The following is a 144,179-nucleotide window of genomic DNA, read 5'->3' on the forward strand; positions in this document are numbered from 1 at the left end:
GCCTCTCTACTCTGGATTTGAATTTACAAAGTGTGAAACAAAACACAATGATCTACTTCTTTCCTTTTTTCTTTCTTGTTTTATGGCATCAATAAAAAGGCTGAGTCTGGATATACGAATGTCACTGCACGTGAATTTCCTCCGAAGAGGAAACATCCTTAGTCTTGATTATTATATTAGAAGGCAACCCTTTGTTTTAACAGCTGAATTCAAGGGTGGATTAACATATTCATAACTTTCTTGCTAATTTCAATGGTATTTGTTTATTATATGAAATATCAAAATAAAGAAAATAAAAACAACCACCAAAAATCAAGCTCAAATGACCTTCAATCACATTTATTCTCTTTGAAACAATGGCTTGCATCTATTTTATGTTGCTAATAATGCAAAACCACAAGCTAGGTAAGTTATACATATGAAAAACAGACTTTTTGGCAGAAAAATAACATATGGAATGGGCAGAGCTCCCAAGAAGTCTCACCAAACTCTCTCTTATAGCAGGCCCACTGTCAAACTAACTCATTAATCACATGGACGCATTGATTCATTCATGAAGACAAAGCCCTAATCAGTTCTTCAATGTCCCGTCTAGTCCTATCTCTTACTAGTTCATAGTTTAAACTAAATCTCAACATCATATTGAAACCATAGGCAGATAATACAGGGTAAAATGTAAAAGCCAGATTCAACCTCTTCCCCAGTCCCTGTCCCAGTCCTAGTCGTGACCACTGTCAACACTCCTGCTTGCCAGTTTTTTATTTCTGTGATATATACATAGACACTTCATACATATATATACTAATAGAGGTTTAAAAAATAAAATGGGCTGGAAAGATTGCTTAGTAGTTAATGCATTAGCCCATGAAGTCAAAGGAGCCAGATTCGCTTCCGCAGGACCCACTTAAGGCAGGTATACAAGGTGGAACATGCGTCTGGAGTTTGTTTACAGTGGCTGAAGGCCCTGGTGCACCCATTCTACCCCACCAAATAAAACAAAATATTTTCTAAAAACTAACACTGGGCATTGTTTCTTTTTCACATATTGGTACCCCATAGACTTTCCTAGTCACTATTTGCATGCACAATAGTACATTAAACAGACTACAATTGGTCTGAACAATGTCTTTTTGATAGACATGCAGCTTGTTTCAAAATACTTGCCAAATCCACACTGGCCACAGCAATCATGTGGAGTATATTGTCACCCTCACCATGTGTTATCATTCTGCAGTATTTATCACAAACCTAAAGATGTCACGTTGGGATCCCTTAAAGTGAATAGGTAAGGCTTACCTCAACTCATCATTCTTAAATATCCAGACGTCTACAAACACTTCCTGCTTCTCATTTTAGTGTAGACATCCACAACCAACAGCAGTGCTCTGAACTCAGAATCCTCAATGGCATTCCTATGCAAATGCTGAGCCATGAATAAACCCTAGGTTGCATTTTCCTACTTCTCTCTCCCTCCCTCCTTTTTCCTTGATTTCAGCCTTTCACCATGTCCACAGGAACAACCTTGAGTTCTTATTTGGGGGAGGGGGGTTCACAGAGATCAAACCCTTGCAAACTGTTGTTCAGAATTACTTTAAGTCCCTCTTTTCCACTTTTTGCACAGATGGAAAAGTCCAGTTTCTAAAATGAAAGCTGTATCTTATTGAGCTTCTAAGATCTGAGAAAAACTAGAAGCTATCTCCTGAGTTCTGCCTCTACACTCAACATAGAAGACAGCAGAAAAGACCAAACAAAAGCAATTAGATTTCACATACCTTTCAGAACTTTCAACAGAGGGGCAAACCCTGAGACCTCAATCCAACCAGGACCTACTGACTGAAACTTTCTGCTCACAGGCCCTAGAGACTTTCAAATTTGGACAAAGGAGTGTGGGAGAGTATGAAGTTCCCCCAGTGGCTGGTGAAATAAGAACACAGAGAAGGGTAATGAGTGATTGAGTTCCACAGCTAGCTAGTTCCTCTCAAAAGAGCTGGGCGAGGAGGAACAAGACCATGAGGTATGGTAAATAAAGCACTATATATATATATATATATATATATATATATATATATATATTCTTAATATATATATATATTCTTAATATTATATATATTCTTAATATATATATATATATATATATTCTTAATATATATATATTCTTAATATATATATATATTCTTAATATATATATATATTCTTTATATATATATATATATTCTTAAAATCTCAGCCCCCCTATGCATAGGCTTCTGATATCTCTGTCTCCTCCCCTTTTCCTCGCTTGGAAATAACATGGACTCCAAGGGAAATTGCACCTGCTTTCAACAACCCATCCTTCCTCAGAATAAATGCAGTCTTTTAGGTCTTGACCTATTGCCTCTGGGCTTCTGGCTCCTTCCTTCTGGCTTTCATCTCCATAGGTTGTTATTTGTCCTGCGCAGGTGTGATAACTGAGCTTCCAAGGAGCTGCAAACCTTGATCTTCATAGGGCACTTCTTTCTCAGCTTTTGGGCTCTGACCCTTTGTGAGGAGCTGTAGCTGAAGCTGGACCTCTGCCGCCTGGTGGGTGGGAGGAGACAAGGCGAGAGCAGACAAGTCCCATCAGCACCATATTTCTTATTGTGCTGCTAGAGCTGGAGACTTTCCGAGTGTAGGGAAGAGGTGAGGACCAGGGGGACAGGAACTGTCCGTGGTCCTGCCCAGCTATGCCAAATGGGTATTTAAGGCCTGGGGCAGCCTGACCACCTTCTGCTAAATTTGTGGGAAGAGTTTGGGGTTATAGAGCAGAGTACGGTTTGAATCAACTCTCTTTCAGGCATGGTATGAGATCAGAGTGTCTGTCAGCTCAAGTAGCTTCCAGAAGGAACCCGAGAGTCAGAATTTTTTCTGTGTTCTGCCTCAATGCCATCCCACTTTGAGGAGTTCAAAGATGGATTGTTTTGATGCCTCTCATTGTCCCCTTTCCTACCTACCTAGAAACTAGTATTCTCCTAAATCTTCCTTTCTTGACTATTTGTGGGTCTCTGTGAAACAGAGCAAGGGGAGACCTCTGCAGTCACATGGTCACTTCCAGCTCTAATGACACCCAAACATCCAGCTGTCCCTGATTATTAAAGGGCAGGCTGAGACTGGGATTGGGTGAAGACCCATGCGATGGAACTCTAATGGTAAGATCTGAATGTCTTTAAAAATAGTATGTGCTTGCTAGGACCAGCCTATAGCACCTAAAGGCCCACTCCCCACCCAAGTGGCCCACTTCCTCCCGCAATGCTTCACTCACTTCCTAAAGGTTCCACGAGATTCTGAATGGCACCACTAGCTGCAGATTAAGAGTTTAAACCTGTGATACAATAGGGGTTATTTGGCATTCAAACCCCCTCAGAAGGTGGAAGTGCTGGACCAACAGTGCCACCTATTTTATTTTAAACTGCTCCATCACTTTGTATATCTTTCAAGTGGAATTCCAAATCTACCACCACATAGGGCTGGACCCTAAGATCCATCCACATGGCTGCAGATCTAAATTACAAACTTTAATCAAACTCTGAGTATGAGGGTGGCTACCCATTTAAACTATTACATACAGTTTTTAGCAGTACATTTTTATTTCAATCTCAAATACAGTTTTAGCTTCAAGTTGAGGCAAATGTCATCTGATAGCTCATGTTATGAGTAATAATATAACAATATATGTAATATATATTGTTGTAGTCAGGTTTGCATTGCTGGCAGAAATAACCCGACCAAGAGCACCTTGTGGGATAAAAGGTTTATTCTGCCTTACAGACTCGAGGGGAAGGTCCATGATGGCAGGGGAAACATGGCATGAGCAGAGGCTGGACATCACCCCCTCATCAACATCAGGTGGACAATTACTGGCAAGGGGACGCTGGCTATAACACCCATAAGCCCACCCCTAACTATACACCTCCTCCAGGAGGCGTCAATTCCCAAATCTCCATCAGCTGGGAACCTGCCATTCATGCCTGAGTCTATAGGGGACACCTGAATCCAACCACTACTTATGTATTGTGTGGAGATGCTTACATTCTAATTTACTCAAAAAAATTCTCTTTTTAAAACTTTAAGAAAGCCTGGAAAAATAATTCAGTAGGTAAAGTGCTTGCCATGCAAGCATGAAGACCTGAGTTTGACCATAGAACATACATTAAAACATGCTGATTTTGAGAAAGAGAAAAATAAAAATAAAAACATGCTGATTTTGAGGAAAGAAAAAAATGCTGATTTTGAGGGGAAAAAAAGAAAAAAAAAAACATGCTGATTTTGGCTAGAGAAATAGCTCAGCAGTTAAGGCACTTACCTGAAACATTTAGTGTCCCAAATTCCATTCCCCAGTACCCATGTAAAGCCAGATACACAAAGTGGCACTTGCATCTGTAGTTCATTTCTAACATTTGGTGGCCCTGGACCACCCATTCTCCCTATCTCCCTTTGTCTGTCCCACTTCTGCCTCTCTCTCTCTCTCTCACTCACTTCCTTTCTCCCTCTCTCCCTCTCTCTCTCTCTCTCTCTCTCTCTCTCTCTCTCTCTCTCTGTTTGCAAATAAACACATAAAAATAAATCATGGCTGTAGTGGAGTGTTTGTAATTCAAGTCCTAGGGAGGTGGAGAGAGGAGGATCCCGGGAGCTCACTAGCAAGCAGTCTAGCATACTGGGCGAAGTCCAAATCAATGAGAGGCCCTGTCTCAAGAAAGGCAGACAGCATTTCTAAGGTTGTCCTCTGACCTCCACACAGGTGCTCACAGAGGCAAACACACACATAAGCAACAACAAAAATAAAACCATATAACTTTTTAAAAAAGAGAACTCTGCAAATGGAAGCCAGTAAATCTTTAATCAGGGTTTCTCCACACTGTTATCTCCTTAGAAAGAAGGGTCATGTTGCTGAATCAAGACAACATAATAAAATCTGATTTTAATGGGATACCCTTTGTGCTTTATGTCAGAATAATAAATGTTTAAAATTGTTAGATGGTAAGAGTGACAGTGTGCTATTTGTTTTTTGGGTTTTTTTTTTTTTGTGTGTGTGACATATTGAGGCAGGCATGCATGTTCCCATTTCACAAATGAGGACATTGAGATTCCAAGAGAGTATGGGTCTGTCAAGTTGCTTGATCTTGATGGAGCAACTGGCATTTGAATTCAGGTCAGGAAGGCACTGTGTTGAATGATGATATGTCTTCAGCATCCCTACAGCTAAAAATTGTAATCAGAGGGTAGTTGGTGCCAATCACAAGGCATCAGATGCTGTCACCAAGGGAATAAATGTCACATTTTCCCATTCTGTCACTTATTTGTTTGCTTTGAGGCAGGATTCACACTATAGCCCAGGTTGGCCTCAACTCACAGCAACCCTCCTACCTCAGTTTCCCAAGTGCTGTGACTAAAGGCATGTGGCGCCACCACAACCACCTTCCAATACTGTCTCCATTCAGCCAAAACTTATTCCAAGTCTGAGGTGAGAAACATACTCTTTCTGAGTCTTATTTCCTGTTGATTAAGTCACTCTCCACCCTTTCCTAATCTTGACTGTAATAGTTACTTCCCTTATTGCCATAAGCAAATGTCTGACAAGATAACTTAAGCAAGCAAGGGTTTATTTTGGCTCACAGCTCTCGGGAATGCAGACCACCATGGTAGGGAAGGAATGGAAGTAGGATTGGGAGGGGGCTGGTCACATTGCATTCATGGTCAGGAAACAGAGAGGGGTGAATTCTGGTGTTCAGCTTGCTTTCCCATTTTTATTCAGTCTAGGACCTGAATCCATGAAATGAAATGGCATTGCTGTACACTGTGAACCTAATGTAGAGATTTGTTTCCTAGGTGATTCTAGATTCTGTCAAGTTGACCATCAATAATAACCATTACACTGTCTCTTGTCACACAACACAGCTTGAGATATAGCTTAGTGGTAAGGAGCTTGTCTTGCTTGTGTAAGTCCTTGGATTCTATCCTGAGTTCAGTAATGCAAAAGAAAAAAATATATTTTAAAAGATGAGCTTTATGTCTAATTAAAATTCTATTATATATAAAATACATTATTGTCTTAGCCATTTCTTAGCCATTGTGAACAGTGCAGCAATAAACATGGATGTTCAAGTGCCTCTATGGTATGTTCACTTTATCTTTTGGTTATTGTGGTAGTTTGAATAGATGCCCCCCCCCAAAAAAGATACAGAAGTTTATTAAAATTTTTAATTGAGATCTGCAGCCACCTGGTCAGAGGAGGTGTCACTGTAGGTGGAATCTCAGGTCCAGTCCTAACGTGGAACTGAAGATGCACAAAGCACTTGAGCCCTGCCTGGAGTTCCTGAAGTGTGCTTGCCTGTGCTGGTGATGGTGTTACCTTTGGCCTTTCTCTCTCTCTACTTGGTACTGTGAAAGTGGGCCAACTTCTGCCATCATGGAACTTCCTCTGGATCTGTAAGCTTCAAATAAATTCCTTTCCTCCATAACCGTATGTGGTCTGGAGGTTCATCCCGGCGACCTGAAGCAGTCTACTACAGTTCTACATACCCAGGGATTATATAGCTGGGTTGTGTGGCAGTTATATTTTTACCTTATTTGTATGACCCTCCATAATGATTTCCGCAGCGGCTCTACAGGCGTACAATCCCGCCAGCAATGAACAAGGTTGTGTCTTTCTCCAAACCCTGACCAGCATTTGTTGTCATATTATTTTTTTTTATTCATGATAGCCAATCTGACTAGGGTAAGATGGAATGTTGAAAGTTCTAATGTGCAATTCCTTCATGACTAAGGACATCAAAAATTTCTTCAAATACATTTATGTGCACACATATACATGTGTAAATATGTATATATGGGTGTGCCATGAAAGTAAAAATGAGATCATGAGGTACGGGAAGCTCTTAAGTGAGGGGAGGAGAGAGGAAAAGGAGACATAATGTATATCTAAGTCAATAATAGCAATACTCTAATAAACATGGGAAATTATAAAATTTTTAAATCACTAATATTTTCTAACATACATAAAATTTTCACTTTTGAAGTAGATTTATTATTTAAAATTATACTGAAATATATATATGTATATATACAGTAAACAGTTAATATCTACCAACAATGTCTTTAGTTAACATATGATGAATCATACATATCTTAAAATTGTTCCCCAAACAGACTTGACAAAATAATTGGAAAAAGATATTGGAAGATATAGGATCAAGTGGAAAGTTCTATCCCTTACAAAGAAGCACTTATAATAAAACACACAAAAATGTTTTACATAGTTCTATAAAACTTTATTGCTTGTAACTATCTTTTTAAAAATTTTTTTGTTCATTTTTATTTATTTATTTGAGAGTGACAGAGAGAGAAACAGGCAGATGGGTGGGGGGAGAGAGAGAATGGGCATGCCAAAACTTCCAACCACTGCAAATGAAGTCCAAACGCATGTGCCCCCCCCACACACACCCCGTGCATATGGCTGACGTGGGTCCTGGGGAATCAAGCCTTAAACTGGGGTCCTTAGGCTTCACAGGCAAGTGCTTAACTGCTAAGCCATCCCTCCATCCCTGCTTGTAACTATCTTGATGAACTTCCAAATTAAAGGAGATTTATGTACTAGGTATAATAACAAAGTACTAATAAGAATTACAGTCAGTGAAAGCAAACATTGAACTTTGTAGATTAAGATTTATGGCAGACCAAATAATATATTTCTAGTCTTGTGTTCTGTGTTTAACTATATTCTATTAGGAGCTCTTTGTAGCAAGTGAAAATAAAGTGTATAGGAAGCTCGAAGGGAACAGTTCACAAACTGATTAACATTGTAAAAAGTGAGATAGTACTGTGTAAATTAAACTGAAAGTGTAAGAGTATGATCAAAGATGACTCTAAAGATCCTCTGCTATGCTTTAGCTGATTCATATGCTCTCGCCTCAGACTATTTTATTATTTGGTGATTCTCCCTTCTGTGACCAAAAGGAATTAAACTGACATGTCAAATTAAGTTTCTCATTTCAGAGTATTTCAGATGAAAGAAGTTGGACTTTTTCAGTTGACAAACCAAGTTCCATGACTTCATTTTCTGTTCATGATTTTATTTTCTGGAGAGCACTGCAAAGGATTCCTACTTCACCTACAAAGAAGTGGCAAGATTTAAATTTTAATGTAAAAATGAATAAGCACATCCATGTAATCAATCTCAAAATTAGACATCATCTTTAATAAATGGAAGAATTGTGTGTATGCCAAAGAATTGTTTTGAAATAAAGTTCTTTGTAATTTATTGTCAGTAATTTTTATTATATATCTATAATATATACCTTTATAACAGGGGCACATAAAAATTTCTCAAGTGAAAAGGGATCATCAGTGAAAAGGTTTAAGAAGCATGAGTCTAAGCTAAGGTATTATGCATTTACTTTCACTTAATCCTTGTTCTCACACATCAAGAAGCCAGAGCATAACTGCCCCTCAGAAATGTGGAAGAGGCCTTGGAGGCAGGCAAGTCCTATTCCCTCCTAGATCATTAAGAAACAAAAGTGTAAGGATGTGAGGAGACCTTACTTAAAGTCACCTAGCTCTAAGGACCCTTCAGTTCCTACCATTCTTACGGTGTGCTCCCAAAATGTCACTTTTAAGCAATAACTGATGGAGTTTTTTGTTTTTTGTTTTTTTTTTTTGTCTTTTTTTCAGGACAACACTTACGGCCTCACTGCTCAGCTTCATATCCAGCCTCAGAACACTTGGCTGGTGTGATGGACAAACAAATGCATCAAATACCTGTGAGTGTCTAAGATAAGACATCTCAGGTCACCATACCATACCAAATATGGAATGACTCTAATGACCAGGGCCAGTTCTATGTATTAGGGGATACCACAGATAATATTACAGGGACATGACAAGAACATGTTAAGTGCTGCTAACCTTTTGGACTCGATTGTCACTGTGTAAGACAAGGACTGCTAACTGGCCCAGAATTCCTCCCTATAGGCTATTCTCTTTGACCCAACCATTCAGTAGTTCTTGAGTGCCTAATATAACTCTAAGGAATAAAACTGTGTGTGGGTAGTTTGACTAGGAGCCCAATGTGGTTCTCTGCTCAGTTTAGTTAGAGATACAGACAGGGAAACAATTCTAAAATATAATATTGATGAACACTCTGTGAGAGGAATATGTAGGATCATAAAGATGTATGAAGGACACTGAAGCCTTCCTCTAAGGGATGGCTGTGCAAGACATAAAAGATGAACTAGTTTTGGACATCTCAAACAGACACTGGACAGAGAGTATTTGAAATGGGAAGAATTGCAGGGGCCAAGGCCGGGAGAAAACATGGGAACTGGAAGAATAATTTCAAGAGCTGGAGAAAGAACTGAGTCTAAATAAGGGAGCGATGGCTTTTCCTAAAAGCAGCTGCTATAAAATTCATTATCAAATAATAATAGAAGGTCAGTGGATGAGCTACTAGGTGACTGATAAAGAAGGCAGTGACAATCCAGGTAGGGGCAGGGGCATGGTGGAAGAGACGGGATGGCATATCAGAAGGTCAAAGGGAAAAGGGTGCTCTAAGCAATTCTGCCCCCTTGCCAAGTGCTCCCCCTTCAATGAATCCATGGTTTGTTTGTTTTTTTCTTAGTTCAAAACTTTAATTTCTGTTTGTTTCTATAGGAAAGGTTAAAAAAAAAAGAAAGAAAAAAAAATGCAGCCCGCTATTTCTAGGAAAGAAAGTGGTCCCATGGGGTGTAGGCCACTTACTGTTGATGGAGTCAGCCAAAATCTTCAGCTGCTGGGTATTGTCCACGACCTCAACCCTTTGGGTGTACGGGTCATAGCGAACTGAGAAAGGTCGAGGGATAGTGGAGGCAAAGTTCCTGAAAGCAAAAGCAAGGGCCTGAGTGAGGAGCACCCTTTGGAGAAGAGTAATTCTGAAAGATGCCTCAGTGACATTTCACTTGGCAGTGAGCCCCAAAACCTCACTAAAGCACAGGCTTCTCAAGACAGAGTTGAGAAGTGGAGTTTGATGTGGTCATCTCAGGGAAGCTTGTATGTGTGCAGTTATGCGTGTGCATGCAAAGAACTCCCAAAAGTCACGTAGCTTCCAACCAGGAAAATATTATTAAATAAGATCAAAAAAGTAAATGAAACCTAGCCAAAGTATGCTGTAGAAAACATAAGCTCTAAGATATTTGACAATTAATGAAAATAGGAAAGTATGTTTTTCAAGAATTGAATGAAAAAAAAAAAAAACCTGTGTGTTAATACAGGTAACATGAGTCAAGTGTCTACTATGCAACAAGATTCTCACTAAATTCTCACTCTAAACTTTTACAAGTGTTATTCCTTAATTTAACTTTCATACAAACCTCAGTATTCAGTACTACTGTTACCCATGCTTTACGAGTGAGGAAGTGAAGTCTTGGGATGCTAACTGCATACAAGGGCCATCACTAAGTTGCAATGCTGGGAAGAGTCCAGGCATTGCAATTCTAATCTACATGCTTTGTTGCCTTCCCCACACATGGTTTGGCTCTGAGGAATCCCCCAGGAGGGCCTTTATGAGGGACATCAAGCAATATCATTCTCAAGGTATTCCACAGATCTCAAATATTCTTTCTCCCATCCAAGTCCTAACCAGGCCCGGCCCTGCTTAGCTTCCTAGACCAGACAAGATTGGGCACATTCAGGGTAGATGCAGATATAATTCCTAAGTGAGCTTCTGGTGAAAGTAAAAGGTACTGTACAATTGTCATGGAGAAAGTAAGCCCCCCCCCCCCCCCGCTCCAGATTGGAAGCATATCCAGCAGAGTGAGAGAGGATGAGTTTGGAGAAGCTGCGGGCAGACACTCTAGCTACAGTGCAAAGTTGTGTGAGCAGTGGAGTTCATATGAGCATCTCCAGCCTGAGACATGACGCCCACAGAACTGACGGCCTGCCTTGGTGACCCCCGCTCACCTCACTTTCTCCTTAGCATCATTGAAGCTCTCAGCCACATAGTACAGGGGCTGGAACTCCGTGACGGTGTACTCCTGGACGGCTGTCTTCTCCAGGTCCAGAGGTAGGAGCTTCGGCTTGTCTGACAAGCAGTACTGTGGACACCCAGAGAAAAGTTTCCAGTTGAAATGGGATCTGTGGTCCCTGCCTCAGCCCATAACTCGTCTCTGCAGCTTCTCTAGTCACACGGGTTATTTCCATACCCCAGTGCAAATTCAGTAGATTCCTATTTTGCACATACTAGATTCAAACACATTTCATAGCTCATCTAAAACCTATAGATATATAGGAAGTACTGATTCATCCCCATCACTTTCAGATAAAAGACCAGAAGACACTGTGGAAGAGAGCTACATTTTGTGATATGTGCTTGTGTCCTAACAAGGTGGGAATAACTTAACCTTGTGATCAAGAGGACCCTCCTCCTTAGAGCCCTGTTTACTTACAATTGTTTTTCTACCTCCAGCACCACACCTATGATTAGATCTCAGGTGTTAAGGTATAATCCTCAGAGGAGGAGTATCTCAAAATGTGTACAAATAGTACTTCAACAGTACCAAGAGAATGAGAGTAGTCTTCCATACCTGTCACTTTCAAATCCACAATTGGCTTTTGTTATAGTCATACCTGCAATTCTCCAAAGGATGACAGGAGCCCAGCACCATATGCTTTTATGGAATCTCCTTGCTTGCAGAGCCCAAACTCCACAGTAAACCAGTAGATCTGAAAAGGAGACAGGCTTAAGGGCACACACCAAAGAGTTATCACATACCCAAGGGCAAGCAGAGGGCCTTTCAAGTAAGAGCCTGTCTGTGTATGTCCTCTAAGTCATCATGACCAGGAGTCATTTCTCTGTGTTCTTTACTTCACCCAATCCAGCCATCTGCTGAATCCAGGGTGGAGTAGTCATAGTATGATGGCAAGCTTTAAGGTGTACTCAGGAAGCCCCCAAAGACACCAACAATTTCCTTTCCCTGTCATTTGAACTCTTCCATCCTGTAGCACAACTTAGAATAAAATATTCATAAGATGCTACTAAATTAGTAGAGTTTATCCAGTAATCCCATGGGAGTCATAAGTGGGAGATAGGGGGTGGGCAGTGAGAGGATCTCCCCTAGATTGACACACATCTGTCCTAGAGAACAGGGTCCTAGAGTTCTGGGACCAAGGGAACCCTAGGATCCAGCTACTGGAGATTATCAAGATTTAGAGAATTAGAGGTGGCTTAACAGTTAGATGTGTTTGTAGACCAGAGACTATTAAACCCAGGAAGACCATCAGAGTTCAGTCAACCTGATCTCCTCACACACACATAAAACCTTCAATCCGGTAAGGAAAGACAGCACTCTTAGAGTGGCAAAACAAATTAAAGGTAAAGAAAGGATATGGGACTATCCCCAGCTCAGTGTACAAATAATAGGATTTTTTGAAAAGTTGAGTCCATAGTAGTTTCTTTTATCATTAATATGGTGGAAAATGTGATGCTCAGAACTCTGGGAATTCAGTTGCTATTGAAAAGTTTGATCCATCTTTTCAAAAGCCTATTTAAAACCTACCTCTCTGAGGCATCTGACATTTTTAAGCTACTGCTCACACAAATTTCACTCTTTAAACTCCCATGTTATATTTTTAAACTGGACGGGATATAATCCATTATGTCCACTTGACAAAAGAAAAACGAACTTGTAAATTTTTTAACCTGATATATCTTAATGCTAGATTTGAATTAATTCAATATAATTCCAATACATTGTAATTGTCTCAACCTCCAGGCTGGGCACATGATAAGAAATGTGGATTTGAAGCTGAAATAGGATGTGGCAGCACTGGAAAGAGTGTAGGAAAGGCCATCATCACCTGATGAGCAGATCTGCTGCCCAACGGATGAGTGACCTGGGTCCTCTTGGGAGAGGGGCGTATCTCCAAGAATGCAGAGCCCAGGCCCTCTGCTGCCTTTTGTCTGAGGATGAGCCCAGCGCTGGCTCCAGTAAAGCGCCAGACATGTCGATACCCCCCCTTCCCCACCATGAATCCAGATTTGGTTCTGACAGACTCCACGCCCAGGCCTTCCCAGGGCTCTACTATAGCCTCCTGATGTTTCTGAGAAGATGGATAAAAAGAATGTGCAAATACCTGCATGCAGTGGAATTAAAACTCAATCCATCAAGGAGAAATCAAAACAGGCAGCTTCCCCTGTGCAAACATAAGCTTCCCCATTCATATTGCCTCAAATGATCCCGCTTCCGGGGAAAAGGCAACTCTTCAAAGATCCGGGTGCCATAGCTCATGGCGCTCCCGCCATTCCTCCCGGGAGAGGGGATACTTACTGTGGCCAGTTTCTCAATGTACTCATCAGGTGCACCCAGAGAGGCGAGGCCGATTTCCTGTGTGTGGAGAAAGAGTCACTGCACAGTCCGTTTCCAGCCTCAACCCTCAGTACCAACCCAGCACTTGACTGTGTGAAGGTTTTGAGTGGCTGCGTGCCTTGAGAAGGGCACAGATAGGCACCCAATGCCATGTTCTGTCAAGTCTCCCCTGGCCACATAGCACAGAATCACAGGCATCGAGAGCACAGGAAATCGGTCGCTATGACTTAGTTCCTTTGTGTGAACTTTACAAATGAGGATACAAGGGCACAGAAAAGACAGGTGGCTTCCTAACCCCTATTTGTGGCTGCACAGCATCATGCTGAAACATCGTCTGTTGACTCCAGCTCAGTGATTATTTCCTTACATCACCACGAAAGAACTGGATAAGTGAATAGCATCGCTCCAGACAGACACATAGCTTGAGAATCTGAAGGGCTGTGGACCACTTCTCAATAGCACTTCAGTTGTAGGATTGCTCTAGCCTTCACTTTCTCTCTTAAGGTATCTGTTCTAGCCTCTATCATCTGTCTATCCATCTACCTAGCTAGCTAGCTATCATCTAGCTATCTCTATTCTCACTTGCTCAATTTTTTGCATCCATCTATTCAAAAAATATTTACAGAATGCCTTTTATGTAGCAGGAAATGTACACAACTGATAAAGATCTTTTATCTTGTAGTTCATGGCAGAGACACACAATTATTAATAAAGTATAAATACTCAATATCTCCTAAGTAAATGAATAAAAATATTTAAAAGAATAAGTATAGATATATATGTGAGAAGATGACAAATTCTTTGGAAAGAAGAAGCATAAGGAAAAAGCAAGGAGGGGGCAGGAGTTCCAGGGAACCTGGTCCCATCATTGAGAAGGTTATGCTTGTGGATTTAATTGTTGTCATTGGTTCTACTGACATTCTGGGCAAGAAGATAGATCACTCTTACAGAGCGTAGAAGTTTCCTCCATGGAATCAATTCATTCAAGCAATCCAGCCCAGCCCTCTACCAAGGGTATGAAGATTCATTCCTTACCTGGGAAAATTGGGCAAAGCTGCGATCTGAAAACAAGGGCACATGTCCCAACAACTCATGGCAGATGTCACTGAAAGGCAGAAAGAACAAGGTTCAGGGATAGGCAGGTTAAACCAAACTCATTTGGACTCTTGATTTCATTCTTATGAAGAAGCACTATGAGGAGCATGGGATCTGTGAAGATGAAGCACACGAGAAAAGGAAGAAAGTAAAGAAAATTCAAAAGAAAACAAAGAAGAACAGGACAAGCAGGTGTCTTGGGTAATGCCCAGTGGATACCTGTCAGAAGAGCCAGCATTTCTTTTTTTCTTTATGAGAGAGGGAGAGAGAGAAGGAGAAGGAGGCAGATAGAGAAAATATGGGCATGCCAGGGCTTCCAGCCACTGCAAGATCCAGACGCATGCACCACTTTGTGCATCTGGCTTACATGGGTACTGGAGAATCAAACTTGGGTCATTTGGCTTCACAGGCAAGGCCTTAACCACAAAGCCATCTCTTTATCCCAAGAGCCAGTATTTCTAAAGGCAGCCTCTCATACACCTGAGTGAGTTGTGGGTCGAGAGCTTCCATCCTCCCAAGTTTTCTCCTTGTTACTGACATATATGCTCAATTTTTCTATGAAAACTTAAAATTAGTGTAATCCATTATTTTGAACGACATGTGCATTAACAATATGACTTTTCTCATCAGTAGAGATGAACATTATGGAAAGAGTAAAACGGTTTTTGGACCTCCTGCTGATCATTTTTAGATACATTTCTAGTGACTATGGAGATGGCTAAACCCCAAAGGAAGAATCACAGTGGACAGCCATTCTTTCCCTCCAGCCAAAGCATAATCTAGGCCAAAACAATTGGAACCGTCTAGATGTGCATTTAGGAGCTGATGAAATATCTTGGCTGCCACTTTCTCATGTCCCATTTGGAACTTCAGAGATTTGACTTTGGAACTTCTTGTTCCCACTGCCCAGGGTGATCTGGCTCCTTGTTTCACATGATATCCATAACTGGGTGACCAAATCTCATCTGTCCGTACAGAGAAAAGTTGTAGAATAGAAGAGTTTCACTCTTGGTACTATAATCAAATAAATTAGGTCACTCGTCATGTGGAATAGCCTGAAATGAACCCACATCTCACTCCTAAAGGAGGAAGGGATGGCATGCAGTATAATGGGGACCTGGTAGCTGAAGTTGGTAACACTCACGGTTCAGGTGTGTACATGGGTTTGGATCCATGTCTGATGTACTGTGTGCAGTGGAAGACTCGGAAGGCCAGGCCACCCAAGAAATCTCGAGAGGACAGCAGGCCAGCCACAGGTCGGAGGCGGAAACCAGTACAAGCTGGAAGGCAGAAAAAAGCTTAAGACTCTAGATTCATCATGGTTGAGCCAGAGGGGCTAAGGACCCCCCAGAGAGGGAAGGAATAGATGTAAATAGTGAATGTGGGCTTTGCTACCAAGCTGACCTGACTTCTGATCTCTACCTGACTGCTTTCTAGTTGGCTAGTTTGCATCACATGGATTCAGATTTCCAAGTCTGGTTCCTCATCTGCAAATGTAGATGGATACTACTTAAAGATAGTCTAAGCATCGAAAGTAAAGGGATGTTTTGAGTATAAAAGGATCCCTTTCAGCTTCTCTGCCATGACACACACTGTCTGGCCACAAGGAGCAGCGTCCTGTCTGAGGAACATATGGGAAGAGGAATGAATGTTCTCAACTTAAACCTCCCTTTGCTGTGCTTCTTTCTTGACCACTCCTGGAGGAACACATTTTGGCTTCCTTTGTAAAACTGACTGTACACTGTGAGCTAGCAGCCAAAGGGTTTCCCTAATCAAGGGGTAACATGTTGGGAATCCATTTTCACTACACATCCATACCACACTATCTAAGTAGCATTTCTATTAAAGCATATGTATTTATTTATTTATTTGAGAAAGAAAAGAAGGAGGAAAACAGAGAGAGAATGGACACACTGGAGACACTAGTCACTGTAAACGAACTCCAGAGGCATGCACCCCTTTGTGCATCTGGCTTCCATGGGTCCTGGGTAATCAAATCTGGATCCTTGGGCTATGCAGGCAAGTGTCTTAAGTGCTAAGCAGTCTCTCCAGCCCTAAATAACATTTTTTAAAGGCTAACGTTTTTATCACCACCCTCTGGTCCCCATATCTGTTTTCCACTGAGAGGGAGAATCTTGCCAGTGATGATGACAGCGGCTAATACTACATGACACATAGCACATGATTAGATTTTATTCTAAGCACCTCCCATGAACTCGTCCCTGTGGTAACTGTACGGTAGATGTTTCACTATTCCCATTATATAGACGGGGAAGTGAAGACATGAGTTAAAGCTGTATTCCAAACATACAAGCCACAGGTAATATGGCTTCAAAGTATCTTCCATTAATTACAATTGTATAACTCCCCAACACTTAGTATTAATGTTTTATTATTTCTATTACTGGCCATAGCATTGGAGGTAGTTAACTGATGGTTTCTTTGACAATCCTATCTCTCCCTTTAGTCTCTGCAAATTCAGGCCGGCAATTATTCTGCCTAGACTCTTGCTTCTCACATTGTCCTGGAAGTAAAGACTCTGTAAATGGAAGGGACCTCAACACCATCCCAGTTACAACTTGCCTCCCTGATATCTATTTCCCTGGCTCATCATCCATCTCTTCAAGGTCCCAATGTGTAGAAAAATCCTCATTTCTATACACGTGTGGTATGTCTTATTTATTCCTTATTCTAGTGATTATACATTAGGCATTCAACATGTGTTGGTTGATTGGTTTTCCTGAGTTAACAGCTTCTGAAAAGGTTGTGCAGAGGCTCATCACACAGATAATGTACTGAGCTAGTCAAACTGAAGCTCAGCTCCAAGTCACTTCCTGGATGGATGCAGTGCTATGCTGGGTTCTTTCTCCTCATTTCCCAGCGAGAAAGGGAGAAAGGCCAAGAGACTGACACAGTCTCCATGGCCGATGACCACTGCAGGCAACAGCCTTATCCAGCCAGAGAAGGTCAAGAAAGGCAGGACCCATGCCAGATGCACAGACCAGAGCTCAGGGCTCTCAGTCCAGGCCCACCAAGAACATCTTCCTGACACAACTTCCCATCTCCTAACATTGGGAGAACCCTGACTGGGGCACACTGGTCTTGGAATCTAAAAGAAAAAATATCCTTCTCAGAGACAGATATATGGCAAAATCCATGCCTTGCACCCTTTGCTTGGACACGGGCAGGTTAACCATGGAGGAGAGGGAAGACAGAGTGCAGTGCAGTTGGGTTCTCTCAGCCTGTGTGCATCACCACAAACACGGACTCACGAGAGCGTCCATGGACCTTCCTTCCCCCTTCTCTTCTCCTTTCTTCTATTCCCCGCTCAGGTCTTGACCCTGGTGCTCACTTACTCTGAAGAAACTGAGAGACATCTTCCAGCTGGGGAATGTTATCTTCACGGAAGCCACAGTACTTTTCCAGAAGTGGGAAAATGTGATTGTGCTCATAGCAGGCATGGGTTTTGTACAAGGACTTCAGGGTCCTGAACACGGTCCCCCACGTCCTCTTCTCATCCTCTGTGTACTCCACCCGAGGGATGGGCTGCCCACTAAAGAGAACACATGACGTGGTGAGGTTAGCAGAGGAGGGCCAGACTCCGAATTTTGTGAGCTTTCATCACTTAACCAGAATGGACATCAGACATTATCTGAAATACAAAACTGCCACTTCTGGATACAGGAAATAACATTGTGTTGGTTCTGCCATGGACGAGTGACTTCGTGAAGTCAACCACAGGAGCCTTTGCTGCCTCCCTAGCTGTGCTGACGATTTTCTCTCCCTCTGGAAGGTCATTTGGCTTTTTCTGCTCTTCTAACACTCCCATCGTTTTCTCAGGGTGGAAACTCACTTCCTTTTAGGGTCTAGGCAGGTGACATATAGATGTAAAGTTTCAGGTATGGGGCAATAAAAAATAAAAAGAATGGGGGCTGAGACAGCTAGAGAATGCAGCCCTTTCCAAAGGCACCTTCATTCCATGAAAGCACCAAGGGTCTTGTGCTGCATCAATTAAAACCCCAAAAACCTGTGAGACGAGCTAGATTTAGCAAAGTTGGTCCATCACGAGTTGGAAGCTTGTTTAACGCATGTGAAGCTGCTGGGTGTGATGCTTCTGGTTCTGGTAAGTTTTGTAAATATTTAAGCACACACTAAGATTCTCCAATGTGTGTATTTATATGCCTTGTGATATACGTATGTATGTGATATGCATCATGCTACACACTGTAAGTAAGTATATACTTTTGTCGGTTAGAAAAACTACATCTTGGAGGTGAAAATAATAAAGAAGCAGATAAATTTTTGGTATTGAGGAATAAATAAATAAGTTCATACTAAGGTATAAAATGTGCTTATCTACATACCAAGCCTTTCAAAGTGCATAGGTGGGATCCTGCCTCATCGATCCTGAATGAGTTGGGGATGGAAAAGCCCTAGACATGTAAGCCCTAATCAGCTCCCTCGGTGGCTGATGCAAACTACAGTTTAAGGGCCCCTTGTTTGAAAGGTCCTGAGGTTCTGTGTTCTGAACAGTAAAAACAAATGAAATCAAAGCTTGACCTGAGGGAGCAGCGACTCCTCCCTGGGTTACAGGACTGTTCTCTGCACAGGGACACAGCGTCTGGGACAAAGTGGGACTGTTTACCTAAGAATTATGGATCATGTTCCAAACTAGGGCCCTCCTGCCCTTTTGCAACTGTAACTCTTCCAAGGACATTAATGCAAAGTCAGAGTTGTTATCTACAGAAAGGTGGACAGGAGTTAGGGAGGAAAGACAGATGGTTGCTTGAGAAATAAAAGCAAGTCAAGCTCAGAAGGCCTTGTGGTGACCAGCAGGGCTTATGAAACGATATCAAGTGAGCCCCTGCCTAAGAGTGCACCATTATTCCATGGTTAAATGGTGATGGGGGAGAAGAAAAAGGCTTTGGCAATGAACCTAGCACTGATATTTCCTAGGTGTGTGGCCTTGGGTGATTTAGTAAAACTCTCTGAGCTATACAGCTGTTTCATGGGATAAGAAATATTTTTAGAGTGTGGATAACATAAAGCTAAATATTATGTATGAAGTGCTATATATACACTACCTAACATAGGTACTAACAATAACCATTGATCATTATTATAACTGATTCTCATTAAAAAGAAAGGCATCTGGTATTTCTAAAACAAATATCAAGATATGATGACATCCTTTACACCAAGATGTGCCCCTTGTTGACATTTGCTGTTCAAGTGACCCAATCTCTCTCCCCTTCTTGCATTAGAGCACCTCCCACGCCTTTAGTCTGGGATGTTTGGGTATGAGGAAGCTTCACACTCACCCTCGGAGGTGGGCCTGTGACAATCATCAACCAACCAGAGTATGCCTTTCCTCTGGCCACAGTGACTGACTGAGAGATGGCCCAATCAATGTCTAGTCACAGGTGGGGAGATCCAGTTACATAGCTTTGGAGGACTTAGTAAGACAAAAGACAGAATCTCTAATTTAGCTGGGGTGTAAGTCTGAAGCTGCTGGCAGCCATCTCCAAGAGAGTCTTTCAAAGCACTTAAAGCACCATTATCTCTACCTTCTGGACAACTGCTGAGCTTCTTCTTGTGTACATCTTTCCTTATTCCCTTTACTCAAAAGCTTCGGTCCCCAGAACACTATGTCTTCCATGCCAGGATTTACATAATTCCTGAGGCCTCAGAACAGCAAAACCACTGTGTTCCCAAACAACATATTTGATATTGCCATCTCTTTTGGATGAAATAGGACAGGGAAGAAACACAGAATGCTGAATAGGAAAATTTTTTTTAAAAGTGCTAAAATTGCCCTACATAGCTGGGTCAGACCAGGTAAAAGTGGAGCACGGGAAAGCAGTTGGCCTGAACTCTCCACTGAGGCATCACAGCAGCAGAGCACCAGCTTCCCTTAAATGTAAACGATGCTCTTTCCTTCTTCCTGCTTTAATGGGGCCGGGACCAGAGGCTGCTCTATTCAGGATGGAGTTTTCACAGTTATTTCAGACAATAGCTAACACAGCTTGGGAGACAGCCAAGCCTCAGCACAGTGGGGAGTTTCGTCTTATTAGCATGTTTAAACATGTGTTATTAAGAAGAGAGCTTAAACACCCACACCCACACCCACACCATATACACACCCCTCAACAACATATACACAACCCTACACACCATAACACACAATATACACATTAACACACCATACACGATACATCACACACACACACACACACACCATTCATACACCACACACATGCCCCCCGAAACACACACACAGAGAGCAGTGTTCCAGGCTGGCAAGAGCAGGGGTGTGAGGTTACATTCTCTCTGTTCCGCAGCAGGGAGACTCACTGGCGGTAATTGTAGGCAATGTCAGCAAACTGCTTCCGTCTCTCCCTGTACACTGGATCTTTAAAACCCTTGAAGAGAGAAGACAGTTAATAACATGAAGCTTTGGAGGTTGCTGTTGTGTTATACATGTCTCCTTCCCCTGAATACACCCTAAAAATAAAGTCTCAGTTCAACTTAAGCAGACCCTGCTCTCCCGCTGTTTTGAATGACACATTATTAGCCACACCTTTAATTCAGTGACATTCTCCCAGTCTTGGGATTCTACTGTCTATGAATAGACTCTGGCCATAAAGAAATTTCCTCTACAAGCTCGGTGAGGTGATCCTAGCACTTGAGAGGCTGAGGCAGGAGGATCACTGTGAGTTTGGACTACAACGTAAGGTCAAGGTCAGCCTAGGCTAGAGTGAGACCCTGCCTCACAAATGAAAAGGAATTTCATCTATAATACCAGTTGTAGCATCTAAACTTACTAGATTATTATTATTGTGAAGTAAGGAGGATAGATGTCTCCAATGAAGACATATGCTACTCACTTAATTGCTAGCCAGTGACATATGGTTTGAAATTTCTTTTTTTTCCTTCCTCCCTCCCTTCCTTCCTTTCTTTTTTGGTCACTATGAAAATCAGTCTGAAGATTCATCATCACTTCTGAGGGATAAATAGGTCCACGCTTACTTCTATGGTGCACCAATCACCTTTGCATTGCTGACGGGACACTTGCCCAGAAGCAGCTTATGGAAGGAAAGGGCGTGTTTCAGTTTACAGTTTCAAGAGGAAGTTTCAAAATGGCAGGAAAATCATGAGAAGAGCAAACATCCAGGTGGCCATCACATCCTCACAGCACCAGAAAAGGAAGAAGTCCAATAATTAGGTCTGGAGCTATGTTACCCCAAAGCTACCTACCTAGCTGCACACCTCTTCCAGCAAGGCTCCACCTCTCAAAAGCCCTAAAACTTTCCAAAATTGCCCCCAGCTGAGGACCAACTATTCAAAACACATGAGGGCATTTTATTCAAGCCATCACATATGGCAATACTATTTTGTTTTATTTTGCTTTGTTTTCCCTTGAGACAGGGATTTCTGTGCAGCCCCGGCTGGCCTCCCTTCTCTTGCCTCAGCCTCCCCCATGCTAGGATTGCATGTGGATGTGTGTCATCATTTTCCGCTGGCATTTTTTTAAAGCACCATTCAACCAGGGGCCTACTAGGTGCCTATTTGTAGCCCAAATTTGTCAGGTAAATCAGTAAGACTTCTTTGCAGAATAAAAAAGCTCAGGGAAGTGGAGTCCTAGCGTAGGAGAAGCCAGGGTTGGGATCTCCTAGTTCTCTGCTCTTTTTACTACACTGCATAACTGTCAACCTTAACAACCTGGCAGGGGCTCAACTGACTGAGAAATCCACCTCAGAACACGGGCAGGACCATAATGGTTTTTCCTGAGAGGCTGACTGGCAGACAGCCTTTCCCCAGTCACATTTCCAAGTGAAAAGAGGCCAGTGTGTCTCCTCTCGGAGTGTATAGGGCGGGGCGGAGCACATCCTGAGTTGGAAGTGATTGAACTGATGTGAAAGGGACTTTACAGAAAAGTTGATTATAATCCGAGTTTTAGTGAAACAAGAGTCTGGTCCATCACTGCAGAATTCTCCTTTGCTCCTTCCAACCATTTCCCAACTAGCCTTTCCATCTCTCGCTTGAGTTTGCAATTCATCTGCCCGGCCCCCAGCCCTCCCGACCACGGCATTAAGGGATCAAACACTAAAGATGGTGCTCACTTGGGAGTGCACCATGCACAGGAGCCCTCTAAGACAGTCTGACAAAATCCCTGGTTTTGACATGTTGCTTTTGTTTGATTTGCTTGATTGGTTTGTTGGTTTCTGTTCATTTGTTGTTATACTTTATATGATGAACAAGTAGCCATCCCAAAGAATCATTAGTCAAGTTACATGACGCATTTTCACCTGAGAATCTGTAACAGAATCTGGCACATGGAGAGAACTATAGATACTGGCTGAAGCAAGAGAAAGAGAAAATAAGGGAGGGAGTGGGAAGAGGCGAGGGAGGGAGGGGCTCATAGTTTGTTTCCCAGGATGACATTTCTGAAATACAAAAACCCAAAAGTTTCACACTAGAAAAGGTAAATGTACTATACATTACTTTATTCCAAACTCAAATCCCAGTGAATGTTAAGTAATTAGTCTAGAAACAATTTTATAGCATCCTTGTTACAAAGTACAACCCGTTTTTTTTTTCTTCCCTGAAGCACTGAATTCACATCATGAATTACAAATAAGGAAGCTTTTATTTTTATTTTTGAGGTGGTTTCTCACTCACCCAGGCTGGATTTGAACTTGTGAGAACATTGCCTAGCCTTCTGAGTGTAGGGGTTACAAGTGTAGGCCACCATGCTTGGCCTTAGGAACCTTGTAACTGCCATCACATTCACTTACGCTGTGGGGCTGGTGGCGGGGGGTGGGAGATAAGTAGGTTTGGGAAGATCTGGTAAGAAAACTGGGCATCATGATTTGATTTGACACAGCACTGATGTGCCATTTTGAGAACCAGTGCCCTGGACTAAACAGGAAATTTACATATACACATCTTCATACTTACGACTCAGAATCCACACTCAGTTGTTATCATCTTTTATCAGTTAGTCTTAATAATGTCTTTCTCCAACCCATAAGTATAAAGAATGGCTATTTCTGGGCTGGAGGGATGGCTCAGCGGTTAAGCGCTTGCCTGTAAGCCTAAGGACCCCAGTTTGAGGCTCGATTCCCCAGGACCCACGTTAGCCAGATGCACAAGGGGGCGCACGCGTCTGTAGTTCGTTAGCTGGAAGCCCTGGCATGCCCAATCTCTATATTTCTCTCTCTCTCTGTCTCTTTCTCTCTCTGTCACACTCAAATAAATAAATAAAAATGAACAAAAAAAATTTTAAAAAGAATGGCTATTTCTGTAATTTTTTTTTCTAGAAATATAAACAGTGGAGTCCATTAGGCCATTTGCTGACAGATCCTTAACTGCAAAAGTCAGCACTTTGACTGAGGTTTTCTGATCCTAACCAGGCGGGCTGACAAGTTGAGATTTGAGAGTTGAAGCCGGAAAGTAGGGACATAAGAGGAGACTCTTGTAGTCCAGGGATTTCCACTTCACACTTCCTCCAGCAACCACCACCTACAGCCACTTCCCGTTCTCCTCCGACTCTATGGCTCATCTTTAATATCCAGGTACTTTAAGGTGTTGTTTTTTTTTTGTTTGTTGTTTTTTGTGTTTTTTTTTTAACCTGTAAAAATAAAAGCTCAATACAGAAGTATGTATCCGGTACATAACAATGATGTCAAGGGGAATCTACAAATGAAAATGATGGGAGAAATACCCCACATTCCAATAAAGTATCCCTTATAATTTGTAGAAGAAATGGGTAAGCAGTAACCTTTATTCCTCTAGTTTGTTTATGCTTTTGGAGTTCCTACTGTGTGGGGGGATTTCTTTTGTAATTTGGTAGAAAAGAAGCCAAGTAATAATGAAAACCCATCTCAAATCATTTGAGAGAAGTAGCAGAAAATGCACACATTGCAACACAAGCACGTGTATGGGATGCCGTGTCGAGGTCTCATTTGGGACAGGTCCTGCCCACGCTCCTCTCCAGGTCTATCTAAGAAGGCCACTGTCAGCCTGAGAAGAGCTCCCACCAAGCAGACCCCAGGACTTTGGCTCAATCAGTTACCCGTAGTCACGTCTGTGACTTCAAGCTTAGTCTTAGAGTAATTTGGCTTTTTAACTTTTGGGTTGCCAGGTGACCACAGTCTCCATGGCCATCCACATGACATGCATCTGCATTAAGTTGCAGTGGGTGATGACTGATCACCCTGTCTCAATTTAGACTAATAACGGCAATTACAGTAGCACTGCATGTAATTTATTTGTAATCACCCTGTCTCAATTAAGCTAATAGCAGCAATTTTGGTTGCCCTACGTGTTACCAAGTATGTTTTGACAGGAAAATATATTGCCAGTGAAGAAGTGGTGAGGGGAAGGGGCAGGAAGAGGAGAAGTAGGGAAAAGCAGACAGAAGTCTGTAAATCCAAAATTATAACGTCACTGGAGTCTAGATGCAATCTCTTTTCTTAATCTCAGCTATTTTGTCATTTGAAGGTTTTAAGGGGTGTGATTTTTAAGAATAGTTTATTTATTTATTATTTACAAGCAGAGAGAGAGAAAAAATGGGCATGCTAGGGCCTCTAGCCACTGCAAATGAACTCCAGATGCATAAGCCACTCTGTGCATCTCACTTTGCATGGGTCCTGGGCAGTGTGTATGTTGGGGGTAGGGGGGTCAAATCCAGTTCTAAAGGCTTTGCAGGCAAGCTCCTTAACCGCTGAGCCATCTCTCCAGCCCAGGAGTGTGATTTTTAAATTTTTTTCTGTTTATTTTTATTTAGGTATTTGAGAGCAACAGACAGAAAGAGAAAGAGGCAGAGAGAGAAAAAGAGAGAGAGAGAGAGAGAGAGAGGGAGAGAATGGGTGTGCCATGGTTTCCAGCCAACTGCAAAGCCCCCTTATGCATCTGGCTAACATGGGTCCTAGGGAATCGAGCCTTGAACTGGGGTCCTCAGGCTTCATAGGCAAGTGCTTAACCGCTAAGCCATCTCTTCAGCCCAGGTGTGATATTTTTGTTGATAGGTTCTGGAGAGAGAATAAACTATATGGGAAAGGCTTCCAAGGAGTCTTCTAAACTGAGATATTTAGATTACTATTTCTTTTTTTAAAAATATTTTACTTTTATTTATTTATTTGGGCGAGGGAAAGAGGCGGAGTGAGTGTGTGAGAAAGAGAGAGAGAGAATGGGCTCATGCTGGGGAACTTCACCCAGCCTTCTGTGAAGTCCCTGGTAGCAGAGCATCACTGAATTCAACCTGATGGGGGTGGCTTGTCTCCAGGTCAGACTCATAAGAGCCTCCAGGGCCAATTCTCACTCCTGTTCCCTTGTGCTGGCAGAATGCACAGGGCTCTAAGGGGCTGGAGGAGGCTATAGTTGTGAGGAGACAGCAGCTTGAGCTCTGGAGAACTACTAAACCATACAGCAAATCATTTTTTACTAGTTTCAGTGGTGGAGGTTTAGGAGGTGTTCATGACAAATCAGCCTACACTCCTGTTTGAGATTTCACTTCACAGTTACCTCCATCTAAATGTCTTCCCTAAGCCCTCCATTCACTGGGCCCCCAGAACCCACAGCACCAATTGCCTGACTCAAACCCAGTGTGACTTATGTACTTTTTAGAATTATTATTTAGCTAATTACCCAAACTGTGTTCCATGGAATTCTGCCTGTTCAAGATAATTTTTATAAATGTCACATTAAAAAAAAAGATTATTCTGGGTTAGTATGAAAAAACATCAGGATGAATAACTCTCATTTTTGAAGGACTTTTCAAAGCCACCAAGTCTGATGACATGGTAACATTTATAAGGCTTAAAATGGAGTTATAGAGAACATAGCATTTCTTTCTTTGATCACAAGATCTTTTCCAATGACAATAGCTTGGCAGATGTGCATAAGACTCTTTCAGGTGTGTGGATACTTGTGTGCATCCTGTGAAGTTAGTCATGAGGAAATGAATTTATTGTAGTCTGATGCTCTGTGCTTAAATTATAAAACACATGGAGATATCTAGCATGCTGACACATGCCTACATTTCTTCCTATAGTAACAGTGTGGAAAGTCAAAGTTTGGAGATGAGAAAGGGGGAAGGCTTTTGGGAAGTAAGAGATGAGAGCTGAGCCTCGGAAAATGAGGAGAGGTTTGTCAGCAGAGGACGAAGGTAGAGGTGATAAGGATGAGTATCATAGGTAAAGACACAGTTGGTCAGTTTGGGAAACAGAAATCAAACACAACCACTGGAATTCTGCCCAAGTTAGTTTATAAAGCTACTATTCCTGGTCTTCTGTCATCACCTGGAGAAAAGTTAGCACCGCCATTTCTCTGTCTGCTCCGCAGTGGGAGACCCTGAAGGGCATGTCTTTGTTATCATTTCAAATCCCCGTGAGCTGTGGTGGCAGTTTGAATGTCGTGTCCCCCATGGCTTCATATGCTCATGACGAAGTCTCATGCCAGCTGGTGGCAATTTGTGAATGGGAGCCTTGCTAATGGAGGCATGTTGTTGGGCATTGGCTTCGAGGTGTTACAACCCAGCTTTCCCCTTGCCAGAGCTAGCGCATTCTCGCTTCTGCCTCCCTGCTTAAGTGACGGGATGCAACGCCCAGCCTCTGCTCTATCGTGCTTTCCGTGTTAGGTTGACACTTCCCCTCAAGACCCAAGGCTGAAAGAAACCCTTCCTTTACCAGGTGCTTTGTCTCAGCAATGAGAAGGCAGCTGTCCTTAGAACACAGGGCACAGGCACACCTAGCGAGAATTCTCATCTGAAACTGAAAGGTACCACCTTCCCAGGGTGCCGGTAAACACAGAAACTAAACACCGCATGCCCACCAATTAGCCAGGCTCCAGAAACGTTACCTATTTATGTCACAAGCCCAATAAATGTTTGTGGAAGGAAGAAAGGAAGAAGGGAAGGTAACAAGGAGACTGGTAACACCAGCAGGCAGGAAGAAGGGCCAAAGTGAAGGACAAACATCCTCTTCCATTTCTCTACTTAGCTAAGGATGAAGGCAGAAGCCATTACCCGGGAGTTGGGGAATAATCCTTCCTTCTCTTAAAGTGGCTGCTTCGAAAGGCCCTGAAGTTTTAGGTCAAACATGAGTGAATCCTGCCAAGGACGGGAGGTCAAGAAAGGCAGAGTTCACGCTGACTACAGGGGACAGAGCAGAACAGAGGGTCCTTGGAGGAGAACGGCCCCTTCGCTCCTGGGCTGGTGTCTGCTTGCAGTTCACCCAGTGAGGCCAGGTCTGCGGGGCCTGGAGGGGTCAGGGAAGCACCGGAGGGTTTGTCCTGTGCTTGGCCTCTATTTGTGGGATCTGATGAGAAATCCAAAGGAACAGAGAGAGCCTGGCGCCTCCTCCTCAGGGAACTGTGTACCTGATAAGTTGTAATTTTATGATAAAATTCATGACACTGAGAGTTCAGGGAGCCAAAGATGCAGCCCGAGTTGGCAAAAATACATGAATTCCAAAGAGTTTTCAGGGTAGTGGTTTGCCTGTGAGGGGACATGAGAACAAAAAAAGGCTCTCTGGGCTGGTTTCTCCCACTGACCCAAATAATCAGGAGGGAGGCCAATGGAAGGTCAGGGCAGAAAGATGGGGACTGGTAAGGAACAAAAAGTCCTGATGTGTGGACCCCACCAAGTAGGGGGCCTACAGCTGAGAGGGTCACCAAGGGGTGGGGGTGTCTCAGAGCATCACTGGACTGGCCCTTGCCACTGCTGGGCTCGGTGGCCATTGGTTGGTTGTGTTGTACATAAGCAGACACGGAGAGGGACCCAAATCCTCCAGCACCATTTCCAGTTGTCATAGTCACAAAATGAGTTCTTCTCTTTTGTTTTCGGTCTTGTTGGTTTGGTTTGGTTTTCCAGACTGTGTCTCACTATGTAGCTCAGTCCCAGGTGGGGATTCCCCCTGCTTCAGCACCCCAATTGCTGGAATTACAAGTGTACGCTACAAGGCTCGATGGAACTGAGTCTTTACGTGCTACACACAAGGAGCCTCGAATCCACAATTCTTTCCATAGTTTAGGACAATTTATTGTAAATTCATAGCTAAGATTCTGGGAGGCAATTGGAAGTTCACACTAAGACCTCCAACAGATGTCTCCTCTGCAGAAGGGAAGCTGCTAGGTGCTTGCCAATGGGGCTGCTTAGTACTCTACGACAGTGCATGAACACGCATGTGTACTTATACATAGATGTGGGGAACAGGAAACACCCAAATATACATGCTATTTTAGCAGAGTGAAAATAGGTGATTTTCTTTTTCTTCCTTAAAATCTGGGGCTAGGGACAGGAGGGCAATCACCTTGTTTCTGTTCATAAAATACTTCCCCATTATTTTGAAAAACTGCAGAGTAGGACGAATGGAAAAACAGGAAGGGCTGACGTTATTGGGCCTCCACTGTCTTCCTCGTGCTCTTCTGCATTTTCAAGTCTGATATCAGGGGTTAAATATCTAACTTAGAACAAGCACTACTATTCATATACTAAAAGGCCAGCCTACGTCGCTGCTGGCTCTCCCTCTGTGTTCAGGGGCCTGGATTTTTGCCACCAGCCAGGCCAGTGTCTTCAGGTGCTCTGAGAATTGAGGTAAGAGTCCAAGGACCAGGATGGAGAGATGGCTTAGCAGTTAAGGCTCTTGCCTGCAAAGTCTAAGGAGCGAGATTCGATTCCATGTAAGCCAGATCCACAAGGTAGTGCAAGCATCTGGAGCTCATTTACAACAGCTGGAGACCCTGGCTCACCCATTTTCTCTCCCTCTCTTTCTCTTGATTTTTCTCTGCCCCCCCCATCTCCCTTAAGTAAATGAATAAAATTTAAATTAAATTTAAAAAATCCAAGAACCCAAGGCTCAATAGGGGGACCTGGAGGAAGACGCAGCCCTCACTGGGCCAGGGCAGAAGCCTCTGTCCTGCTTATGGAGAAGCGCTTTTGGAAAGAACAGATTTCTTGTCAATTGTTAGCCTGCCATGGCTGTGAGGAAAGACCCCTGATGGAGCAGTGACACTCCTCAGCAACAACCACAGTAAACGTTTGTGAATGTAAACAGCATCCAGGTCAGTGAGGGCCACTGGCAGTGAAAGGAGGACACCGGCCATAATGGCTCACTTCTTACCCAGGAGGCCCCCAGACTCCAGACTACCCTGCTGCTTGACCCTGGGCCTTTGGAACAAAAACAGGGATGAGAGGATCCTCTGACTGGTCCTGTGAATCCACTCAAGGTTAGTCTTCTGCCCACACAAAGCAGGAAGAGTCAAGTTTGCCTTTCTGGTATATCCAATCTTTGAAAAATCTGACCCAAGGGCTGGAGAGATGGCTTAGTGGTTGAGGTGCTTGCCTGGGAAACCTAAGGACCCATGTCTGACTCTACATATTATGCATAAGCCAGACCCACAAAACGAGAGGCAAGTGTAATTTTGCATATTCCCACTAGGTGGTGTAAGCCTCTGGTGTTTGATTGTAGTAGCTGAGGCCCTGGCTCACCAATTCTCTCTCTCTCTCTCTCTCTCTCTCTCTCTCTCTCTCTCTCTCTCTCTCTCTCCAATACAATACAATACAATACAATACAATAAAAAAAAAAACAATCTTACTCCAATCCATGCCTCAGTTCTGTGTTTCACCATCACAGTTCAGGTATCACCTAGCCATCCCCCTCAGTGCCAAACACTGGCAGATATGATCTTCTCAACAAAATGACTTCTATTTCCTCTCCTGATGAGCTGTATGTCACTCAGATTTGAAGGCCCAATGTCTCCCTCCTCACTGCCCCTTCCAGCTGGTACACTTGTTGGCAGTTTGCTGCTGTACAGGTGCCTGATTTAAACATCATACATGTACAAGGGCAGAAATGGTGGTGGTTTGCATGCAGTGTGTGCACACATACGGCTGCCTGAGATAATACTTCATGTGGCTATATTAAGGTCACACTGATCATATTTGCTCCAATAGGAAGGATCACAGTAGTAATGAGGATGATAATGAGAGCATGTTAATTTTTTTTTTTTTTTTGCTGCCTCAGCCCTGGACTAAGCAGGATCTCAATAAACGTTTCTGGAGAAAATAAGCAAGTACATTGCCCAAGATGAGGAGGAGAGAGGAGGAAAGGGAGGATGGGAGGGAACAGGGAGAAAGAAGGAGTTGGAAGGCTCTGGACTCACTGGGTGGTCTGCATCCAATTCTGCTCCATAGCTGAGAATCTGATTGGCAAATCTGTCCAGCTCTTGAATGGTCCGTGGGAACCAGGGCACTGGAACACAGAAGGGACAGAGTCCTGAGTGTAGACTGAAGGACATGGCTAACGGTCATCACAAAGCGTGTGCCCCCATTACTCACGTTAATAGTAACAACAGAGTTCTGCATAACTTCTAGGTGACTGTAATTGACAAGTTAAATTCTCTTTTATAGTTAGAAACTGATTTTTTACAATATTTTTATTTTTTATTTATTTATTTGAGAGAGAGAGAAGTAGAGAGAATAAGAGATAGGGAGGGAAAGAATGGGCACACCAGGGCCTCTAGCCACTGCCAATGAACTCTAGATGCACGTGCCACCTTGTGAATCTGGCTTACATGGGTCCTGGGGCATCCAACCTAGGTCCTTTGGCTTTGCAGGCAAGTGCCTTAACCGCTAAGCCATCTCCCCAGGCCTGGAAACTGATTTTTTAAAATTATCCCTAGAAGACCATTATACCCTCTCCTGGGCTGCTCCTCCCAGGGAGCCTCAACCCCAGAGAAGAAAGAATGTGTAGGTACTCTACCCAGACCTCTGCTGACTGCCATGGAAGGACCTGCCCTCCCGCCTCTGCATCTGGAATATAGGACACAGTCAAGTTCCCCATTCAGATCTTTGAATTTCTGACCTAATCCCACTCCCCAGGCCTTAAAGATTTTCCTGAATTACCTCAAATTCATTTTCTTCTCACCCTTCATAGCAGTTTTCTTAAATGATTTTCATTATCAGCAAAATATTACACATAGCCCATGAATGTAAATCAGATAAAAACTAGATAAAGAAAGAGCCCTTACACCTCCCCCTTCCCACCATGCATCTCCCTCCTGAAGGCTGCAGGGACCTCTGCAAAACCAACAACAACAAAAAAAAAAAAAAAAAAAAAAATGTTGGTCCCCAAACCAGTTACAGTCACTGCTACAAGGAATGGAGTCAGGAGGCTTAAGATGTGAAGTCTCCCATTGTACCTAAAACTTTTCAAAGTAGCCTACTAGGGGAGGACATGGTGCCCTAGTCACAAGGTCTAAAAAGATGGCATTCTGTGCACAGGACCCAGGGAGAACAGTGGGTGATACCATTCAAATCCCCTGGGGCTTACAGGAGAAATTTAACATACTGGACTGCAAGTGTCCCAGGAAGGAGCAGAGACTAGGAAAACCCGGACTGTAAGATTCGTGAGGGAAGGAGTCGTGATGCTGTGTAGTTACAAGGATAAACAGGAAGAAAGAAAAGAAGGAAGGGATGGAAGGGAGAGGAAGGAGAGAGGGATGAAGAAAGAGAAGGAGAGAGGGACACAGGTTATGTGAACACGGAATGCTTTGAGATACTGAACACCACCCACAGCCTCCACTCTGGCCCAGCTGTTGTTTCTGAAAGTATCTCCAAAGTAAAGAAAGTGTGACAACCTCTGTGGCAGCCAAGTCTTTGAAAATCTGGATGTCAAAACAACTGGTTTAAGACGACACAGGGCCTAAGGAAACGGTAAGTGCGGGGAGCAAGGGAACACGTGGTGGGCGTCCTGGCAGAGCGCAGTAGCCTCTGCTTCCCCCTAGATGGCGCTTAGGAGCCCAGCGCGGAACTTGGAAGCTGCCCCAGCCCGGCTTCCACGACCCGCTATTGTCTCTGTGTCTCTGTAGAAACAGGAGACGAGGAAAGATAGAAAATGTTTCCTAAAGCTTTACCAAGTGCCAGACGCTGGGGTCAGCATTTTGGGAGGAGGGTCTCATTTGATCTCCAGATCCTACTAGGAGGAAACCAAGGATAGCCCTGTGCGTGACCCAGAAAAGTGCAGATTCCTACCCGCTCAAATGGAACTAGAAAGGACATGCATGCCATCTAGTGGTTAATCTGAGGAAATGCTACCTGTAACCTAGCCCCAGTATAAGAATCATCTGTCTCCCCAACACCCCCGAAACCAGAAGCCAAGGGAAGCATATCTCAACTGTGTTCAAAACGTCAAGTCACCGCCTCAGGTCTGCAGAGCTTAGCTGATTAATTTCTTTACTTCCCACATCAGCAATGCAAGCCAACACAGAGTGTTGCACTACACATTCTACCTGGTCTGCCTATAACAAAGGAGCTGAGGCACAGACTCCGGTTTGTAAAATAAGGTGGACATTTTTCCACATGCTACCCAGCCTTGCTGCTGGTGACTGAGGAACTTATCCCCGGGACAGGCCGTTTCTTTCTGCCCAGTATCTGGGGTAACTCAGTACACCTATATTTCAGAGCTCTCTGGGACTCAGGAATTCAGGCTTAACGCACACACACACACATACACACATTCCTAGTGAATGATAGAGTCAGGGTTCAAATAGAGCTGCTTCCATGCTGGTCTCCTCTCTCTGATCTCGACTTCTAGCCCATCCTATTACTTTTGGAGAGGTAATAGGGCCATCAGGTGTCACTGGGGATGGGTCTGATTTCCAGAGCAAAAGGTGTGCAAAGTAGTCTGAGCTCCGCTCGGGTCCCTGTTGCTGGCTGTTGGCTCTCTGCTCCTTGCTGTCGGTTTTGCTGTCAGGAATGCCTACAACTCTCGTCACTCCAGGTTAGAAACCCAGATGGGGGAGGACATGCATCGTTTGCCTTTCTTTGCTTGTGTCAGTTTGCTTAGCATGATCTGTTCCAAGTCCATCCATTTTCCTGCAAATTTCATTATATCATGTTCCCCTTATTGCTGAGCAGAACTCCATTGTGTACATGTGCCACATCTTCATTATCCATTTGTCAGACGATGGACCTCTGGGTTATTCCAGCTCTTAGCTATTGTGAACTGAGCAGCTATAAACATGGTTGAACAAACTTCTCTGCTGTGAAGAGTGGAACCTTTAGGGCAGATGCCTGGTCGAGGGATGGCTGGGTCAGTTGGTAGTTCTATTTACATCTTTCTTAGGAGTCTCTATATACCTATTCCTTGTTCATCGCTCATCTCTTTCCTGGGAACCACCCATAATTTGGGGAGAAACAGGGGAATATTGCTGTCATGTCTCTGATCTAAGGACCCTTATAGTCCCAAAGGAAGCCAGCATGCATTGAGCACCCACTACACTCTAGACTGCCCTCTAGGTGCTGCGCATGAGGCATGACCACAGTGGTGCTCACATTCGGCTGCAAAGAGTGTGAAATAAGCAGTTAGTGACTAAGTATTCGTCAATGCTAGGAAGTTTTTGAAGAAGAAGAAAAGGCAAAGGGATAGAAGTAATGGGAATGCTGCTCTTTTTAATTTATTTTTTGTTATTTTTATTTATTTACTTTATTTATTTGAGAGAGAAAGAGGGAGAGAGAGAACAGGGAGGGAGAGAATGGGTTCACCAGGGCCTTCAGCCGCTGCAAACAAACTCCAGTCACATGCACCACTTTGTGCATCTGGCTTACGTGGGTACTGGGGACTCAAATCTGGGTCCTTTGCCTTTGCAGTAAAGCTCTTTAACCACTAATCCATCTTTCTAGTCCTAACTTATTTTTTGAATTTCCCAATTTCATTGAGGGATGATTAACAGACAAAAAGTGTATATGTTTAAACTGTACAATGTAGTGATTTGACTTATATATTATGAAATGGTTACGACAATTACTTGAACACGACAATCCCTACTCTGTGCGTGTGTTTGGTGTGGCATAAGATCTCTCTAAGAAATTTCAAATATGCAATGCATTATTATTATTATTATTATTATTATTATTATTATTATATGCTGTATGTTACACCTCCAGAAATAATCCAAATTCTGGCCAACTCCCTGTTTGTCCTTCTTCCCAGCCCCTGGAAACCACCACTGCCCTCTGGACTTCCGTGAACTGGACTTTTTTCACTTCCTGTATTACCTCCATCATTTCCCTTTCTCTTTTCACCGCAGAACCAACCCCTGACTGAAGCCCCTTTGCCCTACTGGACTCAGAGCTGCTCGCACCTGTCACCTCCCAACCGACCACTAGAGGGCGGCAGAGTCAGCCCAATTCCAGCTCCAGTGACTTGTTTTTCTGCCCTCAAAGGAAGCAAACTGGCCTCACATGGTTCATGGCAGTTCATAGTACAGGAGAATGTGGCGCCTGAGTCATGAGGTCTGCCATCATAGCATCATGCGTAGAGAGGGACCAGGGAAAAGAGTGGATGACACCTCCCACCCAGATCCCTAGTACTATAAGAAAGAGACACCCAGGGATGCAAGTGTCCAGGAATGAACAAACTATGAAAATGTGGGCCCTAAAGTCCATGAAGGCAGGAGTCACGAGTGCTGTGTAGTTTCAGAGAGGAGGAGGACGGAAGGAAGAGGCAGAGAGGAAGAAGAAAGGGGCGGAGGAGCACTAGTTATGAGAAAGTGGGAGGCTTGAGCAATAGTAACCACCATCTGTAGCCTCCACTCTGGTCTAGTTGCTGTTTGTGAAGTTTATCCAAAATAAGTATGGTGTCACAACCTCTGGGGGAATATCCCTCCAAACCCCAGGCCTTTGAGCTCAAGACCTTGTCACAGAGGCTCTAAGAGAACGCAAAGTAGTACTGCAAAGCCATGGGCTACCCACCAAATACAGGGACCTCTGGCAGCTTCTGAGCCCAGTCGTCATACCAAAAAGACCCAAGCACAGCAAGACTGGGGAAGTGGTAAAGTCTGGGAACTAATGACCTAGATTGCGGTTCCAAGATTACTCTGCTAGTTCATTTCTTTAGGACTCTATGCAAATTGCTTAACCTCTCTGTTCCCTGGTTTCTCATATCCAAAATGACTAATGATGGTCAATGTTCTTCAGAGGGTGGGTGGGGATAAAAATATGCTGTGCATAAGTATGGGAAGGGGACTTAGTGTATTATTTGGGACAGGCTTACGGGTGTTATAGCTAGCTTCCTTTTGCTGGTCTTTGGCCCACTCTCCTCCTGCTTTTGTTGGCCACCTGATGTTGGCCAGGAGGTGATCTCCAGCCCCTGCTCATGCCATGTTTTCCCCTGCCATCATGGAGCTTCTCCTTCGGTCTGTAAACTAAAATAAACCTTTTCCTCCCAGGTCAGGTGTTTTCTGCCAGCAACTTGAAGCTGACTGCAACAGGAAGCTTTACTTTTCTCATCCCATTGTCATTCTAGAAGACCAAGGGGTAAAGGGAGACAGGCTTGGAACACTTCTTACAGACAGCAGCCTAGCCCTCCCTGGGATCAGTCTCCCAACTCCTCCCTGGACATTACTATGAAAGCCCTTGCCCCCAGCCTGTGCGGCCTGTGGGCTGGGAAGGAGGTCCCTGGCCAATGAAAAGTAGTTCACAGGCTGTCGTGTTCAGAAGCAGGGCCACGTCTCGAGGAAAGAGACAAAGGAGAGGCAGGTGTTGGGGAGTGGAAGGGTCAAGGCCCTGAGACAGCTCACTTCCTGTGCAGAGTGTGAAAGGTAGGCAGTGTGAGGACCCTTGGCGCTAACAGCAGGGAGCTTAGGGAGAAGCATTGGCACGAAGATTGGTACTGGGCATCCTGGACTGGGAGCCAGCAGGTCCGAGCTCAAGTTCATCCTCCTACCACTAACCATTTGACTCTGAGAAGATTATTTGCTTCCCAAGAAACTGGATTTTCATTTGTGAAGTGAGCAAGACAACCAAGCCCTTACCTAATGTAGTGATTGGAATGGATGCCTCCCTGCCCCCACCCATAGATTCAGTTTTATTAAAGCTTCTTGGATTCCCAGTGGCCTGGCTGGAGGAGGCGTCTCTGTGGGCAGATCTTACAGTCCAGCCCTAAGGTGTGTTTGCTGAAGTTCTGCCTAAGTTCCTGGAGTGTGCTCGCTCGTGGGGCAGGTGGAGGTATTTCTCCCTGTGTGGACTTGTGAAGGGGAACCAGCTTCTTCTGCCATTACAGAATTACCCCTGGATCTGTAAACTTCAAATAAATCCCTTCCTCCCATAACCTGTGTCTGGTCTGGAGGTTCATCCCAGCGACATAAAGCTGTCTACGACACCCTCCTCCTCCTCTGCAGCAGGTCCGCCTATGTTGTGTGTCACTGTGTTTGAACTTCACAGCACAGCCCAAAGGTGGAGGTGGAGACATGACTCGGTGGGAAACATGTCTGCTGGGCAAGCATGAGGCCTTGAACTCAGAGCTCCAGAGCCATGAAAAGCCACACATGAGAGCATGCGGCTGCAAACCTGTCATCATAATTATGACGAAGTGGGAGGTGGAACCAGGCGACTCCCTGAAAGCTCAAGGCCTGATGGCCTGGTGTATGCAATGGTGAATCACACGAGACCCTGCCTCAAGCAAGGTAAAAGGGGAGAACCCACACTCAAGATGGTCTGCTGATCTCCACACGCAGGTTGCGGCATGCGTGTGCTGTAGGCATGCAGTTGAGCACACACAGGCTCAGAGGTGCTGTCTGGCTAGGTAAATACGGCCGCACAGTCCACAGGTGGCAGAGCCTATACGTGTGTGGTCCACTCCCATACCTGGGCTTTTTCAGCTTTTTCAATCAAAAAATTCATAGTTATGGGCTGGAGGGATGGCTTAGCAGTTAAGACATTTGCCTGCAAAGCCAAAGGACCCAGGTTCGATTCCCCAGGACCCACATTAGCCAGATGCACAAGGGACATACGTGTATGGAGTTCATTTGCAGTGGCTGGGGGCCCTGGCGCGCCCATTCTTTCTCTCTCTTTCCCTGTCAAATAAATAAATAAAAATAAAATATACATAAAAAATTCATAGTTAGCCTTTTTTCCTCAGAAGTTACATTTATATTTTTGAGCACCTAGTACTGAGTACTTTTCTTTTATATTCTTTTTTTTTTTTTTGGTTTTTCAAGGTAGGGTCTCACTCTGGTCCAGGCTGACCTGGAATTAACTCTGTCATCTCAGGGTGGCCTTGAACTCACGGCGATCCTCCTACCTCTGCCTCCCGAGTGCTGGGATTAAAGGCGTGCACCACCACGCCCGGCTTCATATTCTTGTTTAATTCTTCAAGCAATTCTAGGAGGTTAGGTGTGTGTGATCACGTCCACTCACTGATGGAATACTGAGGGACCAAGAGAAGAAGTACCTTGTTCAAAGCCACAGAGATAGCTGAACACAATTAGAACTCTGGGCCAGGATGTGCTGGTTCCTATCCTCTCATTTGAGGGGAGAAAGGAGATGGCAAGCTAAAGCAGGACACCACGGGCTTGGAAAAGTTCCCTAGGACAGGCCCAGCCCTCCCCATCTTCCATCCTAAAGCTCGCCGTGGATAGTGACGGTGACTTCTTAACACCTACTTTGTCCTCCACAGGCCCTTTCTCCTTTTTGATGAAGGTTGCGGCCCCCTCCCACACACACAGGATCTTACTCACAATGCTGGGAATAGAGACTGACCCTAATGACCCAGGCCTTCATTTTGAAAAGTTAAATCAGATTAGCTCATTAATGGCCTTGCCAAATACCTCGGTGGTGGGCCGGTCTCTGCAAGCCCCTCTGCAGACGCTGGGCTCAGGGTTAATGAATGACTGGGCTGGCTGGTACAACAGAGGCTCTCTATGAAGCCAGTGGCACCCTGGGGAGGGGGGTCAGATCATTAATAAATATTGATTTGGTTCCAAAGGAAGCAGCCCACTGAAGAGCTGGCCCTGGACACCCACATCGTGGTCCCATTAAGTCAGGGTCAACTGCTTTACCCATACACCAAGGGGTGGCTGGCTCAAATGCTCCTGAGCAAAAGGCCCCACAGACCCCAGCCAGAGCCTGCTTCCTGCCCAGTGGGTCAGATCAGGCCCATTAAATTTGCAGCAGTTCAAGACACAGGCTGAGTCCAATCTAGCCGCCTCTCTCCACCAGACATCCACCAGCCCCAGGGCTGAGTCAAAGGCTGCAGCCAGCCTGTCTCAGAAAGAGCAATAAATCCTCCATTTTGGAGGCCCAGAATAGAAGGATGTTTTCACCCTGACTCTCAGGCTCCTGGAAGTCTCCTCTGAGGCCACAGCCTCCTGCCCCTTCCCCCAAGGAAGCAGCTGTCTGGGTCCCAGGAGCCACTGCAGAGAGAGGTGCGCTGCGGGTACCCTGCAGATAAGGACTTCGGAGAGGTTTTTATTTTTCTCCTTTAAGGAGCTTCTGCTTTTGTTGTTGAGAAAGAACAGCCTTCAGGGAGCTCTCATATTGTTCAAGGCCTGGCTGATGGTACAAGCCTTCGCTCTCTGGGTCCCAAGCAAGAGCACTGTCTGGCAGTTGTGGGGTCAGCACAAAGCAGCTGCTCTCTCTGTTCACACATCAAAGCAAACATCTCAGAAGCAGATGAATAAAAAGGATGAGGAGTGGAAATGTGTTAAGCAAATAGATACAATGGCTGAATGGATCAATGAAATTATAAACTAAAAACCAGCGGGGCCATTTACTCCAGCTACCCACTAATCTGGAACAAGCCCCTCCATAACCCTGTTAAGATGCCATGCATCTCTTAAGGGAATATACTGGCGACCTGGCCACCACATCCCCCACATATCCAATTCTGCTTCCCCAGAGCTCACATTGCACTGAGGTTAGGGGAACTGCCACTCACCATTTGAGTTTTGTGTTCAATTTACTGCCACTGGGTTTAATACAATGTATGAAAGATTCTTCAAAATAGTGTCCATCTTACCCTGGGAGCTCTTGCCAAGCTCTGCTCCCTCTTGTGTCTCATCAGCTGAACCAAGGACCGGGCTCAGTGCCCTGTGAGGGATACTCCTGAGGCATGCCACACTTCCCCATGCAGGCCATATGCCATGTCACCCAGCAACAACTCACCACATGAGAGGACACACCGGCTTAGGCAGGACATCCTTTTCCCTAGTGCAACTTCCTGTGATATGACCCCAAATGGCACAGGTGAAAGAATCGCATTAGAGGATAAATGGGAATGGAAGACAAAGGGGTGGGCAAATGGGCTCTGCTTTTGAAAAGGAAGAAAATCCAAATAGGCAGGATTTTCAAAAGAAAGGGACAGAGCTGGAGAGATGGCTTAGCATTTAAGGCACTTGCCTGTGAAGCCTAAAGACCAACGTTTGATTCCCCAGTGGTCACGTCAGCCAGAGGCACATGGTGGCACATGTGTCTGGAGATCATTTGCAGTGGCTAGATGCTCTGGTGGGCTCTCTCTCTCTCTCTCTCTCTCTCTCCACCCATCTGTCTCTTTCTCAAATATATAAAAATGAAATATTTGTTTTAAAAAGGGATATGTAATTTATAAAATGCTAAGGGAAAAGAGATAATGGTATCAAAGGATGAAAAAAAATGTTAAAGAATGAAAATAAATCAAAAGTCAGAGTTTTTGAGTAATGACCTTTGCCAGATTAGTAGAAAAGAAAGGGTAGAAAGAAGAAGGGGAAAGGATGGAGGGAATGAGAATTGCAGGAGGAAAGAGAAAGTAAGGCAGGAAGATACCCTGCATAAGAAGCTGGCCTCCTAGCTTTCATGCCAATGTGGCTTCCAATAGAACACACAGCCAAGGGGATGCCACCAAGACCAGAAATACTCAGAAATGGGAACTCATCTATGGAGTTATCACATAATCCTACACATGAAGTTGCCTCCTTAGCTGCTAGGCATGGCCAGCCCAGATGAGGGGGAAGGATGCCACCAATTCCGCATCACTTACCACTCTGTTCAGGTTACATATCCATGATGCATGTGGTGACAAATGACCTGTTATTGGCTGCAGTTATGATCTCAAAGACCTCTCTCTATTGAAACCTAAGGATGTCAGAGACCGGGAGCCTATGCAATTCAAGGAAGTTTGACTTAATCTTTCAAATGCCCCCATGATCCAGAGCAACTTGTGATCCTGTCCATGAAATATTGGAAGCTGCAGAGCAGGTCTTAATTCCATTTTACAGATGCAAAAGAAAAGGCTAATGGGATTGCCCACTATACGGAACCCAAACCTAGCTGGCAATGTGTGGAGTAGAGATCCCACTCCCAGCTCTTGACTTTCTGAGCCCATGATGCACCCTCAGTCCGTTATGGATAGAAAGCTAGCCTTCAGTCACAGTCGTTTTACCTCCTCTGATTCCCTTCTTCATTTGAGGGAAACAGGAGTCACGCCAAGACACAATGTTCTCAATCTATTCCTCCTAACTTTCACAGTTGCTTGCTGGGAACCAAGCAGCATGGGACGGTGGCCTTTCTTTATTAAAGTTTGTGAATTTGAGCCAGGTGTGGAGGCATGCACCTTTGATCCCAGCACTCAGAAAGCAGAGGTAGAAGAGCCGCCATAAGTTTGAGGCCACCCTGAGACTACATAGTGAATTCCAGGTCAGCCTGGGCTACAGCAAGACCCTACCTTAGAAAAGCAAAACAAACAACAAAAAAAAGATTATGAATTTGGGGATTCTGGACTTCAACAAGCACAATGATCATTGTGCATTCTGATGAAAGAGTTAAGGAGACACTCATTGGCAGCATGGATCTACATGCCAGGCACTTCATGAACATTATATAATACAATCCACAAATCATACTGGTTCCCAGATACCTTCACGGTAAATGATGACAGGTGGGCTAAAGAGAGCAAAAAAGCTAGTCAAATAGCTACAGACCAGAGATTGAACTAGGGCAAGGAAAACTACAAAGCCAGTGTTCCCCATCACATATTGCAAATACACGGTGTTACCACCATCGTGTGTTGGATATAATTGTAATATCATTTACTCCACTGAGCCATTGCCCCAGCTCCATATTCTTGCTCTAGCTTTTATAGCAAAGCTTAAATGAGAAAGCCTAAACCTAAAGGGAAAGAATTTTAAAAACTGGATTTGATATACAAACAGGGAGTTCTTTTTCTTTGAGCCTATCTGTAATTTTATCAGCTTTATAAAGCCTTATGACCTCGACAACTAGATGGGCTTTTAAAAATATTTAACTTATGAGAGAGAGGGAGAGAATGGGTACACCAGGGCCACTAGCCACTGCAAACAAACTCCAGGCATATAGTCTACCTTATGCATCTGGCTTGCATGGGTGCTGGGTCCTTAGACATTGCAGGCAAGTGCCTTAACCATTAGGCCATTGCTCCTGTCCGTAGATGGACTTTAACAATGGCATTGCTCACAGTCTCCCCTTGTCAATTAACAAACTGCCCTTCACAGAATTCAGGGGGCAAAAAGATACAGATAATGCTAAAGAGATTCTGCCTCCACACCCTGAGCTGGTCTCCTCCTAAAGGGTTTATCCTCCTAACTGGAGTCAGCCTGTCTCAACAGGGGCATTCTGCTCACCTAAAGCATCACCTCACTTGCCAGGATTTAGGGCTGCATTAGCGCATTCACTGAGCATCCAGAGAAAGACTGGAAGTGATACTCCGTCTGCGTCTTTCTCGTAGGTACCTGGTCTCTTTCACATGCAGGACCGCAAGCATGTGCAGCCATGGCTGTGGGAGCAAAAAGCATGGGGAAAAGCTTAGAAGAGAGAAGAGAGCAATGGGAAGTTGGAAACAACAGAGGAAGAAAACAGACAAGCAGAGGAAAGAATGAGAGAGGCATGGGAAAGAAACAGACAGGCAGAGGAAGGGAATGAGGAAAGAAAAGCATAGGTAGTGGGAATGGAGAAAATCCAAACCATCTGGATCACCACTCATCCTGAAGCTGCTTTCTTCTAAACATTCTTCACATTAGGAATCATGGCTCCTTAAAAAAAATTATTCTCTTAGGGCTGGAGAGATGGCTTAGTGGTTAAAATGCTTGAGCATGAAGCCTAAGCACCCAGGTTTGATTCCCCAATACCCACATAAGCCAAATGTACATGGTGGTGCATGCATCTGTAGTTTGTTTACAGTGGCTAGAGGCCCTGGTGTGTCCAGTCTCTCTCTCATATAAATAAATAAAAATCTTCTCTTATAAAAAAATATATAGCCAGTCATGGTGGCACACACCTTTAGTCTTAGCACTCAGGAGGCAGAGGATCGCTGTGAGTTCAAGGCTGGCCTGAAACTACACAATTAATTCCAGGTCAGCCTGGGCTAGAGAAAGATCCTACCTCAAAAACCAAATAAAAATGAATGCATGCACACATGTGAAATATTTTTCACAGTCCCATGGGGTTTTCAGAGCATTTAAGAGTTCCTATTCCCCCCCCCCCCCCGCTTCAGGGCAAAGCTAAATAAATGTAAAATATCAGTGTAACTCAGCACAGCTCTCCAGGGTAGCGATATTAAGAAGGCAAGAGGAAACCCATGGACATGAGATAAGAGGAAAACAAAACAAGTGTAATAATAATGTGTGTATCTACACTCAAGAACCACAAGTGTTCTAGGCTGGAAAGACCGATAAGAGATGATAGATCCTCGGCCTGGGTGGATGGCTCAGCAGTGAAAGGCACTTGCCTGCTCCTAAGCCTGACTATCCAAGTTTGAGGCAGAGCCAGGAGAATCCCAAAGCTTCTGGGCTAACTAGACTGTCACTAACAGCATCAAAATAATAGAGAGAAAGAAAAAAAAAAAAAAACAGGAGGGAGAAGAGGACAAACACCCTAAGGCTGTCCTCTGGACTCCACATGGGTACCAGGGTACCCATGTATCCATACATAAACAAATAATTTGAGATGATAGACACATAAAAATGTAGTAGAAGGGTAGAGATAGATGATAGACGGATGGGTGATGCATGCATATGTATGATGTATATGTATGCATACATAGATGAGTGTATGTATTTACATTATGTGAACATAGGTATAAATGTAGGTAAATGGATAGATTAGATAGATAGATAGATAGATAGATAGATAGATAGATAGATAGATAGATAGATAGATATCCAGTCTTTCTGTAATAGAAAGTTGTCATGGAAATCTGGGCTCACCTTACTTCCACATATAGGGACCCTTATAATAACTACAGCCTGGACAAAATCTAATAAGCATTCACTTGTTCTTAGATATCTTCAGAGATGCATTTCTCAAAAAGCAGTGCCCTAGACCTCTGTCTACCCAAGACACTCTGTCTGTCTGCTTCCCCTGGCTGCAATCTGTCTCCATGTAGGCATTTGCTACCCCCCACTAAACGCAATGTCATGCGGAAGACTCAAAGAGAAAGGTAAAGGGATTAGTAGATGGATCGATAGCTGATATTAATGCTCTTTCATGTGGGGTTGAAGAAGGATTTGAGGTCATAAGGAGAGAGGGCAGCAGGAGAATAGACTCAAGTATTCAAAAGACTCTCTGGATTAAAATCCTATTAAACTCCCATCAACTTCTCCAGGAAGCATTGAGAAGGTTGGGGTTTCTTTAACCTGTCGCCATAATTACCCTTCCCTCAAGCTGTTTAGGGTGGGGGAACGTTAGCAATTAAGAAACTGAGAAACTTTCATTTTCTATCATCCACATGGCTGTTTGAATGGTTTAAAGACTAGAGTGGAAAGTGGTTTAGCTTAATTGATTTGAGGGGTTCAGGTCTCCCACTTGAACCTGCTGTCAGACTCACCCCTGAGATCTGAGCCCCTCATTAAAAAGGGCATTTTGTCAAGAGAAAGAATCAAAGGTTCCGACCTATCTGAGGCTGGCTATCCGTCATCGCTCTCCCCAGTGATTCCGACGGCAAGAACAACTGTGCTGAGCCGTGCTCGATTCCCTCTGGAAGCTCTGCTCGGGGCTCAGACCCCTCCACAACTGTGACTGAAACCGTCTCTCCTGCAGGTGCTGTTTCAACACCTGCCGCCATCCCTAGCAGCTGTTCAGTTACAAGTAGGTTCAGTCAGCTGGGGGCAGCCATGATGTTCCAGGAGTTAAGGGTCCCAAAACTCATGTTTCAGTGGATTCGTCTTAGCTTTCCCCCCCCCCACCTTTATTAATAAAATATCTTCCTAACCTCAACCAGCATCCTGGTATTTTGAGCAATGAGGTGAGCAGCCTGCTAGGGAATTAGATTCATGCCACCATTGGCATCTGACCAGCACAGCAGCGTCTGAGGGGACACCCCCTGTGGACCGACACTGCCTTTTTCACTTCCCCTCTCCTGGGTCCTCAAAGTTACACAGTACGCAGGAAGCTGATTTACATCAGTTCCATCTTCCCTTCAGCATCTATCCCTCTTTTCTTTCTACCTGGGTTCTTCCTGCTCCCCTCCCCACACCAGATTGCTAGCACCTTAGGAACAGGCCGAGGTTCCCCCTCTCTCTCAAGCTCCCAGCACAGTGCCTGCACAGAGTGAGACATAGCACACCCTTGTCCATGACCACACAGAATTCCCTCCATGCCTTAAGGCAAGTCATGGCCTCCATTTAAGAGTCTTTGGCTGGGTGACCCCTGAGGTCACCTTCCACTTGCTGTCAGCTTTGAAAAGGTGGTTTGGTACAGGATAGCTTTCTGTAGCCCCTCCACTTAAGCCATTTTTTATAACAAAAATGAGAATGAAGGTAAGAACAGCAAACATCTCATAAGCCTTTAAACATTCTCTGCTCAGTTCTCAGTCCCTCGTAGTACGGTTCCATTACTCCTGTAAGGTCAGAGGCTCTGTATACTCCCATTGGGTGCAGTGGGACACTTTGAGGTTCAGTCATTTTGCTCCAAGTCACAACAAGGTGTGCTATGTCCTGGTTCCAGAATCTGGGCTCCTAGCTAAAATCCTCCCTTTTGCAGCCTCCAGCTCAGGCTGCAGCCCTCCAGCTGGTCCACATACATTTTACTGGTTCTCCTAGGGGAGCCTGCCCGCCTGTCAGTTGCTTTGATTTCTGACTCCATGGCCCCAGCTGGCCAGACCTCCAATCAGAGGCTGAGCTTTCCCTGGGATCTGGCAGGTGCTTTGTCCTGAGGGCCTGCAGCTCCTGTTGGGAGCAGGTGTCCGGAAAAGCAGGACAGGACCAGTCATCAGGGAAGCACCCTGGAAAGCTGAAGGGAATGAGGCAGAGGTCTGAGCAATGAGAAATTCCAAGTGACACCCCCACCTCCTCCATCCCCATCCTGGCACGCACGGAGACCTGAGGCCATCTGCTCAGTGTGGGCAAGTGTGAGCCAGGGCCTGGGCTTCCTGTCTGGAGGGGATGAGAGCAGACAAGACATTCTAGGAAGGCCGTGGAGCTACCTTTCAGGAAATCTTTCACTGGCCTGTTCTATGAAGTGGGTCTTGTCTCATTTTTAAGTATATCTGACTGCTAAAATGTTATTTTAAAATTATTTTTATTCACTCTGTGTGTGTGTGTATGTGCGTGTGCGTGTGCATGCGTGTGTGTGTGTGCGTGTGCATGTGTGTGTGTGTGTGCGTGTGTGTGAAGGACAGAGAACAACTTTCAGGCTGGTCCTTGCCTTCCACCACATTTGGAGCAGGGTTTCTCTTACTCTCCCTTTTCTTGTTGTTGACTGCTACACCCACCATGAGCTTCTGGGAAATTCTCTGGTTTTAGCTTCCTATCTCCTCACCAGAATGCTGGGATTATAGAAGACAGTCACTGCTTCTGAATTACTTTTTTAAAATTTTTTGTTTCTTTTTATTTATTTGAGAGCAACCAAGAGAGAGAGAGAAAGAGGTAGATAGGGAGAGAGAGAGAGCATGGGTGCGCCACGGCCTCCAGCCACTGCAAACAAACTCCAGACGCGTGTGCCTCCTTGTGCAGCTGGCTAACGTGGGTCCTGGGGAATCAAGCCTTGAACCAGGGTCCTTAGGCTTCACAGGCAAGTGCTTTGCTGCTAAGGCATCTCTCCAGCCCTGGATTATTTTTTTTAAAACAACTTTATTCATTTATTTGAGAGAGAAAAGGATACAGTATAGGCATACCAGGGCGTCCTGCCAATGCATATGAACTCCACACACATTCACCACTTTGTGCATTTGGCTTTACTTGGGTACTGGGGAATCAAACCTGGGCTGTGAAGCTTTTATAAGCAAGTGCCTTTCACCATGGAACCGTCTCCCCAGCCCTTTTTAAAATCTTTTATTTTTAACCACATATGAACAATATGTCAAGGTCATGGGCTCAATCCCCAACATTAGAGCATGGGGAGGAAAGTTATAGGGTTCACCAAGTGATGTTTTCCTACCTGTGCACATTGAGTAATGCTCAGATCAGGGTAAACTCATGTATCTCCTCAAACACTGATCACCATATTTGTGGTAGAAATATTTAAAATTTTTCTACCATATTACGGAAAAAAAATAGAGTACATTGTTGTTATTTAGGGCCAACTCTCTGTATAGAAAAACACCAGGATTTATCACCCCTATCTTACTGTAACTTAGTACCTGTTGACTACTTCAGTTACTGTGTTCTTGACCTAAAGTCAGGATGCAGAGTATGAACAGAAAGTGAGATCAGCCTATTAACCTCAAGGACCACTTGCAGTGATCCACTTCCTCCAGGAAGGCTCCACTTCCCAAAGGTTCCACAGCCTTCCTCAACAGCACCACCAACTGGGGACTAAGTGTTCAAGCACATAAACCTATGGGGGGACATTATATGTTCAAACTGCAACAAAGGGGTATGTCCCCCCCACTCCAGACGCAAGGTTGTTATTTTTGACCTTATTTTACAAAGACTATGTAGAGACACTTGCGTCTCAAGTTTTCCATGGTTCTTACCTGTGTCCTTCTCCTTATCTCGGGAAAGCTCATGGACAGTGGCACCGATGTCTTGCCTCAGACTCTTGATGATGCTGGCCAAAGCAGGCATGCTACGCTTATCCAAGTACGTGAAAAACTCATACTCATCTTTGTTTAAACGAGATGGTCTGGATTCAATGTGGGTCAGGTTGATGTCATTCTCCTAGAAGAGAGAATTGGTGGTGTGAGGGGATAACACTGGGACTATCTACAGTAGGCCAGAGATGCAAAGCTAGAACACAACACAGGCAGTGAGATGGGCAGTGGAAGTGTGAGATTGTTTTAAATGACAGAAGGAAGCCTTTTTAAATTTGAGAGTATGGTTTACCTTCTGCAAAACCAAGTACCAAGTAACAAGAGGCATGAGGAATAACTTTAATGTCACAGAATGTGATCACATGGAAATGTGGTAACAACCCATAATTATCAGCATGAGATTTTGGTTTGGATCAAATGTTTAGGACGGTGGTTGTCAAAGATATTTACAAAGGAAGGACCCCTTTTCCCAGTGAAACCTTACAGGTTCTCAAAAAAATAAGCAATATAGATACAATGTGTGGATTAAACATGGGCCCCAGGACACAGGCTTACTAGACATATATCTAAGTTCTAAACTGTACTTGCAATGAGGCCCTAGATAATTTAATGTTTCTTGTCTTCCTTAGCAATCTGTACATGTATGGTCTTAATAATAATTACTTCATAAGTTCCTTGCAAGTATCAGACACAGTAACACATGTATACATATTGATGGGCACAACATAAAGGCCCGACAAAACTATCTATCTATCTATCTCCCCAGGCCCTAGTTCACTGTTTAGAAAAGCAATTTTATTATTTTTGTTGTGAAAAATTAACTTCATTTCCTAAATGGTCATGATAGTCATTTGGAAAAATACTTATGATACATGTAGGTATGAGATACATACCAAAACATTTAGCCCCCTCCTCCACACCAAAAAAAAAAAAAAAAAAAAAAAAGAACTAACTAGGATGACATGCATCTAAAAGGTTATAATGAGATCATGTGACCTTTTTCCTTGTGTGCCAAATGCCTCATATGAGGGAAGTTTCTCTGGTTAAGTATACCTTGACTATCCAGCAGAATTCTTCAGTTGCTTTCCAGTTTGAATAAGTTCATTAATGATTAACCCCCAGGTTTGGCACACAATTTCCTGATTGAAAGGTTTCCCAGATAATCAGCATTGAACATAGAAACCAATAGTTCTAACTGCTAAGAGAAGCTTTTGAAGCCAATTTCCAAGGCTAGTTAGGGTCATGGCTTTTTAAACAAGAAATTTCTCTAGATTTACAAGTTGACTTAAACATATGTGCCACATCTTAGGTGATGAACAAAGAAAGAACTCTTGTTATGACCCCAGGGGGACATATGTGGAAAGAGGGGAATGGATTATTCAAGAATAATCCATGACTTGTCTAAGGATTTATTTGTATGTGAAAGGGCAGCTTAAGACTTGGATTAGTGATCCAGCTGGAGTGGATGGCACAGGGCAAGAAGAGATGAACTATCTATCTACCGAAGAATAGACCAGAAAATGCTCTCTGTGCACACTCAGGGGGAAGCTTTTAAAGGGTGACTGGGGGCAAGTGACTAAAACTGTAGAATTTACCATGATGAAAACTTGACTTGTTTTCTGGACCCTTTATATTCTATGCTATTTATTTATTTATTTATTTATTTATTTATTTATTCATTTATTTGAGAGCGACAGACACAGAGAGAAAGACAGAGGGAGAGAGAGAATGGGCGTGCCAGGGCTTCCAGCCTCTGCAAATGAACTCCAGACGAGTGCGCCCCCTTGTGCATCTGGCTAACGTGGGACCTGGGGAACCGAGCCTCGAGCCGGGGTCCTTAGGCTTCACAGGCAAGCACTTAACCACTAAGCCATCTCTCCAGCCCTCTATGCTATTTTTAATTGACAAATAGCTATACATATTTATGGTGTCCAGTGTGATGTTTTGGCACAAGTGCGCACCATGGAATGGTCAAATCAAGTTAACATATTATAGCTCCAAATATTTATCATTCTATCCTTTTTATGGTGAGAGTGTTTGAACATGTCATCTTTTACTTAATTTTCAAGGTGGGGTCTCTAGCTCGGGTTCATCCAGAACTCACTCTGTAGCCCCAGGCTGGTCTCAAACTCATGGCAATCCTCTTATCTCAGCCTGATTGAATGTGTGTGCCACCAAAACTAGCACAATTCACAAATTACAAGACTTCCAATGTCATGAAATACGAAAAAAGAATTCACTAGTCACCAAGAAAAATACAAATTAAAACAATAAGTTCCATGTATAACTCATTGTCTAATACTAGAATAAACAAGATACACATATCATTGACAATATGTAGGAATGTTTCCATACTGTGGTGGTTTGAATGATATATCCCCCATAAGCTCATGTATTTTGAATATTTGATTCCCAGATGGTGGCCTTTGGGAGGCAGAGTACTGCTACAGGAGGTATGTCACTGCGGATTGGTTTTGGGGTAATAGAGCCCAGATCTAAGCACAGGACTCAGAGTACTTCTTCGCTATTGCTGTGAGGATGTGATGCCCTCTTGGCTATTTGCTCTTATCATGCTTTTCCCACCACAATGAAGCTTCCCCTAAAAACTGTAAGCTGAAATAAATAATTTTCCTTCCATAAGCTGCTTCTGTTCAGGTATTTTGACCTGAAACAAGATGGCAACTACTACACATACTGAACTAGTAGGAATATAAGTTACTGGCAGAGGTTCAGAGAGCAGCCTGGTATCTTAAGTTAAAGTTAAAAATGCTCACACCATGGGGCCATCAAATAATTTCCAGGGATCTACTCCAGATAGGTATTTTCACAATGTATGACAAAGTAATGAATAAGTGAGCAAAATAAACACTGCAGGATTTTATGTGAGGGCATAAAATAGACCTGGTGGCCAAAACTAAGGAGATTGATAAATAAGTATAGTACATACATATCAAGAACTAAGGCCATCCTCTTTACAAAGACATACAAAATAATCATGCTGTTCAATTTTATTAGAGAGAAACCAATTGTTTCTCTCTAATAAAAATTATATATATTTCAATATGTATATATCATTCAGGTAAGATATGTATATATATTCATTATTATAGTTAATAAATAACCATTCTGAGATTTAATAAGCATGGATTTAGTTTTTGGAACTGCCTATGCAGGAGACAATGATTTCCATTTTACAGATAAGAAGTTCAAACCCAGAAAAGGCAAAGGAATCTCAGAGCCACAGCCCTGTGTGCCCTAAGTCCTTATTCTTCACTGCTCCACGGAGCTCACTGTGAGAAAGGCTACAGAACAAGGAGCCTAGCACACCTGTAAGCATCGATATGATATGTTTTTCTCTTTGTATGATTGTCTATTTTTTGAGGTTTCGAGAGTCAGATGAAGAGAAGGAAACAGGAGAAGGTACAGAGAACTCTGCCCATGAGCAGGCAGGAGGTGGTAGAGGCAGGAGGTGGTAGAATCCCCTCAATGGGATGTTTTGTTTAGTATTTTATTTATTTGGCACAGACAGGAGAGAGAGAGAGAGAGAGAGAGAGAGAGAGAGAGAGAGGGAGAGAGAGAGAAGCATGCCAGGGTCTCTAGCCACTGCAAACAAACTCCAGACACATGCCCACCTTGTGTATCTGGATTTATAAAGGTACTGGAGAGGGGCTGGAGAGATGGCTTAGCGGTTAAGCGCTTGCCTGTGAAGCCTAAGGACCCCGGTTCGAGGCTCGGTTCCCCAGGTCCCACGTTAGCCAGATGCACAAGGGGGCGCACGCGTCTCGAGTTCATTTGCAGTGGCTGGAAGCCCTGGCGCGCCCATTCTCTCTCTCTCCCTCTATCTGTCTTTCTCCCTGTGTCTGTCGCTCTCAAATAAATAAATAAATAATTTTAAAAAAAAGGTACTGGAGAATCAAACCAGGATCCTTAGGCTTTGCAGGGAAGCATTTCAACCACTGTCCTATAACATGCAACCTCCAACCCTTCAACAGAATGTTTTAAAGGACTGAAAGGAAAGTGAACAATGTAGCCCTGGCCAGTACGATGGTGGGATAGCCAGGATTGAGGGAACATCAGAAAGGACTATCAGGCTGAAGAGATGGCTTAGTGGTTAAGGCTCTTGCCTATAAAGCCTAAGGACCGAGATTCTATTTCCCAGTACCCACATAAAGCTGATGCACAAAGTAGTGCATGCAGCTAGAGTTTGCTTGTATTGGCTAGAGGCCCTGGAGTGCTTATTCTCTCCCTTCGCTTTCAGTTTTTTTCTGCTTGCAAATAAGTAAAATTTTAAAAAAAGGAAGGACTATGGCTTTATCATATTAAAAATAAAAAAACATTAGTAAACAACACTAGTTCTATTTTTTCTTAAGAGGCAATATAAAATTTATAATTTTAAAGTCATAATCATATTGAAAAATTAAATTGGTTATGTCAAAATGTTAACAGTGGGGCTTGAGAGATGGCTTAGCGGTTAAGCGCTTGCCTGTGAAGCCTAAGGACCCCAGTTCAAGGCTCAGTTCCCCAGGACCCACGTTAGCCAGATGCACAAGGGGGCGCAAATATCTGGAGTTCGTTTGCAGTGGCTGGAGGCCTTGGCATGCCCATTCTCTCTCTATCTGCCTCTTTCTCTTTCTGTCTGTCACTCTCAAATAAATAAATAAAAATGAACAAAATGTTAACAGTGTGATAACCAAGAATTTTGGTAGTTTTCTTAAACTTTGATGTGTTTTTCAATTTGAAATAAATAACACCTGAATACCTTTAGATAGACATTCCTACACACACACACACACACACACACACACACACACACACACACAGAAGAATGAGAGAATTGGGAAAGACAAGATGGGATTTTTGAAACTTATTTTATTTTTGGCTTGTGCTGGAGGTTACACAGGAGGGCAAGAATCGCTGTTTTTGGCTGAGATGTGGGTGTGATTGACGGGCTAGGGAGCCTGAGATGCAGAGTTCAAACACATCTCCTTTGCATGATAGCTGTGTGTTCTGGAGTGAGTTACTCCACATCTCAGAGCTTCAGTTCCATTATTCCCAAAGTGAAAGCACTGTCTCTACCCCAAAGCTTCATGAGGATCAAGACAAGAATCAGATGTGACTGGCTTATCCTTGCCGTGAACACTAGAATGGGTTTCTGTCCTTTAACTCAGTACTATGGATGATGGCAATTTAACCACAAGTTTTTCCAGGACTGTGAATTAAGATATAAGAGATGTACTGGCCTAGAAATTTCTAGGGAAAGTTTGGGGGGGAAAAAAAAATCAACGCATGCAACAATTCTTCACTGATCACCCAATGCAGGATATTCCTCTGTATATAATGGGTACAGTAACCTTCTTGCTGACCTGGGCAATGGAGACTTGTTTGGGCTCATGTGCGTGCACACACGCACGCACGCACGCACGCATGCACACACACGGGTGCACTCCACTACCTCTGGTCATTTATTACTTATGGTTTATTTATTAGGCTGTAAACATCCTCTTCATTTACTATTATTTAATCTATTAACTGTGACTTGGGCCTGAGGGGTAACCTCCCAAGGCGAGCATGTGACTCACTGTCCGAACCAAAGGCTAAAGGGTTATACTGTGTGTGTCACAGATGCATTCCTTTCCAGCTGCAGCTTGTCACTGAAAAAGCATTGTCTCTCCTCTACTCACTCTGTTTGCTCTCTCAGGCATTCATCAACCCCCGTCACCACTAACACTTTGAAGAACCAGGTTTAAAGTTGTTAAAGATACTTCTTTTTCTGCAGCAGTTTTTGATGTACAAAACAATGGATTAATGGGGCTGAGGGTGTGGCTCAGCGTGAGAACTGCCTGGCAAGTGAGCACCTTGAGCACCCAGCTAATGTGGGTCCTAGGGAATCAAACCTAGATCCTTCAGCTTTGCAGGCAAACACCTTATCTGCTGAGCCATCTCTCCAGTGCCAGCCCATACCTATTGAAGTTATTTGTATCTAATATCCTTTGTCCACTGTGATGATAAGATATTGCCAACTTGATTGGATTTAGAATCTCCTAGGAGACAATCATCTGGGTATGTTGGTGAGATTTAGCTGAGGAGGGATGACCCACACTGAATGTGGCCAATACCATCCACTGGGTAGCAGAATGAATAAAAAATTGAATAAAAGAAAACCAGCAAAACTCCAGCATTCTTCTCTCTCTGCCTCTCGAATGAAGACATCCTGTGGCCACCTGCCTTGTGTGCCTGGCTCACAACCTCACGCACCTCGAGCACCACACCTTTCTCCCCACGATGGACTGTATCCTCTCAAACCCTTCCTCCCTGAAGTTGCCTTTGCCAGGTATTTGGTTACAACATCAAGACAACTAGCACATCCCACTCTGGAATCTTGTTCATGATACCACAGTACCTAAGTCTTCCTGACCCTTCAGGCTTCTCTCGGTTGTGACAACTTCTCCCTCATCTCTTGTTTTTAATGACCTTGAAATTTCTCAAGACTGCCTGGAGGTATTGTAATGTTTTCAGTAGAGGTTCATCTGATGATTTCCCTAGGGTTAGAATGGGCTTATAGGTTTGGGGAGGGGTGTCCTAGGGATGGCATAATGTCTTCAGCACATTATGTCAAGGGAACATACAATGGGTATGACGTGTCATTGTTGATGCTGACATTATTATTTATTATTACTTCTTGTCCAATGTAGATCACTTGGCTAAGGTTTGCTGGCCATATTTCTCCCCCGCACTCTCAGGAAGGAAGTCACTATGACAGCTTGCACTTTAGAACTGGAAGTTTCCTCCTACCTCTTTGAAATAGCAACTTAAATTATTTAGGGTTATTCTTCATAAGATGTCTGTCTATTCCTCACTTGTCTATGTATTCATCACTAGGTTTAATGTTTTCAAATAACTCAAAGTAAAAGTTAATTGGCTTCAAAGTATTCCTTCCTATAATTGAGAAAAAATGGATAAATAAAAAGATTCTAACTTCCCATGCTAATAGTCAGGTTGATCAATTAGTATAAATCAACTTCTGGGCATAGAAAGAATATAAAGAGAGCCAAGACAAAATTCCCTTCTTAGGGCTGAAGAGATGGCCTAGCAATTAAGGAGTTTGCCTGTGAAGCCTAAGGACCCATGTTCGAATCTCCAGATCTCATGAAAACCAGATGCAAAAAAGTGAGGCAAGTGCAAAGCTGCACAAGCCCACTAGGTGGCAAAAGTGTCTGGAGTTCGATTTCAGTGGCTGAGGCTCTAGCAGGCCAATTCTCTCTTCTCTCTCTCTTAAAAAGAAAATCCCTTCATAAGAAAACCATCCCCAGTGACAGACAGAAATGGCAGTAAAGCAAGTGAGTTCTGCCGTTGTTGAATTGCTTTGAGAACAAAGAGAAATTAAAGATTCATTCAAAGAGGGACTGTTATATAAGGTCTGAGCCTAGAGCTGGGTGTGCAGGCTCCTAGGGAACACACTGGGGCTTAAAGTTCTTCATAGTCCTTTTGAAGTTCTCAGTAATGTGTCTTTGAACTTATGCCTGGTAAGCCAGAAGCAACCTATCATGTACTTGCTATTCCTCCCCTGTGCAGACCCACCTCTGCCCACTCCCTCATTCCCAGCATGGCAGCTAACAAGTTGGCTCCCAGGCCCCTGGCACTTGCCCTCCCTGGCCTCACCTCACCACCACTGCTGCCCTCTGCCCAGAGTCATGGCCAAGTGACATGAGGTTGGGGAGAGATTCAGGCTCTGCTTTCATCCTCTTGGTCTTCAGACTCTCAGGAAATTTAGTGGATGACTCGGGCCTCTCTTCAATGATCTCTGTCCATATCACCCCTCACTGTGAGTGCTGTCGTGGGCCCACAGGAGGGGAAGATGGGCTGGATACTATCAATGGGAATATGGTTAGCAGTCTAGCAGGCAGGAGGCCACAAAAGTAAAGAGGTGATAAAAACACCATGACAGGACAAGAGAGAGACTACAGAGGAGAAAGTTTTCTGCTTTAGTACTTTTAACCGCCCTTGTCTCCTGTCTTTTATAATGCATTTTCATGTTACACTGAGCCCCATAGACTATAAAGCAAATCTTGCCTGGGGCAGTGCCAAATAGCATTTAAGAGTATAGTGTCTAAAACCCAATGCCTGGGTTCAAGCTACGCTTCTAGTACTTATGATTGTATGACCTTGGGAAATTCTCTAAGCTTTAGTTTCTTCAGTTTCTTTCTCTAAAAATTATAGATAGAAAGAGTCCCTAATCTATGCTATTTTCATAACATTTAATGATCATGTCTATAAAGCTGATATCACTGAGAGACCTTCCCAGGCTCCACCCCCACTCCTTAATGACCCAGAATGTCTGCTAGCTTCTGAAGGAGGCAGCCTCTCTTCCTTATAGCCTCTGGGTATCCTCTACCCCTCCTCCACACTGAGAACATCAGTGATTTTCGTTGTCCCCAGCCAGATCCTTGAAGGACTTGCTACATACATGAACAAACACTGAGGGCTCTGTGCACTGGCCAATGTGCTGTCCCTGACTTCCAGTGAACTGTGAGATCATACAGAAATGGACAGAAAGCAACGCATGCCCAGTAGGAAAATCCCAGACAGAGAATCAGTGAGAGACATTTGGGAGGAATTTAAATTCTGACACTAAGCCTAGCTAATGCCCAAACCAGCTTTTCTTAAAATCTGTTAATGAGTGTTCTTAATATTAAAAGTCTAAATTAATAAGCTTAGAAAATTGTACATATACACACACAAATGTATATGTATATATGTATGTATGTATATATATAATATACATATACATATATATATGTATATATATATATATATATATATATATATATATATATATCTCCTATTTACAATGTACACTTACACATTAGAATATTTTCAGCACTCTAAAGTTCTATGAAGAATTCAGACAGATCAGAGAAAATGATACAACCCCAAGTTTCTCAGACATATTGAGCATGGGACCACTTTAATCATAAGACATCTGTTTTCTAGAACATAGTTTGGGGTTAACTTGAAAAACGAATTGTGTGTTATTTACGACATTACATTCAAACACAGAAAATCATATTAATTTAGTGAATAAAAGAATGAACTGCTCTTGAATTTCATTTTGTCTAATTTTTAAATATAGCCACATGGAACACTTATCTAGACCTCTTGTAAACACAAGATCTCATCACTGAATTTCAATTGATGGTGGCTATGCAGATAGTACCACCATCTTATTATAGATGGAGAAACGGAAGCTTAGAGACGGAATGACTCAGAAAAATCACAGAGTTACACTCACATAGAACCTGGGCTGAAAATCAAGTCTTCTAATTCCAGATCCTATGTTCTCTTCCTTGCATGTTACAACAACATACCAAGGACACTGGCCAAGACATGCACAAAGTACTTACCTCAAATAAGCGCAGGACCTTGGCTAATGCACCAACTTCTTCTTTGAGCGAGAATATCAGAGATACAGCACCATTTTGAATGGAATTTTCTTCAATGTAGCTTGTTTCCTGCCAGATAAGATCACTTGGTTAAAATAGAATATCATCCACAGCTTAGCAAGTTAATCCCATGAAACCTTCCAAGGAACAGGCAAGCGTGATTTTTGTGTTGTGTTGTTTTAAATACAAAGAGCAACATCTAGATGTGGGCAGTATGGTGGAAATGAAGAAGTCAAGGACAATGACGTGATGAATGGTACTCCTAGGTCAGTTTTTGGTTTTAGAAAACTTCTATTATTTAATGATGTCATTAAGCAAATGCTAATATCCACTATCTTTTCATAAGCACTAACCAAGTACCAGACACTATTCAGGACTTTGAGAGGTTCAAAGGATTAGTAAGGCAAGTGTTCCCATCCTCTCCGAGCTAAAATTATGGTTCATGGGATACATATACAACAAGCTAAGATAGCCCTAGGGTGATATAAGACGGTACAATTTTTTTTTCCAGAGAAACATTAAGAAACGTGGTGTGAAAAGTATTCAAAATATGTCCAAAGATCAGGCCTATGGTTGGGGAAAAAAATGAGATATTCCTGATATACCTCAACAGATACCTTCATTGCCTAGAGTAATTCACACTTGAAATCATCTCCAATAGAAACCCAGTCTGCTTCATGCCCTCCAGCCATCACACATCCAGTCTCATCTTCTCCAGGAAAACTCTGAAGTCAGGTCACTTTTTACATTCCCACTGCCATCACAATGGTTGATGCTGGTGTATTATCTTTAGGAATCCAGATCTTGGTGATCCTCACTGATTACAGCCATCCCAACAGAATTTTTCCCATGTCCTTTTTCAGCTTCAGAATCATCTGAAGTGACTTTTAACCACAAAAACTCTTAAATAATAAGTTTTCCTATATGCGTCTTCAAACTCAAATTTACCATGTAGCGCAACACGACTTTCTGTTGCTATGACTATTGGTACTAATGTCCATTCATGAATGGGTACCCACTGTTTGCAGGAACCACACTGGCTACTTACATTGTTGGCAGCCACCAGAAGTAAAGATCCTGCATGTAAGAGATTATTCAGGGGCTGGAGAGATGGCTTAGCGGTTAAGCACTTGCCTGTGAAGCCTAAGGACCCCAGTTCGAGGCTCGGTTCCCCAGGTCCCACGTTAGCCAGATGCACAAGGGGGCGCATGCATCTGGAGTTCGTTTGCAGAGGCTGGAAGCCCTGGCGCGCCCATTCCCCCTCTCTCCCTCTATCTGTCTTTCTCTCTGTGTCTGTCGCTCTCAAATAAATAAATAAATAAATAATTTTTTTTTAAAAAAGAGATTATTCAGTCCTCTCAAGAGCTGAATGACGGGTATGAGTGAGGAGATACATTCCGCACAGTTAAGTGGCTTGTCCAAGGACATCCAGCTAATGAACAGAGGAGCTTGGACTTGAACCCGGGTTCAAAAACTCTACTGCTGTTATTCTGCCTCCCAGTGACTCAGCCGAGACCACAGCTCCTTCTTTTCAAAACACGAGGGACTTGACATGAAAGAAAGCTCAGAGGAGTTTTAGAAATAGTGTGGCCACTGGTGAATTTCAATTTCAGGTTCTGACTGCTTGTTGGTCCGGCCAATCACAGATCCAGTTCACAAGCAAATCTCTTCCATAATAGATTTTTATGGGCTCAAAAGCTATACTTTGCTTCCAACAAGCATCCAAGTTAACTTACAAGTACGGAGTTTGGAAAATGCACAGGAAGAAACGGAGCAAGGGAAATAACCAGGACTAAAGAAGTGCAAAATCTGTCAATGATAAATGATATCTCTTTGGCTGTGCATTGAATGCAAATTCTGAAATCCTCAGACAAGAACTCATTTGAAATATACAAACACTGCACTATGGCAATGTGGCGGTTCCCCCATAAACCTAGGTGTTCTGAATGCTAGGTTCCCAGTTGATGGAGATTTGGGAATTAGCGCCTCCTGGAGGCAGTGCATTGTTGGGGGCGGGCTTATGGGTGTTATAGCCAGTTTCTCCATGTCAGTGTTTGGCACACTCTCCTGTTCCTATTGTCCACCTTATGTGGGCCAGGGGCTGACATCCACCCTCTGCTTATATCATCATTTTCCCCTGCCATCATGGAGCTTCCCCTTGAGCCTGTAAGCCAAAATAAATCTCTCTCTCTTTTTTTTTAATTCTTGGTTGGGTGATTTCTGGCAGCAATGTGAACCTGACTGCAACAGGCAAGTATATTGAAGCGATCCGTGGTGATGCAGGGCTCATGGAAGAGGAGTACATGTGCATGTGTGATCATAACACCCTGCATGCATCTATAATGTGAGACCATAGGAAACAAGACATAGACTCCCTAAGCTCTGTATCTCTTTATGCTACATGGCATAGACACACTGTGTCTCTATATGTCAGCATTTGCCCACAGAAGGAAACAGTATTGGGAAGTAGTGCACACAGTTATTAGGGTCAGATGTGGATAACATCAGCTCCCCTGTTCACATGCACACTCTCGTTTATCCCACTGTGCTGTGATTTCTCTTCACAGAACTTGTCCCTATATGAAATCACATTACAACTTCATGTTGTTAATTTCTTGTCACTTATCTCCTGCACAAGAATAAATATGTCTTTTATAAGCGAGAGAGATAATTGGCATGCCAGGGCCTCCAGACACTGCAATTGAACTCCAGATGCGTGCACCACCACCTTGTGTGCATATGTGATCTTGTGTGCATGAGTCAACTTGTGCGTCTGGCTTACGTGGGACCTGGAGAATCAAACATGGGTCCTTAGGCTTTGCAGGCAAGTGCCTTAGCCACTAAGCCATCTCTCCAGCCCAAGAGAATGTGTGTATATGTGCATACATGTGCATGTGTTGGGGTACATATGCAAGCATGTGCATGTGAAAGCCAAAAGACAACCTCAGGTGTCATTCCTCAGGAACCTCCTCCTCCCTTTGTTTAGGAGAAGGCATTTCTCCTTGGCCTGAAGCTCACTAATTAGGCTACATTAGCTGGTCAGTGAGCCTCAGGGATCCTCTTGTCTCTATTTCCCTATCCCTGGGATTACAGTGTGAACCTCCATGCCTCACATTTTTACATGGGTTCTGGGATTGGAGCTCAGGTCCTCGTGCTTACAAGGTAAGAACTTCACTAACTGAGCTGTCTCCCAAGCCACAGAGAAGAGTTTTAGAGTTTTACCGGGGAAGAAAACTGCTGTGTCTGACACACAGACCTGAGTCTGTAGAGTGAGTAGGAGTGTTAGACTTCTCCTGCAGAAGTTAGTGCTTGGTGCATAGATAAAGCTTCAACATATCACCATATCAGTGTTTTGTTTGTTTGTTTGTTTGCAAGGCAGGATCTGGCTCTAGCCCAGACCTGGAATTCACTATGTAGTCTCAGGCTGGCCTCAGACTCACAGTAATCCTCCTATGTCTGCCTCCCAAGTGTTGGGATTAAAGATGTGCACCATGACACCCGACCCACTTTAACATATTTAATGCCCTTACCAAATGGTTGATCCTTCCTGCAATCTGCCCTTTATTAGAATCATCAAGTATGTGCTGTTTATCTGGGTTGAGAGTTTTTAGTTGAGATAAAATTGTCTCTTTTGCAGACCATCTGAGAGAGAGTCATCCAAAAGACTAATCTAGTCCCCATCCTAACCTCAACTTTTTAAAAAAATATTTTTATTTATTTGCAAACACAGAGAGAATACAAAGAGAGAGGAGGAAATGGGCATGACAGGGTCTCCAGCCACTGCAAACAAACTCCAGACACCTGCACCACTTTGTGCGTCTGGCTTTATGTGGGTACTGGGGAATCAAATCCTGGTCATTAAGCTTTGCAGCCAAGTGCCTTAACAGCTGAGTCATCTACCCAAACCCCAAACCTCAATTTTACAGGTACTAAACCACCTCTTCACCCCAGCCAAATGACTTCCCAATACATAGCTTAAACAGCCCAAAGATGAGACCCCCAGAGTCTTGGTAGCATGTGTAGATTTCCTATTCCTAGGCTATCCCAGTCGCAGCCCCTGACTCGTGGCCTCTCCTGCCTGCTGCTGTGCAAACAAGTCATCTTTGATTACATGTACATTGGCACTCAAATGTTCCAGGAGCCAAAGTACATTTACACTTCAAAGCTGATTTATAGGGATTGTTTTAATTAATCCTCATTCTAACTACAGAACATGGAATTTTCATTACATTTTTAAAAATTTATTTATTTATTTGAGAGCGACAGACAGAGGGAGAAAGATGCAGAGAGAGGGACAGAGGGAGAATGGGCGCGCCAGGGCTTCCAGCCCCTGCAAACGAACTCCAGACGCGTGCGTCCCCTTGTGCATCTGGCTAACGTGGGCCCTGGGGAATCGAGCCTCAAACCCGGGTCCTTAGGCTTCACAGGCAAGTGCTTAACCGCTAAGCCATCTCTCCAGCCCTCATTACATTTTTTAAAATGAATAAGCCTGTACCTGCTTTGACGCTGAGGGTTTGCCAGAACGTGCTTGAACCCTCCTCTTTCCTGTCATCAGTAGTGCTAACTGGTGGATTCACAAACCACCTACATGATTTATAAACAAAACCATGAGCCCATCTTGCTCTCCCCTCATGCAAATTGGTGCCTCATCCCCTCCTATGTCTGAGACAGCCCTGCTGCCAGCCACACGGGAGCCTAGGGGCAGGTGAAGCCAGGGTCTGTTCAAGGAGCCACATGCCCCTCATCACCAGACCTCTCCAACAGTATCTCCCTGGCACCCCTCAGCATTCTTAGACTTTTCTGCTAGGACCTAAGTTGCTTCTGCATTCCACTCAAAATTCCGAAGCCTTTCCAGTTAGGCTGATTTGACATCCACCCTCCTCTGTGATCCACGCTTCCGGTGATGAAGGTGGCAGCCACCCACACGCTCACACCACCTCCCAGATCCCAATCCCAGTGTCCAGGAATGTGATTGCCCACCCGGAGCATGACGACAAACAGTGAGCATGGAATGTCCCTCCCACCCCAGCTGAGACCACTGTATGCACATCACAGAAAAGATGGAGAAGGCCACCCCTACCTCGGACCTCAAATTATTAACAACCAGCCCTCAGAAGAAAACAAATAACAGAGAAACCAGTCCCCACAGTCAGATTCTGGGCCTCTAAAACAGTGGTCTTTTCTTCCTGAAAAACCACTTATAAGTGACTCAGAAGCAAGGTTAGACTTGTCAGTTGACTTCTAGAACGGTCTCATCACCTTCAAATGAATTCAGGAAACTCCAGTATTTATCAGACCTCTTTCACTGCTGGGAAGCCCAACTTTCTGACCTGAGCAGCCACGGTTCAGGGGCCTCACCTGTCCAAAGTCAGAGAGTTTTCTGCCTGGAACTCGGTTCTCCAGGACCGCAGCAGTCATGATGGTTCCCTCCTGGTGGCAGGCTCAGGCAGGTGGCACTCAGCACGTGGGGTTTTAACGTGGCTTTTAGGGTGGACAGGAGAGGTTCTGAGGGTTGCCTCCAGCTACAGCAGACACGGTCCCGCCCCCAGGTGGGTGTGTCCTGATGCTGGGAATGGGACAGGAGACCTGTTCAGGTTAGTGTCCCAACCCCTGGGCTACCCAGGGGGAAGGCTCAGGGTAGGGTGTGGCCAGCTCAGCCTGGCCTGAACTGTGGCAGAAGACAGGGCGCGGGGCACCTGTGTTCTGGTGATTAGACAGGCTTGGCAGTGCTAGGACTCTCGATTCTGCACAGTTGATAGAGCACAGGACAGCCTGCTGGTAACGTTCACTGGAATCAGGCATACCCTCCCCCATAGACACAGAGCCAGGATCCTAATTTAGATCCCCCCCCCCATCCCTTTTATTAGTCACCTTAGCAAACTTTGTCTCTAGAAAAACCACACGCAGGTAACAGGGTGAGGCTGAAATCAGCAGCAGCAGTCCAAAGGCAGGAGCCGCCTGGGCAGAAGTCCGGTGTCGGGGTTTTGAGGTACTTACATCACTGCTGGAGGATTGAAAGAGGCAGGAGAGCCACGTTGCAGAAATATCTGAAGTACGTGAGTAATGTAACGGAGGTTATGCATTAAACATTTCGACGCTCTGCCTCACAGGTGAACATTCATAGTCATTGAGGGCTGCATTGTGTGCAATACACTCTGGGCATTGCGGATCCAGCAGAGAACCACAGGCAACCCTGCTTTTTTTTTTTTTTTTTTTTTTTTTTTTTGCCGGCAGTGGGCAGTCTGAATAAGCAAGTTAGGATGAGCTAAGTGTGCTGCCAAAGAAGAAAATGGGCCCCAGGGGGGGGGGGGGCAGGGGCTTGGAATGAGCTGGTGGATGGTGGGTAGCGGTCTTCAAACAGCCATAAAGATGTCATTATCTCCGTTTTTCAGAGGGGCTGAGGTGGGTGAGATGTTAGAAGCCAGCAAGGGAAAAATATATACATATATATGTATATGATCTATATATATCATATATAGATTATATATATATATATATATATATATATATATATATATATATATATATATATCAAGAGTCAGAGTTTTGGAAAGATATGAAAAGTCGGAGGCATCAAAGCCTTGAGGGCCTGCTTAATTTTTACCCAGGCAAGGTTAATGGGCTGAGAAAAAACAAGCCAATAATAGAGTGTTCTAGAAGTCCACCCCATCCCCTCCCACAATTCTTTGACCTAATAACCAAGTGTCTGCCAAAAAAAAAAAAAAAAAAAACTTCAAGCTTGAAATTCAAAACAAGTGGATTAATTCCCAATTAGCTAGGCAGGTTTGCCCAAGTCCGTGCCTCAGATTCTTTGTAAAATGTGGATTTGGGGGAATGTTGTTTAGAATTCCTTGGGTCTCCATCATGTGACAGGTTTCCCACTGACTGCTAAGAATATAAACATAGTAAGTATAATTTCTATTAATAAAATGAAACAAAGTTCTTGGCTGTCTGATTAACTTTTCCCGTGGTAAGTTGGAAGTTCTCTGTTGTTGGACAGGGAAGGCCAAGACCTTGACTTTCACCTTCAGGGCATCTGAAGTTTCTGTCTGACTCCAGGGTTCCTCTAGTGGTAGAGATGTGAAATGCAGTTCTGGCATGACTCCTCACCAACACCACTTTATCCTGTAACACTGCTGATGTGCAATAGCATTTGACAGGACCTGACATATAGAAGGCACAGGGCACCAGAAGGCAATGGTAACAGCAGCTTATCTGTTTGCACACTGTGTGTTAAACACTCTCCATTTCTTTCTCTCAACAATCTTAGGAGCAGTGCATCCCTTCTGTATAGATCAAGCAATTGAGGCCCAGTAAATATAAAACAATACCTCAAATTTAAACAATCTTTGACCAAGGTCCAAGTCCCTGACTCTAATTTTCTTTCTTGTCTTTTGAAATGAGTATAGCATGATTTCTAGGAGAATATAATGATAGCCCTTTTATTTGTACACCAGCTAAAACTGGAATTCTTAATCCTATTTCACATTTTAAAAAAATGCTTCAAATCTGGGTTGAAAAGACAGTACCCTTAATTGCTCTTTCAATGTACAGAACACTAATATAATACTTTCCTTTTAAAAAGCACTCTGGGGCTAAAAAGATTGCTTAGTGGTTAAAGCACTTGTCTGCAAAGCCTAAAGATCCAGATTCAGCTGTCTAGTACCCACATAAGCCAGATACACCAGGTGGCACATGTGTGTAGAGCTTGTTTGCAATGGCTAGAGGCCCTAGTGAGCCCATTCTCTCTCTCTCTATCTGCCTCTTCCTCTCTCTCAAATACATAAATAAATATTTTTTAAAACATACTCTGGCAAAAAGAGAAAATTTGTCTGTAGACCACGATAAAAACTTAGGGGTTGTGGAGATGGTCCAGCAGTTAAATGTGCTTTCTGTGCAAGCATGAGGGCCTGAGGGGGGTCTGAGACTGCAAAATTTTGAATCTCCAGAACCCAAATAAACAGCTGAGCATGACTACATATGCCTTAGAATCCCAGTTCTCTGAGGATGAAGATCAGACAGTAGTCACTGGGGCTTGTGAATGATAAGCTCTGGAAGCAGTAAGAGGATCCTTTACAAGGAAAATGCAGGTGATGGAGAGGGATGCTTGATGTTCTCCTCTGTCCTACAGGTGAGAGTCCTTGAGGTGCCTCAATCAGTATACATACACCACACACACACACACACACACACACACACACACACACACACACACCACATGCAAATGTAAAAATTGATAACTGTTCTGCAAACTCTTACTCTCTCTGGTACGCATAAGAATAAACATGGACTGAAAAGGTTGGTGACCAGGATCAAAGCAAGTTGGCCAATTGTCTGGAAAGGTCTGTGTAGTCCATATATTTCCCTCTTTACAGAGCATGAAATTCTCTTAACACCTGTGCCTACTCAACTCTGATGTTGTGGTAGGAACCATGGGCAAGGTGGGAATAAATAACAGAGACAATGCTCCAGGAAGATTGTATTTATAAACACAGTCCAGCCAGCTGTATCTGACTCCCTTGGTCTTACTTTGTGGGCATTAGAAACTAACATTAAACATGGTGGGCATGTCTGAGTCCATCGGCAGCAGATGACGCTGATCCTTGTGACTGGCACTAATGCACCTCGTCTCTGTTATAAGGCAACTTACTGAAGGTTCATCTATGTGTGATGATAGACTTGGGAAGGCTATTTTATGATATCTCAGATCAAAGCTAGTGATGGGCTTGAGGCAGGATAGAAAGGGATTGTTAAAGGGACGTTAGTAAGGAAAATGATCCACTCACCCCTACTGGCTGAGAAGCAAGAATATCTCCAATGATTATGAACCATGTGTGCAGCCAAAATACACGTCTTGAATTCTGCAAAACATGTGCATAATGAATATTTCTTCAACCTTTTAAGATATGTTTGTATATTATCCTCCTGTAGACCTTTATAATGCACCTCATGGACTGCCTTATAATCTCGATTATTAAATAAATATTGCCTAGATAATAAAGAAGATGTAAAAGCTGATTTAGCATGTGATTGCTTGTGACATAAGTTTTGTAGACGATCAGATGGAATATAGTTGTTACTATAAGGAGAAGAGCAGTGGAAGGTGCTAAGAAAATTCAAGCAAGAGGGCAACTCTAGGAATGGTCACTCAGTCAGCCTGAGGACCACTGGGTTGTGTTAACACCTATGTAGCAGTGGCCCCCATGTTGCAAGCTGAGCTGCTGAGTACTTGGCAGTCTTTGAGCTGACTTAACTGATTTGAAAGTTGAAGATTTCCCAACCATCACTAGTTGATCAACGTCTACTTAACCTCATGTGCAGAGGGCTGAGTTAATCATAACCATGAGTCCAGGCATGTCCCTTCTCCTCCTTGGCTTGTCCAGTTTCTCTTTTAACTTTAGGAATCAAAATGTTAAAACGTTCCCAAAGTTCAACTTCTCTGATATGTTTGGTGTTCTGTGTTCATGTGAGTGCATGTTTGTGTTTTCCTGCTTATGTGATGTTGCACTGTACATTGATTCTAGTATGTGAATATTCTGTGGATTTGTTTCTTTTTCTTTTTTCCTTTCAACTGTGTTCCTAAGGTCTAGCAATGCTCTTCAATGGGCATCCAGCCCTCTGATTATCTGTATCTCTCAGTATGCAGCCACCGTTATTGATGGAGGTGTTGCAACCATCATCACATTTGAAAACCCCTCTATCTCTAGTGTGCTGAGGTTTGCTGCTTGTTTTCACAATGAAATGTTGAATTTAACGAATCGTTTTCTGCATCCACTGACAATATTATGAAATATTGCTCTTAATTTATTTTTAAAAATATTTTCATTTATTCATTTGCATGCAGATATAGAGAGGAGAGAGACAGACAAAGAGAATGAGCATGCCAGGGCCTCCAGAAGTGGTGGACGAACTCCACATGTATGTGCTACTTTGTGCCTCTGGCTTTAGGTGGGTACTGGGAAATCGGACCTGGGTCATTAGGCTTTACAGGCAAGCACTTTAACCACTGATTCATCTCTCCAGCCCTCTTCTTAATTTATTAATGTGATTAAATACTAATAATGTAACACGTAAGATTAAATTCATAGATTTTTCAGATATTAAAGCATCTTTCATTGTGGAGTAAACCTTACTTGTTCATGATGTATTCATTCTAGTACCCTACTGTATATGGTTAATTAATATTTTATTATAATTTTTCCCTCTATGTTTATCAGTTGTGATAGTTTATATTAATTTTTCAACTTGACAAAATCTAGAATCACCTAGAAAGTGAGCCTCTAGGAATGTCGGTGAGAAATTGATGCGGTTAATTGACATAGGAAGGCCCACCTAACTACAAGCAGGACGATTCCACAGGCTGTGTCCTAGACTAATGAGAAAAGGAAAACTGAGTCAAGAAACAGCATTCGACACTCTCTGTTGCCTGATGATGAACACAATGTGACCAGCTGTCTCATGCCTTCCCTTCGCTTTCATGATGGACTACAACCTGGAAGAATAAGCCAAAATAAGCCCCTTCCATCCTTCCTTCCTTCCTTCTTCCTTCCTTAACTTGCTTTTGTCAGGTATTTTGTCTCAGCAATGAGAAAGGTTTTTAAAATGCTTGTCAAGTGGGGAGTGGTAATGTCATGACTTGCATGTCCTTAGCTGATTACAAAGCGGTGATTACAGTAGCCTTATATAAGAAGTTGTAAGGTGGACTGAGGAGATGGCTCAGTGGATGAAACGTTCACTGCTCAAGCCTGAGTACCCAGGTTCACCCCTCAGATCCCACTTAAAAATGCTGAAGCCATGGCAAGCTTCTGTAATCCCAGCATGCTGATGGTGTGATAGGAGGTGGTGAGTGGAGAATTCTCATGATGAGTATACCAAAGCACAACAGCAGAGTGAGATCAACAGAAACCTGCTTCAAATGAGATGGAAGGGTGACTTTCACATGTGCACCATGGCATAAACATGCACACATGCACACACACACACACACGCACATTCACATAAACACACAAAGATAATAAAAATAAAACTATTAGGCTGGAGAGATAGCTTGATGGTTAAGACATTCACCAGCAAAGCATAGGACCCAGGTTTCATTCCCAAGTACCCACGTAAAGCCAGATGCACAAGGTGGTGCATGCATCTGGAGTTCATTTGCAGTGGCTAGAGGCTCTGGCATGCACATTCTCTATCTGCCTCTTTCTCATAAATAAATAAAATATTAAAATAAATAAATAAAACTATTAAAAATAAGCTATAAAGCTGCTTCTGTTTTATAATTGATATAATAGCCCACAGAAGACAGAATGCATTTGTTTCTTATGGATTTGGTTGGCCCTCTTAAATACACTGGGTCTGAAATTGGGGCTTATTCAGGTACTCTGTTTCTCATTCAGTCTCTCAAGGGAGCCTTGAGGTGAACACATGCTTGTTCATGACGTGCTTGTCCTCCTCACCCTGTAGTTCATGTGTCTGTGTGTTTTCTCAGCTTGCCAGGTCTGTCGACTGAGTCAGCATTGCATGACACTGCTCTTCTCTAGTGTTCGTGTGGTTTCTCTTTTATTGATTTCCTTCTGCTCATCCTGATTTCCTTCTTTGAGTTTGTTTGTCAGGCTTCTTCCGACTTCTTGGGTTGAACACTCAGCACATATGCTTCAGCCTTATTTGCTTGCTGATTATGCTTTTTTTAAACTAAACTATTTCTCAGCACTGCTGTACCTGTGTTCCATTAATAAGTAACATTTTGTGTTTTCACTATTATTCAGTTTGACATTTTGAGTATAATTTTCTCAATAGCCTAAGGGTTTGAATGAGTATGTTATTTGAGTGAGTAAATTATTCAAGTGAGTATGTTATTCAAATCAAGGTATTTGAGATATTCTCAGTTTTCTTTTGTATCTACAACCAGGTTCAACTGATTTGCTGTCTGTTTTCTGAATATAAACCTTTCTTTTGCTAAACCTCTTCCAACACAATGTGAGATGGTATGTGTCAACACCAACAAAAGCTAACAAGCTAAGATTCAAAGGAAGACCAGACATCAGTTGGGTGAACCAAGTCAGTGTGCTGAGTCAGTAGTCACAACAAAGTCATCCAGTTGTTTAAGACAAGCAGAGGGTGAGTTTCCAACCTGAAGTCTTCACTAGGATATTCTATATCACAGGCGAAAACATCTGAGAAAATACAAGACGTCATGGAGGCTGGGTTCCCTGCTTCTCTCTGCCCACTGAGCAGGAGCCACAGGAGCTCTGCACAGACTCTCGCCTGGCTCAAGCACAACACTGCACACTTGGATAAATACGGTATGGCATGATCTCTCCTTATACCTAAAGAATCCCCCCCCCAACACATTCAACCTTCTTAGGCTGAACATTACCCACCCAAGCCAGTAACTTGAATGAACTGATAGCAGTGGGACCAAGATAAATCTTACATATGGAGACCTTTATACATCCACAATAATTCACTCAATTTTTAAATCCTCATCACTATAGTAGGAAGAGCCTCACTATAGTTCAAGTTAAAATAGCCTTTAATTTAAGCCATATTTTCATACGTTTACATGCAATGTTCTGCAGTACTGGGGACTGCGCCCAGGGTCCCTCATGTGCTAGACAAGTGCTCTACTTCTAGGCTGCTGCTGAGCCTTGAGAGGCCCGGACATGAGGCCTAGCGGAACTTCCTGAGCCTAACTGCCTCCGCCCAGCTATGACTCAGCACAGGGCCAAATGGCCTCTGGCCTGCCATTTCCACACAGGAAATTAGAATTCCTTCCCATGAGCACTTAGAACTCAGCTAGGGGCCAAATGGCCTCTGGCCTGCCACTTCTGCACAGGAAGTTAGAGTCCCCGCTCATGCGCTTACAACCAATCATCTCAAAGGTCGCAGTGTGCTATTGGCCCTTACATCTCACCCCACCCTAAAGTCTCCGCCTTAGTTCTCAACATTATATAAACACCCGCCTGTAACAATGAAGTGAGTTCCTGCTTAGAAAAGACTCCTGAGTGAGTGTGGTTTTTCGGCACTACCTGCGCGGGAAGGAGCCCAACAGGCTGCAGTCTCCAGCTCTTAAATGTAAATTCTCTCTATACTATTCTGTCAAATGTCTGTACCTTGGGCTTCCTCCCCCTTGTGCCATTTACTTTTGAGAACATCAGGCAGGTTAGGGATCAGGGCTTCATCTCTAACTGGCACCTACCCCCACCTCCAAGTACACTGAGCTATGTAAGGTGTGTGACCTTCACAGAAATACCAATAGTTATAATGGAGTATTGGTGTTTTCTGTTCCAAAAATAAATATCTGAATATTTATATACTGGGGTGTTTTATATGGGCCTTGAGTTATTTCCCAGACATAGCTTTTTATGTGCTTGGGAAGGTTTTTGCACATGTATCTGTGTGTAGATGGTGCACATGTGGATGCATTTGTGTGGAGGCCAGAATTCAACATCAGGTGCCTTTGTCTGTCCCTCTTCACCTGAGTTTGATGAGGCAGGGTCTCTTGCTGATCCCTGAGCTCACTGATTTGGATAGAGGAGCTAGCCAGCAAGCCCTGGATAATTTCTTGTCTCTGCAGCCCCAGTGCTGGGATTAGAGGTGTATACCACCATGCCATTTTTTCTATTATTATATGGGTGCTTGAGATCTAAACTCAGGTCCTCATGCTTGCAAGCACTTTACTCACTAAGCCATTTCCAGACACCTTCCAACATGGAAGCTTATATTAAACATAATTCAGGAACCCAGGGTGATACTCTTGGACTCAGACTTATTCCATAATAAATTGTCTCTTGTGAAGTCATCTTGCTATACATCTTATTTTTTTTTTTTTTTACAGTGCACCTTTGTCCCCCTAATGTAGAGTTCAATATGTTCTTACTTTGGCTTTCTGTCCATGATCAATGTTCAAAGAAACTGGCTAGTATCTTGCCTTTATTCTGGAATTGGGCACAGTTTCCACATCCCACAAATTCCAGAGAACATATGTTGAGCTCTCTGGCAGGTTCTTTTTGATCTCCCTAATTTGATATAGGTGAAGAGGCAAGATGCACTCTTCCTCTTCCGATGAAAAGAAAAAAGAAACACCAAAGCTCACTATAAAATGTCTTTTCAATAAAACTTTCTTTTCAGTTACTCGTTGTAGTCTCCTAGTCTCCTCTTAAAGTGCAAAGCCTAGGTTTACAGAATGGCTTTTGTTATCTCTTAGCACAGACTGTAGAGAGAGTATCAAAGTCCAAAACAGAGGAGAGAAAACAATCGCAACTAATGCACTGCTAGACTAGTCATGAGGTTTGTAAGATCCAAAAGAACTGGATAGTTTGTTAAATACATAACTAGCCTCATACATTTATGCAGAATTTCAAAAGAGGAAGTATTGGTAAGAAATTTCCATGGCATTTCTACATGTCTCAGACACCTTTATGAAGGATACTTGCACAACAAATAGCCTTGGAAGCTAGAGATGGTTTCTCCCTTTGAGTCACAGAGCAATTTACTGGCCAGTGAAGCTAATGGTTTCTGGGAAATGTGGGGGAAGATATCAGGCTCATCAGTGCTATGGTTCTTTCCACAGTAAGTAACCTTCCAACTATGATCATACAAAAGCTGTAATTTAACTCAATGAGTTCATAAAAAAAAGACATGAAGGTAGGATGGGGAAGAAGAAGGTATTAGTGGGAGAAGAGGGAAATAAAGACATGGGAATGGAGGGAAATAAAAATCAAATCTACATGCATGAGAATGTAAAAATGTGAAAAAAATGTAATTTTCATACAGAATATCTCCATCCCTGAAGATATTGCATGATAATAATGTCTCCCTTCCCTTTCCAGAGAAATATTGCTGATAATGTAGGGTGAAAATGAATGTCTGACCTTGGAAAGATGCATGAAAAGGTTACCATCAGTTCATGTACCATCAGGATCTTCAGAGCTCAGGGATCTTTGATTGCGAAGCACAACTGCTCTGTGTTCAGCCTGTACCCGGATCCATTCTCTGTTGATGTTGATGCGACTTGGGGATGAGAGGAACCAGTGAAATGAAACCAGTGGGAGTCATGCTGCCCCTGCATCCTGAGTACTGAACTGACTCCATAAATTCAGCTCATTGTTTCCTTACTAGCGAATTTTATGGAAGGATGGCAAATATGCCTCCCATTTATTTGTGATATGCAAGAACTGCTTGGCCAATTGATGGGGAGAAAAGCTTGGACATATCCAGCTCACCTTTCATGTTCTCCTTCTTGCAGGTTGGGTTGCAAGAATCCTGTTGAAGTAGGAGCTGTCATCTTGGATTCGGAGATACATTTACAAATGTGAGCCAAGCTTCTCAGAGCAAACAGAAAGAAGGATAGAGGGCTGGAGGGATGGCTTAGTGGTTAAGGTGTTTGCCTGTAAAGCCAAAGGATCCCTTTTTGATTCTCTAGGACCCACGTAAGCCAGATGCACAAGGGGGTGCATGCGTCTGGAGTATGTTTGCAGTGGCTGGAAGCCCTGGAGTGTCCATTCTCTCTCTCTTTCTCTCTCTCAAATGAGTAAATAAAATTACTTAAAAAAAAGAAAGAAGGATCAAGACAGAAGACGAGTTGGCATCATGGAGCATCACTCAGCAGGCTTACACTGATGTTTTGGGATTTGGTGAAAAATAAAAACAAACTGACATTTATTTAGAGCCATTATTCTTGAGGTTCTGACATAGCCAAATCTAATATATGAGGAATGCAAGAGAATGGCATCCAAGGAGGATTTACCTATGTGATAAATTCTCTTTCCTCTTCAGAATTTAGAAGGGAAGGCAATGTCATGCTGCAACACTTAGGACATTCCCACTCTGTAGTCAGTTTCTGCAGAATTTCATTTCTACGGCATCTTTCTTTACAAAGATCTCAGAAATCCGAGGGTCATTATCAACCAACACTCCCCCACACTAAATGCAATTATAACATGAAGTCATATTGTTTTTTTTAAGTTAGAATAATATTTAGTGCTGGCTATTCCAGGAATTCATAGCAGAACTTAGAGCATTAAACCAAGCCATGATGAAATCAATTAGTAAATCATGTACATTTGATTGAAGGCAGATTAAATGAGAAAAGATAAACATAGATGATGTGTATCCTTGGAGCCATGGCATTCGGTTAATCTCAGCAGCATCGGGGTGAGATCACTGGGTGTTTCATTTGTGCACTCATGCACTCAACAAATATTTGAAACTATTTCTGTTCCAGACAGGGATGATCATCAGAATTGCCAGGGTTACTGTTCCCATTGATTTCACATTCTATTTGGTACATGAACATCAAACACATGCACCAAAGGGGAAAATAAGCTAGCCCTGATCATAACCAAGAAGAAATAGTTTGCCGGACAGGTACTATAAGAGACTGTTTGGAGAAAGCTGGTTAAATGTTAAATGTAGAAGGAGGAACTATTGAATAAGATAATGTTTGAACTGAGGACCGAATTATGGGAAGGTTCCAAATGGACAGACCTTGGAAAAGAGGGTTTGTAATAGAGGAAACACCTGCAGAAAACCTCTGAATTATGAGTGAGACATTTTTCAGAAATGGGAAATATGGCTCAGTTGTTAAAGGCACTTGCAAAGCCTTCTGACCTGGGTTCAATTCCCGGGCCAACCACATAACCCTCAGAGGATGGAGGATGGTGAGTTTGATGTTCTTTGAAGCGGCAAGAGGCCTTGGCATACACATGTGCACACAGACATGCATGCACACACACACATGCAAATAAATAAAACATCTTTAAAAAGAAATGTACTTAGCTTAGTTGGGGCTGAAGCAGGGGAAAGAGAAGCAAACTGAATCTTGACAGATAGAAAATCATGTCAAAAATACAGTAAGTACACAGAGCCCATTGTTTCCTAATTATTTTCACTGTGCATTATCAGCAATATTTCTCTGGAAAGAGAAAGGAGACATTACTGTCGTGGAATACCTTCAGGGAGAGAGATATTCTATATGAAAATTACATTTTTCACACTTTTACATTCTCATGCATTACTAGCTATGCTCTTAAGGTGTTTGTGTTCATCGATTTTGTATGGTAGAAATACTACATGATGTACTAGGGAGCACCCCACAATTGTGTGCTTAGTGGCATCACATGGGTAGCTTGACATCAGTCTTACTGCGAATATTTATACCATGGAAATAAGCAAACATTACAAATCAGGGCTGTCCATTTGTCTGGGTGGATTGGGGTGGGCAGTTTGTTAAACATTTACTATCACCCTGTTTACCAGGATTGTGATAGCAAAACCACAAACAGAATTAAAGCCAGAGGCCTCAGAGGGCAGGCCAACAACATCACTCAGGAACTGGACACTTAGAGGCAGAACAGACTGAGCCACTGGCTAACAGATCAGGGACATTAAATCCAACCAAACAAAGTCAGGGTTGGTCTGAAGAAAATGGCCTTGTCAAAGCTACGTAAAGCCGTTATGACAGCCAAGTTTAGCAATAAGGATTGGGGCTTGCTGGAGTTTGGAGAAGCAACTCTCAGAGACCATGTCTTAAATACTTGTCCCTCAGCCTATGGTGGTATCAGAAAATGGTGAAACTTTCATAGTAGAAAGCCTTGTGGAAGAATCCTAGGTCCCTGAGAGCATCCCCTTGAAGGGGCTACTGGGACCCCTACCCTTCTTCTTTCTCTCTTTTCTGCTTTCGTGAAACCATGAGTCAACCAGCCTTACCCACCATTTGCTAATGCCATGCTGTGTATTTGAGCTGCAGGCTCCAAAAAATAGTGGATGCCACCAGCCATGAAGTGAAACTTTTTTAACTCTTTGTGCCAAAATAAACTCTTCCTCCTTTAAGTTCACTATCTCAAGCATTTTGTCACAGAGATTGAAAGGTCGCTGATACATTTTCAATTGGTCAGTCCAAGTACCACTGCTTCCAAGTTTTATTTCTGACTCACTTTTCCTATTCAGACATTGCTACTTCTCCATGGCTCAGCTCAAACAGTACCTCAAAACATTTCCACTATAAACTCCCTTGTGTTCTAATTTTCCTCCTCAGTCTCCCTTGCTGGAACAGATGCTCTTGGGCTATAGGACACATTTTAGAGCTTGATGCATAGGAAGAGCTCAAAGCTTCATTTAATCAGAAATGTAGGACTGAAGAGATGGCTCAGCAATTAAGATGCTTTCCTGCAAAGCCTAATGACCCGGTTCAATTCCCCAGTACCCATGCAAAGCCAGATGCACTAAGTGGTGCATGCATCTGGAGTTCCTTTGAAGCGGCTAGAGGCCCTGCCATGTCCTCTATCTCTCTCTGCTGGCAAATGAATATTTTTTAAAAATCAGAAACAGAAAAATATGAACAAAAGAGAAACATTGCTCCAAAATCAGTGGCTGTAATGGCAATCTTCGGGAAGAAAGGACCAAATGCATTACAATTCATTCACATAACAGACCACACAACTTTTTATAGTAAGAATGGTCTCTTGGATACACAAAGTTAAGCTGCTAACTGACAATGGATTTAAAGCTTTGTAATCCTAGTTGCATAACTACATCAAGCGGCAAACACACACACACACATACACACACACACACACACACACACACACACACACACACACACACACAAAATAACCCTAGGAGGAGGAATTTTGCCTAGATTGTGGGATTAGGACTGACATTTTATTTTATTTTTTGTATTTATCCTCTTTTTTTCGATTTAAATGTATAAAAGGAAGGAAATTTGTAATTTAAAAAAGTTGTTTGCCTAGAAAAATTTCCCAAAGCCATATGAAACTGTTAGTCAGCTAGAAATGAGACATCCCTTAGCTTTATTCTATTTCATTCCTTCTGAGAAGAGAAAGGTATATTTATTTAGATTATTTGCTCAATACTAGGAACATTACAGAGGTTATTTTAACATTTCTACAGTTCAAATAAATTTTTAGTGTTCTCATGGTATATCTGGAGTCTGAGAGATTATGGTCTTGTGAACAGGAAACAAAAAAGTGCAGTGATGTATTAGGGCTAAGGAAAGACCCCCATCACCTTCCCCTCTGGCTCTCAACAGAAAACACAGTTAGTGGAAGGGACAAGAGTAAACACCTGTGTCCACTCAGTGACCACCCCCATAAACTTTGACCTCTTGGAAGCTTGAGCCTTTGGGACTACAGCCATCATTCATCTAGTAAAAGTTCTGGAAGAACAAACACTGAGGCACACGTCACATCAGAGTGCTCTATTTCTCAGTAAGGCCCTCAAGTTGATCTCGTGTGTCCATTCTTTTTCAATTCTTCTCTGTCTTTGTCATGAGAGGAAAGAGCTGTACGAACTCTAAGGTGAAGCAGATACTTGAGGAACTTGAGAGAAATTCATCCATCTCATCTAACAGTATTTCAGTGGCTCTTGCCATGAAATAGGCATTGTTCTAGCTTTCACAGATAAAACTGTCTTGAGTTTATGTTCTTGTAAGAACTGGACATTTAATTGAGTAAAAGGAATTAACTCATACTAATAACCCAATAATCACTATGTAGACAAAGTACATGATGCTTCAAGAAGAAGGGAAGAACCTGACTTCTAGAAAATTCCGGAGGAGGGGGTGCTGGAGAGATGGTTTAGCAGTTAAGCACTTGCCTGTGAAGCCTAAGGACCTGAGATTGAGGCTTGATTCCCCAGGACCCATGTAAGGCAGATGCACAAGGTGGCGCATGCATCTGGAGTTCATTTGCAGTGGCTGGAGGGCCTGGCGCGCCCATCTCTTTCTCTCTCTCTCCCTCTTTCTCTCTGTCTGTCACTCTTAGGTAAATAAATAAAATAAACCAAAACAATTTTTTAAAAAAAGAAAAATCCAGGCAAAGGGGGCAGAACGATGAGAGATACAACTGCACAACTAGGTAAGAACAAAACCATGGCAAAGGATGTTACAATATCCTGAAAGAGTTGACAAACCACTCGGGTACGTAATCAGAGGTTGACTTTATGAGATCTGCATTCCGCAAGGCCACTGCGGCTGTAGGCTGGAGAGTGGAGAGGTAACAAGAGCAGTTAAGAGTGGGTGTGCAGTTCTCCATGTGGGGATAGCCACGGGACCTTGTGGTGATAAGAACATGAATGCATTTGAGAAAAACTTAGATTGAGAAAAGGAATGCATTTACATAGAGTAGGAAAGTCTGAGAAGCAAGTAAAAAAATCTCTTCCTAGGTTAGTAACTGGACAGAAACTATGCCATTCTCAGAGAGGGCTCTACCACAATCCTGGTAGGACCAGAGAGGTCTATATAAATTGTTCTTTCAAGGCTAGGCTTTAGGAAGATCCACGTGAAACAGGGGGTACTCACTAGCATAGTAAGTTAGACAAGGAAAACCTTTAGCAGTTTGCCTGAAGAATTTCCCCAAAATATGTGTTGTATTCCTTCAGGTGTCATAGTTATAATTTTTTTCTATTTTTATTTGATTTTGGATTTGGGATATTATGAATATACCTTTTTGTAAGATATAGATGCTTATTCTTATGTGGTATGTAAGGAACTAGTTGAGTGATTTGTGCAGACTCAGACATCTTGGTCTGAATCCAAAGACCTGTTTTAGTTCAGCCACTAATTAGTTCAGTTGTTTATTCACTGAGAATGTGCTTTCCACTGACTCATAAGCACCAAAAACAGATTCATCATGGAGTTACTGAAGCTAAAGTGTTGGGTCTTTGCACCGATGAAGTGGCCAATCCTCCCAGAAGGACCTTAGAAATAGTTTTACCTGCTCATAGGCGATGACCGATTTTGATATAAATTACTAATGTCTGACGTTTGAGGTGCATTCAGGAGCAGACGTGGCCTCCTCTTCCTGCTTCTTCATCCTTTCAGTCATGCTTCTCAAACCCAGGAGCCGCAGGTATCTTTGAGAGTAAAGTAAGAAGCTAAGGACACATTTAGTGGCTATGATTATATCTTTTGCATGTCCATGGGTGGGCAAGTGATTGCTGGACATTTAGGTGTAAGGAGAGTTCCAGAAGCACCCTATGGTACACTGTATGGTCACTGAATCTTGAAGTCTTGACAAGTCTTCTACTTTAAAGAACCCACTTCTCTTCAATCCCTGGCCAGAATTTCCTTACCAGGGATGTGCTTGAGAATGAAGCATAAACAGGTGCAGATACATTCTTGTTTTCCTTTGCTGATACAAACTGTGTGACATCAACTTACCAGAAGTCCTGGATGTGTATGGCACAAAGTTTACAGCAGTTCTTCCAGTGATAGGTATATTTATCTGTGAGGCAATGTACTTTAGGTATCAAAACTATGAGTAATATTTCTACAGTTATTCTAGGTTGGAAATTCAAAGTCTGAAAATTTAAAGCAAGAATCCACCTACTAACAAAGAACATGTGACATTTGTCTTTTTTGAGCCTGAGTTACCTCAGTTTAATATTTTCCAATTCCGTTCATTTTCTTTTCAGAAAATTTCATAGTTCTATCTCATGACAGCTGAATAAAATTCTGTTGTGCATATGTATTTTTTAATATTTTGGTTTTATTTATTTACTTGAGCGAAAGGAAGAGGGGAGGGAGAGAGAGAGGTTGAGAGAGAGAATGGGCACACCCGGGCCTCCAGACACTGCAAACAAATTCCAGACACATGCACCATCTTGTGCATCTGGCTGAAGTGGGTCCTGGGGAATCGAACCAAGGTCCTTTGGTTTCCCCACATCCTCAACCAGCATTTGTTGCCATTTGCTTTCTTTGTCTTATTCTTTTCTTGTTTTGTTTTGTTTTAAGTAGGGTCTAGCCCAGCCTGACCTGGAACTCACTATGTAGTTTCAGGGTGGCCTCAAACTCACAGTGATCCTCCTACCTCTGCCTCCCAAGGGATTAAAGACATGCGCCACCACACCTGGCCCATCTGTTTTCTTGATGTTGCCATTCTGACAAGGGCGAGATGGTATTCCAAGGTAATTTGAGTTGGCATCTTCCTGATGGCTAAGGATATAGAACACTTTTTTTAAAAATTATTTATTTATTTATTTGAGAGCGACAGACACAGAGAGAAAGACAGATAGAGGAAGAGAGAGAGAATGGGGGCGCCAGGGCTTCCAGCCTCTGCAAACGAACTCCAGATGCGTGCGCCCCCTTGTGCATCTGGCTAACGTGGGACCTGGGGAACCGAGCCTCAAACCGGGGTCCTAGGCTTCACAGGCAAGCGCTTAACCGCTAAGCCATCTCTCCAGCCCAAGAACACTTTTTTTTTTAACCGTTTGTGTTTCTTCTGAAAAATTCTTGGTTGTTAATTTTCTTTCTTTCTTTTTTAGTTCATTGCGCATTGTAGATGTCAAGCCTCTGTCAGATGTGCAGCTAGAAAGCTTTTTTTCCCTTTTGGTATGCTGCTTCTTCACTCAGGTGACAGTTTCCTTTAACGTACATAAGCTTTTCAGGTCCCTGAGGCTGTGCTTGGTGATTCTTTGCCTCATTTCCTGGGCAGCTGTCATGTCTGCAGATACCAGGCAGTTAGAAGAGGCCTAATTGGGGATGCTTTAAGAGGAGGGGATAGTAGAACATAAATGATATAAAAATTTAGTGGAGGAGACTACTCGATAGGTTAAGCAGAAATGGGGAGATGAGGGAGAAGAGGGTGTAGGAGGAGGACTAACCAAAGCTTAAGAGATATGAAAAAGCCATAAGAAAATTTACTATTTTGCAAGCATAATAAAAGTATAAATAAAAATAATAGCATGGAGCTAGAGATATGGCTTAGCGGTTAAGGTCCTTGCCTGTGAAGCCTAAGAATGCATGTTCGAATCTCCAGGTCCCAAGTAGCCAGATGCAAAGAAAAAAAAAAGTAATGCAAACATGCAATGTTGCACATGTGCACAAGGGGGTGCACACATCTGGAGTTCATTCACAGTGGCTGAAAGGACTTTGTGTGCCCATTCTCTCTCTCTCTCTCTCCCCCTCCCTCCCTCCCTCCCTTTTTCTCTCTCTGTAGCTCTCTTTCAAAAATAAAATAATAATAATAATAATAGCATGAATGGAGGAACCCTACATAAATAGATAACACTTCTCTCAGTAGCCATGGGGGATCAGAGCAATAGTATCAGTGCCAGGCATGGGACCCCTTCCTGTCAGTTGTGGGTCAGGGAAGCCTTCAAATAATACAGCTATTGCCATTGCTCTTGGCTCCTCACCAGAACTGAATAACAAGACTCTGTTGCTGTAGACACCCTTTTCTGGTTCAAGCTGGAACTGAGCTGGAAGCTTCCTTTCTGCTGGCTATCTTTCACTGTGTAGGAAAGTGCTACTCAGGTTGCTGATGGAGAAAACTCACCAATGATATCCCCCAGTGGTGAACCCTGTATTCTACAAGACTGACCTAACAAGCAAGGTCTGTCCTCTAGTGCAATAATGGTATGACTGTCATGAGGTAACCAAGTGCTCTGTGATTGAATTTGAGGCCTGCTCCATAAGAGATAATCCATGTCAGGTCAAAAGCACACGGCTGGGGAAACCAAAAGTCCCAGGGACAACCTAATATTGTATGACTGAAGAGATATATTGCCAAACTGTCTTCTAAATATTTATCTTTTTATTTTGTCTGTTTATTTATTTATTTATGAGAGAGAGGGAGAAGGAGAATGGGCATATCAGAGCCTCCAGCCACTGCAAATGAGCTCCAAATGTATGCACCACCTTGTTCATCTGGTTTATGTGGGTACTGGGGAGCCAAACCTGGGTCCTTAGGCTTTACAAGCTAGCACCTTAAATACTAAGCCATCTCTCCAGTCCCTGAACATTTATCTTTATGCCCACAAATTAGTTCTGCTTTATCCCTGGTCAGAAAAAACTTTCTCAGGGTCCCAGTGGTGGGAAGCGATTAATGCAGCAACTCATATCTGATCAAAGTGCTGGACAGAGTGATTGCTGAGTACTTGGCCTTACATGGCTCATATATATACTCCCATCCATGGTTCTCTGTTGTCTGGACAAGATATGACCAATATGCCCATAAACTCATTGCAACTGTGATTACCTGCTCAAGCCCTGCTCATGATGAGGCCAGTGAATACTCTGTTATGGATAGGGGAGGCTCTTAGGAATCATCCCCCTCCCTGAGAGCTAACAACAGTTAACAGTTACTGGGGGGGGGGAGTCATTCTCTTCTGGGGTGCAGTCACTGGTAACCAGTGGAAATAAGTGGTATAATAGGACGAGGAGGATAAGGGAGGGTAAAGTGGGATGCAGAGGACCAAAATGCAATGTACCTATGGAATTGTTAAATATATATATATATATATATATATATATGTTGTTGGGAAGTTACACATATATTTATATCATGTTAATGAAAAAATGAGCCATCCTTTAATCTTCTAATTATGATGCAAGTAAAAATTATGGTATGAACAAAGAAAAAGCACCAAAATATAGAAAATTTACTGGAAAATAATTTATTAGGCAATTTATTAATTCAAATGCCATGTTAATTTATCTGGGATCTGTGGTATTTTACCATCTTTTGATAATGTACAATTTACTTGGATTTATATTCTAAAGACATACTACTTTCTCTAGCTTTCTATCTATTTTCCTAATTATAGCTCCAAAGTTTATAGAGTCTTTGAGGAAAGATGATGGAAGCAGCTCATGGCAGCAGAGTGGGTAAGTATTGGCCACTCAGAGGCCAAGTACTATGTGAGAGGAGCCAGAGCAGGTGCTCCAGACCGGCTGTATGGTGGGTGGGGATGGTCAGGAAAGGAGGATGATCCCTCCCCCCACCCCCCAGAAAAGAACAGCAAGGATTCCTGAGGCAGACAGCTGCAGGCAAAGGACAGAAATAATCATCACTAAGCTCTAAGAGTCACAGTTCCTTTTCACCGGAAGCTTTCATGATTTCCATTTGAGAACCTGTCTTATCACTTCTCTGGTTTTCGTGCCTTCCCCAGACAGTCAGCTCCCCTGACTTGGCCTGCTTCAGCACACTAGCGATGGTATGATTTTCCTTTTGCTTGATATTCAGAATTGACATTTGCTTTTCCTCCTGGAAAAAAAAAAAAGGCAGTATAATGAGAACTCACTGAAAATAGGAATTGAGATTTTTTTTTTTAATTTTTGCATCCTGGAACCTGTCACATGCTGGACCTAGTAAACAACTAATATTTTAGGTAATATTACTTATGAGGCTCTTCCCACATGATATGCCCTGTTCTGGACACTATCCCCCAAAACTAGTAAATGAATGATATATAATTCATGTCCTCTTGGGGTATACATTCTAAGGTCTGTTGAGAACATGAATGGATGGTGGTGCACCTGCTGACCCATCTCCTGAAGTATAGTGTTAGGAAAGGGATATGAAGTAGCCAGAGCCTGCCCTCTCCAATCCACCTTCCATGGCTCCACTCTCTCCTAAGCATACGGTCACATCACCTTCTCATTGCTCAAGCCATCTGTCTGTCATGCTGGACTTCTCATATCCCAGCCCATCCTGGCCATCAAAGCCCACCTTTCCACAGTCACCACCAGCATATAGTCCAAGCTCCTCCCACTGTGCTTTTTTTCTTACATATTCATTAAAATATTAAAGAAAGGGCTCTGACAGGTTAACAACCTGCCCCCCATAGCATGATGTCACCAATGGAAACCACACCAAATATTTGTTAAGTGTCTGAAGAGAAAGACCCCTTTGTTTTCCTAGAACCTAGAAAGATATTCACATAAATATATCACTGGCTATATGAGGGAAGCCATGCCAAGTAGCAGACTAGTCTAGAGACAAGCGAGGAAGGGGAAAGTCATTTTTCCGAGTCAGCTGAATTAACCTGAAGTGTTTTGCATGCCAACTCCTGTGTCCTAGATGCTTATACCACTTACTGTTACAACAGTGCCAGTTCTATGAATCCACACGTTGATTGTTTATGGAGCACGTGCATGTTGCAAACACTGTGTTGAGTACTCGATGTACAAACGGAGACAAAGCAGAGTCCCTGCTCTTACAGACCTTTGAGGGCACTGAGCGAGCTCTTATCCTCAGAACAATGGGAGGTTATGAAAGGCTTTGATTGCAGAAACAATGGGATATGAAATACTTTGAAACCATGAGTTTGTCTGGATTACGATACGATGCACCATTTCTTTGCACTCTGATCCCTTTTATTCATTGTGACTGTGATGACAATGAGGACAAGGTATCTGAGAGACATAAAATCATGAACGGGACATCCAGTTGGGAGAATATTGAAGTAAGGCAATGATATTTGTGATCGGTAAAAGGGAAATTGTTTAGCTTCCTCTAGTATCCACCAGGGGGCTGTACATCAAAATCCACAAACATTCAAGTCCTTTATATAAAATGGCCTCCTGTTTACATGTAGAGTATGGACACCTTCCTGCATTCTTTAAGAAATCTCCAGAGTACTTGCAATAAGCAACTTAAGGCAAGTGCTATGAAGGGAGTTGTTATGCTGTGTTGTCTAGGGGAATAGTGATATGGGAAAAAGTTTGCACATGTTCAGAGCAGGCATAATTTTTTAAAATATTGTTTCCATTTGTTCTTTGTATGTGTGGAACTGGGAATTGAACCTAGGACCTCATGTCAGGCATAAATTTTTAAAAATATCTTCAATCTGCAGTAGGTCGAATGCAAGATGAAGAAACTATGGACACAAGGCCATATATTTTTACATGTGCATATATACACATGCTACATATTCATGGATGTGTGAGAATATTAAGACTTGGCGATTGTGGACTCGACATGAGAGATGACGTGTACAGAATGATTTCTGGGACTCAAAATTGGGTGCATGGATGAAGGATGCCAAGTCAGAAACCCAGAACATAAATCCAAGGAAAGATTTGAGGCAATACAAACAGCAGACCCAATTTTAGATATGATATACCAGTAGGTATTCCAATGACCATGTTTTTCATACAAATTTCTGGACCTGCTAGAAATCTGGGTTATAAAGAAGAGTTTGAGAGTTATCAGCAGAAGATTGAGAAGTGAAAATCTTCAAGCAGCATTTACCATCAGGAGGCTTTACTCCAGGAGTAAGAGCTTAAAAGGTAAGTTCTGACAAAAGTTATTGAAGGGCTGAGAATCATGGTAAACAAGGGAGGAGAAAACAGGATGAGATGAGGGGTCGGCAGGGCCAAAAACTCTTTGCTTATCACATGCATTCAGGTTTGAAGCATCTATTACATCACAGTCATTGGAAGGAGTATCAGTCGATGCTTTCCTGAGAATTAGGACCAGCAGGAGGACATTTGATAAATGGATAGATAGGTAAGTAGATATATAAATGATGGATGAGACAGATGAAAGATGGATGGGTGGGTAGATGGATGATAAATGGATAAACAAATTATATATATATAATGTGGAACTAGTTCACTCTGTCTCAAGTTCTACAGTCCACAAAGTAGAGTCCTAGGGAGTATTCAGCCCAAATCCAAGCCTGAAGGAGGAGATGGCTGGTGCACCAGCACAAAGACTGCAAAGCAGAAAGGGAATTCTTTATTCATTCTTCTATGTTCTATTCAGGTCTTCTACAGAGTGGATGTGGTTCATCCACATCAAGCAAAGTAATCTGTTTTACCCAGTCTACTAAACCAAATGTTAATGCTGTCCAGAAACACCTTCAAAAACATACTATTGAAAACAGCCAAATATCTGTACCCTGTGCACCATTTAAATAAACATAAAATTAACCATCAAAATTGATACCTTTCGTGGGAGTGCAAGCCATAGATGAATGAGTGGAAAATTAATGGGGCAAAGTTGGTGATAAGGTCAAGGAATATGTTGGCTCTCTTTTTATGGGTGTGGAAAGGTTTTATTTTTTAATTTTTTTGTTTATTTATTTAAGAAAGACAGACAGAGCAGAGGCAGAAAGAGAGAGAGAAAGAGAATGGGTGCGCCAGGGCCTCCAGTCACTGCAAACGAACTCCAGAGGCGTCTGCCCCCTTGTGCATCTGGCTAACATGGGTCCTGGGAAATCAAGCCTTGAACTGGGGTTCTTAGGCTTCACAGGCAGGCGGTTAACTGCTAAGCCATCTCTCCAGCTGTTTTTTTTTTATTATTTTAATGTTTATGGACTATTCAAACATTTTAGGTTGAGTTAAGGGAAGATGGGAGTGGGCAGAAATAGAGGAGACTGGAGAGAACCAGAGCAGAAGTGAGGATGAGGAAGGAGGAGCCAGGGAACCGGAGGAGGAAGCTGTATTGTGTAGGATGGAAAGTTATGATGGCGGGGGTGGAGGAGGCTCTTCTGGATGAAGACAGACCTAAGAAGTAACCTTCACAGGTATGGCTGAGCAGTGAAGCAGGGAGGTGAAGCCTAGAAATCCACTGGCGCTGGGCAGGTTGTCCGGGAAACCCTTTTCCTGCTGAGTTGAGTTTCTGACCAGTCACCAGGGCCAGCAACAAAAGCTCTCTCTGCAATAACTTACATCTTGTGCCCTTAAAAAGTCATCAGGGCACCCTCTGACCTTACAGGACAAACACAACTTCTTTATCAGAAAAGATGAAGTCTTCCCAGGTCTAACTAGTGAAAACTATGTCTTACCACCTGACCTCCGTCCAGTGAGACAGTTCTTCATGCTTGGTGTACGGAAGGATGACTGTGTGGTCTGCTAAAAGATCAAGGTCTCATCTCATTTGGAGCACCTGAAATGCAGCTGGGAACCTGATTGTTAAAAACACCTCAGATGCCTTATTGCTAATATTGGCATGGTAGAGACCGTGACTCACGCCCCAGGATGCCTTATGGCTGTCATTAAATATGGTATAAAATTAACACAACTGAGCTGTTGTGGTCCAAAATGAATCTTCATGATGAATTTTCACTGTTCTCGCTGCAGTTCTTGACATGACCGGAAGGTGGCGAACGACCCACACATCCCACAAAGGAGGATGTGTTTTTCTACATCTCCAAGTCCCAGGCCTTAGAGGAGTAATCCAGTTTCCCCAGCAAAGCTGTTGGCAACAGTGGTGCTTCATTCTGTTGCATGTAAATCCTGACGCGTCAACGGACCACCTTATGCCCTGGTGCCCGGGGCATGCTGACTCCACAATGCCAACATCCCTGCTGGCAACCAGGAATCATAATCCTGGTGCATGAACTGCCCCACATTAAGCATGCTGAAGATGATGTAATTTGCCTCTAAAGGTTTTGAAGGAAATAAAAGAACAGCAATAGGTATTTGGTCGAAGCGGGAGTGATGTGGTCGAGCCTGTATGTATCTTCTACATCCTCAGAACGAAAAGAGTAAGCACCTTGTTCAGCTCGCACATGCTGTAGCAGAAAAGGGGTCTGGGAGAGGATGAGCAAATTTACAGAGATCTCAGAGCCAGAAAGTTCCAGAACTTCCTGGAGTCTGACTAAAAGACTGAAAATGGCTTGCCTTTTTACAGCATCCAACACCAGTATGTGTCAAAGAATGCGGGTGTTCGGTTCACCTGTGCCCGCTCATAAATGTCACACAGGGACGTTAGAGGCAAACATCTGGTGGAGGAAGAGAGTCTGCATGGCTCGAGGATGCGTTTGCAGTCCATGGCTTTGACTTTGATTTGTGTTTGGGGGTGGTCTGACAGATGGGGATATTAGCACTCCCTAGATGACTGAGAGGTTGGGGAAGAGGACTCTCCTGTGTTGTGTGTGCCCTGTGTGTTTTAACTGGAATTTCTTTATTCCATCTGCTAACGCCAAGAGCTGGGAATGCAGTGGTTGTGGCTGACCCCTCTCTCCTATGTCCCATGGTTATCTGGTGGATCAGCCTGCATGCGTGATGAATGGCTTGCAGAGCAAAACAATGTTTTCTATCCTCTTCAGTGAGAAGCACATACCTTGTGTCCAATGTTGTGTCATGGTTATAATAGTTAGCACACATTTGATGTGTCCCTTATGGTGCGGAGCATTTTACAAGCATTCACTCATTAAATCTTATCAGTAAGTCTTTTAGGGTCCCATGAACCTTTAAAAGAAACATATTGGAAATTTGCAGAAAAATGGATGGACCTGGAAAGTATTATACTAAGTCAGGTAACCCAGGCCCAGAAAGCCAAGCGCCACATGTTCTCTCTCATATGTGGATCCTAGCTACAGATGACTGGGCTTCTGCGTGAGAATGAAAATACTTAGTAGCAGAGGCCAGTAAGTTGAAAAGGAGACATAAAGGGTGGAGAAAGGAAGGGAGGAGGATACTTAATAGGTTGATATTGTATATATGTAATTACAATGATTGTAATGGGGAGGTAATATGATGGAGAATGGAATTTCAAACGGGAAAGTGTGGGGGTGGGGAGGGAGGGAATTACCATGGGATATATTTTATAATCATGGAAAATGTTAATAAAAATTAAAAAAAAAGAAATATATTGGAAATTACTCTTCCCCCACCCACTATTTCCCTCCAAAAAGGACTGAAGAGGCCACTTGTGCAGTAAAGACTAGGCCTGCTGAGGAGTATGGGAAGGACAGAGATTTAACTAGTCAATGCAGGGCAGCTTGGTTTCACTGCTAATCTGCCCTGTCCTACATTCTGCCTCTTCCCTAACTCATTGCCAGTAAACTTCCCCCTTGGTTCTTGGGGCCAGCATTCAGGTGGAGAGGGCTGGGAGCTGCCTTCTGATTTATAGGCCACAGCATTCCCAGGCTGCACCACAAGGAGTCGGGCTGAGCCTGGACTTTGGGAAGGTGGTGATGGACACAGGACACGTGGCCACACAATGGGGACACACGACTGACCTCAGTCACTTCTGCTTTCTAGAGACAGCCAGGAGCTTTGCAGCAACTGGGAAGCTCAGGACCCTGTGTTCCTCACCCACCCCAAAGCTCCCCTGGCCCAGCTGACCATGAGCAAAAGCTGAGGCCATTGAGCTTTAAAGTCCTTCCTCCTGAGTCTGGGCTGCTCTATACTGTACAAGCAAAGGTACAAACCTGTCATCACTCATAAAGGCTGAGTCTGTCTGGGATGCCGGGAGTGAACTTTTCAGGAAGGTCAGATACAAGCAGGCAACAAGGTGACATCACAGTTGGGGCCACTCTGGGTGAAAGGCAGAAGAGTCGACAAGAAATACAGTATCTGTGTTGAATGTATGGTTGAAGGAGGTGAGGTATGGGAAGAAAGGAAAAGCAGAATGGAGGACAAGGTTTGGAGATGTGAGTGTGAGAAGTTGGGGGAGAAACATCAGGTCGCTTTTCCCTCTGTCTTATATGCAAACTGTCACTTCGGGTTAGCTGGGGCTCTGTCTGGCTCATTAGCATGAGCTGTGGCTAACATGCTTAGAGCTTCTAATTATTTATTATGCCATCACCGAGGGGTTGCCGGCACCAGAGGAGCTGGGCACAGCAGAGGGTCAGGCTCAATGCCTAGCCAGGCTGCTGTGCACTGCCTTACTGGGGAGAGCCTCCCTAGCTGCATTGCATGGGCTCTGTGCACAGGGTTGGTGCAAAGTACTAGGAAAGTCCCTTCGTCCCCAGGGAGGTGTAGCCCTTGTCTGAGGCCAGGGGCTTGTCAACCCCAGGGAAGGAAGCTGGAGCCAAAGGGGCCCTGGACTCTTGTTGAATGGAATGGGGGTCTGGAGACATGGTGTGTGCAACTTCCCAAAGAATGCTGGAGAGAATCTAAAGATTGCACAATTCCCTTATCTCCGACCTCCCGTCACGTCTACTGGCTATATAAGATAGTCCATGAAGTTTGGCAAATGGGGCTCCCGGTGGGCTGAAATCTGACCACTCACATCCAGATTTCTATTCAGAAAACAGTTTCAAAATAAGTTAACCTCCATAGGGTGTTTTTTTTTCCTCCTCCCCTTCTAATTGCCCCCCTCCCTTGCCATTCGAGTCTATTTTATGTCCCTCTGCGTTGTGCCAACTATTTTATCTTTATTCCTTCGCTTTTCTGTGGCCATTCATTCCTTTTTGTGTGTGTGGCTTCGAGGCCGATGCGCTGCTTGTTACCACCCACCGCAAGCCCGCTCCTGTCGCTGAGGTGTTTCTATACAAACTCGAGCGTCCAGTTGTCATATTAATTATTACACTGAGTAATGACTGAAATGGTCAAAATAAGGGGAGACTCAAGAGTGCTTTTTTCTTGCTGCTGAAAGATTCCGCAAAGAAGCCGTGCAACAAAGCACTAATTGGTCCCCAGAAACACTCTGACAAGGCATGGAAGATAGGTTTCACAGAGCCTTGTGATTGTGAAGGGGGGAAAGCTCTGAATGGACCCCACGCTTCTTTTCTAAACTCTCTTGCTGAGCAAAAAATGGACCTCTGTTTGAATACTACCCTGATCCTTGAATACTATACCCAGCAGAGAAAAAAAATGCACCATTTATTGTAAGTTTTCTTTTTTTTTTTTTTCTTCTCCAGCTATTCAGAGGTTCGCTGTGAAGAATCAGCTGGTTTTGTTTACCGTGAAAGACCTTTACTTTATTTTCATTCTTGGAGGAGGTGCTGAAGGGGAGGGCAGGAGAGCCATGTGCCTAGACCGAGCCGAGGCTGGCCTACTGTAACAACAAAATAGAGTGTAACAAATCCTACAAAAGTTTAGAATGGATTGATTCTTTGGAGAGCTATATAGATTAACGACTTTCTTTATGCTTATCCAAGGAAGGTATTTAATCATAATGTAAATGGGGCTTTAGAAAAATATAAAGTCTGAGCGTTACTCCTTATTGGGAGAACTTCAAAAGGACTTATAAGGGTGGCTGCAAATGAACCCCTCCCCCACCACCTTTCCTCACTAACTAAAAAGCCACAATAAAATATAGTTTGTGCTTTGGGTAAGGGGGGAGTTTGTCTTTCTTCTTTTTTTTCTTTTTTTCTTTTTAAGGCATATTGAAAAAGTGAATAGATTTGTTAGAAGTCTGGGTTCCTGAATGCAGGTGCAGGGCAGGCTGTTGTGCCCAAGATGAAGCCAAGCCAAATGTGTGGCCTAGGCTGCTCTGTCCCCTGAGCAGGCCCTTCTCTGAGGCTGTGGCAGCCTCAGCTCAGGCCAGCCTGAGCAGTTTTCCCTGAGGTGACCTTAGGAGAGATGTGTGTATGGAGATAAGAGATGGTGGAGCAATGTACTTTCCATTTTCCCTGGGTAGGACAGTATCAGTCACAGGCTTAGAGAAGCTTATGCCCTGTAATAGAGGCCCTGTGTTATGGCTGGCAGAAACTACATTGACAGTGATTACCAGTATACCCATTTGAGGTTCTATGGATTGTGCTAAAAATCATGCGTCCAGATTCAGAGTCTCGGGCCTGCATTTATCTTTGCCCATTCTCTGCCCCTTATTTATGGTTCACTACAAATATGACTTTATTAAATGATTATTCCATGGGAAACCTAATCTTTTTTTAAGTTTCATTTACAAACAACAAGAGAGATGGGGGAAGAGAATCAATGCACCAGGGCCTCTAGGCACTGCAAACAAACCCCAGACACATGCGCCACCATGTGCATCTGGCTTACCTGGATTCTGGGGAATTGAACCTGAGTCCTTAGCCTTCAAAATTAAGTAGTCTAACCACTAAGCCATTTCTCTAGCTAGGGACACCTAATCTCACCTTGATCATCTAACCTTGTCCCTTCTTCAAACAAGAAACATAGGCAAAACTTCTTCAAATAGATCAGGCATACCTCACTTCCACAGAGAGAATCCTCACTGCCTGAGCTTGAGGGCAATATGTGAACAAAGTGACACCTAACTGGCCTTCAGCTATGAGTGGAAGTGCAGGTGGGGGTTCCAGGGTCTCAGATCTCCTGGGTAGCGGTTCTAATGGGACTCTGGAGAAGCCATCTCCTCATACTAGACCTTGGTATTGAATACAGATAAGGGCCAATCTAAAGCATGATCCAGTTCAAGGGTGCTGTGATATAGGAAAGTGTCCCAAAGGGGCGGAAATGAAATCCTTTATTGTACTGAAAGAGGATGCATATCATTCCATTTCCCTGGAGTGTCTGCATTGCGGGTGACAGTCGTCACAGGGGATTGGTGCTTGTCTTACCCCATCAGAGGACAGAATGCTAAGTGTGTGCTGCGATGGAAGAATGCAAAGGCAATTTCTGACACATACAGTGTCTTTTGCAAAGCAAGCTCACCAACAACATCGCTTTCTCATACCAGCTTGGACAGAAAGGCAGGGGGTGTGCCTCTACCCCATTCAGGGATGATGATATAACAATTCTCATGTGCGTTATCCTCTTTATGTCCAGATAAATGGTCCCTGGTTCAAGCATCCTAGTCATATAAATCCATGGAAACTTATTCAGAGCCAGGATTACTGGACGACAATCCACAGAGAGCTGACATGGAACACGAGGCCATTGGTCCTGGTGCAGCCTCTGTCATAGGAAGGTCACCAAGTGTATCTGTATATGATCTCTTCTCTGGTGTTCACATTAAAAATATGGTCCCTATCTGTACCACTTTCCTCACCAGCATCACCAGTGTTCCTCAGAAATAAAAGGAAATCCTTACTCTTAAGTGCTTAGGGAGGGAGATAGGTTGGTATTGAATTTCAATTGGCAAGAATAATTATCACTGTGAAGTTCCCGGAAGCCCAGAGTTATACCTTCTATCCTGCTACAGATTGGATCTTGAATATCTCCCAATGTGTCAAAAAGCCTTGACCTCCAGGGTGACAGTGTGGAGAGATGGTAGAACCTTTGAGAGCTTAGGCCCAGTAGGAGGTTCTTGGCTCACTGGATGTATGTCCCTAAAGCATCCTTCTCTTGCTCTTTTACTTCCTGCCCACAAGGTGAGTGATTTTACTATACCATGCACCTCAGCCATGATGTGCTATCTCCACACAGACTCCTAACAGTGGGGTCAATTGATCATGGACTGAAGCCTCCAAAACTGTGAGCCCAAATGACTTCCTCACCAATGCATTCAATAGTCCACTCGGCAGGCCAGGGTATGGGTGAGGAAAGAGTTTCTTGGATGGTAAGCTGTGCACTCAAGATCACACGGCCTTCATGCTGGTCACCTCCATCTACTGTACCCCGAGTTCCTGGGCTGACACATAACATACATGGTCAGTCTATCAGGAGTGGGGAGAGGTGTGTCAATCTAGATCACAGTGTCAAGGGCAGGATCTCAGTCCTTTGATTCAAACTGAAACCACATTTGTCCTCCCTTCCCAGAAGTTTGGAAGCAATCAACATAGAAAACAGTTAGGAAATAAAGTTCAGAGAAATTCTCCTTGACAAGACACAATGCCCAAGGGCAGAGGTGAAAACTCTGAGACAGAAGTCCAGGCTACAATGCCTTAGGATGGGAGAAGGTGGAGGCAACAGTCCCGTCCCGGGAGGACAGGGTCCTGTGGGTTTAGTAGAGGGTGGTGACAGCACCTGAGCTCTTGGGAAGCTCAGGAGAGCATTCAAGGAATCATCAGGGTTTGCATGGAGTGGTGCAGAGTACATTGTTAGCTTTGGGGCTCTAGTAGTGATCCGAACAGGGACACCGGGGGCTTTGCTTGGCAAGATCATTATGTCTGCTGTCATTTCTCCTGTGCTGAGTCAACAGCAAAGAGATGCTTCATTGGGTGCTTCCACTTGGAGCCCATGACGTTACATGTGATTGTGGTGGGTAAGTCCCTGATCCTCAGAATCTCTGTGTAGCAGAGATCACCCCATCACTACCACCACCACCGCCACACTTGCTACCTGCATATTTTCTGAGCTCCTAGATAGAGTTTTCAAAATATGCCATTGTTAGATCCCTCCTGTGCAGGTCAGGAAACTGAGGCACATAGGGGAAAGGAATCTTGTTCAAGATTATAATGCATAATACTGCTAGAATGGATCTCTCTCTCTCTCTCTCTCTCTCTCTCTCTCTCTCTCTCTCTCTCTCTCTCTCTCTCTCTCTGTAGAATGTTAAGTAACAGTCAAGTTTAAAGAAATTCCGGGGCTATTGCATGGTTTAATGGATGGGGCATAGGCAGGCTGGCTCTCCTAGAGGTCTCCAGGGGCCTCTGCCTAGGGCCCAGAGTGGGGCACATATGTGGTGAACAGTTGCAGAAGTATCCTATTTGGGTTGGCCTTGAGCTTTCTGAGTTTACCAAACTCAAGAGAACCAGGATGGCTGGCAAGCCTTCCATCAGGGCTCTGGCCCCATCCTTTCCCATACATCCATGAAGAGAGGACATACTTAATTTCGGAGACCTCGGTTTTCCTTTTGGAATGAGCACCCTGCGTATAAATAGGAAAGGTTCAGCAAGGTCCCACGAGGCCTGCAAACACTGGTTTCTGTGGGGGGGTGGGAGGAGCAGGGAACTGTGTGAGTGGGGAGATTCACAGAACTGACCTGTGGCCATGGTTCGTTGATGTGAGCCCCAACCCTACCGTTCTACAAAGAGAAACCAGACTTGCAGAAGCCATGCCATTCACGTCCTTCCTGGCCACTATGGCCACTATTATGAGGACCCTTCATCAACTCCCTGGGCCACCCTCACTTTAGAAAGATCCATCCGGAAAGGGGATTTCAATTAGAAGCATTTATCCATGACAGGCATCATGGACAACACCTGTAATTTCATCTCACCACCCTTGATGACGAAGGATCACCAGGGGTTCAAGGCTAGCCCGGTCAGCACAAGGAGACAGTTCTCAAAGCGACAACAATAATGTCAATAGAAACAATTACGCCGGTAATTCACCCTCGACTCGGGCCTCTCATCAAAGCTGACGATGGTTTCTTCTGGACAGTTCCACTGGCTGGTTGTCCTCTGGTTCATTCTACCTACATGGATTCGACCCTACTCACGCCGCAGCTGCGCTCCCCACCACCGAGAAAGTGCGCGGTTTTAGACTTCTGCCTAGAGCTCTCTGTTCCTGGACCTTTCAAAGCTGGACGCCGTTCAGGCCAGAGAGCGCCAGGCCTCGGGCCCAGGGAGGGCGCTCGGGCAGGCGCGGTCCAGGCCGCCGAGCGGCCGCAGCAGGCGCCTCCCTGTCCCTCCCGGCGCCAGCGCACGGCCCCACCGGGCTCGGCTCCCAGTCGCCTGCCACCAGCCCGCCAGGCACACGCCTGGGGCGGGACGGAGGCTGCGCCAAGGCCGCCGGGGCTCCTGCGGCAGCGCGGAACTGCCAGGGAAGCTCTTTCAGGATCCCAAGCGCCATCACCCTGTCCCCTCCGCGGTCCCGCGTCTTTCCTCCCGGCCCGACGTCCAGGAGCATCAGTCTAGAAATAATCCTTTCGGGAGCGCAATGATCACAAATATCTTTCTCTCCGTCTCTTTTCCCCACTCCCGTGTGTGTGTGTGTGGGGGGGGGGGGCTCAGGATAGACTTCAACTCGTGATCCTCCTGCATCAGTGACTTGGATGCGGACAACAGCCCCATCCACACGCCCTCTCATTCTCTCCACACTGTGCAGAGCGAATCCTCGTTCTGGAAGCTGGAGGATCGTGCAGGGACCACTCAGCACAGCCTTGGGTGGTTCCAGAGAAGAAAAGGAGGCTCCTGGAAGGTAGAACTTACCAAGAGCCCCAGAGCCAATGAGAAACCGCCAAGGGACGAGAACTCGCGTCTTCACACCACCCAGTGCTCTCCCCACAGTCCTTGAGAACGCGCCCATCTTTCTAAAGCTTATCTGCAATTCTGCTTCAGCTCTTAGGGTCAGCGAAGAACTTCATGAGAGTAACGGGGCAGGGGTGGGGGAGAAAGGAAAAAATAAATAGAACGCCCCTCCCCATCTCCATAAGGTCTCCAGTGCCACTTTTCCTATCCAAACCTTTCCCGGGCATTTTCTTCCAAGTTTCCAGGAGACTCCAAGGACACTTTAAGACTCCCCCACCACACACACATACACCCCAAACTTTCCACCCATACACCCCAATTCCGAGATTCATTTCCCCTTCCTGGGAAGCAACACCACCACCAACCCCCCTACTGTCTAAAACCACCCCCAAGCTGCAGCCCGCCCCGAGCGAGCGAGCGCGCCGCCTGTTTATTCAGCCGGGAGCTCGGCACGCGCCAGGCGCACGCACTGCGACAACAAACCCAGCTGAATGGAGAGTTTGCGAGGCGCGGGGAGCGCAGGGGGAGGGAGGCGGAGGGAGGGGCAGGGGAAGGGGGGAGGAGAGAGGGGGAGGAGGGGGTCGGGGCCGCCCGCCGCAGCCGCGGGGAGCTGGGGGGCCCCCGAGGCGGGGCCAGCGCTGCGCGTGGGGCTGGGTGTCCCGTTGAAAAGGCGGCCGCGCTCCGGGCCGCCCAGCACTCGCTCGCTTGCGGCCGGCGGTGAACGGTGGAAAGGCACCCGGGGCAGGCACGGGAAGCCGGTCCCAGGGAGGGGCGACGGAAAGAAGCCATCAGACAGCCCAGGGGAGTTAACGAAATAATCCTCCGAGAGCCGCCGTCTCGGGGCCTCGGCGGCCAAGGTCTGGGACGCGGGCAGGGGCCGCGCCTCAGCACCGGAGACAGGACACCCGGCAGAGCGAGCGCGCTCCGCACTGACTTCTTGCGCTGCTTCGCCTGGGTTGTGTGTGTGTGTGTGTGTGCGCGAGAGAGAGAGAGAGAGAGAGAGAGAGAGAGAGAGAGAGAGAGAGAGAGAGAGAGAGAGAGAAAGTGTGTGTGTGTGTGTGTGTATGTGCGCGTGTGTGTTTCTTCCCAGCAAGAAGGTACTAGCTGCAGCCGCACACGCGAGCGCCACGCGAGGCTCCTGAAGCCAACCGGCGGCGGGAGGAGGGAGGGGAGGAGGAGGTGGAGGAGGAGGCGCAGAGGCGAGAGGAAAGAGCCTTTGCACCTTCTTGCTCCCATCCTTAAGAAATCCCTGCGGGCTTTGGCTTTTTTTCCCCCCCCTCCACCCTTTTTTTATTCTCTCCCAACTTTTCTTCTTCCTCCCGGGCTCCTTCCTTGTCTGTTCTCCCCATCTCTCTCTGTGCGCACGTGTGTGTGTGTGTGTGTGTGTGTGTGTGTGTGTCCTCCCTTCCCGTCCGCTCGCTCTCCTCGGCGATCCCGCTGCGCATGGAGAGCTCCGCGAAGATGGAGAGCGGCGGCGCGGGGCCGCAGGCGCAACCGCAGGCGCAGCCGCAGCCCTTCCTGGCCCCCGCGGCCTGCTTCTTCGCCACGGCGGCTGCAGCCGCTGCTGCTGCGGCGGCGGCGGCGGCGGCCTCGCAGGGCTCCCAGCATCAGCCTCCGCCGCAGCCCCAGCCGCAGCCGCAGCCGCAGCCGCAGCCTCCGCCGCCTCCCCCGGCGCCGCAGCTGAGCCCCGCGGCCGACGGCCAGCCCTCAGGGGGCGGTCACAAGTCAGTGCCCAAGCAAGTCAAGCGACAGCGCTCGTCGTCGCCCGAACTGATGCGCTGCAAACGCCGGCTCAACTTCAGCGGCTTCGGCTACAGCCTGCCGCAGCAGCAGCCCGCGGCCGTGGCGCGTCGCAACGAGCGCGAGCGCAACCGGGTCAAGCTGGTGAACCTGGGCTTCGCCACCCTGCGCGAGCACGTCCCCAACGGCGCGGCCAACAAGAAGATGAGCAAAGTGGAGACGCTGCGCTCCGCGGTCGAGTACATCCGCGCGCTGCAGCAGCTGCTGGACGAGCACGACGCCGTGAGCGCCGCCTTCCAGGCCGGCGTCCTGTCGCCCACCATCTCCCCCAACTACTCCAACGACATGAACTCCATGGCCGGCTCCCCGGTCTCGTCCTACTCGTCCGACGAAGGCTCCTACGATCCGCTCAGCCCAGAGGAACAGGAGCTGCTGGACTTCACCAACTGGTTCTGAGGGGCTCAGGGGGGGCCTACTCAAGCCCAGGTGGCAATGGACCTTGGAAGCAGGTGGGTTTTTCCTCTGGGGACCGGCAGGGGACCTTTGGTCTGCACTCCCACTCACCCCCCCCACACACACACCGTTTTCCTTCCTTTGAATGTCTGTAGAAATTGGGGGGGGGGGGCTGGCTTCCACAAGGGTGCAGGAATTGTTTGTTATTTAAAGGATTTGTTCAAGTTTGTCTATTTCAAGTCCCAGGTTGTTAGTTTCAACATTGGCCCCTGCAAAGTTACTTTACCCCAAGTGTCCTGCAGAGTGGAGTGGAGGGGTGACTTATGGAGTCCTTGGGAGTTCTAGGGACTTGTCCAAAGAGGAGTTTCCACCCATCAGCCTCCAGGAGGCATTCCGCGTCTGGTTCTCTTTGACCATCGCCACCAAGTTCACACTAACCCCTCTCTTGTGTTATGTTACAGGGTGACCGCACGGGCCTGCATCTTGACTGTCTTTACTCGTCAGTGACGTTGGGAGGGAGAAGAAAAAGGAAACAGAAGAAGGAGAAAAATAATAATAATAAAAAAAAAACAGGCAGCCAACCACAAGAGGCAATTTGTGCCTCATGTGTGTCTCACACACAACTCTCAGCCAAGAGTTGTGCTTGGAACGCTGGCTTTGCGCGCCAGTGCATTCTCAGAGACATGAACAGCAACGGCACCTGAACCTATGTGCAAGACACAGCTGGTGTGCAAAACAAAAACAAAACAAAAACAAAAGCAACAGCAAAACAGCCGAGCTTTTTTGCCTGGAGGAAGGGAAGGGCACCAACCCTGCACACCCTGTAGCAACCCCCCCCCCCCCCAACCACAGGCAGGGCTGGTAGTAACTTAGTAACTTTCACCCAACAGGCAGGGGTTGAAAGCCCTGGCCAGCGCCTTCACCTCCCGGCCCTCTCTCAAAGTGCAGTCTTAGCTCCCTGGAACTGGGTGGGTGTCTTTCCTCTGAGCAGCCCCCGTCCCAGTAAACTGTGGACACCAGTCTGCAGGAACAGTATGCCATATTCAGTTCTGGGAGACCCTGTCATTCTTCCTCTCCCAGGGGCCTCTTCTCCAAACCCTACATCCTCCCTTTCACCCATCTTTTTTCATCATTAGAATGCTTCCAATCTTTTGTGAATTTTTTTTTATTATAAGAAAAATCTATTTGTATCTATCCTAACCAGTTTGGGGATATATTAAGATATTTTTGTACATAAGAAAGAGAAAAAAGATTTATAGAAGTTTTGTACAAATGGTTTAAAATGTGTATATCTTGATACTTTAACATGTAATGGTATTACCTCTGCCTATTTAGACGTGTAGTTCATCTTACAACTGCCATTTTCCCTATGTGGTCTTGTAAAGAGCTCTCCTCATAGGCGAGATTTAATGCCACCGGAATGACTTCAGCACCAATGTGTCTTACTTTAGAGAAGCGTGGTTCATGTATTAATGATGTCATTAAGAACTGTTCGAGAGGAACAAAGTTTATGCAGCTACTGTCCAAACGCAAAGTGGCAGCCAGTTGGTTTCCATAGGTTGCCTTTTGGAAATTTCTACCACTGCCTTTTTTTTTTTCTTACTGTTTTATTACAAACTTACAAAAAAAATGTATAACCCTGTTTTATACAAACTAGTTTCGTAATAAAACTTTTTTCTTTTTTTAAAAATGAAAATAATCAGCTGCCTTCTTTGACTGGTGGCCATGGCCAGGTTATCAAAGGGATTGTGGGGTGGGAGGGGAATAGATTGGTGTTCAAACAATGCTTGGTGGCAGAAATGACCAAGATCTTACGATAGCCCAGTGGTGATTTTGTGATGGACATAGAGGGATAAGATTCCCCCATCTAAGACCTTTATGTTTTACCTCTCTTATTGGCTACAAATGTACATAGCCTCCAGAAAACTAGTGGTTATTCACAGATACATCATCCTTTGAAATACATTTAAAAAAAACTCTCAAAGAAGAGACACTCCTCCACTGCACTTTCAGCTGCTCAGCCCATTTGAGTCTCTCACTGTGGAAAGGTGGGAGGGTTGGATGGACCAAGGAGACTGGCTGGATGGAAGGAGGTGCTGTAGGTTGGGGCTTGGGGTAGATCTCCTCTTCACTGACAGAACTTCAGACCCTGGGGGGAGAGGCGTTCTTTCACTGCCAGGCACACTCTCCACTCCCCCCCCCCCCGCAACGCGCACACTTTCCACACTCATTTTAAGTAAAGGACACAGATGATATGAATTCTTTGCAGAAGGAGTTAGATTTTAATCGACAAATGCAGTAGAAATGTGTGGTCGTTTTGAGACACTGTCCTATCTAAGCCCGTGACTCTATCTATCCCAATAGCGTGAGCTGCGTGTAAAAGTACCCAATTACCAAGATTCAAAAAGAAATTGGTGGGTTTTTGGCTGCCTTGCTTCTTGTCAGTTAGCGTGGACGTGATTGGAATCCTACTGGGCCTGCGGCGGCCTCCTCGCTCACTCCCGGCATCACTTGCACATTCAGCTTGCGTGTGTCCAGCCAAGCGGAAAGCCGAGCGCAAAATGCATCTTACAAAACCCAACAAAGAAGGGGGAGCCGGCATGTCTTCCAGAGTTAAAAATCTAGTCTGTGTTGGTACATCTATACCATTTAGCGGTACAGAATAATCATTTTTTAAAGCCGCGATGTGCGGAGCACGCCACAGCGTCTGATGTCATTTTGCTAAATGACCCTCTATAGAATGCGCACGGAGGCCTCAGTCCCTTTCAAAGAGATGGGCGTAATTAAGGGGGAAAAAAATCAGTAAATTCCTCATCGCCATAAATAATCGGACTTTCTTCCAGCAGTGAGCCAATTTAGAGCTTACTTGAGGGAAGTAATGCCTTTGTGATGCTGGCTTTTATTTTTTTTTTTTATCTTATTTGGGGAACCAGAGCTAGAGTCTCCCCTCCACTCGTTTCTTTTTCATTTAAGTGTGCTGCTTTGCAAGTTACCAGATAGGTATGCAAAGAAAGTGTAGCAAGTCATTTATAGCTATGAATATAACATTAGGATAATGTTTCAGCCTCCACAAAGGGATATATATATATATATTTTTTTTTCTTTCCTTCTGCCTATGAGAACAGGTGTTCTTTTAGCCACTGGAAAATATCGAGTCTCCTTTAAACTCGGGGCAAAGTTACCCAGTTGTTTGCCACAGTGCGAAGGCAAGCTCGAAAAATTCACAAAAACACACACAATTTTGCCGAAGCTAGGAAAGGGCAAAACAGGGATTGGGCAAAATCTCATTACATCTGCTCTAATCGCTTAGCAACACAAAGCCGGGGCTTGTGCAGCGAAGGGAGCCATTCACGGCGCTCTGACAGGCCGTATTCAGCCAGCATTAGTCAGCTCCATAAATCACCGCCGCCCATTGGCTGCGCGGCGGGCTTCGGGCTGTCAGGGAAATACAAAATGTAGACCCCAGTGGTTAGCAATCGGCCGGCCATCGCAGCATCACCCCCCACCCTCCACCCCAATGCAGGTTTGGCCCCCGCCCACGTTTTCTTGAGGCAGGGGCATGCTAAGGAAGAAAACTGAGTTGACTTTATTGACTGAGAAATCTTTCTTACCTATTCAATAAATAGCTTGGGGAATAACACCAGTAGTTAAGGCTGGAGACTCGCTTCAAATAGAGGAGGAGCGCCAGGGAGCTGGGGGGAAATACAGAGCTGCCTCTGCTTTCAGAGCTGTTGATATGTGTTGAATGCACATTTCATCAGAGGATGGGAATGAGTTTCTGGGACAGTTGTTTTGCCTCCCCTAGCCCAGTCTTTACAATCTGAATTTGGCAGTAAGAGGCTGTGGAGGAAGAACTATCCAGGTACATCCGACAAGGAAAAACTGTGCTATGCCTGGAACTTCAAAGGAAACAGGGACTGGAATCTAGCAAGGGAGAAGGAAGCAGGCATCTCATCTCTGCCTTTCTTGAAGGGAGGTTGGAGCACAGACTGAACAACCTGATTTCTTGGTATCTGCAGCAAATCAGGGAAACAACAGGTGGTGGAAATGAAGACCGATATGTTCATGTTAGTGCCTGTCGCAATTCTTCCAGTCCCTCTGTCATTTTTGTGGGCACTAGTCAGGTGTCCCTAATCCAAACCCAGGCTAGATGCTTACCCACCAACCACATAGAAGGAAATCCGAGTTTAGAAACAGAATTGAGGTAGACTTTCTCTTTCTTTCTCCTTCCTTCCATCTTTCTTTCTCTCTCTCTTTCTCTCTTTTTCTTTCTCTCTTTCTTTCTCCCTCCCTCCCTCCCTCCCTCCCTCCCTCCCTCCCTCCCTCTCTCTCTCTCTCTCTCTCTTTCCTTCTTTCTTTCTTTCTTTCTTTCTTTCTTTCTTTCTTTCTTTCTTTCTTTCTTTCTTTCTTTCTTTTTCTTCATTTTGAGGCAGGTTCTCACTGAAGCCCAGGCAGGCCTGGAACTCATGGTGATCCTCCTAGCTCAGCTTCTTAAGTGTTGGGATTGAAGGTGTGCACCACCATGCCCAGAGCGGTAGATTCTCTTAGGAAGTCCATGTTGCCTTACCTCCAATCCACCTCCTACAGGAAGCATCCCTAGCCCAGTCAGTCAAAATCCGTTCTTCGCCTTCCAGTCACCTTCCACATCTGCTAGCTATCCTGTTTTCTCTCCCCACTAGTCACCACTATGCTGTCTTGCCCACCGTCATGTCCTAGGCATCACCAGGAAGCAGGGTTCAGGTTTGATCACTAGGGCATTGTCCATCCACCCCCACCCCCTCACCCCCGCCTTGTGGCTTCCTCTGTGTTTAGTCAGCCTGACAGAAGATTGCTAGGTAGGAAGGGATTGCTAGGGTAGGGGCGGGGTTACCTCTACTCTCTTCCTACTTGGGCTTATTTGGTCTAGATGTGGCTGCTGCTTGGCCTCAGACCTCCAGTCCTCAATCTGTTTTCTGTACCATGGGTGCAGTGTTTGCTGAGCTTCCTCTTCTGGCTCCTTCGGACTCAGACTTGATAACAGCTCACACCTTTGTTATACCAGTTTCTGAGCCCAGAGTCATCTAGACTGGCTTGCTCCAACTCATAGGCATTTTTGCCAGTCCATGGACCTTTCCTCATTTACCTTGCAGGGAAAGGGCTGTTAGCTCCTGCTGGTCCTATTTTTCTATACCATTATCCCACAACTTCCTATAAATGTATTCCTTTTGTGTGAGTCCCCTACCCGCCACCCCCCCCCCTCCCAGGGCCACTAAATACAAGGCTTCCCATGGTACGGGTTTCTCTTCAACATCTGACTCAAGACTCATCTCACCTTTCTGTCCCAGAAATAACTTAACCTGGACGTTTGCAACAGCCGTTACACTTTTCAGGAAAGTGACGGATAATCGCAGCTTCCTTTGTATAGATCACCTATACATGAATGATGAATATAAAATGAAAGGCCTTTAGAGCTGCGTGTCTGGGCGGCTATGTTGCTTCTCACTGATGTTTCTGAACCTGGTGAGGGGTTGCTGGCTGGGGTGCTGGAAGTTGCCATTAAGATGCTACTGCTTGGGAACTACCTAGGTTCAGTCTCCCATCCATTCACTCAGCCAGTGTGCTCATTCACTTAAAAAAGGGTTGGGCAGCTGGGTGTGGTGGAGAATGTCTTTAATCCCCGGACCCAGAGGCAGAGGTAGGAGGATCGCCGCGAGAGAGTTCCAGGCCACCCTGAGACTCCATAGTGAATTCCAGGTCAGCCTGAGCTAGAGTGAGACCCTACCTCTAATAACAAAAACAAAAACAAAAGGACTGGGCAAATGATTCCATTCGGTGTTCATTGGAGTTTTATACAAGGAGCTCTCCAAGAGGCGTGTCTTACTGCAACTTTATTTATTTATTTTTTTTTTAACACCGTGGATGATGCTCTGGTGCATTCAGTCCCCTGTTCCTTTTTCATTGCTTGGAAAGCCTCTGAACCTCTCTCCACTCTTCCGAAGCACGGAAACGGATTGTTTTAGGATTTCTCCCAGAAACTCCCAAGTCCCCCATTGGCCAAGAGAGCCAGGGAGGTGGATTTCCCGACACTAAACGTTCTTTGCCCTAGCTGAGAAGGAGAATATCCTCTCTTGTTCCTAGCTCAGGTTGAAGTTACATCCCTGCGTCTTCCGTATGCAAGATTAGGTTGTTACAAAAGAGGCTGTGTAGGTTAATGGCAGGAAGCAGGTTGCCTCGCGGAGCGCGGGCCCCGAGCGCGTGTCAGGCTTAATGATTTATTCAGGCTGCAGCGCATCCGGGCGCTGATTGGCCGCAGGCATGCGTCCGCTGTCAGCTGCGCGCGCCGCGCCGCCCCGCCGGGGCTCTCCGCGCTGTACCTGGCGCTGGCTCGGGATGGGGGCGGGGTGGAGGGGGAGCAGGTTTGGGGGTGCCACTCCGAGGGAACAGGTAGGAGATGAAGAGGAGGAGAGATACGGAGGAAGAGAAGACATTAAAAAAAAAAGCAAGAGAAGGGGACAGGTTGGGAGAGGAGAAAGGGGAGGAGGAGAAAATCGATGGGGAGGGGAGCGGAGGGAGAAAGGGAAGGTCTGAGACTCGGAGAAGAGGAGGAGGAAGAGAAAAGAGAATGAATGAGAAGCGAAGGGAGTAAGAGAAGAGGCGGAGAGAAGGAGGGGAGCCTGGAGGGGAGCGCGCTTTCTCCCCCCCCCCCAACGTCCCGCGCGCCCCCCTCCAGGCAGCCGGCGCTCGCCCGGCTCACAAAGCTGCCTTTGATGCGCTGGCGACCAGGGCTATTTTGGGGATGAGATTGTGTGTGTTGTGGGGGGGGGGTAGTGGAGAAAGACGCCAACCCACGCTCCTCCTTGAAGGGAGTCACTTTCTGCAAAGTACTCTGGAGAGGACTGGGCCCTGGGTCTGGGCAGTTGGACACAGGAAGTGGATGGAGGAGACAAAAGCGCTGCACCTGCCCAAAGCCTGCGCACTTAGCGGTCACCTCCCCCAGCTCCTTCCCTGCGCCCAGAGAACCCGGGCAGCAGGGCTCTGAGCCCCCCACAGGCCCAGCCTGGTCCTCAGGCAGCCTGTGAGGCACACTTCAGAAGCCTCTGTCCAAGCCACTTTTTCCTTCAACTCACTCCCTCCCTCCCTCCCTCCCTCCCTCCCTCCCTCCCTCCCTCCCTCTCTCTCTCTCTCTCTCTTTCTTTCTTTCTTTCTTTCTTTCTTTCTTTCTTTCTTTCTTTCCTTTCTTCCTTCCTTCCTTCCTTTCCTCCTTCCTTCCTTTTAATTCCCTCTCCAAACTTAACTCCTTTACTGTTTATTTATGTATTTCTTTATTTTTTATTCATTGCCATCCTTACTTACAATGTATAACAATAGACCCTAACATTTCTAGATGGGCACCCTGCTTCAGCCACTGGACCCCTTTGTAAGGAAGAGAACTGCTACGATTACAAGGGAAGAGAGCCTGGCACTTAAGAACCAAACAGGAAAATCAGGCCACTGTGCATTTGCCCAATAGAGTTGTTGAGCTTGCAGAGGCAGCAGTCACAGGGGTGGCTGGTTAGGTTGGGGGAGTCAGGAATTCTATCAATAACCTCCCATGTCCCAAAGACCTAGACAGAAGTAAAGCTGGCGTGTCCCCCCTCACCCCTGTCCTCACAGCTCTTGGCTCCCCCAGCTATCTCTCTTTACTAGGAAAACAGTCTGTCTCCATTGTCCAGGTGCCAGCAGGGCCTTTGGCAAAAGGGAGTCAGGCCAGCCCTCTGATCAAACTCAAAGGTTAGTTAAAAGACAAAACCAGCTGAAAGTCTTCATGAATAATCCTTGGCCAGCGCTCCCCCCCCCCACCAGCCCCTCAGCTCAGTGTAGTGCAAGCCAAGCTCAATGCTGGAGCACTTTGTTATGCTGCTTGCCTAAGTCAGAATTTCACAGAAAGCCCCAGAAGAAAAGCTCCCACAATTAGAGGTCGCCTGTCAGAAAACATTAACGCCTTCCTCTCTCAGCCTGTCAGGCCTGCTGCAGATACAAACCGCCATGGCGAATTGGCCCTCCACCCCATAAAGCCAGCCAGCCAAAGGAGCAAGGATTTGCAAGCCAAAGGAGCTAGAGTCCACCAAAGCACAGTTTCTGCAGGGACCTCATGTGTGGAGATGTCCCCCCAGCTTCTGCTTTCGAAGACTCAGCATTGCAAGTCTGGGAGAGGTCACAGGAGAGAGTCCTGCAAGATGGGCAGATGGGCAGGGCTCTCCTGCACCAAGGCAGCATTATAGAACCTTCTTTCTCAGTAATAGAAGCAATTAAAATATGCAAGCATGGATATATCATATCTTTGCTACTTACTGATCAGATTTTCCAGTGCCAAGCACCTAATTTATTTATTTATTGTTATTATTATTGTTATTATTATTATTTGGTTTTTCAAGGTAGGGTTTCACTCTAGCTCAGGCTGACCTGGAATTCACTACGAAGTCTCAAGGTAGCCTCGAACTCATGGCGATCCTCCTATCTCTGCCTCCTGAGTTCTGGGATTAAAGGCGTGTGCCAACATGCCGGGCCAAGCATCTTATTTTGTTAATGATTAGAACAGTCTTTAAAAGTGACATATTATACTGAGCAAACAGGTGAAAAAAGTGAGTGGCCCAGAGACACTATATGATTTGTCCATGGTTACACAAGCAGGTAGTGGCACAAACAGAATTTAAAAGCAGGTTTGTCTGACTTGAAATTCCATTGTATTTCTACAGTAAGCCAGCTATTCGTTCTCTCATAATACCCAGAGACCAACTATGCTCCGACAGCATCCTCGGTACTCAACCGTGTTCTTTACTATTGTCCTTGTGTTGCCAAGTGTCACGGTTTGTATGTAGAATAAGCTCTTGTTTTCAAACACTTGGTCTCTAGCGGGTGGCGTGGTTTTGGGAAGGTGTGGAAACTTGGGTCTAGCTACTAGCTGGTGGATAGCCCTAACACCTTTAGAGGTAGGTCTTGAGGGGAACACCAGCCCCACTTCTGGCCTAGATCTTTTTCCTTTGTGCAGTCACGTTCCCACTTCTGCTGCCATGAGCAGAAGCCAGGCAGGCCACAGTGCCCTCCCGGCCATGATGGACCCATAGTCTACGAAGCTGTGAGCCAAAACTAAATCTTTCATCCCTTGAGTTGTTTCTGTCAGGTATTCTGCCACAGTGATGAGCAAAGTAACTAATACATTATGACCAGTCTATGGTGTAGCAGTTATTTTCTCATTGCTCGGGAAAATAAATAAATAAATAAAAACACAGACCAGAAGCAGCTTATGGAAGGAAAGTATTTATGTGGACTTACAGTTTCAAGGGGGAAGCTTCAATGGTGGGGAAAACATAGTAAGAACAGAGAGCCGGACCTCACATCTCCATACCAGCAGAGAGGAAAGAGAGAGAGTGAGTTTGCTCCAAACACACCATGCGGCTGGACTAATAAATATGAAGCCCCAACTCTCCAGTGACACAGGTAAGTCCCACCTCTAAAAGCCTTCACCATCTGGGGACTAGACATGAGTCTTAATCACAAACACATAAGGCCACAGGGTCATTTTACATGCAAACCACCGCTCATGGCTTTAGAATAGGATCTAGCACATGTTTGACTGTCATAAACCTGTGGAAGGAAGTAAAGAGGGAAGAAAGGGAGAAATTTTTTTAAAAGGCAGGAAGGGAGGAATTCCTCAAATAGGTCCTCATGGTTTCTTTGAACATTATTTTGCTCTGAAAGATATTGGATTTTTTTTGTCGAGAGATCTGGTTGGGGTTCTCCATGAACTATTATCTAGAGAGCTGAATTTTTGCTTCCTCAATTTCATAAGGAGAAATACTAATAAATACCTGTTAGAGTGATGCAATTATGACTATGAAACATAAAATGCTTTACTATAGCTGATTCACCAGGTAACGTTGCTAGGGATACTGTTACTATTCTATGTCCAGGAGCCCACATGCCTCCCAGGATAGCTATGAAACAGTGCAATACATTTGTAAATGACAACATCATGTTACAATGTCAAAAGATTGGACACCTCGCTTTTCTGGTGTTCATTCTGCCATGATGCTGTGAGGTAAGGCAAAGATTGTGCTTTCCAATCTTAGGGAGACTCTGAAGTGGTATGGGAGACTTTCTGGGCATCAAAGACAAGACAACAGGCATCATCAGAGAGTAAGAGAAAAGCTTTGTCTAGTGATCACTTGTCCCTAGTGAAGCAGATGGGATATTGTCAGCTCATTTTGTGGAATTTAAAATGAACCCCAAGAAGAAACTAACATTAGCACTGGAAGTCTAAATTAGCCTGTATGCTTACCATACTCCTAGCCACCTCAACTTTACTGAATTCTGGAATAAGTCAGAACTTTGATGCCTTCCACAAGCCTTGGAAGGAAATGTTTCAGAATACCATGTATAGAGTTTTAGGAAGTGACATCATTCCATTGAGTGAGAACTTTAAATTGCTTCAACTCCCCAAATGCCAGGATTGGTGTCACAGTCACTTTCTACCTACTGATCAGCTGTGTCAAGTACCAAATATCAAATATAAAAAATGGAAGTGAAAGGAAGAAAAACTACCACTTATGGACCCAGAAGTGTTTGATAATTTAACAAAAGTTGGTCAACTTCTCAGTCATTAAGTGTCACTAACTCCTTACATGATGTTTTGGATTATTCTGGACCAAAACAAGAATGATCTTCAACAGGAGTTCTTGGCCTCTCATGTTTTCTTAACTTCTCTGGGCAAGCTTCCTTATTTTTTGGAACATCAATTTTGCCCTTGATGTTAATCATTACTTCATGGGCTGTTGGCCAAAAATGATGAAGGAATGGAGGGGCAAGTAGGTGTTTTATGACAGAATCATATGGCTTGAATATGTTCATAGGTAGCAATGTTTGAAATGCAGGCTGGCCTGATGAGCAAGGCCTCGCCTTTTCCACACTACCATATAAGATAGGACTGCTGAAAAGAAAACTGTAGAGTTTTCATAATCACAGCATAATCACAATGAAAAGTAGTAGTGAGCTCTTTGCTTTTCCAAACTCCACGAAAAACAAAACCAACCAAATATTTTAGTCCTGGGAGGAGAACTAAGCTGGACCAGTTCAGCGTTAGCTTCTGAGCAGTCATCACACTTTTCCCCTTCCTGGAGAAGATGCCCACTCCCTGTGGAAGAAGGTGCAGCATGTGGAAACAGCATCATCTGTCTAAACCATTTCCACCTGTTGGAGCAGCCAAGAAGATGCTCCACTTGCATCCATCTCCCCATCCTCAGGATTGTCACCCTGCTGCACTGGAACACACAGAGAAGGGATACATATTGTGTGACATCTAAGTAGGTGGTGTAGTTACCTTCATATTGCTGGGACAAAGCACTCAACAAAAAGCAGCAGGAAAGGGCTTATAGCCTTCAGGAGAAGTTTCATAGTGGCAGAGAAAGACATGGCATGTGCAGAGGCGGAACATTCCTCCTTGCCAAAACATGTGGAAGACAGCAACAAGAGTGAGCCAGATTCTTGTAAGGGGGAGCTATCTATAACATTCCCAGAACCATCCCCAACAACACACCTCATTGATCAAGGAGCCGCTTCCCAAATTGCCACCAGCTGGGGACCTAGCATTCAAAGCACAGTTTATGAGGAACATCTGGTTTAAACCACTGCAGTAAGGTATCAACTTCAGTGAGCAAATACTCTGTCCCTTAAGATCCTCTACAATAAAAATGTATCTAATTCTAAGAGCCAGTCATGGTGGTACACACCTTTAATCCTAGCACTTGGCAGGCTGAGGTAGGAGGACTGCGGTGAGTTCGAGGCCATCCTGAGACTACATAGTGAATTCCAGGTCAGCCTGGGCTAGAATGAGACCCTACCTTGAAAAAACAAATAAAATAAAGAAAAGAAAAGATATCTAGTTCTAATTCAAGGTACTTGATAAAAATGCCAGACAAGTGAAAAGTCTTACAGTCAAGAATTCTTACTGTTAGTACTCTTTCATAGTGCTAAAACTTCTGAAACTGCTTGAAACTTTAAAGTATTGTATGCTCATATAAGGGCATATCACTTGAAATTTTAAATGGTGGTGCAGATTTATGCTTAGCAACATGGAACTGTATCTATGATGTATTATATGTAACTGCAAAGAAGAAAATAGTCATCATCTATAATTCAACCAAATGAAAACAGTCAACATCTCTTTATGTAATGCATAAAGTCACATTATACACTTAACATTTCTGTTTATAACGTAAACATTTGTCACTTTGATTCTAGGCTTTCTCCAGCAATGCAAAACCCAACACAATCCCAGCCCTTACAATTTATAGGGTAAGACAGAATGTTAGATTTCCTATGGTTACATATATCTGAATCTGTAGTTGTATTTAACATAATTTTAAATATTGACTGACTATATAATAACATTTTAACCAACCGGTGTATTTCTATACAAAAGACTTTTTTGCTGTTTATACATAAACCAATGGAAAAAAAAATTACAAACCATTACACGTGCCTGTGATTCAGTCCCCAGGACAGAAGAGTAAGAGGATAGGTGCTTTCTGAATGCTTTTGAATTCTTTTTTTTCCTACCTGACCTCAAGAAGGTTAAATCTATTATGATTTCATTAGTAGTGATATCAATTTCATAGTATTATGTTTCAAACAAATAATTTTACCAATTAACAAGTCTTTTAAATTTATATATATATTTCTTTGATTTCATTTATGTTACCTCAGAGTGACACCCAATTATCTTTTCATATTTATTTATGCCAGTGATTCTCATTCATGTGACTAAAATGGGATGCATTAGAATAAATGGAGAAAGATTAATTTAAAATACATATTCCTGAGGCTTCTGATTAAACAAGAGGCTCCAGTAGAGGACCAGATTTGAGGGCAGTGATTGTTTATTTTAGCCTTGGTGGGTGGGAGGAGGCATACCAAAATAATTAACTTTATAAATGACAACCATGGGTAATGAAAAGAGACCCACCAATCTCATAAAATGACTTATATACTTTATAAATTTACTTCTCCAGTGTTGCATGGGCTGGCAATCCCAGTGGTGATCCATAGGAGGTGAATGGGGAGGACTGCTTTGCACTCTGATTCCTCTAGTGTTTGCCCCTTTCTCTCAGTCTCTCTCCCCATTCATGCTGACCTCTCAGCCTTGCCCCCCACCTGCTGCTGGCCTAGAGAAGAAAGCCATTTCTATTGGCCTTGGCTGCCTGGGGAGATCTATATTACTCCAGGGAAACCAAGAGCTGTCCCTATCTTGGTAAAGTGTGAAATTCGGTTTTGATTGAAAAGGGAAGCCATTTCAACAAGATTACACCGTGACCATGTAGATTCTACTCAGCCATATGGCCTGGGGAAGCTTCTTCCTCTGGCCAGGTAACAGTGCATTGCTAATGACGTGATGATGACATTTTCAAATGGAAAATAAAGCCACCTGGACAGGAATAAAAGAAGCCAGAAAAAAATGACAAGAGGCTGGTAAGGATTAACAGAGCTCTTGACTCTGCTGGCTTCGAAGAGAAGAAATGATGTGTTTCATTTACAAGTAAACCAATGAGCATGATGTTATAAAAAGACTTCCTCCGCCTGTTTGGCATGGGAGAACGAGCATCTCTTTTCGCCAGAACAGATTCAGATGTTACTCAAAGACATGACTTAACCTCATCAGGCCTCAGTTTCCTTACATGTGAGAAGGTCATACAAACAGACAAAGCTGTCATACAAACATACTGTTAACTGAAGCATAAGTGGAGACAAAAAACCCCAGTATGTTTTTAATGATTTGTAAGGAAGAGAAACTGTGGACTGTTTAAGTGAAAAAGAGCTATAAAAGGATCTTTGGGGACTTTGTGAAGTTACTGGAGATGCTTATTTTGGTATTGCAAAATGAGCTTTAAAGATGAGACTGAAAGATGACCAGAATCATCTGCCAGAATAGTCAGATATGGCTGGAGCCACTCACACCTCTCACTTCTTGGTACCGTTTACACAGATCCAATCTGCAGTATTGGAGTTCCTGTTGATACTGACTGTGCCATTGTCTGGAAGCTGGTTGGTTGCCATAGCCTGGCTGCCATGGTGACAGAAATGGATTTATCCTTGCCATCAAGTCCACATGCAGGATGGGATCTCCTAGCTGGTAGAGACATAGAAGTAAGAAAGACTGAGAAAGTGGCTACCTGGCCTTGACTGCTTTGATGCTGAGAGATGGGCTTTATTTTCTACCAAAATGCCTGAGAATATCCAAGGGAAGGGTACTCAGGGCCTGGGCAGCTAACAACAAAACAGACACACAACAATAACAGAACCCAATAAATATCTGGGCCAGAGAGATAGCTCCATGGGTAAAGTGCTAGCCCCAAAAGCAAGAGAATTTGAATTCAGATCCCCAGCACCCATGCAAAGTGTTGAGTGTGGTGGTGATCTTAACCCTGGGGAGGTGGAGACAGGCAATTCCTAGGGCTCACTTGCTAGCTTAAACCTAGCTATCTCTAGCTTCAGGGAAAGACCCTGTCTCAAAGAGTAAGGTAGAGAGTGGTTAAGTAAAATGTCTACATCAACCTCTGTCTTACACACACACACACACACACAGAGGCATTCACACATGCACGCATGCACGCACACATATACAAGCATGCATATACACATGTATACCAACTACACAAAATAATAAATATAATTTAGATCAGGAGTCTGCAATCATTTGTGTGAAGAGGGGCATAATGAATGTTTCCTTAGCTTTATAGACCACCATCCCATCTGCAACTAGAGTGCATGAATAGCCAGGAGCAATACATAAGTAAGTAAGTGTGGCTAGATCCCAATAAAACTTTATGTACAACTACATTTGATTTCCGTATTTCTCTTTGCCAGTCCTTGTGGTAGACTAATGGCAGTGGTGACAAACTAAATCAAGTTAAAACTATTCCACTTTGACCCCGGATGGACATGAGTGTAGGTGGAAACAGCAATTCCTTCAACAGTGACCTGTGACACCTTTCCTCGTTCACTTAACTTGCTACTGCTTACTACTAAGTTGGTTGATTGTGTTGTGTGCTGCTGGCGATTGACCCCAGGGCCTTGTGGGTGTTAAGACAGAGCAGGTTCTACCATTGAGTTACATTCCCACCTTCTCTTTTTCCTTTTTAAAAATTTTTATTTATTTATTAATTTGAGAGTGAGACAAAGAGGCAGGCAGAGAAAGTATAGGCATGCCAGGATCTCCTACCACTACAAACTAACTCCAGATGTGTGTCCAACACTTTATGCATCTGATTTTACATGGGTACTGAGGAATCTAACCCAGACCATTAGGCTTTTCAAACAGGTACCTTTAGCTACTGAGCCATCTCTCCATCCTTACTTTTTAAGTTTGAGACAGGTCATGTTAAGTCACTAGGCTGGCTTTAAACTTACTCTGTAGCCCTGAAATTTCAATCCTTCTGCTATAGACTCTCCTCCATAGCCTGAGTACAGGTTTGGACCACCAGGCTGGACTGTGACTGTTAGTTTCATGGTGAAAATTTTCTAACATTTCAACTAGCACATTCAAGCCCAACCTCCTTCCTATCTTTGGTGCTGCGACATTTGGAGGCCAGTTTCAGCATTCCCTATCTTAGGTGATAGCACGTGGGCATCATTTAGTTGGTTCTAAGAGCATGGGTATCACCTCCCTCTTAATGGTTTTCATGTCATGTTTCAATAAAGTTGTGTAAAGGAAAAGGAAAGAATCAAGTGAATGGATTTTATGAAAAAAATCATTAGCTATAAATGGCTATTACTGCATAGACTGAAATAAGTCATGGAAAAAGATATTTTCCTCCTTTTCATCATTAATTTAACCCATAGGCCTGAAAGTATATGGAGTCCACCTTGGGCAGGTGGGTTACAAATGTGATCTGTGACATGAAAAGCATTCAGTTAGGTTTGTTAATTTCTATATGCAAGTTTATTTTTGTTTTACTGGAAGCAACCATCACATACATACATACATACATATCTTCCAAACATAATAAATTATTTTTAGGGAAATAAGATTATTCATCACTATATGAAGGAGGTCAGTAATTTTTATCAAGAGTAGGCTTGATGCCATGTACAGAAAATCCAAAATCACTTTTCCTCTACTGTTTGCTTCTTTTCTCCCTCTCTCCCCCTCCCTCCCCTTCTTTCCCTCCCCTTCTCCCACTTTGGATGTATAGTGGTTTGCCCTGCCTCAGAGTTACAAGCTTTCCACTCCCTCATGGTTAGCATTCGGCTAAAGCATTTGAGGTCCCAGGATGATTGCTCCCTCTGCAGACTTTAAATGCTAGGGTTTGAATGTGAAATGTCCCTTATAGGCTCATGTATTTGACCACTTGTGCCCCACCTGGTGGTGGCACTGTTTTGGAAGGTTGTAGAACAATGAGGAGGTTCTCTCTCAAGGAAGGGCAACCTTGAGGCTTGATAGCTGAGCCCACCTCCTGTCCACTTTCTGCTTCCTGACTGTAGACCGATGTGACTAGCCATGATCCTGCCACTATGGCTTGCATACCAGGTTGGACTGTTTCCTTTTTAACTATAAGGCAAAACAAAACTCTTCCTTGAGGTGCTTCTTGTCAGATATTTGGTCACAGCAGTGGACACAGTCACTAATACATTAGTGTAATGTATATTACATTATGCAAGAGGAGAAAAGATAAAGAGTAAAGGAAACATGCAGGATGAAGCTTCTGTCTTCTCAAATGAGGCTGAGGCTGGAAATTTACTTTTTAAGCTCACAAGATCACTACTGCTAGCCCAGGTTGGGTTCTTTCAGCAAGGGAGAAGAAGAGGGTATACAATGGGTCCCAAAGAAACTCAAGGTTCTCTCTTTCATAGATTTCATCCCAGGAGTCACTTGCACAGATCTATGGGGCATGCCCATGAGCAGGTATATGTGCCGGTCTTTGTCTTAATAATGTTAATCCTGAATCCTCAATGTAGTAGCATCAGTTGGTTTTGTGGCATCACTGTATGCAGAAAAGTAGTGGTAGCTTAGAAGTCTTCTTCAACTCTCTGAGAAACATGACAGAAGTGCAGACCCAGAGTTATTAAGTGACTTGCACAACATCCCAAATCTAGTTAGTTGGATATGTAACAGAATACAGAGAATTCTGGATGTTGTCTCTTAAAAAGACAGGAGAAATGGCATAGCCATTAAGGCACTTGCCTGCAAAGCCAAAGAACTCAGGTTTGAATCCCCAGGGTCCATGTAAGACAGTTGCACAAGATGGCACTTGCATCTGGAGTTTGTTTGCAGTGGCTGGAGGCCCTGATGAGCCCATTCTCTCTCCCTTTCTGCTTCTTTCTCTGTATCTCAAATAAATTAGAAAAAAAATTAAAAAACAACAAAAATATTTAAAATATTTTCTCAATTGTATTTCAATATTGCTCAAATGTCAAATAATTATTAGGTGGAATCTTTTCCAATTTCTTTCATGATTGAAATCTACCCACATCAAAGATATTTGGTTTTGTGATACATTTCTGGTTGTTTTCCCCATTTCTAAGCCCTCTAAGGGTTTAATCCAATCCTCAGGAGACTCTACAGAGACATTGGTTACAAGAACCTGTCCAATTTGTCTTCCAATATTTTTCTTTTTTTATATTTTCACCTTCAGTGGTTTGAATGTGAATGTATGTCTCCCAAACCCTGAGGTAGTTTTGCACCTTGAGTCTCCAGACACCTGTTGAAGGAGGTGTCACTGGGGGCAGAGCTTAAAAGTCCAGTTCTAAATCTGTTCAGAGTAGTTTGAGCTCTGGCTGTTGGTGTTTGTTGGCTGTTTGGTGACATCTCTGCTATGATCTCTGGAAGTAAACCACCTCTTCTGCCATTGATGGTGTTTCCCCTGGATTCTGTAAGCCTAAAATTAATCCTTTTCTTCCCATAAGCTGTTTCTTGTTGGGTGTTTGTCCCAGCAACAAAAAGTAACTGCAACACCACACATCCAATATTTTCAAACAGAAACTCAAGTCATTTATGCTCAGTCATTCTCTGCTCTCAATTCCCAATGAACACCATTAAGTTCAAAGGGTTCTACATGATGTCACAGAATTCTAAAAAAAAAAAATACTCAAATTATTTATTGCACTCTCCCTAGATACATGACAACAAATATTTGCCTGTGAAGGTGTGACTAAAATATTATTTTAAAATAATTTCTCTGTTTCAGGACTTTTATTTAGGTCCCTTAGATTTAGCTCCTGCATTCTCCACATCACTGGTTATGCCTCTTTCTTTCTTTCTTTCTTTCTTTCTTTCTTTCTTTCTTTCTTTCTTTCTTTTTTTTTTTTTAATTTTTTTTTTTTTTTATTTGAGAGCGACAGACACAGAGAGAAAGACAGGTAGAGGGAGAGAGAGAGAATGGGCGCGCCAGGGCTTCCAGCCTCTGCAAACGAACTCCAGACGCGTGCGCCCCCTTGTGCATCTGGCTAACGTGGGACCTGGGGAACCGAGCCTCGAACCGGGGTCCTTAGGCTTCACAGGCAAGCGCTTAACCGCTACGCCATCTCTCCAGCCCTCTTTCTTTCTTTCTTTCTTTCTTTTTCTTTTTCTTTTTGGTTTCTCAACTTAGGGTCTCACTCTTGCCTACACTGACCTGATCTGGAATTCACTATGTAATCTCAGGCTAGCCTCAAACTCACTACAATCCTCCTACCTCTTCCTCTCAAGTGCTGGGATTAAAAGTGTTGGCCACCATGCAAGGCTTCTGCCTTTGTTTTTTTTTTTTTTTTTTCCAGAAAGTTATCATTTCCCCCTAGACCACTACCTTTTGTTTGGTCTTATTTTTATGACTCCCACCTACCTTCCACATTGTGGCTCCTACAGTGGTTACAAAAGAATGTAAAGATCATGTGGCTGCCATGAAAGTGGGACTATGTATTTCTTGTTTATGACACTTTGGTATCATGTCACCATTGGCCATGATAGAGGTCACTTTACCCGGCCCATAGCTATTTATGGCATTCTCACTATGTTCTAGCCCCAAACTAGACAAGGCTTTGGTAATGCTGAATAAGACAAACATGGCAGCAGCTCTCACAGAATCTTCAGGTAATGAATGGTTGAGAAGGGCTTTGGTGGCTTGGTTTCTGTCTGTAGGCCCCACCAAGATCTCCAACCCTTTCCATAGGTCTTTAAACCCCAGCCAGACCAAACTGCCTAGCGTACTTTGAACACATTTGGCCATTGCTGGTCCTCCTTGTGTCATTGTGTATGCCCTCTTAGCTGATCTGCTGTCTCCATCACCACTTCCTGTAGGATTTCTTTCCACACAGGTTAGCAGGTTAATCATTTTTCCTTGGGAGCATCTATGTATCCTGTGTTCATTTAGTTGTCCTTTCAAAGCATTGCCTACCTTATTTGTTTATAACCCCTCCCGTGACAAGGAAAACAGGGTCAAAGCAAATTTATTTTGAATTACATTTAGAATTCAGAAAAAAACTTACTTTCATTTGATAGAGTGTTGATGAGAGAGAGAGAAAGAGAGAGACTGATTTTCATATTGACCACCAGGAGTTACAATGCGCATTTTGTAGTTTGGAGAACAATGACTCCTAAGAAAAGGAGCCAGAAATTCTATGATGCTTCACCCCATTCAACTGTAACAGTTGTGAATCCTCATTAATTGTCTGACAGTGTTTCATGAATCTTGAAAGTAACTGAAATTAAAGGGTTCATTAGTGTGAGCTTCATAACAGGGAAACAGCATCCAGAACACAAGAAAGGGAGTGTTCTCTTTTACTCTTTGGATGTCATGAGGTCTAGGGAACAGAAAAAAATAGTCTACGGCAAAATGAAAACTGATTTGGAAATTTTCCCGTCAGTCTGAAACACCTTAATAACAAGAATAAAAAGGCGATGCAAGGAAAAGGTCTCAGAAAACTGATTCATATATTAAAGGAGAGACTCAGTTTTCTATATCCATAGTTTTTTATGTAAGAGGTGGATTTTATGTTTTACTTGCACACTAAGTTGTTAGGTGTTTATGGGGAGGGCTGCACTTTATCTTCCCAATGCCTTATTCAGAAACACAGAGGGTCTCCCACACATGTTGATTTTAATTAAATTATAGTGCATAGGTGATGACTGCCAATAATAGAAAAGACTAAAATTTAGGAAAGGTTTTAAACATAGCATGAATAAAATGATTACTTAAGTCTCCAGATCTCAGAGTATAATCAAGTTCTATGTTCTAGGATAGACAGGACCAAGGTCAAGCAATGGAGTATTTGCTCATACGCGCACATAACACATAACTTAGCCATGACATGGTTCTTAGACACAGTCCAAGCCTTCTCATGGCAACACTTGGGGTCCATAATTTTTCTTATTTTTCAAATTCCCTGCACACCCTCTTCTTTGTTCCCTTTTCCAGAGACATGAAACTTTACATTTTATTTTCAACTTTTCTTTTCAAATAACCTCAGAGAGTCCAGGTGTAAGATAAGAAGGGGTCCTTAGACTTGTTCTGGCTCACTGGAAGCAGAGGCCCCATGCCCATTCTTTCTGGCTCCAATTCATATATTTTTATTTTATTCTTGGAGCCTCTTCTTTATCAACCCATTCAGCAATTAAAAAAAATTGTACAAATTCAGTGTGTGTGTGTGCGCGTGCATATGTGTGTGTGTGTGTGTGTGTGTAGGTTTTGGGTGGGCTGTGGAAATTGATTTACGAGTCAACCACTTTTCTCTTTTCTTGCCATCTCCCGCTTCAGTGGTTTGTCGGCCCTGGGCTTTTCTTTCACTGAAGGAGAATAAGGTTGTCTATGGAAGAGGTCAGCATTTCAAATTGGTGGAGTTCAACTGCACAAATGACATAGAACTGACAAGAAAAGACAGGGGGTTTGGAGGTCACAGACAGCGTAGGTCCCGCTTAGGGTTTTTGCTTTGTGATGAACCCTGGCACTGAAATGAATTAAATAACAGGCTTAAGGACTATTGAGGGAGGACTGAATGCAAATCAAAGATAAGTAGAAGTTTTCTTTCCTAAAAGGGGAATGGTTTCCCCCCTCCTTCCCTCCCTTGGTCCATATCTGCACCAGCAAGAGCTGCCTGTTAAACATGATGTCTCTGGCATTATGCTGGGCGCTTTCTCTCTGGGCTGCTGTGATGGCCTATCTTGGCCTATGATTAATGACCTGCTAGGCAATTTGGAAGCCATAATAACTCTGCAGTCCACACATAAACTATATAGTCGCATTCCTTTTGCGGATTTGCCAGGCTGTTACCAAGGGGCCGACACAGGAGCCGGATTGCTGGAGAGATAGCAAGCATTTCTGCAAATGCCATTCGGGCCTTATCTAGCTGGAAAGTGCAGCGAGCAGTGGGCTCATTTACAAAATTCAAAGCCCAGATTTCCCAGTGTCTTTATTTCAGCCAAGATTAGGGAAAACAAAATGAAAAAAAAAATCACTTAAAAAATAAAGGGAAAAAGAAGCTGGTAAAACAAAACAAAACAAAAAAAAGAACCAATCTTTCTTTGTGGTTTGTAGGCTCTTAGTGACTACATAGTCAGTGCAGTGGAGATTTTCAAACTTCGAATTGCACAAGGTCTAGAGCTGATGATGTCCTCCCAATGCAAAGAGTGGATGGTTGTAAACCCTAAGCCAAAACAGAGACTGTGTTTCAAGTTTACTGTTTGGAATAGCTTGTAGGCACACTGTGAACAGTAAGCCTGTTCATGGACATGAAAGGATACTGTGCTGGGTGCCCAGGGCATAGAGAGGGGTCTAGTCACAATTCAGCCACTGCCTCCTTTACGAAATTTGATGTGTCTCTTCTCCTTCTTGGACTGCAGTGGTCTCATCCATACAAGAAGGTTGGATATAGCAATCAATCCAGCAGGTCTTCCCTTGCCTTGACTTTTAATCATGTACAGTTATCTTCTGAGCACCCATACTGTGGTGGCATTATCCAAAAGCTTCTATTCCAGAGAGATGAGATCATGATAAACAACGAATATAATTAATAGGCAAATGCTATGTGTTAGAGAGCAACAGGTACGAACTACATAACAGGAAGAGGTGGACATATGAAGGAGAAGCAGCAATGCCATGGGAAGGGGCCTGGGGGCAGACTGCAACATGAAATGTGGTGGCCAGTGTGATTTGGCAGTCATTAGAAGGAGACAGGAGTCAGCCAGGCATGTGTCTGAAGGGAAAGCATTCTGGCAGACAACATGATTACAGCAAATGCCTTGATGGTCTGTGTGTCCATTGGTGCTGTCATTGGCCTTGAGACAGACTGGCTTTCAGCCCCTTCGCTAGCTGTGGCAACTTTATCATCTAGCTGCATGGTGTTCAGGCTTGGCAGCTTATGGAGGGCACTCTGGGACTCCCACACATATAGAGACGTGGTCCCACTTCAGAGATTCTGATGCAATTGATCTGGGATATAACTTAGATATCCAGTTGGAGCTTTTGAAAGTACCACAGTGTTTCTTCTGTGCAGTCGAGGTTGATCTAGTCAGCAAGCAGGTCAATACCAACATAACCTTTCCAGGGGCTGCTTGTTACCAAGGAAAGTGATCTTACAATTCATGCTGTCAAGTCTAATACATGTCACTCTGACCACAGGTAATGTCTTGTCAATAGCATTCTGTGCACAGCCCTGGATATCCAAAGGAGAACAAGATAATCTGTGGCTCAGCACAGAGAAGACAGGCCTGTGAAGGGGATCTTTCAGACAGGTGGATGCAGAGCAGGGAAATGTGGGATACTAAAGGTCATTTATTTTCAAAAAAGTCATTCGAACACATCTTTAGTGTATTTGTCATGTACATGGAAGGTTGACTGGTGAATTTTCTTTAAATTATTTCTTTAGTGCTTGCTTTGGCAGCACATATACCAAAAAAATTCTTTATTGTTTCTAATCAATAAAAGTCATGAAATAATTTCTTTGGTATATTATATATAATAAATAAAGCACACACACATACTAAAAATGACAAATATTGAGGCTGGGATGACGTGCAGGGGTTAAGGAGCATTCTTTCAGGCCTGCTGAACTGAGTATGATCCTCCTCAGTGCCCACATAAAGCTAGATGCAAAGTGGCACATGTGTCGGAATCCTAATGTGCCTACAGCAATGTGAGGTAGAGTTAGAAAAATCTGGATGCTTTCAGGCAGCAGTGGAAATGAAGACCATATCTCAAAAGAAGGCAGAAGAAGAGAAAAAAAACAAAAAACAAAAAACACCCCGGGTTGTCCTCTGACCTCCACACACATACACATACAAATAATTTAAAAAAATGGGCTGGGGAAATGGTTTAGCAGTTAAGGCATTTTGCCTGTGAAGCCTAAGGACCATGGCTTGATTCCCTAGGACCCATGTAAGCCAGATGCACAAGGAGGCACATGCGTCTGATGCATCTGGAATTCGTTTGCAGTGGCTGGAGGCCCTGGTGTGCCCATTCTCTCTGTCTGCCTCTTTCTCTCTCTCTCTCAAATAAGTAAATAAAAATACATTTAAAAAGTAGGAACCATGCTTTGAAGATGAACAGTACTTATCTCTGTGAAATGTAAAACCCTCTTGAGCATGGTGACTACAGAAAATGGAGCTATCGTTTTGAAATTACAAGGGACCAAGATGAGTTAATGACAACAAAGAATGGCAGAGGACATTTGAGGTTCATGGATTCATATGAAAATAGGCCAAAGAGAGTTAAAATTAAGTGGTTAAGGTAGGATTTAATCAGTCTGTTAACCAGTGTTGGTCCCTTCGCATGATTAGCCAATTGATTCTTCTTTGGAATTCCCAGACACCAGCCATTTTTTTGGTCCATATGGCCAGATTTCTCTTTCATCTATTTATGTCTAAGCATTGAAATGGGCTGCAGTCCAAGGTCCAAGTGCGTAAACCAAGGACAACCCAAGACACAGATTCCAGTGTGTTTGGAAGGAGTGAAACCGTCTGGTCATTGTGTATGACTGAAATGCTCACATTAGAGAGAGACACATATATTACATAAAAAAAAGAATAGGTAGGCCTGAGGAGATAGTTCAGTCAGTAAAGTAGCCGAGTTTGTTCCCCAGAGTCTATGTAAAAAACCTGGACAAGGTGGTGAACACTTAAAATTCCAATGTATGTGTATGCTTTAGAAGTGTGTTTGATTCTAAAACCATCTCTTTTTTGAAAAAGTTTTTTAAAATAAATTTTATTTATTTATGTGCAAGCAGAGAGAGATAGAAGAGAGACAGACAGAGAGAGAATGGACACACCACAGCCTCTAGCCACTGCAAATGAATTCTAGACACACCTTGTGCATCTGGTTTATGTGGGACCTGTAGAACTGAACCTGGGCCTTTAGGCTTCACAGGCCAGCACATTAACCATTAAACTATCTCACCAGCCCCCCTAAATCTCTTCTTTTTACTGGATATGTTTTATATCTGCATCTCATATATGTATAAGGGTACTAAAAAGAATACAGTTTAACCAAAAAAATAGCTGCAGAAAGTTCCAAAGTATGTCTCCTCATGCTAGTCAGTACATTGCATTCCTAACATTACAACAAAGGAACATTGTTGTTTGGTACAAATGTTCCTTTTCCACACCACCTTATTACATCTGTCTTTAGGGGAGATACTAGAAAGATTGGCTTATAGAACAACTTTTTTTTTTTTTTTTTTTTTTTTTTGGTTTTTCGCTGTAGCCCAGGCTGACCTGGAATTCATTATGTAATCTCAGGGTGGCCTTGAACTCACAGTGATCCTCCTACCTCTGCCACCTGAGTGCTGGGATTACAGGCATGTGCTACCACGCCCGGCAGGACTAACATTTTTTTTTTTTTTAATTTGGGAGCGACAGACACAGAGAGAAAGACAGATAGAGGGAGAGAGAGAGAATGGGCATGCCAGGGCTTCCAGCCTCTGCAAACGAACTCCAGACGCATGCGCCCCCTTGTGCATCTGGCTAACGTGCGACCTGGGGAACCAAGCCTCGAACCGGGGTCCTTGGGCTTCACAGGCAAGCGCTTAACCGCTAAGCCATCTCTCCAGCCCAGGACTAACATTTTTAAACCTTAATATGTATTGCCAGAATGCCCTCCAACATGGCTCAGTCAGCCTTCTCCATGCTGAGACCATGTGTCATTGCTACATATGTCTTTCATTTAGTTCCCCCGTTTGTAAATGGTGTTTCCCTCAAAGCCTTCCTACCCACTCTACTGAGCTATATTTGCCAGAACTATTCATGCTGTCATCTGCAGGTAAGAGGAACTGAGTGAATGCTGGAAACTTTGCCATCATGCAGTGTGGTGATTTGAATATACAGTGTACCCCAAACGCTTGTGTTTGGATACTCAATCCCAAGTTGGTGGTATTGCTTGGGAAGGTTGTGCGACCTTTAGGAGGCAGAACTTTCCTGGAGAATTTACGCCACTGGGCAGTGGGCTGTTGGGTGTTATAAGCTAGCTCACTGTGTTTCTCTACATACACTTCCTCTCTGATGATGTGATGATGCAATGTAATCTTCCTGCACTTGAAGTTATTGGGCATTGACTTTGTGCCCAGTCCTGCTAAAACCCTTGAGTCATGCTATTTTGATCCTCTTCATAACCCCAGTAAATGCCAGGAATCATTGCAATGTTATAAGTGAGTAATCAGGTTCAAAGAGGCTATAGCCCCATGGCATAAAGTAAAGTGTGTTCCTACCCCTGCAAGCCTCAGGCATCGAGGCCAGCACTTATGGGTATACATTCCAGACTCTTCTGTGAAAGGTAGGAGTGAGCTTCACTGAATGCATAGCCCTTTGTCTATCCAAGGCTAGGGCTATCTGAGATGAGAATTTCAGACTCATTAGTCTGTCTTGCTAGCCTACTTTACACTTTTAGTAAAATTTAATTTCTGAATCTTCTGAGTATCTTGCTCCTTTCCTGAGGTTCTTGGCACTCAGTGTACAGACAAAGTAATAAAGATGGGGTCATTGAAAGGACTTGCACCTATATATCAGCTAGAAGAAAATGATGGGCAAGATCTCCTCAGGTTTAGTTCAAGGCCTTCCATGTTCTGGCTTAAATCTTTCCAAATATTTTGTGTGACATCCTACATTGAAATATCTGACACATTCTTGATTCACTCATTTCTTTCAACACTCGATTCATTCATTCTTTTTTATTTATTTACTTTTTTATTTGCAATCAGAGAGAGAAAGAGGCAGACATAGAGATAAAGAATGGGCATGCCAAGGCCTCCAGCCACTGCAAATGAACTCCAGTTGCATGTGCCATTGTGCATCTGGCTAAACATTGGGACGGGGAATCAAACCCAGATCATTAATCTTTGTAGCAAGCGCCTTAACTGCTGGGCCATCTCTCCAGCCCTTGGTTCATTCATTTCCTTTGATACCTTGATTGCATTGTTTGGAATAGCCTAGGCATTGCTCCAGAGACTGGGCATTTACACAGTGGACAAGATAAGTCAGTCCCTCTATCATGGAGCTTATAGTCTATGAAATATTAGCTCTGACTACTTCTATAACATTGATGCAAAAGCAGCAAGGAGATATATGAGTGAGACCAGCCAAGGTGAATACTGTCCTGTCATCTTGAGCCAAAAAGGTGGCTATTGTTATAGGCTACTAAGATGCATGCTGCATTTATTTATTTATTTATTTATTATTACTTAAAAAAAATAGTTTTGTACTCAGTGAATACAGTCAAGTTGGTACCATTGTTAACCTCTTCCCTGTCCTCCCTGCTCTCCCAGGCCCCTCCTTGTTGAGGTATATGGGTCACACATTGTGGAGTTAGCCCTCAGTTATGGATAGCAGGAAATGTCTCTGTGTATCATGACCTAATGTGTGGCTCTGACATTCTTTCCTTCCCCTCTTCTGCAAATTTCCCTGAGCCATGTTGGGTTCATTTTAGGTCTGCTTCAGTGATGAGGTCTTGGAAGCCTCTGTGTCTCTGTATATCTGATATGGTAGGAGTTGATTGTTCTCTGTGTCGATCTCCTTCACCCTTGTGCTGGTCCCCGGTTCACCAAGAAAACAGCGCCATTGCTTGTTTCGCCAATTATTCTTAGTTTCAACAGAGGCCCTTTTGAGGTATGATGGAGTGGTTCTCTCCTTAGTATCTGCATCTATCTGAAAAACAGAAGCAGATTCTCCAATGGAGAGTAAAGTTAGCACCAGATAAATGGGATAACCCCTATTATTTTTAGAGAAAATTTAATAGGTGTAGGCCCTCTTGTAGCTCATAATTGGTGGTAGCTTGATAATGGAGAGCAGGCTCATTTTTTGGATATGGCTCTGATTTGTTTCCCAGCTCCAGCTGTGGGTTCCGTTCCACTGAGCAGATCAGTGAGCCAAATCAAGAGCAGCTGGTTTCCCACCATGGCTGTGCACCAGTATTGCACTTGTGTGAGCATCACAACAGGTTATTTGCTGATAAGTAGGTTAGACCATGAGTTGTTTGGACAGATATTGGTCATCTTCCCCTAGTCACCCATGTAGCACCTACTGGCACTAGACACACTGACTGTCTGGGGACTGACTCTTTTCCAGCCATGTCATTCCATTTTACGTGTCAATTTCCTATGGTGCCTTCAGTAGTAGGGTCTTACCACTAACCTTTGATCAAAATTGAGCTGACTAATATAGTGTAAGATAAGGGTCTAGTTTTAGTCTTCTACATGTGGAAATCCACTTGTCCCAGTTAGTTACCTCTCATCCATCTATGCGGGGATTTTAGACAAGAGATATTGAGTCTGGCTTTACATGGCTTCTAGGGATCTGAATTAAGGTCCTCACACTTGCACAGTGACCGCTTTACCTGAGCAATCTCTCCAGACCAAGAACTGAGAAATAAACCCACACAGCTATACCAACTAATTCTCAAAGAAAAAAAAACAAAACATGAAAGAAATTAAAAACAGAAAGCTGATATAAAAATGACAGTTCTTTCATTAAAGTGCCCACCACAGAAATCTCACATGCTCCCCCTGGGAGTAGGGGAAGGGCTGTCAGCCCGTTTTAGGTTACATGAGGTCTCGGAGTCTCTGACAAGTCCTTCGTTAACTTGTCCTTGTTTGCACACGCTACGACCTGTACAACGCGCATTGGCCTGTGGTTGTTCTGAGTTATCATTGGCTGGCTTCTATAGACTTGTTTCAGCTTCACTGACTCAGGGCACGACCAAATATCTATCAAAGTATTTACTGCAGTGCTCTAATAAGCCTAAGTAGCCTGAAGGACATTTGTCAGGCTCCCTCCAGCAGTACTCCTGAGAATCCTTCCTTTATAAGCATATCCTTTTAGCTTCTCCTCCCATCCTGTTTCCATAGCCAGGTGCCACTTATCTCATGCAGGCAAAGACCAGTACATGCTCAGGGCTCAGGGTTCTTGCCTTAACTAAAGTCCTTTCTGAGGGAAGTCATTATGTACAGATCTGTTCAAGCTAAAGACCACTGTCTGTCTCAAACAAAGCTATCTGAAGTTTAAGAGGTAATATGGCCAGAGTCTATTAAGAACCCTTGCTGGTCATAGTGGCATGCACTTGGTTTGCTGAGGCAGAAGGAATTAGAGTCTACCCTGTTCTATGTAGTAGGAACTTGACTCAAAGCAAAACAGCTCATAAGAATCCTAACCATCAAGGGAGTTACAATGCCCAGATACCTCTTCTCTGGAGGAGGTTGGAGTGGAAAATTAAATGCCCATAAAAAGAACAGAAAACAAACTGGAACAAGCAGTTCCCAAGGATCCAAAGCAACACAGTCAGGTTTCTAGTTGTATTGGACCCTATCCTGGTTCAAGTTTTCTGTTGCAGTTACCTTTGTATTGGTGGGGGAAAAAAATCTGACCACAAATAGCTGATGGAAAGAAAGTTTTGATTTTGGATTATAATCTTAAAGGAAAGTTTAATGATGGCAGAGGAAAGCATGGCATGGGCAGAGGCTGGGCATCACAATCAGTCAAAACAGGTGGAAAATAGCAGCAAGAGAGTAAGCTAAGCTCTGGAAAAAGAAGCCAGCTATTACCCTCCAAAACCTGTCCCCAAGAGGGCACCTCTTCCAGCAAGGCTCCACCTCCCAAATGGCTGCCAGCTAGGGACCAAGCATTCAAAACACATGAGTGTATGGGGAACATCTGATTCAAAGCACCACAGTATATAATATACATGTATATTTCCATAGACATTTACCCAGTTGTGTTCCACCAATGTGCTATTTATAAATTTATTTAAATTTATTTATTTGAGAGAGAGAGAGAGAGAGAATGGGGATGCCAGGATCTCTAGCCACTGTAAATGAACTCCAGATGCATGTGCCACCTTTTGCATCTGGCTTTATATGAGCACTGGCAAATCAAACCCAATTCCTTGCTTTGCAGGCAAGCTCCTTAACTGCTGAGCCATCTCTTCAGCCTGGTGTGCTCCTTTGAATTACTAATAACCTATGGTCTGCATGTTCCAAACAACTTTGCCTAATGCTTAACTGTTAAAGAGCATCTGAGGTGATTCTTGTCCTTGGCTGCCACAAATAAAGTTGCTATGAACATTTGTGTACTACCATTTTGTAAGGAAGTAAGTTTTCATTAGTCTAGTGTAAATAATGGCTTCCATATTTGTATATTTAACTTTATTAGAACCCGACAATGGGTTTTATAGAGTATCTCTACCATCCTATAGTCTCACAATCTACTTTTTCTGCATCCTTATCATCACTTGTTGAAATTACTTTTTATTTTTAGCCATACTGTTATATGTCTTGAAACTTCCAATCTTCTGACAAACAGTTGTGTTGGCTAAGCAACTGAACCACTAGCATGGCCCCATTCTGGTATATCTGTATTGCCATCTTATTAAGCTTTAGGTGGGCATTTCCCCCATATCTAATGATAAATAACAGTTTATGGGTTTATTTTCCATATATGTGTCCCTTTTTTGCAAAATGTCTGTTCATATGTTTTACTCACTTCATAAATAGATTTGTTTTTGTTTTCCTATTGAACTTTGAAAGTTACTTATATATTATATGTGCTTATCTTTTACCAGGTATGTAGTTTGCAAACACTTTATCTCAGGCTGTTGATTGTCCTTTACCATTTTCATGTGGAATTTCAGAATTTTGTTGCTTCCTTTTGGAGCATACTTTTATGTCAAATGTAAAAACTCCTTGCCTAGGCTCAGATCACAAATATTTTCTAACAATACTTTATTTCTAAAACCTTTATAGTTATGCATTTTGCAGTTAAGTTTATGATCCATTTTGAATAATGTTCATATGAATTATGGTGTGATTCTGTCCCCAGAGGTTGCTTCAATAATAGACTTACAATTTAATTTTGCTTTAGACACAGGAATGTTTTTTGGAGGGGCTGTGAGGAGTTACCCTTAAGAGAGAATGAATGAGGGCTGGAGAGATGGCTTAGCAGTTAAGGCGCATGCCTGAAAAGCCTAAGGACCCAGTTCATTTTTCCAGGTCCCACGTAAGCAGCTGCACATGGTGGCATATGCGTCTGGAGTTTGTTTTCAGTGGCTAGGGGCCCTGGTGTTCCCATTATCACTCTCCTTTCTCTCTGTCTCTAATAAATAAATAAAAACAATATCTTTAAAGAGAGAGAGAGAGGGAATGAATGAATGAAAGTAATGGTCTGTCCCCTCTGGGTATAGTGAGACCACCAGCTGTTGTGATGGCATCACATTCAGTGTAAAGTTGAGGTTGGGGGCCCACAGCCAACAGAGCCACAATGAAACTAAATACACACGTCAGGACCTTTCCTGTTACAGCTGCCAGTAGATTTTCTTATTGATTTAGCTAGTTTCAGGTTAGTATTTGATCACCAAGAGGTTTTTTTTCTTCTATTCATGTGACTTGACTATCCACATCAAAATCACTGGAGATTGAAAACTAAATATTATTTCTTCATGACTGGCCTTATAATTGAAATAAGTAGGCCCATGTCACTTGGTATATTCTGACTTTTCTAAGCATATATATAAATCAGACTGGAGGTAAATTTATCACATCACTATGACGATTGTCAAGTGACAAACTTTATCCAAAGTATATCTTCCAGCATATCACACATTGTTGGTTTAACAATTCTGAATACTCCTTTTCTTCAGACATAGTTAGTGTCCATATAAATATTGCTATAGAATCCTGTAGAATAAGAATTCACTAGTGACATACCAGAAAATATTTTATAAGTGGCTCGGTATGAAAAAAGAAACATCTGTGTTTGTTTTATTTTTGCGTGTGTGTATGTGCACACGTGTAGTGCATGCATGTGCGCAACTGCACTCATGCACCGGCCTGAGGAGAACATCAAGTGCTCTCCTCTGTCTTCTGTCTTATTTCCTGAAGACAGAGTCTCTCACGGAACCCCAAGTTCACTTTTTTTTTTTTTTTTTTTTGGCTAGACTGGCTGCTAGCAAGCTCCAGTGATTTTTCTGTGCCCACAGCCCTTAGCACTAGGGTTATAGGCATGTGTGGACACACCTAGCCATTGTGTTGCGGGGGGGGGGGCTTTTTTTTTAGTATTTTATTTATTTATTTGAGAGAGAGAGAGAGAGAGAGGCAGATAGAGAGAGAATTGGCATACCAGGGCCTCTAACCACTGAAAACGAACTTTAGACATATGTGTCATCCTGTGCATCTGGCTTTATGTGGATCCTGGGGAATCAAACCAAGGTCCTTTGGCTTGGCCTGCAAGAGCCTTAACTGCTAAGCCATCTCCCCAGCCCATGTGTGCCATTAATTAATTAATTAATTAATTTATTTATTTATGAGAAAGAGAGAGAGAGAGAGAAATGGGCCTCCAGTCACTGCAAACAAACTCCAGGTGCATGTGCCCCTTTGTGCATCTGGCTTAAGTGGGTCCTGGAGAATCAAACTGGTATCCTTTGGCTTTGCAGGCAAATGCCTTAACAGCTAAGCTATCTCCCCAGCCCATGTATGCCTTTTTTTTTTTTAAATGAGAAAGAGAAAGATTATTTATTTATTTATTTATTTGAGAGCGACAGACACAGAGAGAAAGACAGATAGAGGGAGAGAGAGAGAATGGGCGCGCCAGGGCTTCCAGCCTCTGCAAATGAACTCCAGATGCGTGCGCCCCCTTGTGCATCTGGCTAACGTGGGACCTGGGGAACCGAGCCTCGAACCGGGGTCCTTAGGCTTCACAGGCAAGCGCTTAACCGCTAAGCCATCTCTCCAGCCCCATGTATGGCTTTTTAAAACTGCATGTGTATGCCTATGTGCACAGTATGCCGTAGAGCATGTGTGGCTAAAGACAGTCTCAGCATGTCTGCCTTCTTCCACTCTGCTGGAGGCAGGGCCTTCTTGTTGTTTGCTCCTTTTGCTGCTTCAGTAGGTCCTCTCCAGCTGGTCTGTGAGCTTTCAGATTCTTCTGGCTCTGCCTCTTATCACTATAGGCATTTTGGGGTTACAGACATGTGCACCACTTTGCTTCTGGTTTTACATGCATTCCAGGGAATCAAATTTGGGCTGGCAGGCTTGTAAATCAGTGCCTCTAACTGCTGAGCCATGTTCTCATTTTTACATAAATGCTGGGGATCTGAACACATGCCCTCTTTTTTTTTTTTTTTTTTTTTTTTTTTTTTTTTTTTTTTTTTGCTGTTACTCACTGAGGCTTCTCTCAACCCCAGGAAACGTATTAGTTTGTGGCATTTGCCACAGTGAATGACAAAAATCCTCCAGTCATTAAACAATCAGCTTAGAATTGCTAAACACAGAATTAGGAAGAGATTCATAGCACTGAACCATTGTATAATAATTCCATTATATAGATACAGATTCAATAGACAACAGTAATCCAAACAGCATTGATAATAATGACATATAACATTTAAAAAAAGAGAGTTTGAGCAGAAGCACCCTGTGGGGAGTGAATAATAATATGCCCAGAAGTCATAGATGGTTATAAGAAAACTTAAGTGCCAGGAGTAGAATAGCTTCTGCTGCTCCTCAAACAATGCAAGCAATAGCCAAGGCTCTTGGTTGGCCACCTGAACCAAGCGGTGAGATCCTATTGCAGTACACTCCACATGCCTGGGCTGCAGGACACTGGGAAATGAAGCTGGGACATAGTGGAAAACTTTCTTGCTGTTGACGAGCTGTCATGTCCCTGTTGGGAGGGGGGCAAAGTCATCAACAGCCTTAACTAGCAGTGGATCCTGCCAGCTATATAGATGGCCAGCTAGGCCAACTGGGTCAACTGGTGCAATAGTGTGATAGTGGCGTTATAGGGGAACCAACTGCTCTCTGATTAGACTTGAGGCCTGCTCTGTGGGAGGGAATTCATGCCTGGTACTGAAAACCTAACGAAAATCCTACGGCTGGGGAGGTCAGAAGCCCAGGGTGGGAAAACATTATGACTGTTGTTTGGCTAAGTGAATATAAGGCACCCTCCCAATTAACCTCTAAATATTAATGTTTATTCCCAGATATTAACTACTCACACTTTGGGTTACATAAGCTTCTCTTTTCAGAGAGCAGTGACCACTGGAGAGACTCAACACTAATCAAAGTGCTGAGAAGAAGTGACAGTGGAGTGTTCAGCACTAAGTGAGACATTTCTGTCACACCCTCCAAGGCTCCGGGACCAGGAGAGATGGAAGAAAGAATGTAACAGCCAAAGAAAAGGGAGGAGTGCTTTGGAAGACTGACTTCTAGACACTATGTGGTTGCTGCAATCATGACCTCACAGTGGTTGATGCTACCTACACAAGACCTGCATGGTATGAAGGTCCCCCCCAAAAGACAACATAAAGATAGAACAGGGACCAGCTGGAAAGAAGGGGTTTCTGTGGAGGAGGGACAAGGGAAGGGAGGCAAAGGAAGGAGGGAATTGTGATACGGATACATTGTACGTACCAATGGAGGTTATCAATAAAGTTTTAAAGAAGAAGAAATTTAGTAAAGCAGGGAATGGTGAAGTCTAGATATTGGTTACCTTCATGAATAACAAATCTAATTAATTTTGTTGTAAGTTTATTTAATGTGATTTTTAACCATGCTGTATTAGAGAACTGGATTATAACATTCAGGAAAATTTTTGCAATTCACTCTTGCAAGTTGCGATCAATAAACTCCAACAGCACACAGTCTCTTCCATCGCAGCTCCCCACCTCACCTTTCTAGAGGTGAGTTTCTTGCATAAATAGGTAGGGAAATGGCTTTTTCCTTTCATGCTTCCAGTTTCCTCACAAGTGCCCTGCATCCTCAGCTATTATTCCACTTCTACTAGTAATTTACTGCAAGTTGACCCAGAGACGCAGAAGTAGGGCAAGCCACTGTCCCCCTGACTGTCCTACTTCTTATCCCCACAAAGCGGCAGGAACAACCATGGCTTCCCTTGGCAAACGTTGGTGAATCGTTAGACAGCATTACAATGTTGGAAGGAAAACCCTAAAAGTGCTGTGACTTTTGCAGAATATACAAGAAAGCACAGGTATACACTCAATCCTTCCCTTTTTAAAATAAAGAATGGTTTGTTCGAAATTCATTTGTGACACACATGGTGTTAGAGCCATGCAGAAAGGGTACACGGGTCAAGATTTCAATTTGGGTACAGTTATGGGCTCCATATGCAATGCTCCCTGCTTCTGCAAGCTCACGTGTTAAATGTTTGATCCCTAGGACACTACTTTGGGAGGTTCAGGAAGCGGGGTCTAATTGGAGGAAGCGAGTCATTGAGGGCAGGCTTAGTTCTAGCCCTTTCCTCTCTCTCTGCTTCCTGTCAGCAGTGAGAAGAGGCTGCTCTGTCTCAGCTTGCTTCCGCCATGATGCCAAATGTGTAAGGCTAAGAGGATGCAGCATGAGCCAGAATAAACCCTCGTTCCCTTCAATGGTTTATCATGGGCATTTTGGCCACAGAAATGAAACTTAACACAGTTATCTTCCTCTTCATTTTATTCTCTCCTGAGATACCTGTATTTTCCCACCCAGCCCCCGTGGGAAAGCTTGTTCTCTACTCTCCAGGAAGAATCTCTTGCCCCTTGACATTTCCATCTCCAATGGTTAACTTCCCCAACCTGGAATCATCATTGTCTCTTGGTCACACTTCAGATGACATATGGGAAAGTATTCCACAATAGAGGTTGGCCTAAGGTAGGTTTGAGGTTCGAAGTCGTATGGAAAATTTTAGAATAGAATTTCAGATTTCTTCTTCAAGATAACTTATTAGTAAAACTATCATCATACTTCTTTATTCTGTTTGTTATTTTGCAGGTAATCACTACTAGATTTTAAGATGTATATAAACATATCTCTGAAAGAAAAAAAATCTGCCCCAGAAAAACCTAGGACAGGAATGTTTATCTCATTGTCCTCTCACTTCTAAGGCATTTCCTCCATGGAGTCAGAAAGTGCTTTGTTATGCAGAGGTGCGTTCCTTTGTTTAATCCATTGTTCCTAAATTATACCCTTCATGCCCATCTGGAATAAGAAACAATCTCACTGCCTATCCAATCCCCCCGCCCTGCCGGGGCCCGTCATAGGCAGGTCCAGGTACAACAAACTGAAATTCAGGTGTTAACAGAGAAGTGATGAAGCAAGCCACAGCCCAGTTCAAAAAGGAGCTCACCTTTAGGGGGTTGGAGGGGGGGAAGGCAGATGCACCAATGAAAGAGCACACTACGACTGATAAACACCACAAGTGAGCATGGGCTACATAGAGTAGAACTGCAAAGGGGATTCTTGATTCTGGGGAGGGAAATGGAAGAATGTCACATTGTCACTGGGCAGTGAAGAATTAGTAAAAGCTTGCTTGGTAAAGAGTAAAAGTTGGGGCTGGAGAGATAGCTTAGTGGTTAAGGTGTTTGCCTGCAAAGTTGAAGGATCCTGGTTTGACTCTCCAGGACCCACATAAGCCAGATACACAAGGGGGCACATGCATCTGGAGTTCCTTTGCAGTGACTGGAGACCCTAGGGCACCCATTCTCCCTCTATCTCTCTCTCTGTCTCTCCCTCCCTCCCTCTTTGTCAAATAAATAAATAAAATATAGTTTTTTTTTAAAAAAATGTAGATGTAAAGGTGCTGGAGAGATGGCTTATCAGTTAAGGCACTTGTCTGTGAAGCCTAAGGACCCAGGTTCAATTCCTCATTACCCACATAAGCCAGCTGCACAAGGTAGCACATTCATCTGGAGTTTGTTTGCAGTGGCTAGAGGTCTTGGTTTGCCCATTCTCTCTCTCTCTCTCTCTCTCTCTCTCTCTCTCTCTGTCTCCCCCACTCTTAAATAAATAATTTAACATAAAAAACCTCTATAAAAAAGAGTAGAAGTGAAGGATATGTGAGGCAAGTACAGAAGATCAAACACTCCTAAGATACAGAGACCTTTGTGTGAGGAATTTTGTATAATCCATTGTGATTATATTGTGCATGTTTGTGTATGTAGTGCAGGTGGGCATCTCATTGAAAAGGAGTGACAAGGAATGTGATTAAAATGGTAGAACAAATGCCAAAGTTATTCAAACATGCCAAGGATGCTGGACTTTACTTTGTAGGTGTACTGGCCTTAGGTGACATACACGGATGATGCTTTCAAGTAGGAGGATAGTTGACTGCTCAGTCAATATACAGAGTCATGTTAGCATTGAGTATGACTTGTTGGGGAGATAGGAGGAAAGTGTAGTAAAGAGACTGTTGGAATTGATGCAGAACTGAACCAGGGCAGCAGATATAGCAGCTGAGCATAGAGAGCATGATAGGTCCACCCCGCCCAGAAACAATGGACCAAGAAGTGAAGGATGCTTTAAGTTCCTTGATGGGCCTCTTCCCAGTAGATGGTGATGCTGTTCATGACACAGGTAGAGACAAATATAGGAAAGACATGGTTCAACAGATTGAGTTTACAGCACCTAGAACACCCCATGACAGAGAGATTCAGGTTCATCACTACAGGTGATGTATGGCCAGAATGAAAGGTCACTGAACTCATTAGCTCCGCTCAGTGGAACAGAACCCGTAGCTGGAACTGGGAATCAAGTCAGAACCATGTCTAAATATCAAGTCTGCTCTTTAATATCAAACTCCCACCAATCTTGGGCTAAAAGAGGGCATACACCTATTAAATTCACTCTAAAATAATGATGGTTATCCCATTCATCTGGTGCTGACTTCACTCTCCACTGGAGAATCTGCTTTTCTTTTTCAGATAGACACAGAATCTGAGGAGAGATTTGGCCCATCGCACCTCACCAGGGCCCCACCTGAAACCATAGAGTAATTGGGGAAATGAGCAAGAGTGCTGCTTTCTTGGTGAACCTGGCATCAGCACAAGGGTGAAGGAGATAAACACAAAGAACACTCAACTCCTACCAAACCAGATATCCAGAGACACAGAGGCTCCCAAGACCTCATCACTAAAGTAGACCTAAAATGAACCCAACATGGCTCAGGGAAATTTGCAGAAGAGGGGACAGAAAGATTGTTAGAGCCACAAGTTGTAACATTATGCACAGAGACATTGCCTCTTCCTTATAACTAATGACTACCCTCACAATGACCATAATTCCCAATGAGGAGGAGGTCTTTGGAGGGGAGAAGACAGGGAAGAGGCTAATAATGGTACCAACATGGCTGTTTACACACTGAGTATGTGCATAACTAATCAAGAAATACTAAGGATCTGGGAACTGGGGGAATGACTCAATAGTAAAGTGCTCATCACATAAGCATCAAGATCAAATTTCAGATTCCCAGCACCCATATATAGCAAGATACAGTGCTATGTACCTGTAAGTCTAGGGCTAAGGAAGCAGAGATAGGAGGTTCCCTGGAGCTTGATGGCTAGCTACTCTAGCAAAATTGATGAGTTTCAAGTTTAATGAGAGATTCTATAACAAAACAATAATGTGGAGAGTGATTGAAGAAGACTTCTGACATGGACTTCTGGCCTCCACTTGCACATGCACATGTGTGCCCACATTCATACACATATGCATGCCCTTACACACACAGAGAACAAAATGGGGGTCAATTAGCTTGTTGCTACAGAAAATTACCACCACTTAAATATGTTATCTTTTGGAAGCTTAAAGTTAAGTCTTTAGAGACCAAGGTCAAGGCTTTTAGCAGGGCTACATTCCTTTGGCATTCTCTAGAGAGAGCTTCTGTTTCCTTTTTCTCCTTTTTAAAATATTTATTTGTGAGAGAGAAAGAGAGAATGGGCACACCAGGGCTTCTTGCCACTACACACGAACTACAGACACATGTGCGACTTTGTGCATGTGGCTTTATGCTAGTACTGGGGAATCAAAGCTTTAAAAGGAGACTTCATAAGCAAGTGAATTTAACCACTGAGCAATATCTCCAGTGTGTGTGTGTGTGTGTGTGTGTTTGCATCCGTGTGAGTGTAGGTGCTCACTTACCACAGCACACATGTGTAGACCAAAAAAACAACCCAGAGTGTTGGTCCTTCGCCTTCCACCTTGCATGAGGCAGGGTCTCTTGCTGTTCTCTGCTAAAGATACCAGGCTGACTGGCCAATGAGCTTCCAGAGATTCTCCTGCCTCTGCCTCTCATCTCACTGCAAGAGGGTATGGAGTGCAGACACTCAGCATGTACTTGGCTTTTCATGGGTTCTAGGGATCAGTGGGGCTCACAGTCCTTTCCTTCAAAGTATATCACTACCCACTTGTCAATCAAGGGAATACATGGTGTAATTCTCATAGAACCTTAATTGTATCTGCAGAGTTCCTTTCCCCATGTAAAGTAATCTAGCCCAGGATATGCACATCTTTGTGTTCAAGTGGGGATTGTACAGTCCACCACAAGGGTAAGTCAGAACAGCATTATGGAATGAGGAATGATAAAGGATGAATGCACAAATACTGAGAGCATCAATGCTGAGAAAGAAGCAGGAAGTTTGCAGAGTAAATACTTCTTGGAAGCCAGTGGATCAAGAAGTTTCTAAAAGGAAGAATCAAAACCCTCCCCAGGATTCTTCTTTGTGACTAGTCCTGTTACCCCGACCTTCACCTCATCAGGTTTATCTTTCTGTTAAGCCCACGAAGTCAACAACAAACCACAATCATCTTTGCCCAGTTGCCAGTTCCTGACTTATTTGCTGTCCTGGTTTGAACTCTGGCCTAATCAACTCTGAACTTCTGGTTTGATTCCCAGGTCTAAATTTGATGAGGTTCAGGAACATGACCTTTGACCTTCCTTTTCAGAATTCATATCAGCCTGCCCTCTGGTTCCTTTTTTTTTTTTTTCCCTCACAGGGATACCCATAACAGAGCAGCCTTCAAGATCCCTAGGGACTTTCAGTCCAAGTGCTGGTGTCTCCCTTCCCTTGGGCTTCTTGAGTAGAAATGGCAGAAGCTTTGGCTCTTGTCCTGTCATTAAGACTTCCTGGTTTAGCAAGACAGATGCAGTTAGAGAAAGGCTATTCCCAGTCCCATTGAGGCCATGGGCTCCTTCTCTGGGAGAACAACTTGGCAAAGGGGTTGTTGAAGTCTAGGCTATCTGTCCACCATCCAAGTGAAGAGTGAGGTACTCTCTCTTCCAGAACCACATGGAATAAGGAAATTTAGTTCCCCTAAGAAAAGTGTACACAAAAATGAAGGGAAGGAGCTTGACAGGTATCAAAACAGATACTCATTACACTGTGGAAAACTATATAACCTTTCCACAAAGGAGACGATGGTATTCCTATAGTATTATCATGAACTTTATGAATAGACAGTCTTAATGCAAGTGGCCACTATGATTATGGTTTTAATTATGCAATGTATAAGCAGATACCTGATGCAAACATGCACACTGTTACAAAACATGCCCTCATGAACCTAGCACACTGCCTGGCACATAGGAGAGATTCACTAACACTTGTTGAATTACAGCTCAGTAATGAATCAGTAGTGAGGGTGGATATGAACTCTATAAGTACTTTTTCAAAAATCAGGGGTGGCTTTTATTTTTATTCCTAATGCATTTCTTTTCTTCTTATAGGACATAAGTAGCAGTAAACGTTTAAAATTTAGACTTCCAAGCCAGCATGTTAAAAACCCACTTCATGCCCACACACTGGCTTTAGAAAGCAAGAACTGTTGAGAGGTTTTGTATCATCTGATGAGGGGCTGAGTAACAAGAGACCAGGGGTTAACGATTAGTGGTTTAACACCACATTTACCTAAGCTGAAAGGTTTTTTTCTAAAGATCTTTGAAAGACCTTTGTGAAGTATGTAATATGAGGGCTGGGCTTGAAGCCCAAAGTTAACACATTCACCATGCTTTCTGCCTACTCGCATCACTTTCTCTGGTCAGAGTTCTTCCAGTAAGCACTCAGACAATTCTCTATTTTCAACTGAGACACAATTAATTCCTTGGTGATCAGAAATGGGTAAGTTTTACCCTGAATGACTCTACTGGTTATAACATACATTCTTTTTTTTAAAAAAAATTTATTTTTATTTATGTTTTTGAGATTTTATTTATTTATTTATTTGAGAGTGACAGACAAAGAGGGAGAGAGAGAGAGAGAGAGAGAGAAAATGGGCATGCCAGGGCCTCCAGCCACTGCAAACGAACTCCAGATGCATGCGCCCCCTTGTGCATCTGGCTAACGTGGGTCCTGGGGAATCGAGCCTTGAACCGGGGTCCTGAGGCTTCACAGGCAAGCGCTTAACCGCTAAGCCATCTCTCCAACCCATAACATGCATTCTTAATGGGAGTGGTATCACTGCCTAGAACACAAAAACTGGCTGTTGGAATGGAGAGAAACCTCAGAGATGCCATGACTTGTAACCCTTTAGAAGATCACACAGCATAGATAGTACCTCGCTGATAACTTCATTAGGTTCAAATAGGAAACAAAAATAAGACAAAGAGAAACAATAATGACAACAATGATAATTTTGAAGACTGGGAAATACTAGGCTGTAAAGAATTACTTTAAAATTCTAGAAAGCTAGTGTGGTAGTGCATACCTTTAATCTCAGCACTTGAGAGGTTGAAGCAGAAGGATCAAAAGTTCAGTATTAGCCCAGGCTATAAAATGAGTCCGAGGTTGGCCTGGGAAATATCGTGAGACTTTATTTTAATCCCCCCCCAAAACCAAACAAATAAGTACATACCAAAACTACCAAGACAAACACATGACTTTTATTATTCCTTTTCTCCTTACTCTGCCCTCAAGGAAAAAAAAAATACCACACTGTGAATGGAGACTTGAGTTGTAATTTTGCCGACCTACCTACCACTCATGAGCACAATCCATACATTCATTTATTCTTCAAATACTTAATGAGCCTCTTCTATGTTCTAGGCCCAGTGTCAGAAAAATACCAGGAAAATAAATGGGCAAAGTTCTCACTTCCCAGTTTTTTTTGGCGGGGGCGTGAGGTAGAGTCTTACTCTAGCTCAGGCTGACCTGGAATTCACTATGTAGTCTCAGGGTGGCCTCAAACTCACAGCAATCCTCCTACCTCTGCCTCCCGAGTGCTGGGATTAAAGGCATGCGCCACCACACCTGGCTACTTCCAGAAATTTGATGTTTGAGGTGGGAACATGAACAAATCCCAAATATCTATAAGTAATAATAATGAGTAAGAAGATAAGAAATGTGATTCTACCAGCTATCTGGAGTAAGTGATAACGAATTACAAAATTCATAACACTGCATGCTATAGAAATTTCACTGGCATAGGGGTGATCTCCGGAGATATGAGCCGAGTCTCAAGTGAGGAGAAGGATGACAGCCTGAAAATGACCTGGGGACAGATTTCTCAAGGCAGAAAGGAGAGCGAGGTGCTGAGGCTGAGGTGATCTTTGTCTGAGAGATGGCAAAGGACAGATGTAGCCGGAGTGAAGTAAGTTAGCTGAGTGAGGCAGGGACCAACCAGGGCCAGATCATCATGAACTGAGCACCAGTGGGAGGCACCTGTCTGATTCTAAACGCACCATGACTTTGGGCAAGTCATCCTATATCCAGCAAACGAAGAGGATGGAGTGGGGCTGCTCAGTGGCCCTCGCCTATGGAGTTCTGAGCCTAGCTTCATTTCAGTTTCAGGCTCTGGGATGCGCCCACTACCTCAGAAGGAAAATCAATGAGCACAGAAGGCTCTCAGGCGGTGTATTGGTTACTTTTGCATCACTGTGACAAAATGCCTTAGAGAAACAACTCAAGGGCGGAATGATTGACCTCATAGCTTCAGAGGGCATAATCCACAGCTGTTGGCCCTGCACACTGGCACATCGTGGTGCCTGGAGAGTGTGCCCTCTTCACCTGGTGGGAGACAGACAAGAAGCAGAGAGAAGGGACCAGGGTCCAGTACACCTTTCAAATGCACATCTTCAGTGAGGCCCCACCTTCTAAGGATCCCACAACTTCCCCAAATAGTACCACAACCTGGGACCAAGCATTCCGCACAGAGCTCATGTGGACAGTTGACGGTTTATATTCAAAGAATCAAGATGTCCGAGCCGGGCGTGGTGGCGCACGCCTTTAATCCCAGCACTCGGGAGGCAGAGGTAGGAGGAGTGCCATGAGTTCAAGGCCACCCTGAGATGACAGAGTTAATTCCAGGTCAGCCTGGACCAAAGTGAGACCCTACCTCGAAAATCCAAAAAAAAAAAAAAAAAAAAAAAAGATGTCTGGGGGTTTTCCTTTGTCCCCTGGGTTTGAGTGAGAAGGAAGCCTAGAGCTCTCAGGGTTTCATACGCCTCAGATAACCCCAAACCCGCTCTCCTCCTACTTTTGAATTTTTTAGAGACACAGATTTTTTTCTTCCTCTGACAATGTGCTTCTCATATTACTTCAGCACCATGGAGTGGGGTAAAGCCCAGGATTAAGGGTCAGGGGCCTTGGGCTCCAGAATCCCATCTGTTAGTAAATCATTAGGTAGCCTGTGCCAGGCCATTCCGGGATCTGGGCTTCCAGACCCTCATCTGGGACCGTCATTAAGATTTCTCCTGGAACACAGACTCTATGATTCTATTACCCTCCTCCTGGCCAGGGCTGAGGAGGGGTCAAGCTTCTGCACTCAAGCCCACCCAACTGTCCTAAAGCAATCAAGCAATTTCCTTGGAAATGGCTTAAGGAGAAAAGTGACCAGACTCTTATAAAATATGATGAAACCCAGTCCCCAGCCGAATATTAAGTTACAGAGGGGTCTGTGACTGGGGTGGGGGGTGGTGGAGAGAGACAGGAGATGCAGGATTGGATTGGGAGAGAGAAATTTTAATTGCAATTGTTTGGCCCACTGATCGTAGGCAAATGACAAGAACCTGCCGCCCCCCGCCCCCCCCAGCCTCAAACACAGATATTTGAAAGGCAGACGGCTGGGGGATGGTTTGGTTTTTCCCTCCCCTCGGAGGCTGTTTGAGGAGCTGGTCTACAGCACTGACAAGCACGGGTTTGGGAGGCCATTGAAAAGTTTTGGGTCTAAATAGGGTAGGCAGCTTGGCTTAAGAGTTGCTAAGGAATACCTGGCAACCGGCAACAATAGGCCTTTTAGAGAATCCAGGGCAAACAGTGACCGTGGTAATGGGGTGGGCTTAAGGGTCTCGTTTGCTGGCTGGGCCCCTCCTCTCCTCATACAGGGGCCTGGGCACTGGGCTATGTTCCGGAAATTCCCTGCACAAAGCCCCATTCAGTGGGAGGAGGGCCAATGCGTGTGCTTTGGGGGGAGTGGGGGTGGAGACAGGGTTAGGGAGCAGGCGGGGGAGGGGGGGTGCCAGAGAAGGCGCTTTACTGCCAAAAAAAAAAAAAAAAAAAAAAAACCCTCTCAAGTCTCTTTCTTCTTGCAAAGACTAAAAAGAGGCACAAAAAGTGCTAAGTTTGTAAAAGGGGGCTGAAAAGATTCCGAAAAGTAGCATAAAAGGGGCTGGGGAACGCCCCGTGAATTTTGAACAGAGAGCAAAACAGGCACCCTAAAAAGCAATTAGTGATGCTGTGTCTAAATGAAGAGGCAGCTATTTTGGGATGGGGAGCTGACAGCTGGAGGTAGGTGTGCAGCGGCTGGTGTGTGTGGGGAGGGTCAGAGCAGGTGAGGGGAAAGAAGGGGTGAGGGGGAGTGGAGGAGGGGAAGGAGGGGAGGCAAGAAACACAGAGAGGTTGAAAGTGGGGGACCATGGCCTGAGCCTCCAGCGGCTCTTGCTCTTAACTGTCTTTGCTGTTGCAGACTTGGATCATGCAGCTACCTGATGCACCCTGGTTTTGTCACCCTCACCCGGCCACCCCTTCAGGCAGACCCAGAAAAGCAGGGAAGCCTTGAACAAGGAGAGGCTCCCGGGGTCTGAAGTGTATCCACAGCCCCTCTGGTCTCTGCCCAGCACAAAGGAAGCCCCCGGTGTGCTGAGAGCTTGGAAGTGCCCTGTTCTTTCCTTGTCAAAGCCAGTGAATGGTGGATGCTCCAGGGAGCTGGGTGTCTGCCTGGGTTCCTGGGGAGGCTCAGATGGCAGTCAGTGGAGGAAGGCAGAGGATCCAACAAATTAGCGCTCTACAAATTCCACGTGCTGGAGCTGCATAACATTCGTGCTCAAACACCCTACTCAATGGCTCTAAAGATAATAATTTTACATTCCCAGCAGAATGTACACAGTGACAATTATCTGTACCCCCACTGTGCCGAAGCATCAACCAATAATCAAGAGAATTATGCTCCAGTTGAAAGCAGATTAAATAAACAGACGCTAAATGGCAGCCAATAATAGATGTACCAAAATAGTCCAGGCAAGGAAGCAGCTATTCACACATGGGGCTGCTTCAGGGAGAAGACAGGAGCTTCTAGATGCCAGGGCTTGTGCCACCCTGTCTGCAGCTCAGCGGGGTGACACTCTCTAGCTGTCCCTGAAGATTTGACCAGAGTGCTATCCTCATCTCATTCCTCCCTACTGTCTTTTCATTCTTTCTTCTCTTCCTCGTCTCTTCTTCCCCTCAACAGATAGTCAACCATTCATTATCAACTGGGAACATTTGGGAACTATCATCCAAAATTAACAAACCCTGCCTTTGTTTGACATTTGTGTTCCTCTGCTAGGGCGTAAAGTTGGATCACGTTGGCTTTATATTGGACCTGGGAGAAAAGTGTTAGTTCTTTAGAAGAAAATCAAGTGTTATTTTTCTCTCTTTCTTTTCTTATTTATTTATTTAGTTGAGAGAGAGGGGCACGTAGAGAGAAAGAATGGGCACACCAGCGTCTCTAGCCACTGCAGACCAACTCCAGAGGCATGCACCACCATATGCATATGGTTTAGATGGGTACTGGGGAATTTAACCTGTGTCCTTAGGCTTTGCAGGCAAGTACCTTAACAACTAAGCCATCTCTCCAGCTCATGTTATTTTCTAGGATGGGAAAATAGGGTGATAAAGGGGTAAAAGAATTTAGGTTCATTATATATTCATTATGTCATCACATATTTATGAGAAGTTCCCTTGTGAGTCAGGCATTGGGAGATGGGCTGGCTCCCTTTCTCTTCCTGTTTGCATGAAATAACCCTCCGATCTGCTCTTGGCCACACTGTAACAGGAGTCTGTTCTCCCAGATGAAGAGTGCCTCTGGCTAACTAGCAATGAGGCATCTAAGTCTAGAGACACTGTGATGCTACCACTGCTTTACCAATGAATCTGAAAATTTAATCACAGTCTACCTTTGGTTTTTCTCTTTGGGTAGAGAATAGAGGCACTGCTTTTTTAATCCCTAGACGAACTAAGGAGGTTGAAATCTGTCCTGGGGAAAGTTGGGAAACACTGAAGGCCTTTGAAAAAGGGCACCTCATGATGGAAGATTTCTTTGGTAGTTGTGTTAAGAATTAGTTGGAGAGGGTGAGAGACATGGAGGAAAGTGGTAACCAAGACCTTAACTAGGAAATCAGTGGTTGTGGTGGTTTGATTCAGGCGTCCCCCATAAACTTAGGTGTTCTGAATGCTAGGTTTCCAGCTGATGGCAATTAGGGAATTAGATCCTCTTGGAGGCAGTGTGTTGTTGGGGGTGAGCTTAGGAGTGTTACAACCAACTTCCTCTTTCCAGTGTTTGGCATACTCTCCTGCTGCTGTTGTACACCTGATGTTGGCTAGGAGGTGATGTCTACCCTGTGCTCATCTACCACCATTTTTCCCTGCCATCATCAAGCTTCCCCTCATGTCTATAAGACAAAATAAATCCTTTCCTCTCATGGGCTGCTCTTGGTAATGTTTTTTTTTTTTTTCCCCAGCAATACAAAGCTAACCACAACAATGGTATTGGAACCCTTAAATAGAAAAGGATGTGTTAGAGAAACATTTTGAATGAATAACCCTTGAAAGCTGATTTGATGTAGGAATAAGGAGCAGTCTAATTTTCTGCTAAGTCAACTTCAATATCACTTTTTGAGACATAAGATAGGAAAAAAATATGCTTGGAGGGGGAATCATGAATTCATTTTGTGATATGTTGATTAGGAGGGTCAAGACGATCTAAGTGGTAGTAATATTTATATAAGCCCAGAGCCCTGGAAATGACTGCATTGCTATATTTACAAGTTCGCCTTGCAATAATTACTGAGGCAGAGCAATAAGATATTGCCAGGGGAGATGGCACAGAATGAGATAGAGGAAAGTATGTGGCTGCAAAGCAACATTTCAACCAAGTTCAAAAAAAGATATTGAATCCTTACTGGCAGCTAAGGAAACATATTATTCTTGCTTTTAATATCATATGAGCCTATCAAAATACTTGTTATGCAATAAAGGCACTTAATGTTGCTTTACTATCTAAGTTGTCACATAATTTGCCTTCCACAATGCCCAACAAACTACTTTTTCCACTTGTTTGTTAAGAAGTCAAAGTATGCACTAGACATCTATCTATCTACCTTACACATGTCTAACAATATCAAAGTATTTATTGGACATCATGATGAACCAGATATTTTGTTAAATTCTTCATACATGATTATAATAGGACATGCTGTTAACTCCATTTTACAAACGAATAAATTGAGGCTGTAATGCAGCAGTTAAAACTTGGAATCCTGGCCTGGTCAACTTCAAACCCTTACTATGAACCAGAGGTCACATGGCTATTATAGAGAAAAGACACAGCCTATTTTGAAGTCTATAGAAATCTCGTGCCTGGTTAGAGAACACATACACTTGCAATAATGAAGAGTAATCCAGAACAAGGTGTGAAGTATGGAAGGACAGACATGGTACACTTGTGAGCACCAAGAGGACATCTCATACCTTATTAGACACAGAGACAGTTGGACATTATTTATCATGCAATGTCAATTTTCCTAATTCATAATATCAGTGGGAAATCACATGTATATATGTTTCTGCCTTCCATCTTATGGAAACCATTTAATTAAAAGCATTGACCAAGGTGCACATCCACATTGTAGAATATTTTCTTTCCTCTTTAGAAGAAAAAAATTCAAACAGACAAATAAAGCCAAAGCCAAATGTTAAAGACATTCAAATAGAAATAGCATCAATAGTGTAGAATTCTATTTGTCAAAGTATTCATAATAAAAAAGGAACTGGGGCTGGAGAGATGGCTCAGCAGTTAATGTGCTTGCCTGCAATGCCCAAGGACCTGTGTTCATTTCCTCTGTATCCACATAAAGGCAGATGCACAAAGTGGCACATGCATCTGGAGTTTGTTTACAGTGGTTAGAGGCCCTGGTATACCCGTTCTCTCTGTTTCTCTCTTCTCTCTATCTCTCTCTTCATGTAAATGAATAAATAATAAATACCTAAAATATTTAAAAAAGAAACTACCTAATTGTGAAAAGCCTTCTGTTTACAAACATTAGAAAAGAAAGAACAAAGATTACACAATGATATCATAGCCTTGATAAGAGAATTGGATGTTTTACATTGCCAAAAATAAAACTTTAAGACCAAGGTCAGATTCCTTAAACTGTGTGCTTATTATTG

General features: G+C 43.8%; 2 protein-coding genes and 1 long non-coding RNA gene across 3 annotated transcripts; 2 read left to right on the forward strand and 1 right to left on the reverse strand.

The window, feature by feature from the left end:
* Window positions 1–7,892: 7,892 nt before the first annotated feature.
* Pah (phenylalanine hydroxylase) lies at window positions 7,893–62,209 on the reverse strand. The gene is made up of 13 exons (XM_004650229.2): window positions 62,005–62,209; window positions 56,608–56,715; window positions 47,150–47,333; window positions 30,612–30,700; window positions 20,799–20,866; window positions 17,801–17,997; window positions 15,589–15,724; window positions 14,385–14,454; window positions 13,311–13,367; window positions 11,611–11,706; window positions 10,945–11,078; window positions 9,748–9,863; window positions 7,893–8,122 (listed from the first exon to the last, which is right to left on the reverse strand). The coding sequence occupies exons 1-13, from the start codon at window positions 62,062–62,064 to the stop codon at window positions 8,076–8,078; spliced, it is 1,362 nt and encodes a 453-aa protein (XP_004650286.1). The 5' UTR covers window positions 62,065–62,209; the 3' UTR covers window positions 7,893–8,075.
* Window positions 62,210–66,548: 4,339 nt separating this feature from the next.
* On the forward strand, window positions 66,549–72,098 carry LOC123461595. Its single transcript, XR_006637734.1, has 3 exons — window positions 66,549–66,594; window positions 68,807–68,945; window positions 71,475–72,098. It is a non-coding gene; the product is annotated as an uncharacterized LOC123461595 (long non-coding RNA).
* A 23,083-nt stretch (window positions 72,099–95,181) lies between these two features.
* Ascl1 (achaete-scute family bHLH transcription factor 1) lies at window positions 95,182–96,874 on the forward strand. Its single transcript, XM_045153192.1, has 2 exons — window positions 95,182–96,374; window positions 96,780–96,874. Exon 1 carries the CDS (start codon window positions 95,569–95,571, stop codon window positions 96,319–96,321), a length of 753 nt encoding a protein of 250 aa, XP_045009127.1. The 5' UTR covers window positions 95,182–95,568; the 3' UTR covers window positions 96,322–96,374; window positions 96,780–96,874.
* The last annotated feature ends 47,305 nt before the right edge of the window (window positions 96,875–144,179 follow it).

Source organism: Jaculus jaculus, chromosome 6 (assembly GCF_020740685.1).
Source record: "Jaculus jaculus isolate mJacJac1 chromosome 6, mJacJac1.mat.Y.cur, whole genome shotgun sequence".
NCBI classification, from domain to species: Eukaryota; Metazoa; Chordata; class Mammalia; order Rodentia; family Dipodidae; genus Jaculus; species Jaculus jaculus.

Excerpts from the sequence above, each read along its gene's own strand:
- Pah (XM_004650229.2), bottom strand. The coding sequence starts at position 62,064 with ATGACTGCTGCGGTCCTGGAGAACCGAGTTCCAGGCAGAAAACTCTCT. Across the intron at positions 20,867-30,611 it reads AATTGGATGCAGACCACCCA|GGTTTTAAAGATCCAGTGTA; the intron begins GTGAGTCCAGAG and ends TCTCTCTTCAAG. Across the intron at positions 17,998-20,798 it reads ATTGCCTACAATTACCGCCA|TGGGCAGCCCATCCCTCGGG; the intron begins GTGAGTCTCCCT and ends TGTTCTCTTTAG.
- Ascl1 (XM_045153192.1), top strand. The coding sequence starts at position 95,569 with ATGGAGAGCTCCGCGAAGATGGAGAGCGGCGGCGCGGGGCCGCAGGCG.